General features: G+C 37.1%; 2 protein-coding genes and 1 long non-coding RNA gene across 4 annotated transcripts; 2 read left to right on the top strand and 1 right to left on the bottom strand.

Moving 5' to 3' along the window:
- The first annotated feature begins 3,580 nt into the window (after nt 1–3,580).
- On the top strand, nt 3,581–116,372 carry LOC149819933 (glycoside hydrolase family 2 protein). Of its 2 annotated transcripts, XM_089982613.1 has the most exons (17): nt 3,581–3,864; nt 5,440–5,679; nt 7,639–7,785; nt 18,738–18,816; nt 33,813–33,996; nt 37,911–37,976; nt 47,148–47,387; nt 64,525–64,731; nt 64,875–65,178; nt 65,264–65,423; nt 65,526–65,634; nt 77,936–78,071; nt 78,164–78,219; nt 78,304–78,603; nt 78,707–78,832; nt 105,535–106,242; nt 115,982–116,372. In XM_089982613.1, the coding sequence occupies exons 1-17, from the start codon at nt 3,735–3,737 to the stop codon at nt 116,150–116,152; spliced, it is 3,363 nt and encodes a 1,120-aa protein (XP_089838739.1). In that variant the 5' UTR covers nt 3,581–3,734; the 3' UTR covers nt 116,153–116,372. The 2 variants fall into 2 exon arrangements, with proteins under 2 accessions (XP_089838739.1, XP_089838740.1); XM_089982614.1 differs by lacking the exons at nt 3,581–3,864; nt 5,440–5,679; nt 18,738–18,816 and having other exon boundaries at nt 7,658–7,785.
- Nucleotides 116,373–116,924: 552 nt separating this feature from the next.
- LOC149819934 (uncharacterized) lies at nt 116,925–117,650 on the bottom strand. The gene is made up of 2 exons (XR_016426467.1): nt 117,349–117,650; nt 116,925–117,247 (listed from the first exon to the last, which is right to left on the bottom strand). It is a non-coding gene; the product is annotated as an uncharacterized LOC149819934 (long non-coding RNA).
- Nucleotides 117,651–135,470: 17,820 nt separating this feature from the next.
- LOC149819935 (uncharacterized) lies at nt 135,471–138,620 on the top strand. The gene is made up of 6 exons (XM_089982646.1): nt 135,471–135,973; nt 136,097–136,203; nt 137,606–137,714; nt 137,848–138,009; nt 138,153–138,326; nt 138,439–138,620. The coding sequence occupies exons 1-6, from the start codon at nt 135,701–135,703 to the stop codon at nt 138,466–138,468; spliced, it is 855 nt and encodes a 284-aa protein (XP_089838772.1). The 5' UTR covers nt 135,471–135,700; the 3' UTR covers nt 138,469–138,620.
- The last annotated feature ends 5,559 nt before the right edge of the window (nt 138,621–144,179 follow it).

Here is a 144,179-nt window from a genome sequence, read left to right on the forward strand (position 1 = left end):
AATCTTGCGCATGAAGTCACGATTTATCTCATGAAAAGGAATGGAGAAGTCTCCAAGATCTTGAGCATGACTATCATTAAATAGCTTATCAAAATAATCTTTCCATCTCTCCTTAATCTCCTCATCTTTGACTAAAACCCTTTGCGTTTCATCTTTGATACATCTAACTATACCCAAATCCTTCGATTTTCTATCTCTCATCTTTGCAAGCCTATAAATATCCTTCTCGCCTTCTTTGGTATCCAACTTGTCATAAACCTCCTTATATACCTTAGCCCTCGCGTTTCGAACAACTTTTTTAGCTTCCTTCTTTGCTATCATATACTTCTCCAAATTCTCATTATCACGACTCTTACTTAGATTTCTATAACACTCTCTTTTAACCTTAATAGCTAATTTGACATCCTCGTTCCACCATGATGTATCCTTACCTAGTGGTGCACCGCCTTTAGACTCACCCAATACCTCCTTAGCTACTTTTCTCATACCACCCGCTATCTTATTCCACATTGATTCTGAATCCTCCTCGAGATACCAATCAACTTCCTTAACTACCTGCTCTACAAACATTCCTTGTTTAGCTCCTTTCAGTGCCTACCACTTAATTCTAGGATCTATCCTATGTCTATCCCTTTTGCGGCATTGTCTAATTCTAAGATCTAAAATTAAGACTCTATGTTGTGTAGCTACACTTTCTCCTGGTATAACCTTACAATCGATGCAACAACCCCTATCTCTCTTTCTAAGTAGGAAAAAATCTATCTGACTCGTATTAACCCCACTTTTAAATGTTACTAGGTGAGACTCCCTCTTCCTAAACCAAGTGTTTGCTAAGATCATATCATAGGACAAACAAAAATCTAAAATCCTTTCTCCACTTTCATTTCTTTCTCCTATACCATAGCCTCCATGGATATTCTCAAATCCATCCCTACTAATGCCTACATGTCCATTAAGGTCACCGCCGATGAAAAGCTTTTCTCCATAAGATGTCTCTTGTACTACTCCATCTAAATCTTCCCAAAATTGATGCTTAATGGAATCATCTAAACCTACTTGAGGTGCATAAAAACTAATAATATTAATAATATCCGTACCTAATACTAATTTAATAAGTAAAATTCTATCACCCTTCCTACGGACCTCAACTACATTATCTATAAACTGACGACTCATAACAATCCCTACTCCATTCCTATTCATATTTATTCCTGTATACCAAATCTTATATCCCCAAGGTTCTATCACTTTAGCTTTCTCACCTACCCATTTGGTCTCTTGAAGACATAAAATATCAATATTTCTCCTACACATAACATCTACTAACTCTACCAACTTACCAGTTAAAGACCCTATATTCCAAGCGGCTAACCTAATTTTATGGTCTTGGACTAACTTCTTTACCCCCACCCGTCCAACAAAGTGAGGGAACCCTTGCCTATTTGACACCACACCCGGGCACCGGTGTGACGCGTCGCTTCTGGGCGACGACCTAGCAACCCTTGCACATTTATCACTGCCTCCAGGCCTAGAGAGTACAACGCGTCGCTCAGTAGGGAACACCCCAACGAAATTCTCATATTGGTTCATTTTCATAGGATATGACAAAGTTTTTATGCTGGCTGTCACAGGCCTACCGCAACCCTCCTCCTTTATCCGGGCTTGGGACCGGCAGTGTATAACTACACAAGCGGAGTTTTCGTTAAGGTTACCATTTTAAAAAATATTTTTAACATCCAATTAAAAAAATAAGTTATTTTTTAATGTAAGATATAAAAACAAGAATTCTAGCAATGATCATTTAAGCAATGAAAGCAAAAGTTTCATCATAGTTTATTTTGTACTCTTGAGTATATCATTTGGCTGGAAGTATAGCGTTATACTTTTCTAATGTCTCTGGTTTTAATTTTATAAACTCAATTACACCCTAAGGTTGTATTTGGGTAAGAGGAAATGAGATGACATTAGAAGTAGCTAGCTGAGATGAGCTATCCTTGCAGATTGTTTGAGAGAATGATTTGAGGAAAGCATTAATTTCAACTGATTCAAAATCCCCAAACCTACAAATTTCAAGTTTCTTTGTAAAAAAGAGGCATTCAAGACTCCATGAATCATGGGTCATGAATTTTTTGATAGTTCACACATTTTTGCTGCATTTTACCATAATGAACCCCTTATTCAACACATCTCTTTTCTTTTCTTCTGTATATATGTTCAATTTACTCTATACTCACTGAAATTTTCAACTTTGTTTCTCTCATATGCGAAAGAAGTATACATAATAAGTTATGCATGCTATTTTTTCCTTAGACTTGTTTTTTTTTTCAGTGATATTTGGGACATGGTCATGACCATGGCACTAAAACACATAAATTCTTCTTTGTGTTCACGGGGATGCTTGATGGGGGTAGATGCAAAGAGCATATCAAATGATATGCCAAATCAATGTACGGTAAATATGTCAAATCAACATCCACAATGTACACATGGACCTGATGTCTTTTTGGGATTAAGCACTCGATGGTGAAGATGTCAAACCACTTTCTTAAATCAACACTTTATCTTCATTTGGTAGATGCAATATAAATATATATATATATATATATATATATATATATATATATATATATATATATATATATATATATATATATATATATATATATATATATATATATATATATATGACCCGACAGAGGTAATACGTAGCAATGATGGAAATTGTTGTTATATCTGCCAAAGGACTCTCAAGGTTTTAATTTTGTTAGGGAAAATCAGCAACAAGACTTTAGTTTGAGTGGTGCACCATTTTTTTTACTGAGAGAAACCGCCATAGGCCCTAGAGACTTAGCCACACTGGCTCAACCTGATATATTTATGGTCATTGTCCATGTCGGCATAAAACTCGGAGAGCTGATCCCTCAACCCCAGCGAGTCACCAAGCTTCTGCTGCTTACCCATCAAATGGTCTAGGCCCCCATCCCACTACGCCAAACTCCTTGGGTTTTGGGTGGTGAACCATATATACAGGCAGATGGTTAAGGTATGTTTTTACTTGCCAGTAAAAAAAAAAAATCTTTCTACATAGGTAGCTTGTTTGTAGATCATGTTTGGAAGACAAAATTTTAGACTTGAGATGAGATATCTGAATATCTCTCACAACCCCTAAACCCATCACCATCACATTCATGCTAAAATACTTTGTATCTTATATGGGAGGTAATCAAACACATCCTTGCTCGGTCTTCACAAAGAGGTACCATTTTATGCAAAAGGCATGTATGAGGTTCTTGGTAGCCGAGTTTATTTTGGGCAAACACTAACTAAGTTTCGAATAGCGATCGTCAGATTTCCAAAACGAAAGGTGCAGATCCGGTCCCACCCAAAATATTCGTACGCCGCCCTCGTGCCTTCATGATTCTCCCCGCGCCCACTCTATCCGTGACAAGAGTAAGGCACGACAACATATTGCACATAAAAAACAAGACTATATCTTCTGGCACGGCCACCAATGAAATTGATGGGATAAAGAGACTGATGCGTAAACGTGTTAAAAGCAGGCGCTTTTCTTGTTTTAACTGGAACACGCATAATTACGCAGTCGTGGAACAAACGAAAAAGAGTACAAAATAACCGCGAAGAGGCCCATCCGGCGATCGTCGTCGTCATTTTTCCAAATCCAGTCGTCATCTCAACCGACGTTCTCCCGCTTTTTAGGGTTTCCCTCCGGCGAGATGTCCGTCCTGACCGGCCGAGTCGTGTCGGTTATGGGAAATAGCGATCGGCTTTGGGAAGATCCATCCATCATCAAGTGGCGGAAGCGCGACGCGCACGTGCCCCTGCTCTGCCACGATACGGTCGAAGGTGAGTCGGAGTCTCGGTTTCCGGCGGAAACGCGGGAAAAATCGACTCCGGTGAGCGGCTTGTGTTGTGTATGATTCTTCTTGCACCTTTTCTTGATACTTGGATTTGAGCGAACTATTTGCATTGCTCACTCGGTTGTCGAACGAAAATCATGCTCTTCTCTTCTCTTCTCTTGCTTTTGGTGCACTATCGATAGTTATGTAATGGCTAGATCATGAGAGAACTGCAGTTTGATATTATGAATGCATCGCTTGTGTTTGGATTGGTGGAATCGGAACCGATTTTCCGTCGGAGCTCTTTTTTCGTTGTTTCGGATGGAGGGATTTTGGTGGAATTGAGTTCCGATTTTGTGATTTCGAACGTTGAAGTTGGGAATGCAAACATGCCGCCGATAGCGATTGTATATGAGTTGAATCGGGGCAGTTTCGGCGGCGAATTCACCGATTATTAGGTATCGTGCGTTGTGTAGTCTATAGGATGCCAACAGGGTAGCACTCCGGCTAAAGCGGGAGTAGGAATAATCACCGTTGCTGTGTATAGATACTGCGCTGACGTCTGGTGTTGAATTTCTTGTGCCTTGTTTGTAGACCTTCCTTTAGACTACTGGAAGTGATGAAGATGCTCTTGCTCTCTATAGAGAATTATATGGATAAGTTTTTTCAATGATTAAAAGAACGTGTGTGTGTGTGCGCGCGCCTGCGTGTGGAGGTGTGTATGCGTGTACGTGTATGTATGGTTTTGGAACCAAAAGGCTGTAGGATGATTGCCCTTATCTAAACACTTGTTGGTTTTTTTTGGATAATCCAATGCCCCCCCCCCCATCGCATATTACTGGCCTCCAGTTGGTAAAACCCTTGAGGTCCCCCAGCCCACTGGGGAGTACACCCACCTTCGGCCTTGTGGCAAGGGATGCCACCCGTGGGTTTCTAACTTGTGACGTCTCGTCAACTTAGTGTCATTCGCAAGTCGCCCCTTCCAGATGAGGGGAGCCCTTGTGGGCATGAAACACTTATTGTTGATGCAATGCAAACTAATCGTTATTGTTCATGTATTAGCGGTATTATGAACAAGCCAAAGGTAAAGAAAGAATGCCATATAAAGGGTCATTATGCAACTTTGTAGAAGGATGATGAAAATGTGCATGATTAAGCTACTTTTTCACCTTACCAATATCTTTTAAACAAAGTAGCTTCTATACTTTAAAGGGATATTTTTTTTTACAGAGATGGTATTTTTTTGTTATACTTTTATGTATTAAAAATATTTTAATGAAACACACATGCGTACGTACGTGGATATAGAAAAGTAAGAAAACCCCTATTAACCCTTGGCATACTGATGTCGTGAATGAAAAAGTACATGTATGAACACAATTTAAACTTGCATTCATCATTAAGAAGCAAACTTTCCTTGATCACATAGTTAAATAATTTAATTGTTTCTGGTCTTCTTTAGGATCATTTCTATTTTCTAGTGTGAATGGTTGAATTATGTCATCCTTTATGCATTTCTGATATATCTTGTTTATATTTTCTTTTGGTTTTACTAAGTACATAGGTTAATGACTGTTGACAGGAACTCTCAAGTATTGGTACAAGAGAAGCAAAGTTGATCTTCTGATTTCCAACTTAGCTGTATGGAACGATGAAGCTGTTTCTAAGTCTTTAGAGAGTGCTAGTTATTGGGTTGAGGGATTGCCCTTCGTTCACTCATTGAGTGGTTATTGGAAATTTTATTTGGCCCCTAGTCCCGCAAGAGTACCTCCAAAGTTCTACGAGAATACATTTGAAGATGTGAATTGGGAAGAACTGCCAGGTTAGTATCTTTTTTATACAAGCCTATGAGCATAATGTGGCAGTGCTTTTTTCCCAATAATTGGTGGTTATTTATTCTAGCATCACTTTAGATTTTAAGATAAGATTGAAAAAAACATTAGCCATACATGTTTGCACAGAAACCAATGTAAAGGCTACATGCAGATGGTTGTGTTCTCAGTGAGAATTGCATCATATCTGATTTAATACAAATTTTTATTTTCATTAGTTATAGTTGTAATAATAAAGATAAAAGACATCACATTGGATGGGTAAACTGAGGCATGCTGGTGGTGTATTATAAATAGTTGGCACTATTGGAGTTCTCTTTTTTCCTTTGATAAAATTGCAGGCAAAGTTGCACCAGTTATTACCATCCGGTGTGGACAATGAAGGGGTAACAATAAAAGAACACATGTATCAGAGATGCATTTGGTATACTGGATTTGATTAAGAAACATGGATATAATATGTAATTAATATATTAATGAACCTAAGGTAGAAATAAAGGACTGTTATCTTGTATGGTTCTTGGGTGATATGTAGAGGCATAAACATAATTATGTAATTGTTACATCATATAGGTTGCAAGAAATATATCGAGTTATTGACTTCTAAAGATGTGGATGACAGCAGTGAGTAGGGACTCTGCGTGCCATTTTATTTACCCAAGGGTCAGATCTAGAAACAATGAAAAGAAATTGAGATATATTAGGAGGTTTAAATGGTATATTTGCTTTGGAAGGAGCATTTGAATGGTTTCATTGTGAGTATTTGAACCTGTGGCGATTGCTATTAGTCCTCCTAAATGGTTATATTGATATTGTTAAAGATGTGTATTGCAGCCCTGAAAATAGTTTAAGAACTGTATGATTGGATGAGTGTCTTTTCAATCAAGATTAGCTTACATCAAGGATCTATTCGTAATCATTTTGAAAACAGCCGTAATGTAATTAATAAAACATGGTAAACAACAACAGAGATTGAAAAGAAATCACAGGAGGTCCGAGACATTAAAAAACATTCCAAGTTGTGTATATTTGTATGATACTACTTAGTCTCTAGGCATCTGATGAAAACACACGGCCCTAGTGTATATGGCCAAACTTTGATGCTTTATTTGGAGTTGATCCACTTTTAGTATTTGGAGGTAGCATTATTGAAATATGTTTTATTGTTTAATAGAGGATTTTTTTATCCTTTTCTCCCTCAATCTTGTATCTGTGTCAAGTTTAATTGTCACCATCATTTGACGGCATATGTACCCTAAGTTTACTGTCTGCAATTTTCCTATTCTTTTGCTTAACGGTTAACTTTTATTCATCTTTTCCCTATTAGTACTGGAATGTACTTGGATGGGATCAATTGGACTGTAAATCTGTGTGTGTGTCTCTGCTTTCCAATTTATACTCATACTGAGAGTTGACAGTTACATGGATAAAAATGTAATAAAAATACATGCAACACTAGACACTATTAAACATGTCAGACACATGTGAACTGCATAAGGTTGTTCTCTTACTGAACCATATGAAGCTGCTCACACATTGGTTGCATGTCTTTGTTCATAACCCTTTGAAAGCCCTATAGGCATGTTGAGTGCATGAATCTTTGCATGGGATCACATTCACACAAAATAATCTTTGGCTTTAGCACTATTTCAATGATGGAATGAAGGCCTATAGGCATGTTATGTCCATGAATCTTTGCACGGGATAACACTCGCTCAAAATAATATTGGCTTTTACCATATTTCAACAGTAGATGCTTGACAAGCAGCATAAATATTGCAGTTGTTAGTGGTACCATGAACCTGATTTTGCTTTTCATTTCCTTGAATCTGCTTTGTAATTGTGTTTCATCTGATCAACAAATATCCTTAAGCATTTCATCTGGTGTTGAAGTATCTAACCAGAGTTGTATTTGCTGGTCTGATGATTGTTTTCATCAATTTTTACAGTTCCATCCAATTGGCAGGTGCATGGTTTTGATCAGCCTATATATACGAATATTGTGTACCCCTTTCCATTAGATCCACCGAATGTTCCAGTTGACAACCCAACAGGTTGTTATAGAAGACATTTCACTCTTCCCAAAGAATGGCAAGGTAAGGATGATTGAGGTTGTTTTATTGTTCTTCCCAGTTTCTTTAAATAAACTTTGATATCTATTAGTGGAAATTTCCAATGTGATGAATTTATTTACCCTATTGAGTTTTTTCTTCATAATTCTACTTATTTCCTTCATTCTTGAAGTATGTACATGTAATTGAAAATGGACAGCTGTGCGAGGCAAACTAATTTTTTTTGCTCTGTCATTGGAACCTGTGATATTGATTGTTTGTACCTGCATCAAAGCAACACCCAACAAACCATCTAACTTTGTGATTCTTGCTTTATAACTCTTTCAATAGTAATTAGTAAATCAGGAGGAAGCTAGTGTAACGAAAATACAAAAAGAGTACAAGCGGGTGCCTCTTATGGGCATACAAGAACACAATGACATACACAATCAAGATCATTTATGGGTCAATACAAGAGCACAACCACACACGCTACTTAGGGGCTAAAACACAAGTAAAAAATATAGGAATATTATTAAGAGAATGCTTGTGAACAAGCTTAACATAGAAGAAGGGTTACACCCCCCTATTTATACACAAAAGGAAGCAAAGAAGAACCATTGTGAAATGCTCCTAACAACTAGAAATATAGTTGTTTTGTAGCTGTTGGGAGCACTTTCCAACAACTCTATTCCAAGGAAACTATAATGCCCTTGAAGAAAATAATAAAATACATTAAAAAGGAAAACCCTAAAGTGCCCTCTAGGAACACCACTAATTACATAATGTGTAATGACCAAAATACCCTTAATAGGTTTCACTTATTACATGATATATATATATATATATATATATATATATATATATATATATATATATATATATATATATATATATACACTTTAACATTTAACACCCCCTTCAAATTTTAAGTTGAAATTACCAAAGAAGAAACTCATTACATAAGATGCCTCCATAGACTTCATCAAGTTTTTCCATTCGATGCTTATATAGAAGGTGTTCAATCATATGCTCCATTACACAAAGGATTTTTAATATCATCAATTCTTTAAAGAAGTACCATCGACGGTTGACACACATGAACAATATGAATTAGTGCAATCGAATAGTAGAGACTCATTATGAGTCCTATGAAAAGAAGCTTCTGAATCCAAAATCCAAGGTGACCTACCAGGAGGAGCAGAAGAAGCGATGACAACACCAGATTTAGAGGGAGTGACTTTTAGTAGTTGTGAAGCGGCTTTCACAATTTGAGCAATTGCCAAATCATTGAAGTTGCTTCGTTTCTTTGATTCATGCGACTCTTCACTTGCCATGACCACCTTTTTGAGTTTGGGACAATCTGGTCTTATATGCCCCTGTTTTTTACAATAGGGATAAGTAATTTTTCCTCCCTTATATCTTACTTTGTATTCTCCTCTATTATGTTCTTCTCCATTGTATCCTCTATTAAATTTTTTCTCAAAGTGGGGAAGTTTATAAGTTTTACAAAACTTCTGGGTCTTAATACGACAAGCACCTCATTACTAGACTTGCATTTCAAGTCTAATTTCTTCTTGACATATTTGGGCAAGAACATCACTTATACAAGGAGCCGAGGTCTTATGAATTTAAGAGGACCTAACTTGCTCAAATTCTGGTCGAAGACCATATAGAAAAGAGAAAAGATTTTCTCTTTCAACTTGTTGCTTTCTCATCTCGATAGCCGAACTTTCCCATTTTGGTTCCAATATAGCCAACTCATTCTAAATAGGAGATAAGAAACCATAAAAATCTCTTACACTTTTATCCCCTTGTTTGGTAGTACGTGAAATGAAATAGGGGATCTTCGAAACACGAGCTTAGATTAACAAGGGCAAGTGTCAAGAATGACACTAAAGCATAACCCTTAAAAAGGGTATAACTGGAAACAAAATAAAAATAAAAATGTATTCTTTATTGATATGAAAAACCAATTGCTTAAGAAGCATTAGAGTAAAATACAAGAGGGGTTGCACCCCTTTATATACACAGCTGAAAGAGGACTCAATAGAGCTGTTGGGCACAGTTCAACAACTCTATTTAGAGCTGTTGGAATGTGTCAGTCCAACAGTTCGTGTCAGTCCAACAACTCTATTGCTAGTCAAGTCTGGATAGGACTTGACTAGCAACAGTCATTCTAGTTCAAACTGAACTAGATGACATAAAGACAAAAAATAAAAATAAAGAAAAAAAATTACAGAAATGAAAAATGTATTTATATATATAATAATATAATATTATTATATATACATATATGTACAGTTTTACATTTTAACACTCCCCCTCAAACTTACGGTACAATGAGCGAAAGTTTGTCTAAGAGAAAGTGAAATCGGAGAGCAGCGAGAGGCTTTGTAAAGAAGTCGGCTAACTGATATTCTGAAGTGACATATGGCAGATCAATTATCCCGTGTAGATATTTCTCTCTGACGTAGTGACAATCCATTTCGATGTGTTTGGTGCGTTCGTGGAATGTTCTGTTACTGACAATGTAGATCGCACTTTTGTTGTCACAACACATTTGTGAAGCCTTTGTTGCTTCAACTCCCATGTCAGCAAGCAGTCGTCGGAGCCAAACTACTTCCATGGTCGTGGTTGCCATGGCTCTGTATTCAGCTTCGGTGGATGAGAGAGATACCTTTTGCTGCTTTTTACACCTCTACGAGATTAATGATTCCCCTAAAAAGACACAAAAGCCAGTGGTTGAGTGTCTGTTATTGGGATCACCTCCCCAATCAGCATCAGTATATGCAATTAAATCAAGAGAAGAGGAGGAAGATAAGAAAAGTCCTCGTGAAAGAGAGGACTTGATGTATCTGATAATACGCATGACTGCTCTCATATGAACAGAAGTAGGAGCATGTTGAAATTGACTTGCTGTATGAACAACATGTGCTATATCTGGTCTGGTAATGGATAGATAGGAAAGTGCCCCGACAAGCTGTCTGTAAGGAGTAGGGTCTTCAAGAAGTTCTCCATCATCAATCTTCATTTTAATATTAACAACTTCAGGAGTGTCAACTTTCTTATCATCAGTAATACCAGACCTGAAAACAATATCAAAAGCAAATTTAGTCCGAGATAATAAATATCCTCTAGGAGAATAAGCAACTTCAATGCCTAAAAACTATCTCAACAAGCCCAAATCAGTCATTTCAAAATGAGATTTAAGAAGTGTTTTGATTGTTTCAACTCCCTGTTTATCGCTTTCGGTGATGATCATATCATCCACATAGAGAAGAAGCACAATGATCCCTGCATCAGAATTCTTAATAAACAAAGCAGTGTCAGTTAAACAGAATTGAAAACCAATATCAATCATAACACGACTAAACCTATCATACCAAGCTTTTGGTGCTTGTTTAAGTCCATAAAGAGCTTTTTCTAAGCGAAGGACTTTACCCTTAGGAATACTTAGACTAGGAGGGGGTTCCATATATACTTCTTCAACTAGCTTTCCATTTAAAAAAACATTTTTGACATCCATTTGAAAAATAGACCATTTTTTGATAGAAGCTAAGGCAATTAAGCTTCGGACAGTAGTCATACGAGCCACCGGAGCAAAGGTTTCTTCATAATCAATCCCATATTCTTGGGCATAACCTTTGGCTACTAAACGGGCTTTATATCTTTTAAGAGTACCATCACTCTTGGTTTTAATTTTATAAACCCATCGACATCCTATAGTTTTCTTCCCTGGAGGAAGATCTTGAATATTCCATGTAGAAGCCTTTTCAAGTGCATCTAATTCAGCTTTCATGGCTTCTATCCATTTGATATCATTTTTTGCTTGAAAATATGTGGATGGTTCTTCATATGAGTGAATTAATGCAATAACTGACCTATATGTGGGTGAGAAAGACTCGTATGATATAAACTTTCCTGGAGGCCTCGAGATTCGGGATGATTGTCTAGTTGGAATGTTAGAATATTTCTCAAGTGCACATGGAGGATTAGACTCTTGTTGCCTGGAATATTGAATACTAGTATCTCTATGAACTTCTTCATTTTCAACATTAAGATCAATAATTCTTTGATCATCATCAAAGTTACAGTCAAGGTCATATTCATCAGATGTTGATGTTAGATCTAGCAAAAAGGAGTACTCAGTGACGTCTTTTAATTTTCTAAAATCAAAGAAGCTCTCCTTTTCAAGAAAGGAAACATTTCTAAACACATATAATTTATTATTTTTGAAGTCAAAACATCTATAACCTTTCTGGTTTTCAGCATATCCTAAAAAGGCACAGGGAATCGCACGAGGGGAAAGTTTATCATTTTTGTCAGTAAATATGAAACATTTGCACCCAAATATTCTTAGTCTAGAGTAGTCTGGAGAAATGTTCATAAGTTTTTCAATGGGAGTGATATTTTGTAACGAAGAAGATGACATCCTATTAATGAGATAGGTGGCAGTTAAGGCAACTTCTGCCCAAAAGTCTTTCGGGACTTGATTTGCTATTAATAAAGTCCTAGTGGTTTCTATAATATGGCGATGTTTTCGTTCTGCCAGTCCATTTTGTTGAGGTGTATAAGGACAAGATCTTTGATGTGTGATGCCATGCAATTTAAGATAATTTTGAAAATCTGTGGATAAAACCTCTCCCCCTGAATCCGTGCGAAAAATAGTAATATCATTTTGAAACTTGTTTTTAACCATATTATGAAAAGTTTGAAAGTACAAAAATACTTCAGACTTATGTTTGAGAAAGTACATCCACGTATGTCGGGAGAAATCATCGACAAAAATAACATAGTAAACAAATCCTCCTTTAGAAATTACTGGTGCAAGACCCCAAACATCCGAGTGTATTAGTTCAAGTGGTCTTGAAGAGAAAAAGGTTCTGTTCTGAAATGGTAATCTTTTCATTTTGCCGAGAATACAATCTTTACAATCAAATGATTCAGAGTTACAAAATTTCCCTAGATTTGGAAAATGTTGGATTTTGGCTATATGTGGGTGACCAAGTCTCTTATGCCACAGTTCCAACTCTATTTTTTGAATATTATAACAAAAAGCTTTCTTCGGCATTTCCAAAAAATCCATGTAATAGAGTCCTCCTTCTCTATGGCCTTCCCCAATCAGCTTGCCTGACTGGCGATCCTGTACCCAACAACCATGAGAAGAAAAAGAAATATTACACCCATAATCAAAAATTTAAGATACAGATAAAAGATTTAAATTTAATTTGGGAACATGTCTAATTTCTGGAATAAAATTTTTTTTTGTTTTATAAATTTTTTCAAAATTTCCTATTCCTTCTATTTCAAGAGAAGTCCCATCAGCAGTAAAGACCTTTGACACACTTGTTTTATTTTTAACACATTTGGATAGACTTTGATTATTTGGGGTCATATGAAAAGATGCACCAGAGTCAAGAAGCCAAGAAATTTTACCTAGATCAGAAAAAGATGAGTCTGCTGCGCCGGTTGAAGCTTCAGATGAGGAAGAGGCACCTTTGATGAGAGGCTGAAGAATCTCCATTAGTTGGGCCAGGGAAACTGGTGAATCCTGATCTTTAGGCTCCGATCCAGCAATTGCAGCTCCTTAAGTTTGGGACATTGTGGCCTGTAGTGTCCCGGTTCATGATAGTGATGACAAATAACTTTCTTCTTATCATAGTCACCATTTTGTCGGTTAAAGTGAGGAGGCCTATATGATCGAACATGATTCCCTGGTCTAGACACGGCTAAAACGGAATCATCTTCAATTTTTAAAGAACCTTTCCGGAGACGATTTTCTTCCATTGTTAACTCTTCAATAGTTTCAACAATAGAAGGAATTTTTCCCCGGTGAAGTAGGGCCGATTTAGTGGTTTCAAATTCCGGCCTTAATCCAGTGATAAACAGGTAAAAATGTTTAGCATCGAGTTGTTTCTGACGAAGCTCGATGTCTTCGGCACAATGCCACTTTGGTTCTAAAAGGGAAAATTCTTCCCAAAGTTCGGACAACCCATTGTAATATTCACGAATAGTTTTGTCTCCTTGTGTCATCATTCGAACTTTTTCTTGGAGGTTGCACACGTGTGCAATATCTTTAAGGGAATACATATTCTTAAGGTATTCCCATGCCTTATCGGCATGATCAAATTTGGCAAGACTTGAGCATTTTTTAATGTCAACGCTATTGATAAGCCATGACATTATCTTCGCATGAGATATTCTCCATTCTTTCCATTTCTTCTCGTATGAGGCAATAGCCTTGATTTTCTCTTCTTCCGATAGAGGGACCTCTTTGTCTCCCTCCTTTTTAGTAAGAGATAGCTTAGGTTCCGAATCGGAACCATCCACAATCCCCCATAAGCCTTTTCCTCATATATGGTGCTTCATGATTGAAGCCCATGTTACATAGTTCGTATCGCTTAGTTTCATAGGCATGATGGTGACTTTATCATTGTCATCCATCGATTACAAGGAGAGAAAGAATAGGGATAGAAGAGAAACAAGAAGGAAAATGAAAAAGAAAAAAAAAACAATACAACAAGATGTGAAATATTCTCCAATGAAGTGATAAAACATTTCTCTTCAAGTGGCGAACACTTTTGCAAACGGGCACGGAAACCGAGGCAGCTTTTTCTCAAGATTTAGTACTTCCGCGGCTTTGATACCATGAAATGAAATGGGGGATCTTCGAAACACGAGCTTAGATTAACAAGGGCAAGTGTCAAGAATGACACTAAAGCATAACCCTTAAAAAGGGTATAACTGAAAACAAAATAAAAATAAAAATGTATTCTTTATTGATATGAAAAACCAATTGCTTAAGAAGCATTGGATTAAATACAAGAGGGGCTGCACCTCTTTATATACACAGCTGAAAGAGGACTCAATAGAGCTGTTGGCTACAGTCCAACAACTCTATTGCTAGTCAAGTCTGGATAGGACTTGACTAGCAACAGTCATTCTAGTTCAAACTGAACTAGATGACATAAAGACAAAAAATAAAAATAAAGGAAAAAAATTACAGAAATGAAAAATGTATTTATATATATAATAATATAATATTATTATATATACATATATGTACAGTTTTACATTTTAACAGTACGTACCTTGTCTTGGAGATTATATAGTCTAGCTATATCCTTTTGGATGAAAGTGCTCTTTAAGAAGATTCGTGCATCACATGTTTTTTTGAACTTGATGTTAGTTGCAATCTTGAACTCCATTCATAAACTATGAGAGTATTTGAGCATTTTTGGCCTCCCAATCATCTATTTTTTCTCGATATTCTTGCAAAGCCTTTTCCTTTTCTTTTACAGAGAGGACTTTGACTTGATCTCCTTATCTACTCGTTAGCTTTAGTTGAGGTTCATTAGTGGTTTCACTAACAAAACCCCAAAACTTTTTTTCCTTGGTATTGGTTTTCCATTGCGGTAGCCCACATCAAGTAGTTGCTTTCGTTGAGCTTTTAAGAGATGACGGAGGCGGATTCCCTTTCACCCATGTTGAAGAAATAAACTTGTGGTCTTCAAACACCACTGCTCTGATACCATGAAATGAAACAAGAAGTGCACAATCACAATGCCAACAAAGGGCTACACAAGTGCACACTCACAATATGATCTCCAATGGACCGAATACAATCTCACAAAAGATGTAACAAACTTCACAAGAACACAATGTAAAATAAATACATTTTGTATTCACAACAAATGTGCTCAAAAGGCATACTTAAATACTTTACAAGAGGCCCTATATATAGAGCATAACATACAACAAAAAGGACTGAGAAGGGAGTTGGGAGCAGTCCAACGACTAGTTGGACTGCTTCCCAACAGTCCAAAAACAGTTTAAATAAAAAGCAAAAAGAAATAAAAGAAAAACAAAAAGGACAATACAGTCCTTATTGGACTGTATTTATTACAACATATACAATGACCAAAATACCCCTGATATACACGTATATTGTATAAATATACATATATCAGGTGTATATATACATATACAATGTATTTTAACATCAACATCTTCGTAAGCTAATGTTTCTATGAGGACTTGGAACAAGGAAATATTAAATTATTCTATAAAAAAAAATTCTAGTATAACACCAGACATCAATAATTTGCATCTTTAGTTGGTATAGACATCTAAGTAAAGTAAAAATTGCTTTGTGGATATTTTGGTTAGAGCATACATGATAAACGCTCAAATATTTAAAAAATGGCATATGTTAATAACAATAAATAAATGCTAACTTGGCAATTTTGCAAAACTGTTACATGCTGTTTTTTGTTGAGATAAAAGTAATCTCTTTCAAATTAAAAGCATGGTGATGAGGGGTCACCAGAAAAGATACCGCAAGTCATGGATAAAACATAAACACATGAAACAAAGAACAAAACACAAATAAATTCTGGTTACAGCTGGTGTGTCCAGTCTATGTTCGCCAATCCAATTGATGTCAGAGTTTGGCCACCTCTCCTTATCAAACATATTAATCTGTGTGATTGGATTTTCCCATGTATACTCGGGATGTTGTCCTTCTCATCTTCAAATAGACGTTTATTCTACTTTCTTCATATATGCCACCAAGCTAGGAATAGCCACCGTGACCAAACCCTTTTCCATCTCTTATTCTTTGCTGCCTGGCCAAGGTTCCAACAAAACAGTTTTGATGGAACCAGCACTGTAAAATATTAAAATCCTATCTGGGTCAGGCCAATAATAAAATCAATATTGACACTGTCATTATTTATAAAACTTGCTACTTGTCCAAGTATATGTCCATAAAAGTAAGTTCTCTGGTCCTAGTGGCCTTAACATTATCCAGGAATGTGGCACCACCTAGTATCAGGTCACCTAGTGACTCCTGAATGGGCAGACGGAAAATATATTTTTTTCCTGCATTCTTCAGCCACCCTACTGTTCCTGATGATGATATCATCACCCAAGATAGCATAGGCTTTAGTTACGCAAACTGCACCAGCCAGCTAATCTGTCATGAGGGCAAACAGAGGCCAAGAGCTTGGAAAATCGAATGGTGATTCTTTGGAACTCAACATGGTTAATATGTAACAAAATATTCTCTTTTCCTTTTACATGTGCATAACAGTAAGTTTGATGTCCCTAGTGTACTCAATATTACCTCGGCTGTGGCATCACTTAGTGTGGAGTCTCTTATTTGAAGCCTAAGTAGATTGATCAATTTTCAATTTCATTTTTAGTTAGTTTATCTGAGTTATGGAACATGATATTGACAGCTATCACCTATCGCCTTCATTCATTACTGATTATTAACCTCCACTATAACTGCAGTGAATCTACAACTGCAATTTTTGTGCCTAGCTCATCCCAATATGTTAGCTCAAAAGAAACATTCAGCCTACAGATCATTTGGACTTTTACAGCTCCTTGTTTCCCATCATAGTTCTCTTGAGCTTTAGTCCAGTTCCTCAGAAAAATATGCACCAAAACTTCAACTAGACTAAATTTTATAGAAAGCTATGGAAGATTCACAAAATTAAACTCTTATGAGCATCTAAAAGGGCTTACATCATCCATTGTGTGATTTTGAATGAGGATAAGTAATATGCAGTCCAGCTGATATGAGAATTTCATCTAATCTTCAATGCTTCAAAATGATTACTAGTAGGAGCTTGTGGTATGATGCTTTGATCCAGTCGGGATAATATTAGAAAGGAAAAGGATGAAAGCATGGAGAAAAGGGAAGAAGAATATATATAAAATATCAGAACTTCGGTTATAATTTATAATACTCTTTCAGTTCTCTACCTCTATATTTTCTATTGTTGGCAACCAAAGAAATGAAGTTTCACAAAAAATCATAATGATCCAACAGAAAGGTATTCATGAAATACTGTGAAGTATGCAAGAATTCTACCGACTACTGACAATACTACAGATATGGACAAATTTTAATGTTGCCATAACTGTTGCAATTAAGCTCAATGCCTCTTCATCTCTTCATGGATATAGTGACCAGCTCGCACAAGAAGTCATGGGTAAAGTCTGGACTTATTGAGTTGCCACCCCATTCTTTTGAACAAACGTGTATGACTCGTATACACAAAAGGAACTTCTATCATGCTGGTTCAGCATGCCGTAATTATGGACCATTATTATTATAATACACCAATATATATTGTAAACTTCTGTGCTAACAAGAGAGACAATGGTTGCACATGATAGCCAAAGGTCATGTTTTAATGTAACATGGTTTGAACTTTGAACTTTGAACTTTGACCATCTGTCAGGCTGGATTTGAACATAAAGGGTGTGCCGCACACCCCAGGCCCAACTACAATCAATCTATGTTTGACCTAGGTTGATTGTGGATCACCTTTGGCGTGTATGTCCATAATCACCACTCAACTTTCTCAACCCTAGACCCAATTGTAAATGGAAAATAAAAAAAACAGTTGGATTTCAATCAAATTCATGAATGTTAGATCCAAGCAAAGTGTCACTTAGCAGGCAATCCAACCCCACATCGTGACTTGCACATACATGCTCATTGGCTATTTGTTAAACATGTTACTTTAATTCTGCCTGGTTTTGTTCTATTGTCATGAGTCATTTTGCCATTTTGGTAGATTGTGGGAATGGCGTGCTCTTGGAAATATGATGGAATTTGAGAGAAAAAAATCTTTATCATGAAGTGGAAAGCAATATAAAAGCTCTCCTTTGGCCACTTTTAGCTGACAATAATAGTATACTTAAAGCAGTCTCAGACATGACAGGAGGGATATAGAGTTATTGTTACAGTATGTATGGGACATCTTTGGCTGTTTCATTTTTTGTCCCTTGTATGTGTTTTATAGCTTTTTCTTTTCCTAATGCCTTAGGCAAACACAAACACATTTGCTAAACATTCTTAGTATGGTTCAGATGGAAGTAGTAGTTCTTTGAATGTTCTTTTTTACTTGTGAAAATTTCATTCTGTTTTCCATATACTGATCGAGTTTTATTGTTTTGCGAATGGTTCTATTGAGGTCGTCGCATCTTGTTACACTTTGAGGGCGTTGATTCTGCTTTCCAAGCTTGGGTAAATGGCATGCCTGTTGGATATAGGTTTGTATCATGCTTTAGAATAGATCTTTGGAAAGAATCTTGTGTTTGTGGAGAAGGATGGAATGCCTGTTTACATAACTTCAGGAGTTTTTCATTTGGTACAATTCATTTTACAGAATCATCTTGCATGCATTTTATTATTCATGTTCTACTTTTGTCAGTGATTGAGCATATGCCAGTCCTTGTTTCCCTCTGCATAGTGTAATAAAAAACAAGTGCACAAATACAATGCCATAAAGTGTCTACAAAGGTGCACACTCACAAGCTGGGTTACCGGAAGCGCCTTAGGACATGGGGAAGCGTTATTTTCCAAAGTGTGTTTCGGAAGTGCGAAACATGCTGGAAAGTGCCAAAAAAAACTGGGAAGCGCGCTTCTCCTTTTTTCATTTTTTGTGTTTTCATTTTTGTTTTTCTTTCTCGCTTCTCCCTCACTTCAGGTTCGCTTCCTAGGTCGCTTTCGGTTTGCTTTTTTTCTTGCTTTCGAGACGATTCCTGGTTTGCTTCTAAGTCATCCCTCGCATCCCGTTTCCTAAAATTTTGGAAGTGCCTTGCTTCCTGCTTCTGCTTCCGTCTCCCGCTTTCCCGACTGCCTCTAACAGACCAAATACAAAAAGCCACTAAGGGCTAACACAATCTCTCAAAGAGAGTAAGAACACATAACAAAAAATAAGAGCTTTATTAAATATGCCTGGCAACAAGCTTGACAAATACAAGGGGAAGGAGTGCCTTTAAATAGGCACTCCATGCAACTAGGGGCTGGCCCAACCCTAACGACTAGATTTCTAGCCGTTGGGGCTGGTTCAACAGCTAGTTTGACCAGCACCCAATACAGGTACAACAATCCATTACAAAAATAAAAGAGATAAAAAACAAACTAAAATCGTCAGTTCCTAGTGGGTTGACACCTGTTACAAGCTGAAATTACTGAAATACCCCTATTGGGTATTTCGGTTTACAAACACAGTAACATATATATATATATATATCTTCAAAATATGTATATATATAATACAAATATGTTACATATACAATACATTTTAACACCCTTCTCAAACTTCCGGTGTGATCACCAAAAGTTTATTAAGAAGAAAATAAAATCGAGGTGATAGAAGTGCCTTAGTGAAGAAGTTTGGTAGTTGATATTCAGAAGTAATACAAGATAGAGTGATGATATGCTTTAGAAATTCTTCATACATATAGTGGCAACCAAATGATCTTTGATGTTGTCGTAGCCATCACACGATACTCGACTTCAGTGGATGATAAAAATATTTTTTTTTGCTTTTTGCACTTTCACGACACTAGAGAATCACTTACAAAAACTAGTAGTTGATCGTCGATCATTTGGATCTCCTCCTCAATTTGAGTAAGAATAAACAAACAACTTAAGAGAGGAAGAAGAGGATAACAAAAAACCTCTAGAGGTAGAAGTTGGTAAATATCTAACAATTCTCATCACAATACTTATGTGAACTGTGGTGAAAGAATGTTGGAATTGGCTAGCAGTATGAACCACATGCGCAATATCAAGCCTAATAATAGTTAAATAAGTCAATGCACCAATCATTTGACAATATAGAGTAGGATCATTCAGAGGTGTCCCATCATTAATTTTCTTCTTGACATTAATAACTTCAGGTGTGTCCATCCCTTTTCATTAGTAATACTTGGCTTGCTAATAATATCATTAGCAAACTTGGTTTGAGAAAGCAAGTATCCTCTAGGAGAGTAAGCAACCTCAATTCTAAGAAAAGTCTAATAAATCCAAGATCAGTCATTTAAAATTATTTTTTGAGGATACATTTAATATCCTTTACTCTTTGTTTGTCTTTGCAATTGATTTGTCATGAACAAAATCTCTTTTTTTTTCATGCAGACTGAGTTTTGCAGAGGTCTGCCAGGCCTGTATCAGTCCAGTCGAGTGGCTGGACTGGGCCTGACAGAGCCCAGCCTGTCCAGTCAAGCCACTCCGCAGGGCTGCCAGGCTGCCCAGTTGCAGCACACGTGATACCAGGTATATATATAAATTTTTTTGTAAGTAATAATCTGCCCAGCAGGCCTGGCGAACTTGGCCAGCCAAGCTCGGTCCTGCTGGGCTGCCTGCCAGCCCATCCAATGATAAAGAAAAAAATTATTATTCTACCCTTTTTTTTTGTTAGTCTGAATGTGGTCATAAATCAATGCACATAAATATTGTTAAAACAACAGATCCGTGGTTCACCTAAACGTGTAAGTAGGGGTGGCAAAACTTGACACGACCCGCCAACCCGCTTCTTAGGCGGGTTCGGGTTTGGCGTAAACAGGTTCGTGTCATAAACGGGTCAACCCGCCTAACCCGTTTATTAAACGGGTCGGGTTCGTGTTAGGGGTATGCCAACCCGCCAACCCGGCTGACCTGTTTAATAAACGGGTTAGGCGGGTGGGTCAACCTGTTTACCCGACCCCGACCCGCCCGCCAACCCGTTTACCCGACCCAACCCGTTTATTAAACGGGTTAACCGGGTCGTGTCGGGTTACCCGTTTAATAAGTGGGTCGGGTTCGTGTTTGCCACAGCCGACCCGTTTAATAAACGGGTCGGGTTCTTGTTGAGGTATGCTGACCCGCCAACCCGCCGACCCGACCCGCCAACCCGACCCGATTGCCACCCCTACATGTAAGCAATGCACAGCATGAATGATATATCTCATAATGGCATGAAACGATTTATTAAACATGACCTGCAATACCGAAAGGTAAATCATAAACGACCAATAGATCTACAACATTCTACTTTTAAATCAGATTTTCCAAGTAGTAAAAAGACTTTGCTGTCTATACCATAGCTGTATTTTTGGCATTAAAATTTTTAGATAAATTTAAAAGAATAGTATGACATGAAAACATACACAGGACATGCTATTCTATCAGGATCAATAATCAAAACCAAATTTCTGTTTTAGCAAGAACATAAGCACAATATATATATATATATATATGTATGTATGTATACACACGTATGTATTTTTATTCCAAAATAGATTTAAAAAAAAGAAAAACATTATTTCATCCATGGATCTTAGAGTATTCAGATTTACTCTTTTTTCATGGGTTTCACTAAAATCTTGCATGAAATACAAATCCATGCTTTTTTTCTCATTCGAAACAAGAGAAAAACCTGTACCTTAACCGTAGATCGGATGAAAACTAAGAACAAATGAGTTGTTTGGAGAAGAAGCCTTCTTCTTCCTCTCTCTTTCTTACTCTTTCTCTCTCTCTTCTTCTTCCCCTCTTATCCATCCAACCCTTCTAAAGTGGGCTGGAGGTTAATCTCCTGTTTGGACTCTCTCTTTCCAAGATTTTTAAAACTCTAAAGTTGACTTTTCAAAGCTTCTTTCCTAATTCAATTAAAATTTCTCAAACTTTCTTAGACATGTATAAGGACTCTATCAAGGAGTCTCAAACAACCCTCAAAATTAATTTTTGAAATAATTAAAATTAATTAATTAATAATTAAATATCTAGAAACTTTCAGAGGGTACCTTATCCATCTGGGAGTCTTTTTAACTCTAAATTAACTTTAATTTAAATATAAAAGTGAATTTAAAGCTGGATTTTCGTTGGGCATGAGTTTGGATCTGGATCTAGATCCAAGATCCAAATCCATATCCAAACCCAAATTGGATCTTGGGCAGGATCAATTCCATATTAATATGGATCTTGGATAGAGTCTAGATCCATATTAATTTGGATCCAATGCATTGGATCCAATCCGATCCAAATTTGGACTCAGCCCGTCGAGGCGATCCTTTTTTGGGAAAATGTGATTTTTGGGCCAACCGTAGCCTAAATTCAGAAAAGTAAAATACCGTTATGCTCAGAATTTCGAGACGCATCCAACGATATACAACATGAATTTCGCCCAAAAATAACCCGAATTTTGCTTGAATGTAAAGGTTGAAAATAAAACTTGTTCTCATGTTTCAAATGGCTTGTCTCGACCTTGTCGATGAGACCTGGGCTAAGCTTAGACTCAAAAGATGTCAGCCTATATCAAGGTTTTACCGATTTTTCTTTTATACTTAGCCAAATTTTTGAAAAATCTCAAAATGACTAAATGTGAAAATACGCGATATATATATATATATATATATTGTGTTGCCCAATAAGGGCATTTTGGTCTTTTTACTTTTCTTAAAGTTGTTTTTTAGAAACAACTTGTTTTTCCTTTTTCTTCTTTTTTATTTTCTTTTCTTTGTTGGACTTGGGGCCCCACTCTTAGAGTCGCCCAACGGTCATCTTTATGACCGTTAGGAGCTCCACAATGACTCCTAAGGGTGGAGCTCCCAAGGCTCTCCCTCTCTCATTTGTTATGTATAAATAGGGGTGTTCCCCCTCCATATTTTATTACTCTTTCTCACTTTTTCTTAATAATATTCATCTTTTATTTGCCTTTTTGGCATTATCCCTTTGTGGATTTGTGTATACACTTAAAGTACTTGTATGTTCTTTTTGCTTTTGTCTATTATTGGACTTGTAAGTGTTGTACACTTTGTTATTAGTGATTCCGCTCATTTCATTACAAAAATGATTATCAATTTAGTAATGTTTTAAACAATCTTGTAATACTAGGTTGGTTTAAACAATTGTGAAAAAGAATACTTTAGTCAATAAGGGCAGTTCTATCTTTCAGGTTATAAGGATGCAATTGTGTAAAAAATGTCTTTTTTGTTGTAATTGCTGAAGAATGGAGTCCTTATGGGGAAAACCGTGATTAGAATTATGTCTAAATCTGTTATAAACTATGTAACATCGACACACCACTTAGGGTGTCGTACCCGTGTCGACATGGGTACCACCACTGGATGCAGTACAGGTACGCCGTGGATCAGGGTCCTGCACTGCGTTGGGTAGGGTCCAAAATCCCCGACCCATTTTGGTTTCTTTTAAAGATCCCCGACCCAACTTCCCCCTCTTTTTTGGCTTTCTCTGCCCTAACCCCCCGTCTCCCTCTCTCTCTCTCTCTCTTTGCCCTAACACCCTCTACTCTCTCTCTGTCCCTTGCAGCACCGCCTTCACCCTCGCAACACCGCCCCTCTCCTCGTAGTGTCACCCCTCGCAACATCGCTCAGCCCCTCACAATGCCGCTCCAACCCTCGTAGCGTTGCCCTCTCTACGAGGGTACTCCTCTCCTCTCTGTCTCCCTCTCAACTCCCCTCTCGTCTCTCTCATCCGACCGCATGCACAACTCCGAAGATTTGGGTTAGCTAAAATGAGAGAGAGAGAGAGTTTTCTTTGGGAGGGGCAGCAAGAGAACCCTGGAATGAGACGACAACCCTGATCACTAGATATGCCCATCTGCTTATTTTAAAAAAAAGGGCATGTTTTCTCTTTTCCTAATGCACTAGAACACCCTTTATGGAACCCATATATTTCATATTTTCCCTTTTTTTATTGACATACCCCTTCTATTTTTTGTAATTATTAACTAAATGCGTGAACGGAGGGTTTAAAGATTAATTACCCATACTTTAAAGGGGAAACAATGGTATTTATTGTAGCATGGCAATACAAACCATTATCAAAGAATGGTGGGCTTTTATTTATTGAGAGACAATTATTAAATGAGGGGTTTCAAAATTGGGAGGAGAGAACATGATGAGTCATTATGCATCGGTAGTATTATGTGCATGCATTGTGTTTCGTTTCTAGTTGGTGTTTGAATATTTGAGATTTTAGACAGAGAAAGAGAGATAAAGGTCACACATGTGAGGGGTTGCTTTCACGTTTGTGATATGGGTATCAGAAATCCCGGTTCTTGTTGCAAGGGGATGAGTGGCTTCCTCCCAACACTGCTATTGCTCGTCAAAAGAATTAAAAAAAAAGAGAGAAGAAAAAAAAGGGTTGTGGGGAAGGGAAGGTGTGGGGGGGACCTTTTGTGAGGTGAAATAGACACTCACTTCTCTCTCTCTACAGTGAGGTGATACATAATGTCCTCATACTATCCAGTTTATAATTTAGATTATTCAATTTATATTCAGTTTCTAATTTTCAGTTTGTATTCAGTGTATATTTTCAGTTTATATTCAGATTGTTAGTTTTTTATTTTGTCATGTATGGTTTGTTGATTTATTCTTATGTGGTATTTTTTCTTTGAATTGTTTGAATGTGTAGGATGGCTGATAAAAGCAACCAAGCTACAAGTGCTAATGTTTATGAATGCTTTTGTATATTTCTGTTTGCTAAGTGCTAATTGTTAGGTATTATATGAAACTATTATTAGCTTGTTATTGTTAATATGTTGTAGCTTGTTGCCTCTCAGTTTTTGCTTGTTAATTGTTATTGAATTTTGATTCTTTGAATAAAAGTTGTTAGCCTGTTACTAGTTTGTTGGTTGTTAAATGTTAAATTAATTTATGTTGTTGCCTTGTTAGAATAATGAAACCAATTTATTATATATATATATATATATATATATATATATATATATATATATATATATATATATATATATTTAAAGGCATATAGATCTGTGCCCCATACTCACATTTTTTGAAATTGCCGAGTCGTACCCGTACCCATGTGACATAGGTTATAAACATATCCAGGAGTCACTGCCCCCAAGATTGCAGTTTTAACTCTCATAAGGCTGTTGGGTTCTTTCCCTATTCTATGTCTTCTTCCTCCTATTGTTCATATTTCCATTAAAGCTTTGGTGTGTTTGGGCTGTCCTACGTTTGGTCCTGGCCTTTGTTCAGCGGTCTGGTTGTGCAGGCTACTGAGCACATGACATGTCACATGCACATCTTTGTTAAAATGTATCTCCGAAAATCCTTGTTGTAAATATAAATATATATATTTATATACTTAGAAATACATATACATATAATATATTATATGTATATGTATCTCTCTCTCTCTCTATATATATATATATTTATATACTTTTTTAATTTCTTATCCAAAAAGGGTATTATTGTAATCTTGCGCATATTCCATTTGGAATATTTTGTATTTTTCTTTTTTATTTTCCTTTTGTAATTCTTTTTATTTTTTTATTTTTTATTTTTTACTTTTTATTAAAGGTGCATGACAAGTTGGATACCAAAGAAGGCGAGAAGGATATTTATAGGCTTGCAAAGATGAGAGATAGAAAATCGAGTGATCTGGGTATGGTTAGATGTATCAAAGATGAAACACAAAGGGTTTTAGTCAAATATGAGGAGATTAAGGAGAGATGAAAAAATTATTTTGATAAGCTATTTAATGAAAGTCATGCTCAGGATCTTGGAGACTTCTCTATTCCTTTTCATGAGATGAATCATGACTTCATGCGCAAGATTCAAAAGAAAGAAATTGCAGAGGCTTTGAAGAAAATGAAATCAAGAAGGGCAGTTGGCCCAGATGGTATTCCTATCGAGGCTTGAAAATGCTTGGGAGAAAAAGGTTTAGAATGGTTGACAAATCTTTTTAACAAGATTTGGCGGACAAATAAGATGCCTAATGAGTGGAGGAAGAGTACTTTGGTGCCTCTATATAAAAATAAGGGTGATATACAAGATTGCACAAACTATCGTGGTATAAAACTCATGAGTCATACTATGAAACTTTGGGAGAGGGTGATTGAGTCTAGGTTGAAGAAGGTTGTCATGATATCGGAGAATCAATTTGGTTTTATGCCTGGAAGATCAACTATGGAAGCTATACATCTTCTTAGACAACTTATCGAGAGAAATAGAGAGAGGAATAAAGATTTGCATATGGTTTTTATTGATTTAGAGAAGGCATACGATAGAGTACCTAGGGACGTTCTCTGGTGGACAATGATGAAGAAAGGTGTTTCTCTCAAGTACATTAAAATAATTAAAGATATGTATGAAGGAGTAGTAACCAATGTCCGCACTTGTGGAGGGGTGACAACCAATTTTCCTATAACGGTTGGGTTACATCAAGGATCTGCTTTAAGCCCTTTCCTATTTGCTATAGTGATGGATGAGCTTACGAGATCAATTCAAGAAAATGTGCCGTGGTGTATGTTGTTTGCTGATGATATTGTTTTGATTGATGAGTCTAGAGCTGGGGTTAATGCTAAGTTAGAATTATGAAGACAGACATTGAAAGCAAGAGGTTTTAAGTTGAGTAAAAGTAAGACAGAATACATGGAATGTCGGTTTAGTAAGCAACGAAGTAATGATGAGAGTGTAGTGAAGCTTGGTGAGCAAGAAATACCGGTGGATGATTGTTTCAAATATTTGGGATCTATCATTCAAAAGTATGGAGAAATTGATGGAGATGTAAATCATAGGATAAAGGTTGGGTAGATGAAATGGAAAAGTGCAACTGGAGTGTTGTGCGATCGTAAAATGCCATTGCGGTTGAAGGGAAAGTTTTATAGGACGACTATTAGGCCTGCTTTACTATATGGTACGGAATGTTGGGCTGCCAAGAGACATCATATTCAAAAAATGAGTGTAGCTGAGATGCGTATGCTGAGATGGATGTGTGGAAATGCAATAAAAGATAAGATTCGGAACGAGGAGATACGTAAGAAGGTAGGTGTTGCACCCATTGAAAATAAGATGAGAGAGAACCGTTTACGGTGGTTTGGACATATTCGGCGAAGGCCTAATGATGCTCCAGTTAGAAGGATGGAGAAATGGGAAAATATATTAGTTAAAAGTGGTCGGGGTAGGCCTAGGAAGACACGGATTGAGGTGATAGGAAAGGATATGAATGCTTTGAACCTCACCAAGGACATGGCATTGGATAGAAATGATTGGAGGAGAAGGATTCATGTGGAAGACCCATAATGATTTTCTTTTTTGGTTCATATCGCCGACCCCAATTATTTTGGGATGAAGGCGTAGTTGTTGTTGTTGTTGTATTAAAGGTGCATTGGGGGTCCCCCAATAGAGTCGTTGGCCCCCCCCCAATGGTCACAAATGTGACCGTTGGGGGCTCCCCAACAACTCCTTTGGAGCCCCCCTTTTGCACCTCTTGGCTCTTGTATAAATAGGGGTGTTCCCCCTTTTAATTGTTAAGCTTGAGAGTCTCAAGCATTTGCTCTTTTTTATGAAACACATGCATTGCATGTTTATTATTTTTACACTTCTTTTATAAAGTATTTATGCTTGTATGCATATTGTCTCTTCATAGACAATTTCACATGGTATCAGAGCAAGGTTGGTGATAGAGGATTATGGGATTCTCTTCTTTTCAAGTACCTCAAAAAGCGTGCCTTCGGATTTTTGAAGGTTGGAGTGGTGTATCTTGCTTCTCAAATATTTTAGAAGGATCTTGCTCAAACTTGCATTTGAAATTTGGTATTGGTACGCCATTTCTCCCTTTCTCTTTACTTCATAATGGGCGAAAAAGTGTCTCATTTTACTCTTGGCTTCAAATTAAATGGACCCAACTATCATATTTGGGTCGGAAACATGGAGGCTCACATAAAAGGAAAGGGGCTATGAGGTTATGTGCAAGGTACAATTCCGGAACCGGAACCCAAGATAACGGTGGTAAACGGAAGTGAAATCAAGATTCTTGAAGGAGAAGAAAGGGTTAAAGCTCTTGAAGAATACTCTAAGAAGCACGATGAATGGGAAATGAAGAATTTCAAGATTCTTTCTTGGTTCTTTTCATCCGTTGAGACTAAGATTAATGCCAACATTATTAAGTTCAAAAAAGCATCGGAAGCTTGGCATTATCTTGAGAAAATGTATACATCGAGGGATCTATCTCATAAGTATTATCTTCAAAAGAAGACTCTCTCTTTCACTCAAGGTGAAATGACTATTAGGGAATATTTTGCCGATCTCTCCTCAATTTGGGATGAGCTTGCCATGCTTGAACCAAAATGGAGTGGAGAGGCTATTGAACTACGCCACAAGCAACTTGAAGAAGATCGATTCTTCAATTTTTTGAATGGGCTAAGGCCCGAATTTGAGCAAATAAGGTCCTCTCTTCTATCCTCATTTACTCCTCCCTCTCTTGAAGATGTACTCACCAAATTAAGTGGTGAGGAGACTCGTATGAGTTTATGTAAACAAGGATCAAGTGTTCTTGTGGTTCCTTGTAATCATGAAGAAAGCAATGAGGTCAATGCCGTATCAAGACCCGGAAACAATGTTAAAACCTATCGTCCCCCTCATTTTAAACCACAAAATCAAGGTGAGAATGGTGGCCAAAGAGGAAAAATGGACTATAGCAAAGTTATTTGTCATTTTTGTAAAGAACCCGGACATATCAAACCCATATGTCCCAAATGGAAAAAGCTTCTCGCTGTGGCTACCACCGGTGTACCACAAAAGGAGGAGGCATCATCAAGTGGGTCACTCTCTGTAAATCAAATAGTGGAAGCCCTTCAACCTCTCCTCAAAGGAGCTACCTCCGGTGCCGCCGTGTCTACTTCATCTTTTCCAGGTAAAGTCTCTTGGCTTTTGGACTCCGGTGCATCTTTTCATATGTCCCCAAACATGTTTTCACATTCCGATTACTCAAAAAATGTTTCTCCCTCTTTTGTTTCCACTACGGATGAAACCTCCATTGAAATTAAAGGAATAGGTAATTTTGAAACTCAAGATTTTTTTATTCCAAAAATTAGATTTATACCTAAACTAAACTTAAACCTTCTCTCTGTTTCTCAACTCTCGGACCATGGTTGCGATATTAAATTCTCTTGTGATAAATGTTTTATACAGGATCGCCGGTCCGAGAAATTGATTGGGGAAGGCTTTAGAAAATGAGACTTATACTATATGAAATCTCTTCAAGTTCCAAAATCTTTTTGTAATGTGACCCAAAACAAAGATATAAATGTATGGCACAAGAGACTTGGTCATCCTAATATCACCAAGTTGTCTTATTTACATTTTGCAAAAGACCTATATAAAAGTTCTTTTTCTTGTAATGATTGTATTCTTGTAAAGATGCAAAGTTTACCTTTTGATCGAAGAACTATGTTCTCTTCTAAAACTTTCAAACTTGTTCATTCGGATGTTTGGGGACCCGCACCTGTTGCTTCAAAAGGAGGCTTTTCTTATTATGTCATTTTTGTGGATGATTTTTCCAGATATTCGTGGATTTATTTCCTTAAGTTCAAACATGAAGTTTTTTCGTGTTTTAAAACCTTCTATTCAATGATCAAAAATCAATTCAACAGTACAACAAACAACAACAACAACAACTACGCCTTCATCCCAAAACAATTGGGGTCAGCGATATGAACCAAAAAAGAAATTCATTTTGGGTCTTCCACATGAATCCTTTTCCTCCAATCATTTCTATCCAACGCCATGTCCTCGGTGAGGTTCAAAGCATTCATATCCTTTCCTATCATCTCCATCCAAGTCTTCCTAGGCCTACCCCGACCTCTTTTAACTAATATATTTTCCCATTTCTCCAACCTTCTAACTGGAGCATCATTAGGCCTTCGCCGAATATGTCCAAACCACCGTAAACGATTCTCTCGCATCTTATTTTCAATGGGTGCAACACCTACCTTCTTACGTATCTTTTCGTTCCGAATCTTATCTTTTATTGTATTTCCACACATCCATCTAAGCATCCGCATCTCAGCTACACTCATTTTTTGAATATGATGTCTCTTGGCAGCCCAACATTCCGTACCATATAGTAAAGCGGGTCTAATAGTCGTCCTATAAAACTTTCCCTTCAACCGCAATGGCATTCTACGATCGCACAACACTCCATTAGCACTTTTCCATTTCATCCACCCAACCTTTATCCTATGATTTACATCTCCATCAATTTCTCCATACTCCTCCTCCTCTATCCAACGCCATGTCCTCGGTGAGGTTCAAACCCTCCTCCTTTATCCGGGCTTGGGACCGGCAGTGTATAACTACACAGGCGGAGTTAAAAATCAATTCAACAGTAATATAAAGATATTTAGAAGTGATTCTAGAGGGGAATATCTTTCCAATCAATTTAAAGTATATCTTGAGGATCATGAAATTGTCCACCAAAGGTCTTGTCTTAAAACTCCTCAACAGAATGGGTTGACCGAAAGAAAACATAGGCACATCATTGAGACCACTAGGACCCTTCTTATTTCTCAAAACATTCCTAAAAACTTTTGGGCATAAGCAACTCTTGCTTCTGCTTATCTGATTAATCGGTTACCATCTAGAATATTAGGAAAAATATCCCCTTTTGAGATTTTATATAAGATTGAACCTGATTATAGTAGGTTACGTGTTTTTGGGTGTAAGTGTTTTATTCTTACGGATAAGAATGACAAGCTCTCTCCCAAAGCTATCCCTTGTGCCTTTCTTGGATATTTCGAAACTCAGAAAGGGTTTCGTTGTTATGATCTTCGAGATGATAAGTTATATGTCTCTAGAAATGTAACTTTTTTAGAAAATGAAAGTGGCTTTGAAAAAAATGTTCCTCAACAAGAAATTTTTGATTATTCATTCCTTTTTGACTTATTGTCTAGCAATGATGCTATACTCATCAAAGCATGATGAGGAAAATGATGGTGATGTTGGTGAACATAACTCACTCAATGAACAAGAAAGTAGAATTTCAAGTGATCCCATAACCTACTCCCGTAGAAATCAAGACACCTTTAGAAGTGCTATGGACCTATATAGTGAGCTTGTCCCTACCCTCGATCACCGAAGATCTGAAAGGAATAGGAGACCTCCAACTCGTTTTGTTTCTTTTGATTCTTTCTCACCCCGGTATAGGGCTTGTCTTAGTGCCATTCACTCTTATTTTGAACCAAGGAATTTTGAAGAAGCTAAAAAATGTATAGAATGGCAAGAAGCTATGCAAAATGAACTTAATGCCCTTAAAAGGACTGAAACTTGGGATTTCCAAACTCTACTCATAGGAAAGAAAACTATAGGTTGTCGATGGGTTTTTAAGGTTAAAACTAAGAGCGACGGATCCTTGGAAAAGTATAAAACTCGCTTAGTTGCGAAAGGGTATAGGCAAGAATATGGAATTGATTATGAAGAAACTTTTGCTCTTGTAGCCCGAATGGTTACAGTCAGATGTCTTATTACTATTGCATCTATTAAAAATTGGAATATCTTTCAAATGGATGTGAAAAATGCCTTTTTAAATGGTGATCTTAACGAAGAAGTATATATGGATGCTCCATCAGGCATGGAGATCCCTAAAGATAAAGTTCTTCGTCTTCGAAAGACCCTCTATGGTTTGAAACAGGCCCCCAAAGCCTGGTATGACAGATTTACTAGTGTAATGCTGGAAAATGGTTTCTCCTCATGTTGTACTGACACTGCTCTATTTACTAGAAAATCTAATGCAGGGATTGTAATATTATTACTCTATGTTGATGACATGTTAATTATAGGTGATGATGTTCAAGGAGTCAAGGGTATTAAGTCCGTCTTGACTTCAAAATTTGAGATGTCAGACTTGGGTTTTCTGACATATTTTCTTGGAATTGAGGTTGCCTATTCGCAACGTGGTTATTTCCTATCACAGTCTAAACTTGCTTGCGAGATTATTGACAGGCCAGGAATTTCTGATGACAAAGTATGCGAAACTCCTGAAGTTGTGGGAGCAAAATTGAAGATTGACGACGGTGTTCCTCTAACCGATCCTACTCCTTACAGGCAGTTGGTAGGTTCTTTAATGTATCTTAGCATTACTCGACCTGATTTGTCACATGCTATACACATCACCAGTCAGTTTCAACACGCTTCTACAACCGTTCATATGAGTGCTGTGCTTCGCATCATCAGATATTTAAAGGGAACTGTGAATAAGGGAGAATTTCTATCTTCTTCTTCTGAATTGAAATTACTTGCTTATACTGACTCAGATTGGGGAGGTGACCCTAGTAACCGTCACTCCACCACTGGCTTTTGTGTTTTCTTAGGTGAGTCTTTGATCTCATGGCGATGTAAGAAGCAACAGAAGGTCTCTCTATCATCTACTGAAGCCGAATATAGAGCCATGGCATCTACCACCATGGAAATTGTATGGATTCGACGCCTTTTGGAAGATATGTGAGTGTTTATCAGAGAACCAACAAAGTTATGCTGTGACAATAAAAATGCAATTTATATTGCCAAGAACCACACTTTTCACGAGCGAACAAAGCATATAGAGATGGACTGCCATTATGTCAGAGAAGAATACTTGAAGAAGGTCATTGATCTACCATACGTGACGTCTGAGTATCAACTTGCAGACTTCTTTACAAAAGCTCTATGTTCGCCTAGATTTCATTTCCTTCTTGACAAACTTGCGGTTATCGCACCGTAAGTTTGAGGGGGGTGTTAAAATGTATCTACGAAAATCCTTGTTGTAAATATAAATATATATATTTATATACTTAGAAATACATATACATATAATATATTATATGTATATGTATCTCTCTATATATAAATATATATATTTATATACTTTTTTTAATTTCTTATCCAAAAAGGGTATTATTGTAATCTTGCGCATATTCCATTTGGAATATGTTGTATTTTTCTTTTTTATTTTCCTTTTGTAATTCTTTTTATTTTTTTTATTTTTTATTTTTTACTTTTTATTAAAGGTGCATTGGGGGTCCCCCAATAGAGTCGTTGGGGGGCCCCCAACGGTCACAAATGTGACCGTTGGGGGCTCCCCAACGACTCCTTTGGACCCCCCCTTTTGCACCTCTTGGCTCTTGTATAAATAGGGGTGTTCCCCCTTGTAATTGTTAAGCTTGAGAGTCTCAAGCATTTGCTCTTTTTTATGAAACACATGCATTATTGCATGTTTACTATTTTTACGCTTTTTGCGTATTTTGTTCAAGTGTTGTGAGAGTGTCTTCGTACACTTCTTTTATAAAGTATTTATGCTTGTATGCATATTGTCTCTTCATAGACAATTTCGCAATCTTATCTTCTTTGTGATATTTACACATTGGTTTTATTTGTCATACGTTCTTTCTTTATGTTATATAGCTGTGAAGATCATCTTGGAAGATGTATGTTCATTTTATGTATTAATTGATGCTTATCCATTTCTCGGGGAACAGTCAGGATAGCAGACTTCCTGCAGAGTTTGAAATCACTGAATTTTGCCATGCTTGTGGTTCCCCCAAGGAAAACCTGTTAGCTATTCAAGTGGCAAGATGGAGTAATGGTTCTTACTTGGAAGATCAAGATCACTGGTGGTTGTCTGGCATTCACAGAGATGTGCTTTTGTTTGCTAAAGCTCAGGTAGTTTTTTCCCCATTAATTACTTCTCATTTTGCCTTTAGCAATAGATTATATGTGCATGTGTTAAGGTTAATAGTAATCTTAAATTTGTTACAGTGGGTGCTGATAAATCTGTACCAAATCCCTTCTTAAAAATGAAGTAGGAAAACTTGTGTTCCTCTTGGGCGACTCTGTTGCTGAGTATTGAAGGGACATACACTGTTACCCTCTTTTATTCTTTTGTAGGTCTTCTTTTCACATATTTGGTTCTCTCAGCATGTTTGGTTTATGCATGTTTTCTCAAGTCACAGATAAGAAATTAACATAGGAACAAAAATATAGAAGACAGAAGAAAGTTTTCATGCAACTTCTTATAAATGTGAATTGGATATCAAAAGATTGTGATGGATTATGGAAGTTCGCTCTCCATGAAGTATAATAAAATGCACATTAAAATGTGAATTACGATTATGCTTCCTATCCCTATTGGACTGTGGTTGTAAATTCCAATCCTTTAAGACAGTTTTCCTGCTTCACGGTGACTCAAGTTGCATGTGATAAGCTTGATGGCTCTGCTTTGGAAATTCATGTGATCTCTTCATAAGCCATTTAATGAGAATCCTGTCTTTATTCATGCATTGTTTTTACAAGCCAAGCTCTTCATCCTGTTTTCTCCCTCACAAAACGGTGGAATATCTACATATGCATAGAATTGTCATGGAACACTGGATCTTGATGATGGATCATGACAATTATAAGATCTCGTCAGGAATGGCCAGGTCTATAGGCTAAAACGGATGCTAAGAGTATGTCATTTTCTTTCTCTGAAGTGTAGTTGTGACTGCTTTTCCATAGACTATTTCATTCATTCAGAGCCATGATATTTGTAATATCGTGTGTTTTTCCATAGTTTTAAATTTTGAATTTCTGAAGTTTTGAGTAAGTATTTTATAAATAAAAACCATAGAAAATATCCTCAATTATAGGTGACGTTTGCTAGGTCTGGGCATGGCACAAGGCCCACTGAGAAGACCAAAATGAGGCGAATAATATTTGAGAAACTTTTTGTTTTTAACCTTTAAAATTAAGCAAAAATTGAGCCAAATTCAGGTTAAATTCAGGCAAAATTTGGAGGTGAAAATCAGGTAAGTATACCATTAGATGCGTCTCGTAATTATAAGAACATTGATATTTCATTTTTTTGAAATCGGGTTAAGGTTGGCCCAAAAATCACGTTTTTTCAAAAATGACCCGCCTTTATTTTTATCATTTTCTGGATTGGATCGAATCAGATCCGATCCATTTGATCCGAGTAGATATTGAATCTGGACCTAGTACAAGACCCATATTAACTAGGATCTGGTCCAAGTTGGGATTCATATGGATTTTGGATATGGATTTGGATCTTGAATTCAGATTCAGGTCCAAAATTCAAGAGTGACTAATTTAAAGCTTTAAAATCAATTTAAAGGTTAAATTGAGTAAGAATTCTGTCATGAGAGGACTTCCAGAAGGGGGGAGACACCATTTGGAATATTTTAAAACTTAATTAATTAATAATTTAATATTAAATAATTAATAAAAATATTAATTAATTAAAATTTGAAATTGTATTTATTGGATAAGGTGGAGTTATACATGGAGTAGAACTCTTCCTAGATAGGTGTTCTAGATAGATCTCAAATTAGTTAATAAAAAAATATAAGAGATAATAAGAGGATAAGTAGTAGTTAGAGAGAAACTTTATCCTCTATAGATAGGACTTTAGAGGAGACATCACCCTCTCTCTCTAAAAGATCTCTCTCTCTCTCTCTCTATATATATATATATATATATGGGTCTAACTCCTCTCTCTTTCTAGAACTCGTTTTTTAGAGAGAGAAGGAGAGAGAGAGAGAAGAAAAGAAAAGAAAGAGAGAAAAAAAAGAGAAGAGAGAGGGAAGAAGAAGAAGGAGGAGGAATCAACCCTTCCTTTCCACCCTTTATCCGACGATTTTTCGGTCTGTTTTTCGGTTCCAACTATGGTACGAATTTCTCTCTAAGTTTTTATGGGAAGGAATAGGTAGAAATCTGATTCATATATGGATTTGTGGGGAAAAGAGAAATCTGGAATTTAAAACTATATATATATATATATATATATAAACATCGAGTAAATATATATATTGGTTAAATTATTGGTGGAAATCGATTTCCCTATGTGCACAAATCTGGAAATATATTTTCAGATTTGTCAACACTCTTGATTCTTGATATTTTTCATGAGAAAAATAATAGACAACATGAAGTTAGGCTTCTCGACATTTTGTTCATGTTCATATGAATATTTATGAGATTTGTCTTTTCTCTATGTATTTCTTGTTCTGTATATATATATGCTTCATTTGCAAGCTCAAACTTGGCTAGATTGGAGCACACAAAGATGTCAACACTATTGATGAGTTACATCATGACCTTATAGTGGCCTATTCTCCACTCCTTCCATTTCTTTTCGTAATCTGAAATGATTCTTGTCTCCTTAATGGTCCATTGTGTTCTCATTCTCAATTTTTGTGAGAATTAGTTGAGGCTCCTTTTTGGAACCAACATTTAATCCCCACAAACCTCTTCCATACATATGGTGTTTCATAGAATTGGACCACACCATATAGTTGGATGAGTTTACTACTTTCTTGTCCTCCATGGCTATGAGAGAGAAAAATGAAAAATAAGGAAGTGGCTATGAGGGAGAAGAGAGAAAAAGAAGTGAGTGAGGAAGGAAGAAGGTAAAAGGTGAGAAACATGATCACCACGGGCTCACAAACACATGAGCACCACGATCACATGAGCACTCCGAGCACCATGATCAATGTCTTCAACTATGTCACCTGGGTATGGGTGCGGGTACGGGGACACAACTATATCTATATGTATATATATATATATATTAAATATCACATAATACAAAATAAATTCAAAATAAACTGAATATAATCTAAATATATATGCTATATCTAAATATATATTATATACTGAAAATATAAAGTTATAAACTGAAAATATAATTATAAATTATAAATTATAAATTGAATACAAACTTGTATGTACGGAGGGTAAAATGGCATGTGCAGGTGTCGATGCATGACGACATGGGGACAAGCATGTCGACATGGGTACAAAGGGAAAATGGAGTGTCGAGGTGCCATGGGTCTTCAAGGATCAAGAGCCCAAGGCTCTGATACCATATAATAAAGCAACCCACATTGGGAAAGAATCCAGATGCCACTTATGTGCAAGAGTACATGTGCAACAAAGCACTCACAATAGCACTAAAGCACACTCACAGTAATAAAAAAATATAATTTTATTACTCAAAATGCATCAAGAAGAATGCATAAACATTAAAATGGGGAGATTCCGTTATATAGGTAAGAAGAGCCAAAGACTAGCCGTTAGACCAGTGTCTATCCTAGCTATTTGAAATATAAAAAATAATTTAAAAAACAAATAAAAAGAAAAACAAAAGAAGGTAAAAAATTACAGCCAACCCTAAATACCATCTACTACATATATACATACATATATAATATGCATATATATATATATACACACACATATATGAAAAAATACATTATTTAACAGTTTGATACATCCCATTAAAGGTAATGCACATCTGTTAAATAGGTGCATGATGCTATGAAACACAGGCTGTGATCCATTGACAAGTCCCACAATTTAAGTGTTATACTCCATTGATTCTCTAGCTATTTCAATCTAATTACTTGGAAAGTTTTCATCCTTTTGGAAGACTAATTACCATTTAAATCCTTGGTTCTTTTCTTGCATGCTATGCTTCCTACAGTCCTAAATTTTTTAAGTCACATACTGTATGGTTATGGCGATTTACATGCTTGTTATATATATGATTATTACCATAGTTATTTTTGTTGATGCAGGTGTTTATAACTGATTACTTTTTCCAATCAAACCTGGATAAGAAGTATACTTGTGCAGATATTCAGGTCAGTAGAAGATATGTATAGTTACTAGTAGTGTAATACTGCAAGACATTCTTTTTATTGTTTGAACAGTGTTACACTTTTCTTAGTTAAAAATAGTTCCCCGTGAGGAGTGAGAACCTGCAATGCATATGAGCTATTCTAAGATATTAGAACATAGTATAGTGGTTAAGTATGCTATTGTAGATCATGATGAAGAAAAACTTGAAGGAATACTGGTGTTCTTGCTGATGTACTTCTCAAATGTTCCTCACTTGGAGTTGTCATTTCTTGTCAGAAACTTCTTTTGTAGATACTCATTTATTGGAAGCTCTGATATAATGTGCACCCTGTTAAAATATACATATACATATAAGTATATGTGTATATACTTTACTGTAAACCGAAATACCCATCAGGGTCATTTCGGTCCTTTTACTCCATAGGTGTCAGCCCACTTTATTTCTTTTTTACTTTTGCACTTTATTTCTTCAGCCCACTTTATTATTTCTTTTTTTACTTTTGTCTTTTTGCACTTTATTTTTTTTGTCCTTTTCACCTTTGCTTTTGTATTTGTGTGATTGAGACAACTCCATATAGCTGTTGGAGCTGCCCCAACAGCCATATGGGGATGCCCCAACAGCCATATGGGGCTGCCCCCATGTGCCTCTCTTGTATTATAAATATGCCCTCTTAGGCATTGTAAAGTGTATCTCTCTTTTGAGTATCCTTATGCAATAACATTTGCTAGACCCTTGTGTGGGTGGTTTCTTTGATTGAATCAAGTATTCTACTTGATTGAAAGCGAGTTCTTTCATGTGTATCAGATTCAATCCACTTCATTACATGGTATCAAAGCTTTGGTGATCCAAAGGCATTTTTCTAAAAGAAAGATCGTGTTGATTTCAAGAGGATCGTGGGCTTAGCTGATATAACAAAACAAGGATTATTGCATCGGGAAGTGTGTCATTTCTCAAATAAGTCTTGTATCTCTTTATTTCCCTTTTCCATTTCTCTTCACATTATAAAGAAATGGAGAATGAGAGAGAAGTTATAATCTCTATTCCCGTACGCCTAAATGATACAAACTATGTGATGTGGGTATCTATAGTAAAACACAAGATATGAGAAAAGAGATTATGGGGCTTGGTGGATGGTACCGAAAAAGTGCCCAAGCTCATTCTTACGAAAATTGAGAATGGGAAGGAGGTTGCTCTTCAAGGTGAGGAAATGGGTAAAATCGTTTTCGATTATGAGAAAAAATGGAACGAGTGGAGAGTGGGTCATTCCAAAATAATTGGATAGCTCATTAATAGTGTAGATATTCACAAATGTTCTAGCTTAGCAAAATTTGATTTTGCTAGCGATGCTTGAAAATATCTTAAGGACATGTATAGTCTTAAAGATATTGCCCACATATGCAATGTCCAAAATAAAGTAAGAACCATAACTCAATAAGAGATGAATATTAGAGAATATTACAATGTTCTCTCTCTCTCTCTCCTATGGGATGAGTTGACTCTTCTTGAGCCAAAATGACATTGTCCTCAAGATGTAGAACTCCGTGAGAATCAAATTAAAACAGAGCATTTTTACCAATTTGTGAATGGGCTTAGGCCTGAATTTGAGGGAACTAAATCAACTCTCCTTCATAGAGGAGGTGTGCCATCCATAGTCGAAACTTTTGAAGAATTGACTATTAAAGAGAATAGATTGAAGTAACCATCCGCTTCAAAGGATGAAGAAACCGTACTTGCTATGTCCAAGCCCAGTAATCATACTAGGACTTACAAGCCTCCTCACTTTGTGAAGAATGAGAATGGGAGAAATCCCAACAACTATGAAAGAAGCGATAAAAGAGGAGATCATGAGTACAAAAAGGTGGCAAAATCATATGCTATCATTGTTATGAATCAGGACACATCAATCCTGTTTGTCCCAAAAGAAAGAAAGAAGATCACCGTGATGATAAGAGGGTTGCTTCAGTGGAAACAAATGATGTAGACGACTCCAAATGCATTGGCTCACTATCTTTAGCTCAATTAATGGAGGCACTATAACCAATGTTCAAAGGTCAAGCTTCTTCCTTCTCGGGGGCGGCCATATCCACAAGTGGTGACCCTGGTAAGACTTCTTGGATCTTAGATTCTGGTGCCTCGTTTCATATGACTCCAAATGAGTTGATATTATCCGAATGTCATTCTAATCCAAATAATTCTTATGTTTCAAACGCCGACGGAACATCTTTAAAAATCAAAAGTTTTGGAACTTTTCAAAAACAATCAAACTTTCACATATCAAGTATTAGAGTTGTGCCCAAACTAAATTTAAACCTTTTATCAGTTTCACAAATTACGGATTATGGTTGCAAAGTTTTATTTTCTTCTAATGATTGTTTAATACGGGATCTCCAGTCCCGGAAGCCAATTGGGCAAGGCCATAAAAGAGGAGATCTCTATGTAATGGACAGTCTTGAGTTATCAAAATAATCCTTTTGTAATTTTGTGGAAAATAAAGATATAAAAAATTGGCACAAAATACTAGGACATCCTAGTGTGACCAAATTACATTTGTTTCTATTTCTTACTAGTTATAAAGAAAAGAAACTGGTTTGTGAAGATTGCATTCTTGGCAAAATGAAAGCTTTGCCCTTTGAACAAAGACATTTTATACCAAAAAATCCTTTTGAGTTAGTACATTCAGATATGTGAGGACCGACTCATGTTATATCCAAAGGTGGGGTATCATACTATGTTATGTTTGTAGATGACTATAGTAGACATTCTTGAATTTTTTTCTTAAGCAGAAATAAGAAGTATTTAAATGCTTTAAATTTTTTTATTTTTACGTAAAGACTCAATTCAATACCAACATTCAAATTTTTAGGCCTGATTTCGGGGGGAAATTTGTATCAAAAGAATTCAAAAAATTTCTTGACCTAAATGGGATTATTCATCAAAAATCTTGCTCGTACACTCCTCAACAAAATGATCTAGCTGAAAGAAAGCATAAACATATTATTTAAACCACTAAAATACTTCTTATATCAAGAAATGTTCCAAAAATATTTTGGGTCGAAGCCGCTCTTACGACAATTTATTTAATAAATAGAATGCCTTAAAAAACTATTGAAAATATATCTCCCATTGAAAAATTGTTTAAAATCTCCCCCGATTATAAAAGGTTGAGAGTCTTTGGATGTAAATGTTTTGTTCTTACCCATAGAAATGATAAACTTTCCCCAAAAGCAATTCCTTGTGTCTTTCTAGGCTATGCTGAAAATCAAAAGGGATATAGATGCTATGACATGGAAAGAAACAAGTTATATGTTTCACCAAATGTTACATTTCTGGAAAATGAAGATGGTTTTAGCAAAGAAAAAATCCAAGAGAACTATGATTATTCGTTTCTTTTTTAGCTTATCAATGAACATGATAGGTGTGAAAACATTCGTAATGAGCATGAGAGTGGAAATGAAGACGCTCATGATGTAAGTGAAAATGTAGACAATGGTCTTGATGATATTGACCCCCTTCACACTATCATACAAACATACATTCGGCGGACCGAAGATCACCCACTATGTGCTCTAAAAAGATACTCACAAAATTAAGATACAAACTCTGCTAGTATTAGAAAATCAATAAGAATTTCCAAGGCACCTAGTAGATTTGTATCATATGATTCCTTTGAACCAAGATACCGAGCATGTTTAATGGATATACATTCATATACTGAACCATCATCCTATTATGAAGCTAAAAATCATCAGGAATGGATTAAAGCGATGAATGATGAATTAGAAGCTTTAGAAAAGGCAAAAAGTTGGGAAATCCAAACATTACCCAAATGACGAAAAACTATAGGATGTAGATGAGTTTTACAAAATTAAAGCTAAATGGGACAGGACATTTGAAAGATATAAAGCTTGATTAGTAGCTAAGGGGTATAGTCAATAATATAAATTGACTATGATGAGACCTTTGCCCAAGTTGGTCGAATGATGACGGTCAGAACCCTTATATCTATAGCATCAATTAAAAAAAATGACCTATTTTTCAAATAGATGTAAAAAATGCGTTTTTGAATGGTAATTTAGATGAAGAGGTCTACATGGATCCTTCGCCAGCTTTGAATTTAGCACATGGAAAAACTCGTAGGTTACGAAAAACCTTGTATGGATTAAAGCAAGCTCCCAAAGCTTGGTATGATAGATTTAATAATCTAATGACTCAACTTCATTTTAAATCTTGTTTTACTGACACTGCATTGTTTGTTAAGTCTTCCAATGCAGAGATGGTTATACTGCTACTCTACGTGGATGGTATGATAATCACATGAGGTGATAAGCAGAGAGTAAATCATATCAAAGATGTGCTTAAAGACAACTTTGATAAGATAAATCTTGGTTTTTTAAGATATTTTCTTGGTATTGAAGTGACTTACTCACCTTGTGGTTGTTTTTTGTCACAGACTAAGTATGCAACAGAGATTATTGAGAGATCAGGACTCTCAGATGAGAAACGGGTTGACACTCCAGAGGTCATAAATGCAAAAATGAAGAAGGATGATGGATAATCTCTGCAAGATCCAACCCCATACAGACAAATGATTGGAGCTTTGTCTTACCTTTCTATTACTCGTCTTGATATTTCTTATGCTATTCATTCTGTCAGTCAATTTCAGCATGCTTTCACTACAGTACATATGAATGCTCTAATGAGAATTATTAGATATATTAAGAATTATATAAGTCATGGACTATTTTTGTCATCTTCCTCATTAGAAGTCATTGCGTACTTAGACTCTGACTGGGGAGGGGATGCGAATGATAGACGCTCAACAACTGGTTTGAGTGTTTTTGTTGGTGACTCTCTTATCTCATGACGATGCAAGAAGCAACAAAATGTGTCTCTCTCCTCAACTGAAACTGAGTATCGCGCCATGACAATGACCATGCCAGAGTTAGTATGGCTTCGAAAATTACTGGAGGACTTGGGAATTCACATCAAAGAACCCTCCAAATTATGTTGTGATAACAAGAACGTTGTGTATATTGCAAGCAATCATATGTTTCATGAGAAAACAAAACACATCGAAATGGATTGCCATTATGTCCGTGAAGAATTTCTGTGGAAGACTATCACATTACCTTATGTTCTATCAGAATATCAACTAGCGGATTTCTTCACCAAAGCAAAGCGCTTCCATCACCCTGATTTCACTTCTTACTTGGCAAACTCTCGGTTGTTCCACCATGAGTTTGAGGGGGGTGTTAAAATATACATATACATATAAGTATATGTGTATATACTTTACTGTAAACCGAAATACCCATCAGGGGTATTTCGGTCCTTTTACTGCATAGGCGTCAACCCACTTTATTTCTTCAGCCCACTTTATTATTTCTTTTTTTACTTTTGTCTTTTTGCACTTTATTTTTTTTGTCCTTTTCACCTTTGCTTTTGTATTTGTGTGATTGGGACAACTCAGAGTTACCGGAAACACGCATGTACTAGGGGAAGCGCGCTTCCCCGAGACGCGCTTTGGAAGCGCGAAACGCGACGCTTCCGAAACGCGACGCTTCCGAAACGCGTGGGGAAGCGCATGAAAAATATAGGAAGAGCGTCCCCCTTTAAAGGGGTACGCGTCCCCCTTTAAAGGGAAGCGCGTCCCCCTATAAAGTGGTATGCGTCCCCTTTAAAGGGAAGCGCGTCCCCCTTTAAAGGGGTACGCATACTCCTTTAAAGGGGGACACATTTTTTAAAATGTCAAGTTTGCCCCTTTTTTTAAAAAAATTAACAATTGAAAAACAAAAAAAATAAAGAAAATCGTTTTTGAATAAGGGCAAAATGGACATTTTCAAAAAATCGTAAGGATAAAAAAAGAAACTTTGGATTTTTGTTTTTTTCATCCGACTCTCTCTCTCTCTCTCTCTCGTTTTCGGCCACCGGCGACCTCCTCCTCCATTGACATCCGACGATCGACGACCTCCTCCTCCATTGACGTTCGACGACCGGCGACCTCCTCCGCTATTCATGTCCAACGACCGACGACCTCCTCCACCGACGTCCGACGACCGACGACCTCCGCCACCGACGATGTCTCTGTTCAGGTACGCTCTCTTTTCTCGATTCTCTCTCCTGTCATTTCTCGTCCCTCCGTTGTTGTTGTTTGATTTGCTACCGAGTCTCGATCGAGCTCAATGCGTGTTTGGTTGGAAATGAATGGAAAAAAACCGATGGGTTTGATTGGGTTTCAGCCGCCACGTTGGCGATGCTGTCACTGTGCGTTAGATACGTGAATTTTTAAGATGTCTTGGTGACATCGATCAATTCTTATCAACGAAGCAGGATTTCTCCGTCGATCGTTTACAGGGAGTCACTTTGCTCGCTGCGACGCTTGGTTAATAGCAAAGTCACAAATCTCTTTATTGGTATTTTCTTGACGGTGAACGGAAATATAAATTGAAGAAATTTGGTTTTTTTTTTTTGGGGGGGGATCTATGTACATTTAAAACTTGAAAATGTATGAGAAAACATAATAAAAACATTAAAATAAAAAAATGTAGATATCATGTTAATGATATTGCAACAAAAACCATGATAATATGTTCAAAATGTCTTGTTTTTTGTGGGGGGATTGTATTTGTTTCTGGAGATCTTGCGCTAAAATAGCGTGGCTTAAAAAATCCTGAGATATTTTTGTATGGTTAATAGATATGAAGTGCATTGGGGATTTGGGGGGTTACTAGTTAATTAGGTGACCCCACACTATTGTGTGTACTCAGTTGAGCTAAGATTGGGCTTGCTTAGGTGCAATGTTTTTTCCACTCTTCATTATCTTGTTGGGTCTGCTGTGTCACTTGCAATCTTGTTTTAATCAATTAACCAGGAGAAATGTCTAACTAGGGAATAATGTAGCCTAGCGAATTTGGATCATGTTGGTTGTGTTCATAATTTTCTTCTAAGTGGTCCCCCGCTTCCTAAATTTTTGAAAGTGCCTCGCGTCCCGCTCCCGCTTCCTCGACTGGTAACTCTGGGACAGCTCCATATAGCTGTTGGAGCTGCCCCAACAGTCACAAATGTGACCGTTGGGTGCAGCCCCAAAACCATGTGGGGCTGCCCCCATGTGCCTCTCTTGTATTATAAATATGCCCTTTTAGGCATTGTAAAGTGTATCTCTCTTTTGAGTATCCTTATGCAATAACATTTGCTAGACCCTTGTGTGGGTGGTTTCGTTGGTTTCTTTGATTTAATCAAGTATTCTACTTGATTGAAAGTGAGTTCTTGCATGTGTATCGGATTCAATCCACTTCATTACACACCCTATTTTGCTTTGATTTCCCTCAACTAGTTCTTTAAACGACTTTCATAGACTACAAAATTTGGACTACGATTCTTGAGAAAAATTCAATAGCTGACAGTTTCTTTTAAAACAAGAAAGAAGACTGAATAATTCACTTTTGCAGTTTCATTAAGGGACTCGAAAGTGCAAAGCTAACTTTATCACAAAGTATTTAGTGTGTCATTGTTCAGTAATTATTTTATCTGTTTGATTGCATACGTTCATGTTTTTGGCCCTTTCTTGGGATTGCTTGTTCTCTTGGATTATAGTCTCTTATGTTCTTTAGTGTTTATGTTTGAATAGTTTACATATTACGGCAAATTAGAGATTGATAGCCCTCAAAAACTTCCAAATACAATTGCATGGTGCTAATGTTAAGAGGTATGGCATATGCTCCAATGGTTTGTAATTCATGTCTAAAAACAAGAAGACTTGTGACTGAATGTGTGAAGTATGGGTAGCGTATCTTAGCTAGTGTAAGTTGGTGAAGCCAATATAGGATGATTACTATTGGTAGAGGATCATCAACCAAAGACACGTGAATCTTACGGCTTGTCTGGCTGAGGACATCTCGTGGCATGCTTGATGACACAATGATAGACTGGAGATGCAGCTAAAATGATGTTCATTGTAGCATTATGGACATCTATATCTTGATAAATTGAAAATGTTCTCAGAATAACAAAGAAAGATTTTTCTTGGACCACGAATCAACAACAATTTTCTTTGAAAACAAGTTTCTTGGGAGCATATTAAGAAAAATCAAAATATGTTACAAATTTGAGTATCTTTCAATTTTCTCAAATTTTTTATTTTTAAAAGAAATATGAAAATGCTTGAAACATTTGGTAACGATTGGTAAAGTTAAGATCACTTAAATTCCCCAGAAAATGTAAATGTTGGAATCAAGGTATTGTTGAATTCCACGTGCACAGAATTTTCATGTCAGATGTTCAAAACATCTAGGTAAAATTGGCAATATCTTGAGTCAGGTTAACAATGGCTCTATTTCATAAGGGACAAATCAATTTCCTCTCAAGAATTATGTGCTGTAGTCATTGAACAGAACTCAAAAACCTAGCGACTTGGTTTGTTTGGTCAAATCTTATTGATTTTTTACTTTGTTCTAGACACAGTCTGCTCAAATTGCTGGGTTGTAATCATGGTTGCTAGTCGAGGAAGTGGGAGCGGGAAGCGATATGGGAAGCGGGAGCGGGAAGCGAGGCACTTTAAAAAATTTAGGAAGCGGGAAGCGTGGGACTACTTAGAAGTGAATCACAAACCGTCTCGGAAGTGAACCGGAAGCGAGGGGGAAGCGAAAATAAATAAATAAATAAAATGGAAAAAAGAGGGAAGCGAGGGGGAAGCACACTTCCCAAAAAAAGATGACGCTTCCCCACACATTTCGGAAGCGCGACGTTTTGCGCTTCCGAAACGCGTATCGGGGAAGCGCGCTTCCCCTACTGTAGGGGCGCTTCCGGTAACTCTGGTTGTAATAGGTTTGTATAGGTGTAAAATAGAGAAAAAGAAATGGCAAGATACAATGTTGATGTGGATTGCTTCAAGATTAGTTTAATTATAGTAACAAAATGGTTGAGGAAGAGAATGATGAAGGAAATAAAAGGTAACACAACTGGACCTTTGCCACATAATTGATCATGTTCAGTTCAATTTTTTGGCTTCTTTTTTTTTAAATGATTATTAACCTTAATGTTTTAGAAGTGTTCAAAAATTTGCACTTTGAAGATGAGATTCATGTTTTATGGCTTTAGATTGTGAATATACATAACCATAAGCATTAGGAGCCTTTGAAATTCATCCTCCTCAAGCATTAGACCTGTGCTTCAGGTTGAAGTCAAAATTGATTCATTGAGGAGAAGCTTGGAAGATGATATATTTGAAAGATTCTCTGTAGAAGCTAAATTATATGAAACAGGAAAGTGGTATGAGCCTGATGGTGATGTAGACTTATGCTGTTCTGAAGCTGCCAAGATGGAGATCTCTTCTCCCTATTGTACCATTACTGGGTTTCAAGGATATAAACTGAAGGGCAACCTGGAAATGCCTAAACTTTGGTCTGCTGAAAAGGTGAGCAACTTACACCATTAATTGTTAGTTTCCTAGTGTAGAGTTGTTTTTGCTAACATCATTCTTTCTGTACCCATTGTTTGCTTAGTTTTAATATAAACAGCTTCCTGTTTGAGATGACTGATTGTGAACAGCTGCTTTGTTATTGATTTTAGCTTTCCTTAGCAAATTGATCTGATGCAAGACTTTTGCGTTAAAATGATGGTGCCTTTTACAATACAGATGTTTCTGGTAACAAATTAAACTTATTGGCAAATAGAACTCCATATTATGCAGCTCAATGTAAATTGTTCTTTTCCACCATTGTACAGTGTTTCAGCATCTGCCATTGATGATAGCATGTCCACCACTTTATATTTTTGCATTTTGAAATTTAAATTTTTTTCTCAATCTATATTTCTAGCTTATATATGCTGCCACTTATGTATAGAGAATAGTATTGTATTTTAATTGTTTCAACCCCCTATGAATTCTTGTTGTTAAGAATAAGGGTGATGTCAAAGGCAATATTGTCCTTTTGTCATGTTTGTTACACTTATGTTGTTCCAGGGTTATTTTCATCATTCAAGATGTATCAGTAACACACACACACAAGGGATGTACAACCCCTGGTGTCTTTTATATATATCTATATGTGTGTGTGAAATTGGTTCCTCCTATTGTCCATGCAGTGTGGAGAATGTTGATTTTTAGTATTCTAAGCTATGTATTGCTAATCTGACCCCACAAATATGTTCATGATGACTCATTTGCTTATTGGCTGTTGGATTGTGTTTTTTTTATGAAAAGATACAATTTTATAAGCTTTGAAATTTATGAAAATTTTGGGCCATTGTTTTTTGAAACCTTATAAAATCCTGCTCGCATGTCGTAACCCTAAAATTTGATTTCTACTAATAAACTATGGAGATCACATCTGTAAGGTCAGATTCCAAAAAAAGAACCAAAAATGAAAAAATAGAAAATTAAGGCTGTACACACCATCTTATCGATGAACCAATCACTCATATATATATACATATGTGTGTAAATAAATATAAATATAAATATAAATATAAATATAAATATAAATATAAATATAAATATAAATAAATATTTATATATAGGGGGTGTTACAATGCATAACCATTAGTGCATTTCAATATCATGCACAATTGATTTAAAGAAAAAAATGCCCTTCAAAATGGCTTCTTTCTAATTTTTGTATTGGCTGCTTTTGTAATTTTCCAAAATGATATTATCTATGTAGTCAAAAGTAATAGTCTGTACCTAGTTGGTGGACCCCTGAAAAGACTAGTTCGAAACTAGGTGGGACTAATTAGTATCCAATTAAATAATGCAAAAATAAAAAATTTACAAATAAGTACTAAAACTAATAGCATACATGCATGCAACATAAAATTAATCAACAAGAAGGAAATATACAAAGTATAAGACATCGCTACTCGTCAAGCACAATAAACCTGTTATATTACAAAACCTGCCCAAACATTAAGAACAATTGAATAAACAAAGCAAAGATTTAAATATATACAATACAAACTAAACAATCAAATGTATATAAATGAAAGAATCAAATGTATATAATGTATATAAATGACACTATCAAAGAACCAAAAATACATTAGAATAAAAAAAATCAAATTTCTATGATTCAAAAAAAAAATCGAAGAATCATATAATATGCAACTAATAGTCACACACACACACACACACACACACACACACACACACACACACACACACACACACACACACACATATATATATATATATATATATATATAGAGAGAGAGAGAGAGAGAGAGAGAGTAAATGATTCAAACAAGTACATGATTACATAATTTACATATAATCATATATACACATAACCAATTAAATATACATATGTATATTCAGTTATTCGAGGAGGCCGTTGACTACTTCCACTTCCCAACACTCCTATTCCTTATCAAGGTAGGAGGATTCCCACATGTTATATCTGCAAGAAACTGGGTCATGTTAAAGCTATCTCTTGATTTAAAGATGACCCAAAGTACTCTGAAGAGAAAAATTCACAAGAAAAAATGCAACAAATAAGGAGGATCAGGGGCATAACAATAGTTATCAGTAGACACACAACTTTTATTGGCCGCCATTGCAGTGCTGAATTTGAAACAGAATTATCAGGGAGTTTGGTATGTGGACTCAAGAGCAGTGAATCATATTACCAGGGATAAAGGTAAATATTAAAACTTGACTCCTTACTTTGGTAGAGATAGAATTATTAGTGTAGATGGCACTCATCACCCGATCACATGCTGATTTTTTTTTTTATTCCCATGTCCAATTCTAATCTTCACTTGTCAAATGTTTTTCTTGTTTCCAATATAAGAAAGAATTTTGTTTCTGTTTCTAAACTTGTTGATGATACCAATTCTTTCCTCATTTTTGTTCCTGTTTATGTGAAGGATCTTCACATGAAGAGGACGTTCACTAAAGGAGAAAGACGGGGGAATATGTATCTCTTCAAGGAAAATCCATTGGTTTGAATTCCGAAAAAGCTTGCTGAAAAATCTAGAAGCTCTTATTCTCCTTGTTTTGTGAATAAGAGTCAAATCAGCTAAGAGTCTGGCATAGTCGCTTAGCACATTATTATATATGGCTTTTGTGGAGAAGCTTGTTTCTAGTGGTTTAATTTCTTCGTCCAATTTGAGTCAAGAGTTAAATAATAAAATCTGTCCCAGTTGTCAAGTCTCAAAAAGTCATGTACTGCCATTTGTTTCTACCAATAAAAGAGCTTTCAAATTGTTTGAAGTTGTTCATTCTGATGTATAGGGACCGACTCCCAATATTTCTTCCTCTGAGAGTCGATATTATGTTACCTTTATTGATAACTATTCTAGATATACTTGTATATACTTTATGAAACACAAACATGAAGTTTTTAAAATATTAAAAAACTTTCATGCTTTGGTTTGTAACAGAGTTACCGGAAACGCCTATAGAATAGGGGAAGCGCGCTTCCCCGGGACGCGTTTCGGAAGCGCGAAACGCAGCGCTTCCGAAACGCGATTGGAAGCGCAGGTTCAATTGAGGAAGCGCGTCCCCCTTTAAAGGGAAGCGCGTCCCCCTTTAAAGGGGTACGCGTACCTCTTTAAAGGGGTACGCGTACCTCTTTAAAGTGGTACGCGTACCCCTTTAAAGGGAAGCGCGTCCCCCTTTAAAGGGGTACGCGTATCCCTTTAAAGGGGGACGCGTACCCCTTTAAAGGGGGACGCTATTATGGAAAGGTCGTGTTTGCCCTTAATTTTTTTTTTTTTTAAACATGAATATATTTTTTACCGAGGTTAAAATGGGTATTTTATAAAACCCGTGAAAAAATAAAATCAAAAGGGGCTTAGGGTTTTGTTTTTTCACGCGTTCCGACTCCTCTCTCTCTCTCTCTCTCTCAGTCTCTCTCGAGTTTTCGGCGAGCTCCGAGTTCCGGCGACCTCAAAAAATTCCGGTGGCCTCCACCGACTTCCGAAGATGAAGATGTTCACCTTCAGGTACGCTATCCCCCTCTCTCACGCTCTGTCACTCTCTCTATCTCTCTGTCGTGCGAGCTCCCCTCCAGTCAGCAACACTCTCGGTGTAGATCTATCGCAGGGTTTTTTTTTCAGGGTGTATATCAGGGTTCCTCTGTCTCCACCCGGCACCAGCACCAGCACCATGAAGAAGAAGTGCGAAACATGGGGGGTGCCCTTGCCTCAGCCACCAGCAGCCATGAGAGAGGAAGAGAGAGTCCACGGACAGAGGTCATGACCTTTGTCTTAGCCATTTAAAGACCACTGACCAACTTGGTGTGGGTCTGAACTCTGAAGACTCTGAACCAGACTGAGTCGACCAAGGCCACTCAGTCCAGGTCTGGCGGGTTTGCACCCAGACCAACTTGATCTGGGTGTGACCCAAACCGAGTGTGGTCAAAAGAAAAAAATAATAAAAATAAAAACAAAAAAATATGGAAAATTGAGGCAATGACTATTTTCTTCATGGTGCTGGTGCCGGGTGGAGACAGAGGAACACCCTCTATCTTCCGCCCCCTCTTTTCCTCACAGTGGGCGATAGGGACAGAGGGTGGCCCTATGTCCTCCCCCCTTTCTCCCTTTTTTCAGACGATGTTGACAACCACTGTGGTTTTTGACTCGTCTATTTCTCATAACTATCAAGGGTTTTTTTGTTCCTGTAGATCAAGGGTTTGTTTGTAGTTTTTTTAGTTTCTGATTCATTATCGCAGCCGTTTTTTTTATTCATTCTGCATGAAGCAGTGGGTTGTTTTTTATTGTCTCCATGATACTAGTCTATTGATAGCGTAAGAAATGTAATATTAACTTCTTATCTAAACAGATGGTATGCATTCGTCACAAAACTTTTCTGATATAGCTGGCTGCTGGATTGTTAATTTGCATTGGCCATTATGTGTTGTAGCTTCTTATTTAACTCTTCAGTTGTTTATGATATGATGGTGATAGTGTATGTGGAAGTTCATTTTATACTTCATCAGTTGGCAAAGAAAATCAGTGCACCGGATGGGGTGGAAGTATCATTAGAGATAACATGATATTGTTGATGGTTTTAATGATCTTAACTATTCTACACTGATGAATAATTTTTTTGCTAATTGGTGTATAACGGGTATAATATGCAATATTATTGTTTTATTGGAGAGCATTTGAGTGTGCTGTTCCCACATTTTAAAAGCTATTTCTTCAGTCCGACGTACAGTGAGAGGCTGAGAGCTGCTGGAGGATGTGAGCTGGTACAAATAGTAAATGAACATTATCATGAAGAAGATAACCGTAATGATTTAGAACCTCAGTTCTAAGTCTATTGTCTCAGAGATCAATGTTTGCCAAGGCTGGTAGCACTTTAATGTTCTCCATTTGTGCAAAATTAAGTTGATGGGTACTTGGAGAATTTCCCAATGAGTCGGGTATTGAACTTTAGTGGAGTCCTGAAAGAAAACTGGATTTATATGTTCTTGATCTGATTTAGCAGTTCAATCAAACTATTCTCTCTCTCTATATTCTCAGTTATTTATGTTGCTTGTTTCTTATTAGAACTTGAAGTGCCTGTTTGAGTATTTAGTTCAGTGATAGTCAGATTGCACGTAATTTCCCCCCCTTTTTTAGCTTAGTCTTTTGTTTACATCCCCATGCTTTGTGTTCTTCACTCTCCATTATTTACTGTTAATAATAGCTTTTTTTAAGTGTTTTAGGTTGATTCTGATACTTTTATGATGCAGATATATTTGCATGTTCTTTGCTTCATTAATGACCATCTCAAGCTATGATCACGATAATTCTGATGACGATGACGATTCTTTGTACAATTTGGAGCATGAATCATCTAGTGGTGTTGGGAAGGGCGAGAAGAGATCTTCTGCTTGTCCATATCAGTTTGAGGACCGAAACGAAAATTTTTTTGATGAGGAAGATGAAGAAGAATATGACTTGGATGACTACTATTTTGAAGATGACCAAGATGATGAACCGCCTAGCATGCATAAAACAACAGTGCTATGGCGCCATGTATTGAAACAAAAGAAGAGTGGGCAAGGAAAGCAAGGTGGAACCCAAGTTTTTATGTGCAGGCACTGCAAAAATATTTATCATGGGTCATATACTCGAGTTTTTGCACATCTCATGGGATCTCCAAAGGGACAAAGTGTTGGGATTGCCTTTTGCCCTGAAGTTGCAAAAAATGCAGAATTGGCAAAAAAAATTAAGAGGCAAGTTCGTCGAGTGGAGGTTTCATCAAGTGCATTTGAGTTGAGGAGATCAAGAATTGATACTCCGAAGAAGCCTATTAGTATGACTACATCATCTAGTGGAAGCCAAAAAACAGTTGATATTCGTGATACCTTTAAAAAGGTAGAAAGAGATGATGTAGATCACAAAATTATCAGATTTTTGTGTGCAAATGGCATACCTTTCAATGTGCTTCGATCACCATATTGGGAAGAGATGATATCTGCAGTTAGTAAAGTGCCCGGATATAAACCCCCATCATATGAAAAAGCGCGAACAACGTTGCTTGACAGTGAGAAAGAGTGTGTTCACAGGGAGTTAAATGAATTTCGAGAAAAGTTTGAGGAGTTTGGAGTTTCCATTGTCTCAGACGGTTAGACAAATATCAAGAACAAACACTTGATAAATATACTTGCCTCAAACTGTTTTGGCTCGATGTTCTTATATGCAAGCAATTTTTCTAATGTGCAACAGTCAGCTGCAAACATTGCCGAGTTTTTGAAGACGGGATTTAAACTTGTGGGGCCTTCTAATGTAGTGCAAGTGATTACAGACAATGCAACAAATTGCAAGTTAGCAGGTGAAAAATTAAAACAAACGTACAAGTATATTTTTTGGTCACCTTCTGTTGTGCACACACTTAATTTGATCTTCAAGGATTTGGCACATGAGTTTCATTGGTTGGGAGAAACATATTTGCAGAGTAAAGAAATTGTGAAGTATATCACAAATCATTCAAAAGCACTAGCAATCTTTAGAAGCAATGAAAAATTAGAATTAATAAAGATTGCAAAAACAAGGTTTGCTTCACATTATACTACTTTGAAACGCTTGCTTGATGTGAGGGAGAGCTTAAGGCTCACAGTAATTTCAGATAGATGGAGTGATTGGAAGCAATCATGCACAGATGAAATTATGAAAAAAAGGGCTTTTACAACAGAAACAACTGTTCTTGATGAAGAATATTGGGATTCTGTACGTTTAGCATTATTGATTACAAAACCCATCTACAAGATGATTAAATTTTGTGATCAGGAAGGCCCTATAATTGGTGAAGTGTATGAAGGCATGGACAACATGTTGGGGGAAATCAAAGACAATCTAAAAGGACAACCAGATTTATATGAAAAGATTCATAAGATTGTCTCAAATAGATGGGACAGAATGAATGTGCCTCTCCATAGTCTAGCCCACATGCTTACTCCAAAATATTACGAGTCGGAGTATCTCAAAATCCCAGCAGCAGGAGGGGTCAAACGAGTTTCTCCTGGTAAAAAATTAATTCTATCTATTTAATAAAGTTTAAAGTTAAATGATTTAATTATTTTATTATTTCATTTGCATTTCTCTTGTTATAGTTACTAAACATTTTTTTTTGCAGAAAAGGATAATGATATCTTAGACGGTGCAATGCTTGCGCTTGAAGTCATATCTTCTGGAAATGAAGAGTTATCTACACTTTATAGGTCACAACTTATGGCTTTTTCATCAAGAAGTGGAAGATTTAGCCGAAATGTAGCACGAATAGATGCACTGAATCCTACAATGTCAGTGCTTAATTGGTGGCGTTTTTATGGTGGTGATACACCGGAGTTGAGAGCATTAGCCATTAAGGTTTTATCTCAACCTATTAGCACATCTTCTGCAGAAAGAGTGTGGAGCACCTATAGTTACATTCACAATGTTAAAAGAAATAGGCTCAATGAAGATCGTGCTGATACCTTAGTGTATATTCATTCCAATCTTCGATTGATTGACAGGTATAATTAAACTGTGTTGTACTTTTGTTTTGGTATTTTTTTTTCTCTTTTTTTATCATTGATTGTTTATTAGCATTCATATTTTATATTCTTGTTATAAAAGGTGCAACAATTGCTATAAAGAAGGGCCTAGTCGAAAATGGGATATCAATCCAGAACTTCCTATTGTAGAAGAAAATACGTTGAGATTAGAGGATATGCGATGGAGAGATTTGGATGATAGTGCACAACAATCAAGCACTATTTCCAAATCCAAACATAAAGATGCACAACCAAGAGCTCCATTACCTCCAATAATTATACGTACAAATGAAGTTCAAGAGGATACAAATCAATCCATCAGAGCTAGTAGAACTGCAGATATACAAGAGCGACCATCAGTTCCTCATGGTCGGATTGATCGTTTCTTTAGCCGGAGACCTAGGCAAGGTATGTTGATATTGTGTTTTTTATATTTTAAATTATGGTTTTTGAACATTTTAACTTTTTAACGTATTCATTATAGGAAATGAAGGAAGGAGCAGAAGACATGGACGTGGAGGACAAGATGCACGTGATGATGCAGAAAGTTCGCGATCTATTGCTGACTTGAAGGGGAAGAGAAAGATGACAGATTAATGAACTCTTGAATTATTATTTTTTTTTATGATGTAGTTGGAGTTGTCCAACTTAAAAACTTTTATGTTACTTTTTTGTCATGGTCTTATAATATTTTTTTGGTATACTTTTATTTTGAATCTTGCATGATGAAGTGAAGTAGTGGATTATGTTAATTTTAAGGTTAGACTTAGAGTTTAGAACATTGTAGCTTATAATTTATAATTTAGAAATTTATAGTTTCTTAGGTCGCTTCCGGTTCGCTTCCTATGTCGCTTTCGAGACGCTTCCTATGTCGCTTCCGAGACGCTTCCCGGTTCGCTCCTAAGTGGTCCCACGCTTCCCGCTTCCTAAATTTTTGAAAGTGCCTCGCTTCCCGCTTCCGCTTCTCGTATCGCTTCCCGCTCCCGCTTCCTCGACTGGCAACTCTGGTTTGTAATCAGTTCTCTCTGCCCATTGTTAATTTTCAGTGTGATGGTGGGGTCTAATACTCTTTAAATGACTTTATGAAATATCTTAAAGAAAATAAAGTCAATCGGAGAGTGTTTTGTCCTCAGACACCTCAACAAAATGGGCTTGCTGGAGAAAACACAGACACATAGTAGATAATGCTCTTGCCATGATGCATGATGGATGTGTTCCTTTGTTTCTCTGGATGAAAGCCTTTTATACAATAGTTCATGTAATTAACGTGCTGCCAATGAAGGTGCTCTAACACAGAACACCATATTATGAACTGTTTGGACAACATCCTAATTATGATTATCTAAAGGCATACGACTGCACTTGTTATGTTTATATTGATGCGTCTTTGAGAACTAAGTTTGACAGAAAAGCCTACATTTGCAAGTTTGTTGGATATGTTGATGACTATAAAGGGTACAAATATTATGATGTTAAAAAATGGGTGCATTTGTATTTTGAGAAACATTGTTTTGATGAACTGAATTTTGATTCAAAGGACAACAAGTTTCAAAGTTTATAATCACAGCCAAATCAACAATATCAGCCCTGGTTGGATGATAATTTGCTTCCCATGGAGCTAGCTGCATAGAATAATGAAGTTGGTGATGAACTTGCAGAGAATAAGGAAGTTGGTGATGAACTTGGTGATTCAGGAGACTGAATAGAGGAGCAGACCAAGGTTGTAAGTATCATAACATTACCTGTATCGGTCAGGCCCAAAATAAGATATGTATCGTATTGTAAAAAAATATATTTTTTAATAAAAAAATTTAAAAATTCCAAAAAAATTATGAAAAATAAAAAAATAGCAAAAATTCTAAAAAACATAACTTATGAACCAAAAATTGCATAAAATACAACCATAAAATCACATATGAAGCATTTATGCTTGTATGAGCTGCATAAAACTTCATCAACATCAACTATCTCACAAGAACAATGCAAAATATTAAATATCTTGTAATTAAGAACATGGTACAAGACTCATACTTTTATATTACGTAAATAAAGTCTTCAACCGAGCCAAAAAGTGATATCTTCGGCAGTGACACAATTCCAGAGAGAGAGAGAGAGAGAGAGAGAGAGAGAGAGAGAGAGAGAGAGAGAGAGAGAGAGAGAGAGAGAGAGAGCCTAGCACCGTTCGAGCAACAACGACGAGAGAGATTTGATCGTTGGTGAACTAAGGGGCGATAGAGCGATGCAAGGTGGTGACGACCTAAGGAGAGAGAGAGGGAGACACTTGGCAGTGATGACCTTATGGGCGAGAAAGAGACGCTTGCCGACGACAACTTAAGGAGAGAGAGAGAGAGAGAGAGAGAGAGAGAGAGAGAGTTTTATAAAAAAGCAGTGGATGTCAGACTCAAATAATGAGTATGACAGGTTTTGAAATTGGGGACAGTTAGAACTGGTCTCCACCATTCGATCAAATCTGATCGAACAGTTAAAAACAGTTTTGACTGATTCTCATATTCTAGGGACTCTACATATTTATATATATAATTAAAATTAGTTAGTCAACTGAAGTTGACTTTGACTTAGCCGTTGTGAGCAAAGCCCCTCTCTCTTATCTCTTTACTCTCTCTTTCTCTCAATTTTCATCTACTTCTTCTATAAATAAAAGGTGGTGTGTGCATGTGTAGTTTGTTAAAATGTAAAACTGTACATATATGTATATATAATAATATTATATTATTATATGTATATATATATATAAATACATTTTTAATTTCTTTCTTTTCTGTATTTTTTTTCCTTTATTTTTATTTTTTTGTCTTTATGTCATCTAGTTCAGTTTGAACTAGAATGACTGTTGCTAGTCAAGTCCTGTCCAGACTTGACTAGCAATAGAGCTGTTGGACTGACACAGTGACACATTCCAACAGCTCTAAATAGAGCTGTTGGACTGTGCCCAACAGCTCTATTGAGTCCTCTTTCAGCTGTGTATATAAAGGGGTGCAGCCCCTCTTGTATTTTACCCCAATGCTTCTTAAGCAATTGGTTTTTCATATCAATAAAGAATACATTTTTATTTTTATTTTGTTTCCAGTTATACCCTTTTTAAGGGTTATGCTTTAGTGTCATTCTTGACACTTGCTCTTGTTAATCAAAGCACGTGTTTCGAAGATCCCCATTTCATTTCATGGTATCAGAGCCGCGGAAGTACTAAATCTTGAGGAAAAGCTGCCTCGGTTTCCGTGCCCGTTTGCAAAAGTGTTCGCCACTTGAAGAGAAGTGTTTTATCACTTCATTGGAGAAGATTTCACATCTTGTTGTATTGTTTTTTTTCTTTCTTTCTCATTTTCCTTCTTGTTTCTCTTCTATCCCTATTCTTTCTCTCCTTGTAATCGATGGATGACAATGATAAAGTCACCATCATGCCTATGAAACTAAGCGATACGAACTATGTAACATGGGCTTCAATCATGAAGCACCATATATGGGAAAAAGGCTTATGGGGGATTGTGGATGGTTCCGATTCGGAACCTAAGCTATCTCTTACTAAAAAGGAGGGAGATAAAGAGGTCCCTCTATCGGAAGAAGAGAAAATCAAGGCTATTGCCTCATACGAGAAGAAATGGAAAGAATGGAGAATATCTCATGCGAAGATAATGTCATGGCTTATCAATAGCATTGACATTAAAAAATGCTCAAGTCTTGCCAAATTTGATCATGCCGATAAGGCATGGGAATACCTTAAGAGCATGTATTCCCTTAAAGATATTGCACACGTGTGCAACCTCCAAGAAAAAGTTCGAATGATGACACAAGGAGACAAAACTATTCGTGAATATTACAATGGGTTGTCCGAACTTTGGGAAGAACTTTCCCTTTTAGAACCAAAGTGGCATTGTGCCGAAGACATCGAGCTTCGTCAGAAACAACTCGATGCTGAACATTTTTACCAGTTTATCACTGGATTAAGGCCGGAATTTGAAACCACTAAATCGGCCCTACTTCACCGGGGAAAAATTCCTTCTATTGTTGAAACTATTGAAGAGTTAACAATGGAAGAAAATCGTCTCCGGAAAGGTTCTTTAAAAATTGAAGATGATTCCGTTTTAGCCGTGTCTAGACCAGGGAATCATGTTCGATCATATAGGCCTCCTCACTTTAACCGACAAAATGGTGACTATGATAAGAAGAAAGTTATTTGTCATCACTGTCATGAACCGGGACACTACAGGCCACAATGTCCCAAACTTAAGGAGCTGAGAGAAAAAAGAGCTGCAATTGCTGGATCGGAGCCTAAAGATCAGGATGCACCAGTTTCCCTGGCCCAACTAATGGAGATTCTTCAGCCTCTCATCAAAGGTGCCTCTTCCTCATCTGAAGCTTCAACCGGCGCAGCAGCCTCATCTTTTTCTGATCTAGGTAAAATTTCTTGGCTTCTTGACTCTGGTGCATCTTTTCATATGACCCCAAATAATCAAAGTCTATCCAAATGTGTTAAAAATAAAACAAGTGTGTCAAAGGTCTTTACTGCTGATGGGACTTCTCTTGAAATAGAAGGAATAGGAAATTTTGAAAAAATTTATAAAACAAAAAATTTTTTTATTCCAGAAATTAGACATGTTCCCAAATTAAATTTAAATCTTTTATCTGTATCTCAAATTTCTGATTATGGGTGTAATATTTCTTTTTCTTCTCATGGTTGTTGGGTACAGGATCGCCAGTCAGGCAAGCTGATTGGGGAAGGCCATAGAGAAGGAGGACTCTATTACATGGATTTTTTGGAAATGCCGAAGAAAGCTTTTTGTTATAATATTCAAAAAATAGAGTTGGAACTGTGGCATAAGAGACTTGGTCACCCACATATAGCCAAAATCCAACATTTTCCAAATCTAGGAAAATTTTGTAACTCTGAATCATTTGATTGTAAAGATTGTATTCTCGGCAAAATGAAAAGATTACCATTTCAGAACAGAACCTTTTTCTCTTCAAGACCACTTGAATTAATACACTCGGATGTTTGGGGTCCTGCACCAGTAATTTCTAAAGGAGGATTTGTTTACTATGTTATTTTTGTCGATGATTTCTCCCGACATACGTGGATGTACTTTCTGAAACATAAGTCTGAAGTATTTTCATACTTTCAAACTTTTCATAATATGGTTAAAAACAAATTTCAAAATGATATTACTATTTTTCGCACAGATTCAGGGGGAGAGTTTTTATCCACAGATTTTCAAAATTATCTTAAATTGCATGGCATCACACATCAAAGATCTTGTCCTTATACACCTCAACAAAATGGATTGGCAGAACGAAAACATCGCCATATTATAGAAACCACTAGAACTTTATTAATAGCAAATCAAGTCCCTAAAGACTTTTGGGCAGAAGCTGCCTTAACTGCCACCTATCTCATTAATAGGATGCCATCTTCTTCGTTACAAAATATCACTCCCATTGAAAAACTAATGAACATTTCTCCAGACTACTCTAGATTAAGAATATTTGGGTGCAAATGTTTCATATTTACTGACAAAAATGATAAACTTTCCCCTCGTGCGATTCCCTGTGCCTTTTTAGGATATGCTGAAAACCAGAAAGGTTATAGATGTTTTGACTTCAAAAATAATAAACTATGTGTCTAGAAATGTTTCCTTTCTTGAAAAGGAGAGCTTCTTTGATTTTAGAAAATTAAAAGACGTCACTGAGTACTCCTTTTTGCTAGATCTAACATCAACATCTGATGAATATGACCTTGATTGTAACTTTGATGATGATCAAAGAATTATTGATCTTAATGTTGAAAATGAAGAAGTTCATAGAGATACTAGTATTCAATATTCCAGGCGACAAGAGTCTAATACTCCATGTGCACTTGAGAAATATTCTAACATTCCAACTAGACAATCATCCCGAATCTCGAGGCCTCCAGAAAAGTTTGTATCATACGAGTCTTTCTCACCCACATATAGGGCAGTTATTGCATTAATTCACTCATATGAAGAACCATCCACATATTTTCAAGCAAAAAATGATATCAAATGGATAGAAGCCATGAAAGTTGAATTAGATGCACTTGAAAAGGCTTCTACATGGAATATTCAAGATCTTCCTCCAGGGAAGAAAACTATAGGATGTCGATGGGTTTATAAAATTAAAACCAAGAGTGATGGTACTCTTGAAAGATATATAACCCGTTTAGTAGCCAAAGGTTATGCCCAAGAATATGGGATTGATTATGAAGAAACCTTTGCTCCGGTGGCTCGTATGACTACTGTCCGAACCTTAATTGCCTTAGCTTCTATCAAAAAATGGTCTATTTTTCAAATGGATGTCAAAAATGCTTTTTTAAATGGAAAGCTAGTTGAAGAAGTATATATGGAACCCCCTCCTGGTCTAAGTATTCCTAAGGGTAAAGTCCTTCGCTTAGAAAAAGCTCTTTATGGACTTAAACAAGCACCAAAAGCTTGGTATGATAGGTTTAGTCGTGTTATGATTGATATTGGTTTTCAATTCTGTTTAACTGACACTGCTTTGTTTATTAAGAATTCTGATGCAGGGATCATTGTGCTTCTTCTCTATGTGGATGATATGATCATCACCGGAAGCGATAAACAGGGAGTTAAAACAATCAAAACACTTCTTAAATCTCATTTTGAAATGACTGATTTGGGCTTGTTGAGATATTTTTTAGGCATTGAAGTTGCTTATTCTCCTAGAGGATATTTATTATCTCAGACTAAATTTGCTTTTGATATTGTTTTCAGGTCTGGTATTACTGATGATAAGAAAGTTGACACTCCAGAAGTTGTTAATGTTAAAATGAAGATTGATGATGGAGAACTTCTTGCAGACCCTACTCCTTACAGACAGCTTGTCGGGGCACTTTCCTATCTATCCATTACCAGACCAGATATAGCACATGCTGTTCATACAGCAAGTCAATTTCAACATGCTCCTACTTCTGTTCATATGGGAGCAGTCATGCGTATTATCAGATACATCAAGTCCTCTCTTTCACGAGGACTTTTCTTATCTTCCTCCTCTTCTCTTGATTTAATTGCATATACTGATGCTGATTGGGGAGGTGATCCCAATAACAGACACTCAACCACTGGCTTTTGTGTCTTTTTAGGGGAATCATTAATCTCGTGGAGGTGTAAAAAGCAGCAGAAGGTATCTCTCTCATCCACCGAAGCTGAATACAGAGCCATGGCAACCACGACCATGGAAGTAGTTTGGCTCCGACGACTGCTTGCTGACATGGGAGTTGAAGCAACAAAGGCTTCACAAATGTGTTGTGACAACAAAAGTGCGATCTACATTGCCAGTAACAGAACATTCCACGAACGCACCAAACACATCGAAATGGATTGTCACTACGTCAGAGAGGAATATCTACACGGGATAATTGATCTGCCATATGTCACTTCAGAATATCAGTTAGCAGACTTCTTTACAAAGCCTCTCGCTGCTCCCCGATTTCACTTTCTCTTAGACAAACTTTCGCTCATTGTACCGTAAGTTTGAGGGGGAGTGTTAAAATGTAAAACTGTACATATATGTATATATAATAATATTATATTATTATATATATATATATAAATACATTTTTAATTTCTTTCTTTTCTGTATTTTTTTTCCTTTATTTTTATTTTTTTGTCTTTATGTCATCTAGTTCAGTTTGAACTAGAATGACTGTTGCTAGTCAAGTCCTGTCCAGACTTGACTAGCAATAGAGCTGTTGGACTGACACAGTCCAACAGCTCTTAATAGAGCTGTTGGACTGTGCCCAACAGCTCTATTGAGTCCTCTTTCAGCTGTGTATATAAAGGGGTGCAGCCCCTCTTGTATTTTACCCCAATGCTTCTTAAGCAATTGGTTTTTCATATCAATAAAGAATACATTTTTATTTTTATTTTGTTTCCAGTTATACCCTTTTTAAGGGTTATGCTTTAGTGTCATTCTTGACACTTGCTCTTGTTAATCAAAGCACGTGTTTCGAAGATCCCCATTTCATTTCATAGTTGAGAGAGTGATGGGTAGTTTAGGTATGTGTATGAGTATATTTTGTAGTGAGGTTGAATGTATTTTATATTTCGTATTAATGAAATTGTTTATTCTCAAACTCCTGTATTCTGCTTTTATTTTTGTCTTGTTCATATCGAAATGCATTGTGATATGGCATTTGGATTTCATTTGCCTAATAAGATTTAGTTTAATCTCTTTGGAGTATCTTGGGTTTCATGCCATTTTTGTGAGAATAGTCTCCCACATGAAGTGGGAGCTGCAGCGGGATGTCCAAGAGGCCTATGTGAAGAGGGAGACCCACATCAATTAGGAGTGCAACATGGTAGTCTCCCACATGAAGAGAGAGTCCAGCAAGAGATGTGTCCAGCCCACCAACCGTCCAAGAGTCCTATGAGCCTATGCTCTTTGAGTCCCAGCATAAAATGTAATCTAAGAGGAGTCTCCTAAGAAGGTGAGTCCTATTGGGCTTGTAACATGTTGATTATATAAGGAACCTCTTTCTCTCCCTTTGGAAAACGTTGAGAAAGAGAGAGAGATAGTTCACTGTGGATGTAGGTTTACCCCAAACAGATCCATGTAAAATCGTGAGCCATGTGGTGTGCATGTGTTTATGAGTATCTGGCTTTTACAATTCAATCCACTGGGAGTGAGACCTGCTTGCTGGCATGATGAAGGCTAGAATGTGGGAGTTCAAGTCACCATTGTGTGGACAAAGAATTTCTGGTCAGGTCTAAATAATGGGGAAAATGATAATAAACACAAACAATATATCAGTAAAATGGTAAAAGTAGCCTTGAGTCTATGCTAAATTACAAACATCCCATTGGCCAAGCTCTCAACTATGTTTTATAATTCATGCTTGAAGATGAGCGGAAATGGAGAAGGAAAGAACAAATAAGATTGACAGAAATGAGTGACAAATTTTCTCTTATAATAAATGCCATGGAAATAGTTTTCTGTGCAAAAAATTAAACCAGGACATAGTCACACATAAGTGTAAAATGATAAGTGGCGCATCCTAAATTTATCTGTTAACAGTCTCTACCTCTGTCTCTGAAAAAAAAGTCATTGGTTTATCCTTCCTGATAGCACAAAAGTTTTCTTCAATGCAAGAAGGTTTGCGTGTATAGGGCCATCTGATATTAAATGATTTACAACCATGCAATGACCTATTTATTCGCATCTGCAAAGGAAATTCAGGGGAGATTTTGTATGAGGGATTTCAATAACATCATAAAGTACTGGTAATAATAAATTAGCAATTATCGTGGGGGGCTATTAGACTTTTTGGATCCATTATGTGTCAGCGTACTTGATGCTAATTACTGTACCAAATTTGACAATGTTGATCTGATAATTACTGTAAATGGGTATAAGTTCTTTATAGCTGCTGTAAGGATGATTACGTTGTAGATCTCGTGTGTTTTGTTCTTTAATTCTGTGGGCTCTCAGTTTATTGTTCTTGATTAATGGCATGATTGTCAATACAATAAAGTGTTGGCATTTTATTGTGGTTGTGATGGTGCTTTATTTGATGTAATTCCTTATTCTTTTAATCAGCCCAATCTCTATATTCTAGTGATCATCCTCAAAGATTCCTCAGGACTAGTCATTGATTGCGAGTCTTGCCAAGTTGGCATTCGCCAAATATCCCAAGCCCCAAAGCAGCTACTTGTCAATGGAAATCCTGTAGTAATACGAGGAGTCAACAGGCATGAACATCATCCACGTTTGGGGAAAACAAATGTGGAGGCCTGCATGGTGAAGGTGATCAGTTTTTTTAAATATAATGTCTTTGATTGACATGGTTAATTTTATGTTTACAAATGATTTTTTTTCTTTAACATTTTAAGACTTCAGTTGGTTGGTTTTAACTTTTGTTGTATACCATCTTTTGTGATTGGTTTTAGGATTTGGTCTTGATGAAGCAAAACAACATTAATGCTGTTAGAAATAGTCATTACCCACAGCACACTCGATGGTATGAGTTGTGTGACTTATTTGGGATGTACATGATAGATGAAGCCAATATAGAGACACATGGATTTGACCTTTCTAGATGTGTAAAGCATCCCACCTTGGAGCCAATGTGGGCCCACTCTATGCTTGATAGAGTTATAGGAATGGTGGAGAGAGACAAGAACCATGCTTGCATCATCTTATGGTCTCTAGGAAATGAATCTGGATATGGACCTAACCATTCTGCTTCAGCTGGTAAATTATTGTTTTGTCATTCAGCATATTTATTTTGTTGCTTAAATGGAGAAGATTAGTGACAGTTTTTCTAATTCGACTGCAGGCTGGATCCGGGGAAGGGACTCCTCCAGGTTTTTGCATTATGAAGGAGGTGGGTCTAGAACACCATCAACAGACGTGGTATGCCCTATGTACATGCGTATGTGGGACATAATCAAGATTGCCAAGGACCCCACAGAAACCAGACCCCTGATCTTATGCGAGTATGCTTTTCTTCTGGATTAGTTTGTTCGAGATCCCAAGTGCATTGTTCTCTTCTCTGCTGCATGCTACACATTTTTCTTTTTCTTTTGGAAATGTTCCAGGTATTCTCATGCAATGGGAAATAGTAATGGGAACCTCAAAGAATATTGGGAAGCAATAGATACAACTCCTGGACTTCAGGGGGGGTTCATTTGGGATTGGGTGGATCAGGTAATATAACTTCTTTTACATACATGTCCAGATGAAAAAAAATATGTTGGTGTGGTTTTATACTAAATGGAATCTTATAGTTCCGAGTTGGAAGAAATATGCACTTTAATATCCTAATCCTGCAGTTTTAACCCAAGTGAAATGACTGAATATTTGTAATCAGTTAAAACATGTCAGTGATAGTGGCTTTTAGAGACCTCAAGAAGTATTCTAGTCTACCTGCTTATTGGAGGGTTCTTTGGACATTTGCCTAGAAACTGGTTTCTATCCATGTCTTTTGTGTTTCAAAATAGATGAGGTTGATATATCCTGATTTTGGATGCAATTCTTTATGTTTTTTTCTTAATTTCTGCAGCTGAACAACATTATTGATAAACATCCAGACTTTTTTGGTAAAAAATTCTGGTTATGAGGAATTATTGATTCTGCATTCTACTTAGCAGCTATAATCCCGGGGCAGGTCGTGTGGATGGTAGGATATGGATGCAAGAAATTTGGCATGTAATCATTGGGGATATATTTATATATATATGGGCCTATATTTGGTACTGTTCATAGTAGCATAGATAGTCACCGATATTGATGCTATTTTGAAAATATCCTGAGAAATTAAGGTAGTCGATAGGCGATATTTTGAAAATAGCGCGAAAATGAAAATATCGTGATATCATGATATTTTTGCAATTTTTTGAAAATTTTATTTTTATATATTTTAAGTTCAGTTTTTCTATTATTTTGTTTCTTTTTGTATTTTAAAAACTTGTTTCCTTATATTTTTTAAGAAAAATAATAGAAAACCCATTCTTTCTTACTATTATTTATATTTTTTCAATTTCTTAATCTTCCAAGATTTTCCACCTTTTGAAAAATCTCCTTGAGAAAAACCCTCGCTGAGAAATTACCTTGAACAATATAGGTGACTATGATGCCATACTATCAAGTTTAAGTCATAGACACTTGAAAAACTGGGTTCTAGATTGTCAGGCCCCTCTTCTTCATAAAGGAGGAACTCAAAGTACTGATTTTCCCTCTTCCAATCCCGTTAACATTTTTTTGGCCACTCCATTCCCACCCAGGGGCGAAGCCACATTGTGGGTAGGGTGGGCATGTGCCCACCCTGACCCAAAAAATTCCCCCAAAGGGTGGTAATGGGATGCCCACCCTAACAGGGAGTGCATGTGGGCAGTGCTCGGGTCAGGGTGGGCACTACTCGTGCTTGACCCAAAGGGGGCACTATAGCCCCATGACCCACCCCTCCCCGAGCCCGAGTAATCATGAGTCCCACCCCACTCTCTCTCTCTTGATTCTTTTTTGGCTCCCTCAACCCCACCTCTCTCTCTCTCTCTCTGGGCCCCCCTAGTGTCTATCCATAGTTACTGAGAGTAACTAAGGGCAATAGTATTGGTTGCTGTCTAGCATGCTATGAGTTCAGAGAAACCACCAGTTTGACTTTTAGTGTTGCCCACCAAGAAGTCCCCAACAAGGTGGTTGTGTTGGAGAAAGAGGGTTCATAACCCTCTAGAAATCTTCTTATACCCATTCTCTTTTTTATTTTCTGAAATGTTTAGACAAAGGGCTTTGTCCCTTGACAAATGTACTCAATTTCTATGGCTGGTAAATTTTTGTAGATTGTTCTGACAATTAAGAATAAACACCTATGGCATGCCAAATTTAGAGTTTAACGACTTAACTATTTACAGTATTTTGTTTTCCTTTAGTTTGCATATTCAAGTTAGCACCTTTGACAATTGGAAATCATCATTGGTCATTGGCATTTTGCAAACAGGTGACCATCATGATCCTACTTTGTTTGAGAAATTCAGTTCGGCTGTAAGATCACTTGGCTTTGAGCAGGGTCACCATGATCCTGCTTTATTTGTTTCTTCTTTTGCACTTGGGAAATGTATATTGCTTCTTTATATTGACGATATGATACTCACAGTAGATGGCATAAAGAAGGTTGAAGAAACAAAAAAGAAACTGGCTAACATGTTTGAGATGAAAGACATGGGACGCTTGAATTACTTTCTTGGTCTTGAGATAATGTACTCTCCAAAGGGATTGTACTTGTCTCAACATAAATATGCTACAAATTTGGTTGTGAAAGCAAGATTAGTTGACGCTTCAAAAAAATTTAATTCTCCCATGAAGGCTAATGTGAAGATGAATATTACATATGGAGTGGAGCTAGAAGATCCCGTAGTATATAGGCAATTAGTTGGGAGTTTTATATATTTGACTACATTCAGGCCATATATAACACATGTAGTTCATATAGTTAGTCAATTTATGAGGGCCTCCAGATCGATTCATTTGGCAGCTGTACTCAGGATCATCAGGCATGTCAAAGACTATGCACTATGACCTGTTTTTCTCGTCTTCATCAGGGAAATAGTTGAGAGCTTTTTCTGATGTTGATTTTGGAGGGTCCACTGGAGATCGACTTTCCACTATAGGGTTTTGTATTTTTCTTGGAAGGTCTTTGATCCCGTGGAAGAACAAGAAGTAGCAATGGGTTGCTTTGTCCACTGCAAAAGCTGAACACAAGCGATGACTCAAGTTGTTGAGATTATTTGGCTATGATGGTTATTGAAGGAATTAGGAATTCCATGTGATAAGAAAACTCAGCTATATTGTGACCTATGTCACATTGGTGCAGGTGTGGGTGTGGCGTAATTTAAAAAACTTTGGACAACACAGTCTGTGCACATCACAGTCACTGTGACAGTGCACAACACAATCACTGTGACAGTGCACAGCACAACTGTGACAGTGCACAACACAGTCACTGTGACTGTGCACTGTGTGCACAGCAGTGACTGAACAACACAGTCACTATGACTGTGCACAACAATGACTGCACAGTGTACAACAGTGACTGCACAACACAGCTGTGACAGTGCACAACACAACAGTGACTGTGACTGTGCACAACACAAATTTTTTTTTTTAAATTCTCAGACCAGATTTTTTTTTTAAAAAAAAATTCCAAAAAATAGACCAAAATGACCCTGAGTGTGTTGACTGCACCCAGGGCCGGGTTGACCGAGTCTGAGCCGCACCCGTGTCGGTGCGTGTCGACGCGGGTGCGTCGACCTTGGAGCAGAGTCCGTGTGACATAGATTGTGACAATATGAGTGCTATTCATATTGCCAAGGATCCAGAATTTCATGGGCACACTACACACATTGAAATAGATTGCCAGCTAAGTCACAGGGACTCGACAAAACAGATGCCGCACCTGCGTCGACGCGACGTGGCGTGGGTGCGCGTGCGGCACCGGGTGCAGTCAACACGACCCTGGGTGTGGTCAATGCACCCAGGGTCATTTTTGTCCACTTTTTGGCATTAAATTTTTTTCCCCGCTGAAAAGGAGGATTAGGGCAATTTTTTTTTTTGCCCCTAATCTCTCCTCTCCTCTCCCCCTCAGCTTGAGCACTCTCCTACCGACACCCCAGCTCCACCTCCTAGGCTCCTCTCCTTTCGCAGGTACGTACCCTCTCTCGCTCTCTTCTTATGTCGGCAGGGGAGGGGCCGAGCCCCCCCTCTCGCTCCCTCTGTTTTCAGCAGGTGAGGGGCCGAGCCCCCCCTTCCCTTCTCGCTCTCTTGTTGGCTCGACAGGGAAGGGGCCAAGCCCCCACCCCCCCTCCCCCCCTCTCGCTCTCTTTTTGGGTCGGCAGGGGAGGGGTGGAGCCCCTCCTTGTTTTCGGCACGTGAGGGGCCGAGCCCCCCCTCTCGCTCTCTTTTTGGGTCGGCAGGGGAGGGGTGGAGCCCCTCCCCCCTCTCGCTCTCTTGTTGGGTCGACAGGGGAGGGGCTGAGCCCCCTCTGCTCCCTCTTTTTTCGATAGGGGAGGGGCCGAGCCCCCCTCTCGTTCTCTTGTTGGATCGGCAGGGGAGGGGCTGAGCACCCCCTGCTCCCTCTGTTTTTGGTAGGGGAGGGACTGAGCCCCTCCCTGTTTTTGGCAGGGCAGGGGCCGAGCCCCCCACCCTGCTCCCTTTGATTTCAGGGGAGGGACCGAGCCCCCCCTCTCGCTCTCTTGTTGGGTCGACAAGGGAGGGGCTGAGCCCCCCATGCTCCCTCTGTTTTTGGCAGGGGAGGGGCCGAGCCCCCCCCCCCCCCTCTCACTCTCTTGTTGGGTCGGCAGGGGAGGGGCTGAGCCCCCCCTGCTCCCTCTGTTTTCGGCAGGGGAGGGGGTCGAGTATAATTGATTTGAAATTTTGAATGTATTTTTTTTTGTGTTTTCAGGATAAAAATGATGGATAAAGGGAAAGGACTTGCGTCATCCTCATCCCAACATGTGAGTTCTGCTGATAGTTGCAGTGGGATTGATGATATGGGCCCACTATGGGTACATGTAGATAAACTTGCAAAAACTTGAGAAGGAGGTGGTGAAAATAAGAGATTTCGATGCAAGCTCTGCGAAAGAGATTTTGTTGGGTCTTACACAAGAGTGAATGCTCATTTGTTGAAGATACCAGGACATGACATCTCAGCATGCAGAAAAGTTGATGAGGCAATGCGAAGACAATACAAGAAAACACAAGATGAATATGAGAAGCGAAAGGCAATGGTCGATTCTTGTGCAGTTAGTGTGCCATTTGCAAGCTACCAAGAAGATGCTGAAAAAAAAGAAAAGTCAATATAGGAGGTAGATGAACGATACAAGCAACATTCAATACATATGGAAGAGAAGAATTGAATAGAAAAGTTGAGAGGTATTTTTATTCTGGTTCACTCCCATTTAATGCGGCTAGAAATCCTTATTGGAAGGATTTAGTAACATCCTTGGCAAATTGTAATTTAAGTGGTTATGTGCCTCCAAGTTCAGAAAAAATACGAACCACACTTCTTGCAGAAGAGAGGGCAAATGTGGATAGGTTGCTAGAGATTAAAAAATATTCATGGGTGCAAAATGGAGTTTCTATTGTGTCTGATGGATGAACAGATATTCAAAGGCGTCCACTGATCAATTTCATTGCTTGTTCGCTTAGTGACCAAATATTCTTGAAAGCAGTTGATGCATCTGGGGAATATAAAAATGCAGAGTATTTGAAGGGATTGTTTATAGAAGTCATAAAAGAAGTGAGTGATCAGAAAGTGGTACAAATCTTTACAGACAACGCTCCAGTTTGTAAAAGTGCAGCGTTGAGTTTGGAGAGTGAGTACCCTCATATTTTTTGGACTCCTTGTGTAGCACACAGCTTAAATTTGGCCCTAAAGAGCATTTGCAACCCCAAAGAAGAAGAAAATTCACAAGCATATGCTTTATGTTCATGGATTGAAGATTTAGAAAGAAATGTCAAAAGCATTAGGAATTTTGTTGTTAACCACCATCGTGCTAATACTATATTTAATAGGCATTCTGACTTGAAATTGTTGAAGGTCGTTGAAACACGTTTTGCGTCCATCATTGTGATGGTGAAGATGATTAAAAGAGTGAAGAATGCTTTGATTAACATAGTGACTGATGAAAATTGGACATTCTATCGTGCTAATGATGATATCAAGACTCAAGAAATTAAAAAATTCATTCTTGATGATGAGTTTTGGGACAATAGTATACTTCCTTCAATTTACGTAACCTATTTGGGAAATGTTAAGAGAAATTGATAAGGATGAGCCCATGCTTCACAGAGTTTATGAAATGTGGGATAATATGATTTAAAAAATACAAGCTATAGTTTTCAAGCATGAAGAAAAAAAAGCCTGCATTGGATGATTCAGATTTTTTTAATCATATTCATTCAATTTTAGTCAGAAGATGAGATAAGAGCAACATTCCTTTGCATTGCATGACACATTCTCTTAATCCAAAATATTATGCAAATAAGTGGCGGGTTGGTGGTATTGGTCGTGTCCCTCCAAATTTAGACCCAGAGCTATCAAGACATAGAAATATGTGTATGACAAGAGTTTTTCCAGAAGCATATCTTCTACATCAAGTCACACAAGAGTTTGAAAAATTTTCATCTTAGAGATTATATGAACCGACATTATCCGCGAGAGAAGAAGATAATATAGATCCTATCACATGGTGGTCAACATTTGGATCAGAAACACCTATTCTCCAACGTCTTACATTAAGATTGCTATCACAGTCTGCTAGTTCATCTTGTTGTGAAAGAAATTAGAGCACATATTCTAAAATCCACAACATGAAGAGAAACAAACTCACCAGCAAGCGTGCAGAGGATTTAATATATGTTCATTCAAATCTTCGATTACTTTCGCGAACCAATGATGAATACATGTATTAATTTGCTCTCTTAGTTATTTGATTCTTTCTTAGTTTTTCATTTAAATATACTTGTATTGTATTTAACATTTTCAAATTGGGTTTGTAACGCATACAAGAAAAATTCAAATTTTGGGATGTAAACCCAGAAGAGTGTGACTTCGAGGGAGAGCATGATTTCAACATAACAAACATGAAACCCAGTATTCCTTCTAATGATGCATTTGATGATGAAGAAGAAAATTATTAAGATCAATTACTTCATCAGGATATACTTTGGTATGTAATTTAGTTCTTTTCTGCTTTACTTATTTGATTGATATTTAGGTTGATTTATGTAATTGCTTTACTTATTTGATTGATATTTAAGTTTATATATTGCATGCATGATGAATGATATTATGACAATGTTAACTGTTAAAACTTCAAATTTACATTTTTGCCCCTGCCGCACCCCTGCACTCGGTTTTTTTGGAAGTGCCGAATCCCCGCACTCGCACCCGCACCCATGTGACATAGATTGCCAGTATACAAGAAGGGCTTATGAAGATGGAATTATAGCTTTGGAGCATGTCAGCTCAAGGAATCAAATAGCAGTAGATGTGTTTACAAAAAAGTCTTTCTCCTTTGCATTTCAGTTCTTTCCTTTCCAAACTTGGAATAATTCCCTAACATCTTTCCAAGTTTGAAGGGGAGTATTGAAAGTATATGTAATATAAAGTAGTATAAATATGTGTAAAGTAAGTTTATAATGTTATTATGTGCATTCCCTATAGTGAAGGGGGTATACTTGTCTTTTATCTTTTCTTTTGATGTACTCTAAAGGGGTCAACCCTTTTTAATAAGTGAGTTCTCTCATAACTTAGAATGACAATGAAATAGGTAACTGGTTTCTCTCATTTTTCTCTCTTGTTCTTGCATCTTCATCTTCATGTTTTCTCAGTGGTTACTATGCTTTTTTCATTATTTTCATTGTGAAGTCAGTATCTGAGTAATTGCTAATTAGTGTGTGGGTATGACAATGGTGTTAAAATATGTGTACTCGTACACATATATGTATGTTGAAATATAATCCTTAAATGTACATATATATATAAAGATACGTATACATATCTCTATTTATATATATAAATATATATTTTCTCTTCCTAAAATACCCTCAAGGGTATTCTTGTAATTTATCATTTTACGCATATTCCAATTGGAATATGCATTGTAATATTTCTTTTATTTTCTGTTTTTTTGTTTTTCGTACCATATTGGGGGGCTCCCAATAGAGACGTTGGGAGCCCCCAACGGTCACAAATGTGACCGTTGGGGGCTCTCCAACGTCTCCTTTGGGAGCCCCCAAGGTGGTCCCTTTGAGAGTGTATAAATAGGGGCTCTCCCCTTTGTATTTTTCACTTCAAGAAGGAGCTTTTGCTCCATTGTAATGGGTGTTACACCCTTTTCTCTTCAATAATATTAACTTATGCCTTATAGGCATTTTGCCCCTTTTGTGGGTTATGTGTTAGCACATTATGTGCTTGTGTTGTTCCCTTTAGTGGGTATATTCACACTTCATGTGCACGTGCATTGGTTCATTATTGAACCTAATGCATTAAAAGTCATTTCATTACATGGTATCAGAGCGAGGTTACGATGGGGTTGTCTTTTGGTGCCACGGAAAGCGTGGTGCTCAAGAAATGACGAAGTATTCATTGTTCCTCTCTTTTTTTAGAAGTTTTCGGTATGTATCTCTTTTCTTAACATATTATGCATTATGAAACTATTTTTCTTGCACATTTAGTGTTTTTAGTTGAATCATTTCCTTTCACATTTCGCATGTTCGTATATTTTAAAATATCTCCTTTTTAAATTTGGTGAACTTGTTTATTGTCCAAATATATAATTCTTGGTTATATATTAATCGATTCCTCATCACATATAATAGTAATTTATGTTTTGCAAAATTGTTTTTCAATTATGTGAGATTTATGATTTTTTCATAAGAATTTCGTGATTAACATATAAGTTAACTTTTTATATATGATTTCTTGCTAAATTAATGATCTTTGCTTAAAAACTCTTGTGTATGATTTTTAGTGCATGTTTTTTGTGAAAAACAAAAAAAAAGTATATATATATATATATTTTGTACGAGAATTTCTCACATCTAAATCTTTGTGGTTTACTTTTTTATGAACCCTAAGTAGTTCTTGTTAATGATAAATATTTATGAACTCCTAAAAGTCTCTCAATGGTTTTGGTTTATTTAAAGAATTTTGAAAAATTGTTTTTTTGATAAATATGTTGTATGAACCATTGTGTTCATTAGGAAAGATCCTTTAAAAAATCTTCTCACACTATATAGAATGCGTAGTGTATCTATTGCATCCTTTGGTATAAAAGATTTCATTAATTTTTGATTTTTCTTCTAATGATGCAACTTTATAAACATGTTTGTTTGTATTTTTCACATAAGGTTTCAAAACCTCTTGATTGTATCTCTAAGGGTGCCTACATTGACCATAATATGGTCTTCTTTGTCTTAAATTGCATTTATCATGCATATAATTGCATAATTAAAGCTTGAGAGTCTCAAGCATTTGCTTTCATTTTATGAAATACATGCATTATTGCATGTTTATTATTTATACGGTTTTTGCGTATTTTGTTCAAGTGTTGTGAGAGTGCTTTCGTGCACTTCTTTTATAAAGTATTTATGCTTGTATGCGTATTGTCTCTTCGTAGACATTTTTACATTGTGGAGCTTTTGTGCACATTTCTTTTGGTGAGAGTGTAATGAATTTAGATATTGATTCTTTTGTCGAATCATTATAAAACTTTGTAAGTGCTTATGGCACTTTGTAAGTTTCCGCATATCTCATCACAATCAAAGAATATTAAAATTTGTTGTATGGGATTTAATCTCAATTCTATAAATTTTCAAGTATTTTTTGAATATCTTTTTCTTGGATATTGTGTTAAAGCTCTCTTTGTGAACCATTACGGTTCTTGTGATGTCTTTGTTAAAAGCTTGATTATCTTCTCTTGATTATCCCAAGATGATTTCTTTATGTCATTATGTTTGTTGAAAAGGTATTTTTGCCTTTTATGGCACTTATTTTATCCATCACAAGTTGTTATATGATGCATCAATCCTTTTATGGCCTTATTGTTATATTAGAGATGGTTGTTGAGGTGAGTTATGGGCACCTTATGTCATTTTAGATTGTCCACTTGCCATATTAAAGATGGTTGTTGAGGTGAGTTATGGGCACCTTGGGGACTTTAAAATGATTTGTTCTATGATCTCTAATTATGAGTGTGTCACTCGTTTTTTCTCTTTTGGCCATTGATCTAGTGGATGCTCTCATTTATATGTAAATATGATGGATATATGAAACCTTAAATGTTTTAAGGTATATTAAAATCAAGGTTTTTGGGATTATTGAATCTTATGAGTGCATTTGCACATTTGTGATTTCGTGTTTTGTGCACAAGTGTTCCAAGTGTTCTTGGTGTGTGTATATTCACACATTTATTCCAAAATGTTATTGTTATGGGTATTCTTTTTAAAAGGAATATTATTTTATTGATTCAAGGTTTTATTTATATGTTCGTCATTACAAGTTTTATTGCCTCAAAAGTCTTCTCCTTTTATGCCCCTTATCTAAGTGTCATCATATGTAGACAAGACATTATTACACCTTTGTGTGTTGGTAGCCCTTTGTTGACTTTTGTTCTCTTGGTCTAGTAGCTTAATACACTTGTCTTGAGTGTTATTATATGTAGACAAGGCACGTTGATTCACACCATGGTGTGTGATTTTAGTCCATGTTCTAGTTGCTGCAATGTATGCCCATGGTTGACTTCTTTCACTCATTTCAAGTGCCATTTTATGTAGACAAGAGATGTATTGTGTTTTAGCCTATGGTTGGCTTGATACTCTTGTTGTAGTAGCTCAACATACTTGTTTTTGAGTGTCTTTTTACATAGACAAGAGATGCTTTTGGTCCATGTTGGCATGTATTCTCTTGTTCTTGTCGTTGATACACTCATTTCAAGTATTATTACATGTAGACAAGAGGTATTTTTACACACCTTTGTGTGTGTCTTTTGGCCTTTAATGGCATTATGGTTATGTTCTTGTTCTAATAGCTTATACACTTGATTTGTAGGTTTTGGAGGACTAATGAGGTACTTGCTTGTAGTGGATGAACTACTATTGAAAATTGCAAAATTTCATTCATAACTTGTGTTTTTAGATACAAGTGAATCATATCTATGATATGTTTTTAAATCAAATTAATATTTTAGCATTTAATCTATATATTAAGTGCTTACAGTTTTTCGGCCACTTTTGTATTTGATATGCAAAATGAGTCTTTTGTCTCAAATGATATTTATTCTTGAATCTTGGGTGAATGTTTTAATATACTTAGTCAAATCATGCTTCTTATATATGACATTTGTTTGACATAGATCTTCTCCCTAAAGATGTGAAAAACTCTATTATTGATCTATGCGTGTTAAATATACCTTTATAAAGCCCCTCTTATTGAAGTTCATATTCGTCATGCCTTTGGACATTTGTATCCGTGTTCATTTTGACTAAAGTATGTTTGGAGCATGTTCATTAATGATTTCTTTAAGTGTTAATTCATTTTATGATAGTATATGCATATGTTCATTATGGCCTTTTAGGCCCTCATTCAATAAAGCATATGTAGCTTATGCCTCTTCGTAGGCTTATTATAGTGTCCCTTAGTGGATCATTTTGTTATTCCCTATTATGGGGTTGTGTTTGTCCAATGTTGGGCCTTATGAATGCATTATGCATTTTTTGCAATTCGTTTCCGCTCACTATTTAACATGATATATGATTTTGAAACCTTGGTTTTCTAAATTTTCTTTTCATGCTAAAGTAATTATCCTATCATGTGCTTCAAATTTCTATGCATAAGTTATAATTTTGCACCTTGTTAGGAATGTTCCATTTCAGTAAAGTGCAAAGATATTTTTTACATGTTCTTTGTTGTTATTCCACAGGATCTTGGAGAAGTACCCTGGATGGATCGGGAAATGTGTTCACCATTAGAAGGCAATTGGAGGAAGGCATTTACAAGTTTCAATAGCATCCTTACCGAAGCCTCTTGGAATCTTGCGACCTTTTTCAATCTTTTCGTTTCCCCGCAAAGATTGAGGGGGGGTGTTAAAATATGTGTACTCGTACACATATGTATGTTGAAATATAATCCTTAAATGTACATATATATATACATATATTTATATATATATATAAAGATACGTATACATATATATATATACGTATCTCTATTTATATATATATATATATATATATAAATATATATATTTTCTCTTCCTAAAATACCCTCAAGGGTATTCTTGTAATTTGTCATTTTACGCATATTTCAATTGGAATATGCATTGTAATATTTCTTTTATTTTCTGTTTTTTATTTTTTGTTTTTGGTTTTTCGTACCATATTGGGGGCCTCCCAATAGAGACGTTGGGAGCCCCCAACAGTCACAAATGTGACCGTTGGGGGCTCCCAACGTCTCTATTGGGAGGCCCCAAGGTGGTCCCTTTGAGAGTGTATAAATAGGGGCTCTCCCCTTTGTATTTTCCACTTCAAGGAGCTTTTGCTCCATTGTAATGGGTGTTACACTCTTTTCTCTTCAATAATATTAACTTATGCCTTTTAGGCATTTTGCCCCTTTTGTGGGTTATGTGTTAGCACATTATGTGCTTGTGTTGTTCCCTTTAGTGGGTATATTCGCACTTCATGTGCATGTGCATTGGTTCATTATTGAACCTAATGTATTCAAAGCCATTTCATTACATTGCTAAGTAGATATGAGTTTTTTCCCTCCACAAATTGCCTTCTCTTTTTTCATTTGAGACTCTAGTTATGTGTCACCTTTGCAGCAAAGCAATCCATATGGTATCTTAACAATTTAAACTTTGTCAACCAACAGGGCTCTTTATGGTCATCTCTTAAGTACCTTGGAATATGTATGCATGTTGGGAAAATGAACATAGTTCTTGCTTTGATACAGGGGCTACTGAAGCAAGGTGTAGATGGGACTAAGCACTGGGCTTATGGAGGTGACTTTGGTGATAATCCTAATGATCTAAACTTCTGTTTGAATGGTTTGACATGGCCAGACCGAACTCCTCATCCTGCACTAAATGGTAACCTGATGTCTAGGGTTATTACATTATGCCACTATTTCTTTTTCCTTATCATATGGATGTATACTGACTGTTTGAACAATATTCTCCAGAGGTCAAGTATGTATATCAACCAATAAAGATTATGTTAATGGGCCATGTGCTCAAGGTACTTTGGTATTCGACAGTGAATGATAATTTTGTTACAGTAAGGTCCTAAAATGTGTTTCTGTTCAAATGTTCTATTCTGCAGATAACAAATGCACAATTTTTTGAGGCAACAGAAAATATTGAATTTAGTTGGACACTTATTGGAGATGGATGCTGTCTGGGTTCTGGGATACTCTCTTTCCCTGTAATTCAACCTCAGAGCAGCCTTGATATTCCATGGGAATCATCTCCTTGGTATCATCTGTGGGAAATGTCATCTGCAGCAGAAGCTTTTCTAACAATAACTGCTAAGCTCATACATGCAACAAGATGGGCACAAGATGGGCATGTTCTTGCCTCCAGACAGCTTGCTGTCCTTGTTGCTAAGTCACCTTCTCCATCTGTATGTTTTTCCCTTGAGGCTAATGCCTACAAATGCATGTGATGTCTATCATCAAGTCTTTGCTTATTCTTTCAATTGCCCGCCCTTGTTATGTCCTCCGCAGGTCATTGATTTAACTGAAGATACTACAATTCAAGGTGAATGCATTGGTGAAAATATCAGAATAAGCAAACAGGATTTTTGGGAGTTCAATATCAACTCAAGAACAGGAATCATTGATAGTTGGATGGTAAGTTTCTGTTTATAAATTTCTTTTCCTGTGTCCATCACGGCAGATCTCATAGCCATTACTATATTTTGCAGAATATATCAATATGGGTTTTTTATGTGTTTAAAGTTTAAACATGGTTATTTTTCTGGTTTTTGTTCACAAGGAACTTAATTGGAACAAATCAGAGATCCTTTGTCCTGCTAACTGACCTATTTCAATCCTCATTTATTTAAATTTGCATATTTATGGTGGAGACATATAGGCAGGAAGGGAAGGGAATTCCAATATTCATGAAGTGGAATAAGTTGAAGAACATTACATTCTTGAAACATAATTTACTTCATTCATTGACTATCATAAATATAAGTGGGTAATTGCAGGCCGTAGTACTTTCTCTACTAAGTAGTTATTATTAAAAGTTAGGTTGAAATTATTAAGAACAAGAAATATCATTTTATGGTTAAGGATCATATAAAGATTCCATTGTTCGAAAAAACTTTTTTTTTTAGTTTTTTAGTCTTTTCTGCTATTTTTGGTTCTTCTATTGTTGGGAGCAGTTCTGTCCATCTTTGTGTGATTTTTCTATGTGCATGTATCATCAACCTGTTAAAATATATGTATGGTTATAATATATATATGTGTGTGTTTATATATATATATATATCTTATGTTTTTGTAATATATATCTATACATATATATTTCACATATATATGTATACTTATGTATATTTTTATTTCTGTCTTTTGTAATGCCCACTAGGGGCAATTTAGTCTTTTTGTACCTATGTAATTAGTCATGTCCACTAGGGACATTTTTGGGTTTTACTTATTATTTTCTTTCTTTTCTTTTTCCTTATTGACCAAGGGAAAAAGGTCCACCCCTTTAGAGTCGTTGGGACTCTCCCCAGTGACTATGGGAGCTCCCCTTGGTCCCCATAGTTATATACATGGGGGTCTTTGGCCCCCCATTCCTTAATGCTTTTTCAAGCATTTCAATACATTGTTCTTTATATTTTTAGTTCTCTCTTCTTATATTGTGAGTGTTTGGTGATTTGCCCTTTGTGGCTTATTGTATTGTGCCATTAGTGGCATTTTATTTATGTGTTTGTGCCTTCTTGTAGTCACCTTGTGATATTGTTCTTGACCCTTGTGTTTCATTACATGGTATCATTACCCCTAGGCGTTTGATACTCTTGGATCTCACTTTTATATTGTTTTTAGTGTGTTTGAGTTTCACACACTTGTTATTTTTTTCTTTTCTTCCTCTCTTCCGTAATGGCCGATAAAGATGCAAAGATTGATCTCTTATTCAAATTGATTGAAACAAATTATAGAACGTGGGTGGCCGCTATAAAAAACAGCCTCAAAAGAAAGAAACTTTGGAGATAGGTATGTGGCACGGTTCTGAAACCTCAATTAAAGTTCACCAAGAAGGAAAGAGATGAAGAAAAAGCCGTGGATGATGAAAAAAAGCCACAAAGTCCATTCAAGAATACCAATCCTATATGGGATGGACTTGCTCTCCTTGAACCTCAATGGGAAGGAAGTGCTATTGCCATGAGGCAAGAGCTAATGGAGAAAGAGAGATTTTTTTCAATTCATTCATGGGTTTCGACCCAAATTTGAGCAACTAAGAGGATCCCTACTTCATAGGGCCTCAACCTCTCTTAGTGAAATTCTTGCTGATCTATGCTAAGAAGAAACTCGCTTGGCTCTAAGAAAAGAAGTTAATGAAGTTCATGTGATATCTAAACCGGGCAATAATATGAGAACATATAAATCTCCTCATTTTCGAAAAAATAACTATAATAACAATGGAGGAAGAAAAATTGTCTTTTTTGTAATTATCAAACCCAATTGTCCTAAGTTTAAAAGAAAAGTGGTTTCCGTTGGAGATAATCCAAGTAATACAAATGAAGAACCAAAAAGGGATGTTGACATCAAAGACTCCATTGCTTAACTTTCGGAAGCACTTCAACAATTTATGAGGAACAATTCTTCCATACCTTCTACTTTCAGTGTTGCGGTTTCATCAATTCCTGGTATGTCTTCTTGGATTCTTGATTCGGGTGCTTCATTTTATATGACTCCAAATGCATCTCTTTTATCCGAACCAAGCATTAACTCTTTTAAATCATTTGTTTCTACGACCGATGATACATCCTTAGATGTTAAAAGAATAAAAAACCTTGAAAATTTTTTGAGCAAAGACAAAATTTTATGTTTCAAAACTTAATTTAAATGTTTTTTTGGTTTCTCAAATATCCGATCTCGGTTGTAGTATATCTTTTTCATCTACAAATGGACATGTGCAAGATCTTCGGTCCGGAAAGCAAATTGGGCAAGGCCATAGAAGAGGAGACCTATATTTTATAGATTTTTTGTATTTACCATCTAAATCTTTTTGTAATCATGTTTAATCTAAAGATGTTATCACTTGGCACCAAAGGTTTGGTCATTCTAGTGTCTTTAAGTTGTATATTTTCTTAGAGAAATTTTGTATTGAAAAGAAATTTACATGCAATGATTGTATTCTTGAAAAAATGCGTTCTCCCTTTTCAACATATCAACTTCATTTCCAAAAGACCTTTTGAGCTAGTGCATTCGGATGTATGGGGCCCGATACCCGTCATGTCTGAGGGAGGATAATCTTACTATGTTGTTTTTATTGATAATTTCACTAGATACACTTGGGTTTACTTTCTTAAGTTCAAATCTATTTTTTTTTCTATTTTTAAAAAATTTCATATCCTTATTCAAAATCAATTTCAAAATAATATAGCTATTTTTAGAACCGATTCCGGAAGAGAATATATATCAAATGAATTTCAAAATTATCTCAAACAAAATGACATTGTTCATCAATGATCTTGCTTCAAAGAAAGCATAGGCATCTTATTGAAACCAAAATAACTCTTCTCATTTCAAAAAATGTTTCAAAGAATTTTTGGGCCGAAGCGGCTCTTTTCTCAATATATCTTATAAATAGGATGCCATGTTCATCTTTAAAAAATGTTTCTCCTTTTAAAAAATTATTCAAGATGTCTCTAAATTTTAGAAGATTAAGAATCTTTGATTGCAAATATTGTCCTTTTTCAAGGACAAGACAAACTTTCACAAAAAGCTCTTGAATGTGCTTTTATTGGCTATGGTGAAAATAAAAAAGGCTATAGGTGTTATGATAAAAATGACAAACTTTATATTTCAAGAAATGTGACTTTTCTTGAGGACCAAAATGGATTTGAACATCAAAAGCCGAAGGAAGATGCTGATTATTCTTTTTTATTTGATTTATTACCTAGAAATGATTCTAATGTTTCTAATGATATGATTTGTGATGATTAAATTACTTGTGATTGTTGAGATTAAGAGGTTTTAAGTTTAAAGTTTCTTAAAAGTAGGTTATTTGATATTTATTGCTTAATGAGGGACTTGTGTGTAATTTTTATATTAGTCTCTATCTATTTAATATAGAGATAAGCCCTAATCAAAGTGAACGGGTTTTCTCATTTTCACTGCCGTCTCTCTCTGTGCCTCTGCTTATGTGGTAGGTTTCAAAACTTCTACATGGTATCAGAGAGGTAGATCTCGGGAGCGTGATCGATCTTATACCAACAAAAGGCGAGAAAAAAAAAACAAAAGGGTTGGAAACAGGTGTGCACATTTAATTTTTTTCTTTGCATAGATCTGATAACGGATCTGGTATCTGACTAAGGTCACGACACAGATCTGTCATCAGATCTAAGGGACACGATGACTGCGTGTCATCAAGATCGGGATATGGAAGTTTTTTAATGGTGCGCAGAAGAAACAAAAATTTTTTTTGGCTGTCGTGATTTATATGTCTGGGAGCAGCTGTCGTGATTTCCTGCTTTTTGGCTGTCGTGATTCATGTGTTTGGGAGCAGCTGCCGTGATTTCTATTTTTTGTGTGCTCATATTATCTTTGGTCGTGAATCTGGGTGCCGAGTTCGACGTGGTAATGTTCTTTTCAGATCTCATTTGGTTGTTCGAGCAGAATATGAATAGCAACAGTCGTGATTCCTGTTTTTCGTGATTTTTTTTAGCAGCCGTAACATGTGTGCCGTGAAATCAGCATGTTAATATTAATTTTTTTTTGTCGTGGAAGCAGCAGGCGTGATTCCCTGCTTTGTGGAGAGATTTTTTTTTTGTTTGTGGGAAGCTTTTATCTACTGTCGTGGGATTTATTTGTTGAGTACAGGTGCCTGGTCGTGGTATTGGTTGATGCGTGCTTGTGAAACACGCTACTTTCTGTGTCACTTGTAGCCTGTCGTGAATTTAATTCTGGTGTGGCAAACTTTGTGTAGTCGTGGACTTGACTGACGTGATTATAAAACACACTGTTTAAGTGAGTGAATCTGATTTTTTTGTGGTAGCTGAAATAGCATTAAATATTCAGTATGGGTGAAATTTCGAAATGTGATTCCAAAATTGAACATATTGGGGAGTATAAGGCTTTTGCAAATCCCTTCTCGTATGGTTCTTCTGTAAGGTTGAATGAAACTAACTATGCCAGGTGGTCCAGAACTTTTATGATATCGGTATCTGGACATCGTAGAAAACATATTTTGTTGGAAGATGAACCCAATGAAAAGGTGAGAAAATACGTTACTTGGGACGAAGATAATGACATAGTTATGTCATGGATCATGAATAGTGTCGAACCCCATATTGCAAATGGTTTAATTTACTATAATACAGCCAAACAGATGTGGGACAATCTTCGAGAGACGTACTCACAAGAGACTAATGTGAGTCGTATCCTGCAAGTCGAATAGGAGATATATAATTTGCAGCAGGGAGATCAGACCTCGGCCCAGTACTATGCCTCCGTCAAAGCTGCATTTGAAAGACTCAATGCTCACATGCCTCTTTGTTGTTCGAAGCAAAAGGATCATCAAGAACAAACTATGGTTGCTCGGTTTCTTACAGGTTTATCTTCAAAATTCTCTGTTGCAAAAGTCCAAATGTTGACTGGATCAGATGTACCTACTCTTGCTAATGCATACAATCGTCTGAGTAGACTTGCGATCTCTCTTCCACAATCTCATCCTGTGACCCAGTCATCTGCTCTAGTTGTCTCATCTGGTTATGGGCGTGAAAATATTCAGAATATCAGAGGACGAGGTCGTGGGAGAGGTACGGGAGGCAGAGAAAAACTTCAATGTACATTCTGTGGAAAATCTGGACATTTAGAAGATCGTTGCTGGGATAAGCATGGTAGGCCAACCTCTTCTTCATCAAAGTCACATGCTCCAAAAGCAAATGTTACTACACTAGAGGCAACACATGTACATGATAATACCTCTGCAAGTGTCAGTATCACCCTCAGTCGAGTAGAATATGATGAGCTGATAGCTCTTCGCCCTTTGAGTTCCACCCCTCTTGTAGCTGGTGTTGCCTACTCAACAGAGAATCATCTTCATCTGAATGATAGTAAGTGGATTATTGACTCTGGTGCATCCAGACATTTATGTGGAAATTCACTTGTTTTTTCAGATCTAAAGGATATTAGTGTTCATCGAGGAGTCTCATTAGCCGATGAGAGTTCCTCACCAGTTGTTGGTCAGAGAAATATTTCTATATCCTCCACCTTATAGTTGAAAAATGTTCTTCATGCTCTCAACTTTCCTCAAAGTTTACTCTCTATTAGTTGCCTTACAAAAGAACTAAACTGTAGAGTAATATTTGATCCGATGGGTTGTCATTTTCAGGATTTGCTGACGGGGAAGAAGATTGGTGGAGGCTATGAAGAAAATGGAGTCTACTACCTACATCATCCAGTGGGTAATGTTTATGCTGCAGTGGAACACTCATCCAGTCCTGTTCAGTGGCATCATCGTCTTGGTCATCCTTCATTGTCAAAGCTTCGTTATGTCTTTCCTCAAATTTCTTCTACTACATCATTTCAGTGTGAAGCATGTCAGTTGGGCAAGCATCATCGAAGTTCGTTCCCTTCGAGTCAGAGTCAGTCTAGTCATAATGTTTTTGAACTTCTTCATGCAGATGTATGAGGTCCTAGTAAGATTCCTACTAGGACTCAGTGTCGATATTATCTTGTTATTGTTGATGATTTCTCTAAGTTGTCATGGGTGTTTTTAATAAAAGAACGATCTGAAGTTCCAAGTATTATCAAATCCTTAATTCTTGAAATAAAAACTCAGTTTGATTCTGTTGTCAAGATTGTTCGCACTGATAATGCTCTTGAGTTTAAATCAAAAATTCTGTTACAATTTTTACCAAGATCATGGCATTCAACCCCAAACTACCTGTGCCTATTCATCTCAACAAAATGGGGTGGCTGAGCGAAAACACCGACACCTGCTTGATGTTTCCCAGACCTTTATGATTCAATCCAATGTTCCTGCGTTATATTGGGGTGATGCGATTATCATTGCTTGTTATCTGATCAACCTCATGCCTTAATCTTCTGTGGGTGATCAAATTCTATTACATATCCTAAAACCTAATGCCCCACTTTTCTCTTTCTCACCAAAAATTTTTGGATGTGTTTGTTTTGTACACAAACTTGCTCTTGACCGAGATAAATTAGCTGCTCAAGCTACAAAATGCATATTTATAGGTTATCCAAAAAATCAAAAGGGATATCTCGATGTTATGATCTTATTTCTCGCCGAGAGTATGTCAGTGAAGATATATCTTTCTTGGAATCCACTCCATATTACTCTAGTTCCGGTTCCCCGCTGCAGGTTGATCCAGCTGAGTCTTTTCCATTACCTATACCTCCTTTTCTTTTGGAGTCTGTGCCCTCATTACCGAACCAAACTTCATCCTCTTCACGATTTAATAATCCTCCATTGGTATATGTGCGTAAAGCTCCATCTCCTCCGATGCCTTCATCTTTTTCTTCTCCTGAGGTAAGTACTACTGATAACAGTGATCTTCATGATGATGATAATAGGCCAATCGCTCTACGAAAGGGGACTCGATAATGTACCTTATATCCCATATCTCATTTTGTGTCCGATGTTAGAATTGGCAATCAGATGAAAACATTTATTTCAGCTTTATGTGCTAAAACTATTCCTCTGAACTATCAACAGGCAGAACTAGATAACAGGTGGAAGCTAGCTATGCAAGAAGAAATGAATGCTTTATTGTCTCAGCATACATGGGATCTAGTTGATTCCCCAGTGGATGCTGACATTGTTGGATGCAAATGGGTCTATACAATAACGTACAAATCGGATGGTTCTATTGAAAGGTACAAGGCCAGATTAGTAGCAAAAGGGTATACTCAGACTTATGGTATTGATTTCTTTGAAACCTTTTCTCCTGTTGCACGGATGGGCACCATTCGTCTTGTACTCTCGGTAGCTGTTCATCATGATTGGAGTTTGTGTCAATTAGATGTGAAAAATGCATTTCTATATGGGGATCTATCTGAGACAGTTTACATGCAACAACCTCCTGGATTCGAGGTTGAGGGAGAGTGTCAGAAGGTGTGTAGATTGAAAAAGGCGATATATGGCTTGAAACAAAGTCCATGCGCGTGGTTTCAAAAGTTGTTTGAAGTGATGTCGAGTTTTGGCTTTAATAGGTCAGCGGCAGACCATACATTATTTATCAAGAAAACCAACTCAGACATAGTTGTTATGGTGGTATATGTAGATGACATCATCCTTACAGGAGATGATGTAAGAGATATTGAAGCCACAAAGGCTCATCTTCAAAAACACTTTGTTACAAAAGACCTTGGCTTACTTAGATATTTTCTGGGTATAGAAGTTGCAAGGAGTCGTGAAGGGATGGTTTTGTCCCAAAGGAAGTATGTTCTTGACTTGTTAAAGGAAACTGGAATGCTGGGAGCTAAACCAGCTAATATCCCCATGGACCATAAAGTTCAGTTGTTTGAAGAAGGGTTGAAACCCGTTGACAGCAAAAGCTATCGCTCTCTAGTAGGGAAGCTATTATATGTAACTGTGACCAGGCCTGATATTGCTTTAGCAGTAAGCAAAGTTAGCCAATTTATGGACAAACCAATTGAGGTACACTGGAATGCAGCTATAATGATTCTCAGGTATTTAAAATCTTCTCTTGGAAAAGGGTTATTATTCAAGAAAGGTGGAACTCTGGAGATAGTGGCTTACTCTGATGCTGACTATGCAGGATCTGTAGTGGATAGAAAATCTACTACAGGATTCTGTGTGTTTTTGGGAGATAACCTAATTTCTTGGAGAAGTAAGAAGCAAAATGTGGTTGCTAGGTCGAGTGCAAAATCAGAATATAGGGCTATGGCCCAAACAACTGCTGAATTAATGTGGGTTCGTACGATTCTGAATGATCTTCAGGTGAAGGTTTTCTCTCCTATGACCATGATATGTGATAACAAGGCTGCCACATATATAGCGAACAATCCTGTCTTTCATGAGAGGACGAAGCATATTGAGGTTGATTGCCACTACGTAAGAGATATGGTTCAAGTTGGTTATATTACTACCAAATATCTAAAGTCTGAGGACCAAGTTGCAGATATGTTTACAAAGCCTCTTGCTAGACCAAATTTCTCAAAATGTTGTGACAAGCTAAGCATGATCGATATCTATGCTCCAGCTTGAGGGGGAGTGTTGAGATTAAGAGGTTTTAAGTTTAAAGTTTCTTAAAAGTAGGTTATTTGATATTTATTGCTTAATGAGGGACTTGTGTGTAATTTTTATATTAGTCTCTCTCTATTTAATATAAAGATAAGCCCTAATCAAAGTGAACGAGTTTTCTCATTTTCACTGCCGTCTCTCTCTCTCTGCCTCGGCTTCTGTGGTAGGTTTCGAAACTTCTACAGTGATAACAATTCTCCTCAAAGGGATGATTCTACTAATGATATTCATGTGTATACCCAACGTGAGGAAAATGAGCATCAAAATACTCTTGATATATATATATACAAAGTCTCTCTTTAGATGACCGAGTAGAGGAATCCTTACCTAGACGGTCCTCTAAAAGTGCTAGACCTCAGATTTATGACATATGATTCCTTTTTCTTAAATTATAGAGCTTGTCTAATGATTATCCATTCCCATCATGAGCCTTCAACCTTTATAGAAGCTAAGCAACATTCACATTGGGTAGATGACATAAAACTAGAATTAGAGGCACTCAACAAGGCTAACACTTGGGAAATGATAATTCTTCATTTGGGAAAAAAGGCTATTAGGTGTAGATGAGTTTATAAAATAAAAACAAAAAGTAATGGATCGCTGAAAAGATATAAGTCTAGGTTAGTTGCTAAGGGGTATTCTCAAGAATATGAAATTAATTATGAAGAAACTTTTGCTTCGGTTGCTAGGATGATTAGTGTAAAAACTTTAATAGCTTTAGCATAATATCTTTTTAAAAGGAGATCTTTGTGAAGAAGTCTATATGAATCCCCTGTCGGGTCTCTTGAACTTAATAAAGCTCTTTATAGTCTTAAAAAAGCTCCAAAAGCTTAGCATGACCGCTTTAACAAAGTTGTTCTTGATAATGGATTTACTTGTTATACTGATACTGCTCTTTTTGTTAAGAATGCAGGAGACAACATAACTATTTTGTTGTTATATGTTGATGATATGATCATCACTGAGAATGATAAAAGCGATATTGAGTTTATTAAAAATGCTCTTAAAAATAATTTTCATATGTTTGACCTTGGATTTCTTAGGTATTTTCTAGGAATTGAAGTTGCATATTCTCCTAGAGGATATGTTTTCTCAAATGAAGCTTGCATCTGATATTATTGCTAAGTCTGGATCGACTGACGAAAAGAAGGTGGAGACTCCAAAAGTAATAGATGCTAAGATGAGAGCCAATGATGGAACTCCTTTAGCAGATCCCACTTCTTATCGTTAATTGATTGGATCACTAACATATTTGTTTATTACCAGACCAAATATTGCTCATGTCGTTCATAGTGCAAGTCAGTTTCGAAATGCTCTTACCACTATTCACATGGTTGTTATCGTGCGAATTATCAAATATCTGACTTTGATGGGGGTGATAACCCCAATGATCGTATTTCTACCATAGGTTATTGTGTTTTTTTGGAGAATCATTAATTTCTTGGAAATGTAAGAAACAACAAAAGGTGTTACTGTCTTCCACGGAAGCTGATTATAGGGCAGTGGCTACAACTACAACTGAAATTGTCTGGTTAAGAAGTTTGCTTAAAGATGTGTCATCATCTTTATTCCTTCGACGTTGTGTTGCGACAACAAACGTATAATTTATATTGCCAGCCACCATACTTTCCATGAACGAATAAAACACATTGAGATGAACTACCATTATATTCAGGGTGAGTTTTTGTGGGGTATTCAACTACCATATGTCTCTTCAGAGTATCACCTTGCAAATTTTTTCACCAAAGCTCTGCCATCCCCTCGGTTATCCTTTCTCTTAGGCAAACTTTCGGTGATCTCACCGTCAGTTTGAGGGAGGGTGTTAAAATATATATATGATTATCATATATGGGGAAATGCATAGGTGCATGACCACTTTCGAACATGATCAAAATGAACTTGCGCTGAGCGGTCAACGCAAGTTTGCGCCAAAATACACCTTTAGCAGCGACAAAAGTCACTGCTAAAGGTCACAAACCTTTAAAGTCTTTTTACGGAAACAATGACGCTCAACACAAGTTCGTTTTGGTCATGTTCAGAAGTGGTCGTTCACCTATGCACTACTCATCATATATATGTTTATATATATAATGTTTTTGTAATATATATATTTCACATATATATGTATACTTATATATATTTTTATTTCTAGCTTTTGTAATGCTCACTAGGGGCAATTTAGTTTTTTGTACCTATATAGTTAGTCATGTCCACTAAGGACATTTTTGGGTTTTTCTTTTTCCTTATTAACCAAGGGCAAAAGAGTCCACCCCTTTAGAGTCGTTGGGACTCTCCCCAACGGTCATAAATATGACCATAGGGGAGCTCCCAACGACTCTATGGGAGCTCCCTTTGGTCCCTATAGTTGTATATATAGGGGTCTTTGCTCCCCCCCCCCTTATTTAATGCTTTTTCAATCTTTTCAATACATTATTCTTTATATTTTTAGTTCTCTCTCTTCTCATATTGTGAGCGTTTGGTGATTTGCCCTTTGTGGCTTATTGTATTGTGCCCATTATTGGCATCTTGTTGATGTTTTGTGCCTTCTTGTAGTCACATTGTGACATTGTTCTTAGCACTTGTGTTTCATTACAACCAGGGTATATGTCTTGCTTACGCCTTTTAGATGGGTCAATATGTATGTATTGCATGCCCTTATTTCGAAATCCCAAATGAAATTGATTTTATCCTACGACTTTTTGTTCCCGATTGTCATACATCAGACACATGATAACTATGTTATGGTAACATCAGTGTCTGGAAGAATCTGTCACCCTCATTGATGATCTTATTATTGGTGAGCTGATTTCACATTGTTAGTGTTTGCACTGGTATCTACATGTTTGAAGGCCCTGCAGTCTCACGTTAGAGAGAAAAGAAAAATAGAAGTGAGACCAAGAAGAGGAAGAGAGAGAGAGAGAGAGAGAGAGAGAGAGAGAGAGAGAGAGAGAGAGAGAGAGAGAGAGTCATTTCGACCCCCCTTCTTCCTCCCCTCATTCATTGAGGTGTAAATGTGTGCAATAGACAAGAATACCCTTCAGTCAATGATACATAGACCATATATACATAGAGCCAGTCAAAAGTAAAGAGGAAATACAAAATAGACAAAAATAAATTCCTATTTCATGATACTCAAGTTGGGATTAAAGACATCTATCATTCCCAACTTGCTCACAAGATTATCATGATTTGCCTTGCCCAGAGCTCTGGTAAGGACATCTGCTAATTGATTCTCAATATGTGTGTACACCACTTTGAAGATCTTCTTTACAATATTTTCTCGAATAAAATGACAATCAATATCAACGTGCTTGGTACCAAAGCAATAGAGTTCCAACCATGAGAGAGATAGCAAAGAAGAAGATGAGAAGAAAAACTTACATTAGCAAGAGAAAAAGAAAATAATACAACATATAGGGGTCAAGCCCCTTTGCATTGTTAGTTTTTGCACTGGTATCTACATGTTTGAAGGCCCTGCAGTCTCATGTTAGAGAGAAAAGAAGAATAAAAGTGAGAAGAGGAAGAAGAAGACGAAGATAATAGAGAGAAGAGAGAGATAGAGAAGAGGAAGGATTAGGGTCGCCTTTCGACCCCTCCTCCCTCCTCCCCCCTATTCATTAAGGTCTAAATGGGTACAATAGACAAGAATACCCTTCAGTCAATGATATATAGACAACATATATACATAGAGCCAGACAAAAGGAAAGGGGAAATGCAAAATAGATGACATTTTATGCAAAATACTTTTATGCTTGTATTGTGCCTTCGTGTCTTTGTGTTGTCCATACTTAGACTTGTATGTGCTTTTGCACTTTGTTTTTGTAATTCCGCATATTTCATTACATGCATTTCTAAGCATTTCATTAGTAAAATCTCTTATGTGTATGCCCATACTGGTTATTGTGTGTATTTGACACTTGATATTATTTTTTGAAAATTTAATATTTTTTTAATTCTCGTCTATTATGTCTTCCGCTGTGTAATACTGTTTTTTGATTTTAACTCTTTTGTGAGTTTTTTTTTAATAATCTTGTCATTTTTGTGATAGATATATATGTGCATGATTTTCATAAAATAACTTTATCATTGTTTGCATCTCTCTTAATATTATTCTATTATGGTCGAGTTTGTTAATGACTATCATGTTTGAAGTTAATAACTCTTCAAAATCAAATCTTACTTTAAATGATTTTGAAAATGTTAAACTGACTTATTAAATATTTTGTACATATTTTATGTTTGTGTGCTTGACCATCCTCTCTCCATAATATATATATATATATATATATATATATATATATATATATATATATATATATATATAGTTATTTCTTGTTAGATTGATCTTGTTTTGCTCTCTTTATAGGTTCTCCAAATATTGGAGGTATGGATGATTCTAAAGACATTTCAAGAATATCAAGAATTGATGATATTGAAGATCATTTATGTAATGAAGCATATGATTGAGCATCTCTTAAAGAGGCATCAAATAAAAGAACTTGATAAAGTCTATGAAGACATTTTATGTAATGGGTTTCTTCTTTTGTAATTTCAAACTTATAGTGAGTCACAGTAACTTTGAGGGGTGTTAAGATGGATGTATTTTTGTATGTATATATATATATATATATATATATGCATATAGTTGTATATATACTACAGTCAACTGAGGTTGACTGTTTCTAGCTGTTGGAAAGGGTCCAACGACTAGATTTCTAGCCGTTGGACCCTCTCCAGAAGCTAGAAAAGGTACTTCCCTTTTCTTTCTTCTCTACCTTATTCTCTATAAATAAGTGGGTATGTACATGAGTGAGTCTTGAGAGAGTGATGGAGAGAGTGATGGGTAGTTCTAGATATTTTTGAGTGTTAGTGCATTTTTGATGTAGGGCGGGATGGACCCAGGCCCATACCGTATGACCCGTGACCCGGATCCAGATCCAGATGAGGCTTTTAAAAGCCTCATCTAGGGTTGCGTGAAGGAGGGGGAATTTGAAGAATAACCACAGTTTTTTCCTTTTTTTCAGCAGTCTTTCGTTTGCTCAACACTGTTCCTTTTTTTTGTTTCCCGTCGTTCTTTCAGTGGCTTAGTACTGTTCAAAGTTTGTCATTTATCATTGCATTGATATTCAGCATATGGTTCATTAACATTTGATTACAAATAAAATCACGCCTCACATTCATAGTGGGCATTGCTGTTTCCTTTATTGTTCTGTGCACGACTGTGTGGGTCGTGCCTTTCACAGCAGCCATCAAAACCCGTGGAGGCTGCATCAAAGAGTTGCGTCTTCATCGCCATCGGCAAAGATCGTCAAGGAACGAGGAAGCCGACACCCCCACTGCATCAGAGTGATATCAGAGCCAGCGCCTTTCCCCCTCGTTCGCAAGATGGCTTCGGAGGTGAGGGGCGATCCAACGACGGTGATCGAGCAGGAGGATGCCGACCACGCAGATCCGATGCTGCGGATGATGGAAATGATGACAAAAATACAAGAGAATATGCTGCGCATGAACAAAGAAATGGCCGGGATCACCAAGAGGATGGATGGGATTGTCTGTCGACTCGTCGCCATAGAATCGACGGCAGGGTCGAACCCGGCGACAACCCAACCAGTGGGTACCACCGTGGGCGATGGCGCAGTGAGCATCGGCACGACTGCAATGATCGACCCCGCCTAATTGGGTCCTCAGCCTGCGACACTGCTGGGGGGCATTGGAGAAGGTTTGCGTGGGACTACCAACCGAGAAGTGCTCCAGCAAGGTACGCCAATGTTGAACCCTAGCACGACTGTAACACATCCGACCCTGGAGCCCATTGGAGAGCCTCCCATCAGCGTCGTGCATACGCAGGTTTGGCACCGACCCCCACCACAGGGACTGCAGGCCAGACCTGGCCTGCGTGGCCCGAGTTTGCCGCTGGATCCAACCGCGGGCACGCCAGCGTCAGTTCAGGCCGGGATGGGTCTGTCGACCCTCCCAGCGCTTGCGCGCGGGAACACGGTCGCAACCCATTCACGGGTTAAAGGGATTGATCCCCTGTGGATGAATTCAGATCCCTCAAGGTCCAGTCAAGAGCCAATGTTAGGTGGGTTCGGACCCGATTACCGAGGACCACCCTTTGGGTTCTCAGGAGTGGGTCCGGGTCTTGCAGCCCCATACCCAGCCTACCCAGTTGGGTTTGGTTCGCAGTTCGCTCAGAATCCGACCCAACCCGTGAGTTTTGAACCTCAAAATGGATCCCATACCGACCGAAACTTGTATCGGACCCGGATGGAGCTCCGGCTTGATCTTGAGCCGGGTCAAAACCAGACCCATAATCGTGTGGATCGTGGATCGAGTTCAAACCAAGCCTTTTACCCCCACAACTCGAACCGCGATCCAACCTATCCAAATCTGGGTCCGACGAATAGTCTAGGATTAGGCCCGATCCATGTCCAGTCGGGCGAATCAACCCTGTGAAAATATCTCAAAAAGGAGATAAAGTGTGCGATAAGCACAACACCACCAATGTGCACAAATGCACAAGAACACTTAGAACAAATGTACACGAAGGTACAATAAAGAAACTCAAATGCACAAAGGCATACAAAATATAAAGAATTTTATTGAGAAGAATGGAGAACAAAAGCTCCAAGAAGTGAAGTTTACAAAGGGGGAACTCCCCTATTTATAAGCAAGCAAGGAGCCTTGGAGTGGCTCCACTAGCTGTTGGAGCCCCTCCAACGGTTAGAATTCTAACCGTTGGAGAGGCCCAACAGCTAGTGTTGAGCCCCCTCCAAGTTGACTTTTAGTCAATCAAATAAAAAAGAAAAAATAAAATGAAAAGAAGAAAAAGTAAAAGTACAAAAAACATTATAGCATATTCATAATTATGAATATGCGCAAAAGAAGGGAAATGACTATAATACCCTTGCGGGTTTTACAAGAAGAGAGAGAAACATATATATTTACACACACACATATATATATATATATATAAAGATAGATACATATACATATATACATCATGTATATATGTATATGTATCTCTCTTTATATATATATGTAAATATATATATATAAGAGAGATACAATTTAACACCCTCCCTCAAACTTAGGGCATAATGACCGAAAGTTTGCTAAGGAGAAAGTTGAATCTTGAAGAGCAAAGCGCCTTGGTGAAAAAATCTGCCAACTGATATTCTGAAGTAAGGAAGGTCGATGACTTTTTGTAGATATGCCTCTCTGACATAATGTCAGTCAATCTCAATATGCTTTGTCCGCTCATGAAAAGTTTAATTCTTAGCAATATAGATTGTACTCTTATTATCACAACACAACTTTGTGGGTTCTTGAATTGGAATTCCCATGTCTTGCAGCAACTGATGAATCCAGACAATCTCCATAGTTGTAGAAGCCATGGCTCGATATTCTGCTTCGGTGGATGATAGAGACACCTTCTGTTGTTTCTTACATTTCCATGAGATCAGGGATTCACCTAAAAAAATGCAAAAGCCTGTAGTGGAGTGACGATTATTTGGGTCACCTCCCCAATCAGAGTCAGTATGTGCAATTAAATTTAACTCAGAAGATGAGGAAAGGAAAACTCCCTTGTTTAAAGTTCCATTTATGTATCGGACAACTCGGAGAACGACACTCATATGAACGTATGTAGGAGCATGCTGAAATTGGCTTGCAGTATGCACGGCATGAGAGATGTCCGGCCTTGTGATGCTAAGATACATTAGAGATCCCACAAGTTGCCGGTAGGGGGTAGGATCCTCCAAAGGTTTCCCATCATCGATCTTCATTTTTGATCCCACAATTTCAGGGGTCTCACAGATTTTATCATCAGTAATACCTGATCTGTCAAGAATCTCACAAGCAAGTTTAGTTTGAGACAAAAAATAGCCTCTATGAGAGTAGGCTACCTCGATACCAAGAAAGTAAGTCAGATACCCCAAGTCTGACATTTCAAACTTTTCTTTTAAAGTGGTTTTAATGTTTCTGATGCCCTTTATGTCACTACCTGTTATCAACATATCATCAACATACAACAGTAAAATCACAATTCCTGCATTAGACTTTTTGACGAACAGAGCAGTGTCAGTGTAGCATGAGGTAAAACCATCTTGAACCATAACATCATTAAATCGATCATACAAAGCCTTAGAGGCTTGTTTTAAACCATAAAGCGCTTTTTGCAAACGAAGGACTTTCCCCTTTGGTACGTTCATACCAGGAGGAACATCCATGTAGACTTCTTCATTAAGGTCCCCATTTAGAAATGCATTTTTAACATCCATTTGGTAAATATTTCATTTTTTAATAGATGCAATGGTGATCAAACATCTTACAATAACCATTCGTGCAACGAGGGCAAAGGTTTCTTCGTAATCGTTGTCGTATTCTTGACTATATCCTTTTGCGACAAGACGGGTTTTATATCTTTCGAGAGTGCCATCACTCTTGGTTTTGACTTTAAAAACCCATCTACATCCTATTGTTTTCTTTCCTTTTGGAAGACATTGAAAAACCCAAGTTTTGGCTTTGTTGAGGGCTCGAAGTTCGTTGTCCATGGCATCCCTCCACTCTATCATTTCCTTAGCTTCCTTAAAATTTCTAGGTTCTTGATATGAGTGAATGGCACTAAGACATGCCTTATGCTTTGGAGAAAAAGACTCATAGGATATAAATCTAGAAGGATTTTTCCTAGATCTTTCAGTTCTTCGAGAGTGGTTGAAAGATTCACTAAGGTCACTATATTTCTCTATTGCACTTCTAAAAGTGCTTTTATCTCTATGTGTATAGGTAATTGGTTCATTTATCATTTCTTCTTCATTATGAATGGTTTGAAGAATACTTTCACTTATATCCTCATTCACATTCAATTCATTATCGCTAAAAAAATCTTCATTTCTAGATAATAGTTCAAACAAAAAAGAGTAATCGGCATTATCTTCATGAGTTTTGTGTTCTTCAAAACCACTCATGTTTTCTAAAAAGGTTACATTTCTTGAAACATATAGTTTATCATTTTTAATATCATAACACCTAAAACCTTTTTGTGTTTCCGAATATCCCAAAAACGCACAAGGAATAGCTTTGGGAGATAATTTATCATTCTTCTCGGTGAGAACAAAACATTTACAACAAAAAATTCTTAACCTATTGTAATCAGGTTCTTTTTTATACAAGATTTCATATAGAGATATTTGATTCAAGTTTTTGGATGGAAGTCGGTTTATGAGATAAACCGATGCAAGAGCCGCTTCAGCCCAGAATCTTTTTGGAATTTTTCTAGAAATGAGCAAAGTTGTAGTTTCAATTATGTGTCTATGTTTTCGTTCGGCCAACCCATTTTGTTGAGGAGTTTTGAGGTAAGACTTTTGATGAACAATCCCATTATTTTCAATATAACTTTTGAAATCATTTGAAAGATATTCTCCCTCGGAATCGGTTCTAAGAATTTGTAATTTACTATTGAATTGATTTTGTATTATCATGTGAAAAACCTTAAAAGTAGAGAAAACCTCATGTTTATGTTTGAGGAAGTATATCCAACTATACCTTAAGAAATCATCCACATAAATAACATAATACGAAAAACCTCCCTTAGACACAACGGGTGCCGGTCCAAAAATATCCGAATGCACAATTTCAAAAGGCTTAGTTGAAAACATAGTTCTTTGTCCAAAAGGTAAGCTTCTCATTTTACCAAGAATACAATCATTACAATTGAAATTGTCTTTACATAAAGTTTTAGCAAAATGTAAATAAGAAAGCTTGACAATATTTGGATGCCCAAGGCGTTTATGCCAAACATTTATATCTTTATGTTGGGTAATATTACAAAAAGAGGGTTTTGGAATTTAAAGAAATTCCATAAAATAAAGATCTCCCTTCCTAGAGCCTTCCCCAATCAACTTCCCGGACCGGCGATCCTGTATCCAACATTTATTTGATGAGAATTTGATATCACACCCATGATCCGATAGTTGAGAGTCGGAAAGCAAATTTAAATTTAGTTTTGGTATAAATCTAACTTTAGGAATAGAAAAACCTTGTCTTTCAAAATCACCAATTCCTTTTATTTCAAGAGGAGCCCCATCCGCGGTAGAGACAAAAGAGGGTGACAAATTTTTTGAGTATTTAGAAAGTGCAAAAACATTTGGAGTCATATGAAAGGATGCACCCAAGTCTAAGAGCCAAAGAAACTTACCGGGAGGAGAGAAGGTGGTCATGGCGGCTCCAGAAACGGATCCCTTGAGGAGTGGTTGAAGAGCTTCCATGATTCTATTGAGAGACAAAGCAGCATGGTTGGAAGTTGATGGACCTTCCTCCTTGGTTGATTGGAAAGTAGTAGACATAGCCACCATCTTCTTCCATTTAGGGCATACCGGTTTAATGTGACCCGGTTCTTTGCAAAAATGGCATATGATCTTACTATAATCTCTTCTTCCATAATGCCCACCATTTTCTCTTCCTCCTTGATTTTTGTTAAAATGAGGGGGTTTATAGGTTTTAACATTATTCCCCGGTCTTGAGACGGCATAAGCACCCTCATCCTCATCTTTAGAGGGAACGACCAACACACTTAGATTGGTTTTATTCATTCTCAATCTAGTTTCTTCTCCACTTAATTTGGTAAGCACATCTTCCAATGGAGGAGAAGAGAAAGAAGACAAGAGAGAGGATCTAGTTTGTTCAAACTCGGGTCTAAGCCTATTTAAAAAGTTAAAGAAATGATCATCTTCTAATTGTTTGGCCTTCAATTCAATAGCCTCACCATTCCATTTAGGTTCTTGGAGAGCAAGTTCATCCCAAATAGTGGATAACTCGGCAAAATACTCTCTAACGGACATTTCTCCTTGTTGAAGAGTTAAAGCCTTCTTTTGGAGATAGTATTTATGGGACAAATCTCTTGAAGTATACATTCTTTCAAGATATTCCCATACTTGATATGCCTTTTTGAACTTTAGAATGTTGGCATTAATTTTGGTCTCAACCGAAGAGAAGAACCATGAGAGTATTTTGTAATTTTTCATTTCCCACTCTCCATGCTTCTTATTGTAATTTTCAAAAGCCTTTTCTCTTTCTTCTCCCTCAAGAACCTTGATCTCCCCTCTCTCAAGGATAGTAAATTTAGGTTCGGGTTCGGGAATAGTTCCTTGAACATATCCCCAAAGACCCTTTCCTTTTATATGGGCCTTCATATTCCCGGCCCATACATGATAGTTCGTTCCATTTAATTTGAAGCCAAGAGAGAAGTGTGAATCCTTTTCGCCCATTAGAGAGGATACAAAGAGAAATAAATGTGTACCACAATGCGAAATAAGTTCATTCTTGATGTAGAAAGCTTCTAAAATATAGAATGAAGGATCGAGTCTTCACTCCAACCACCTCAACTTAATGGCACACTTTACGAGGTACTCCAACGAAGAGAGAAAAATGCACGATCTTCTTTTCCTTTAAACCTCGCTTTGATACCATGTGAAAATATCTCAAAAAGGAGATAAAGTGTGCGATAAGCACACCACCAATGTGCACAAATGCACAAGAACACTTAGAACAAATGTACACGAAGGTACAATAAAGAAACTCAAATGCACAAAGGCATACAAAATATAAAGAATTTTATTGAGAAGAATGGAGAACAAAAGCTCCAAGAAGTGAAGTTTACAAAGGGGGAACTCCCCTATTTATAAGCAAGCAAGGAGCCTTGGAGGGGCTCCACTAGCTGTTGGAGCCCCTCCAACGGTTAGAATTCTAACCGTTGGAGAGGCCCAACAACTAGTGTTGAGCCCCCTCCAAGTTGACTTTTAGTCAATCGAATAAAAAAAGAAAAAATAAAATGAAAAGAAAAAGTACAAAAAACATTACAGCATATTCATAATTATGAATATGCGCAAAAGAAGGGAAATGACTATAATACCCTTATGGGTTTTACAAGAAGAGAAACATATATATTTACATATATATATATATATATATATATATATATATAAAGATAGATACATATACATATATACATCATGTATATATGTATATGTATCTCTCTTTATATATATATGTAAATATATATAAGAGAGATACAATTTAACAAACCCAACCCGATACTCGAACTCCAACCAACCCATTAACCTCTTACCGATCCAAAACCCGATACCTCCCCCGATCTGACAACATTGTCATAACCCAAACCCGTATTACCCTGTTCCTACCCATTTAGAACCCGAGACCCACCAGACCCACCCACCCACCTTACCTCGGACCTCTTGACATCCCGGTGCCCCAACGCCGGCCGCAGATGACTCCCGTCCACGGGCAAGCCAGACCGAGGCAGAATCAACAGGGACCACCGCGACCAGAGCGTCGACAACAGGTCATCGGCATTCGACAACCCCAACAGCCAGGTGAACATGACCGCAGAGATGAAGCAGTGTGGGATGATGACACCTTCTGGGACGAGCATCCTGCAGGAATGGTGGAGGCCTGACAACAGAGAGCACCAGAGCGCCCCTCCCCGTATGGGGTGAAGTTGGAGCTTTCAGAGTTCGCAGGCCGGTTCGACGCGGAGCAGTTCTTCGACTGGTCTTATGCCATGCAATTTTTCTTTGACTACCACACCGTAGCTGAGCACTGTCGTGTCTCTCTAGCGTCTACTCGGTTGAGAGGACTAACACAGACATGGTGGGTGGAGCTGCAACGATCGAGGGAGCGGCAGGGATTAGAGTGTGTACAGACTTGGGAAGAGATGTAGCGGTTGATGTAGTCTAAGTTTGTGCCGTCAGATCACGCCGAGAGAGCATACAAGGAGTACCTGACCCTGCGTCAAGGCACTAATACTGTGGCGGATTACACTGTCGAGTTCCATCGTCTTTCCCTACGAGTGCAGATCGAGGAGACCGCCCGCCAGCAGGTCACAAGGTATATTTCCGGTCTCCGTCCTGCCATTTCTGACGACTTCAGTTGTATCACAGTCGAGTCCTTGGACCAGGCTAGTAGTTATGCCATGAATGTGGAGAAGAAACTAAAAAGGAGGCAAGAACATAAGATATCCCGTAGTGATCAGTCCAGTCAACCCAAGTCGAGTTTCCCAACCAGGGGAGCGAGCTCCCCTAGGAAAGAAGACTCAAAGTCCACCCCAGGAGTCGACCCGAGCAAACCCGATCAGTCTGGACCAGCGTACCACACCAGATCCAGGGGTAAACCCAGTGAGACCACCATTCGTTGTTTTAGATGTCAAGAGTTAGGTTATATTGCGTCCAAGTGTCCCACCATGAGTAAGAACACCCATTTAGCAGAGGGCATTGTTGAGTCTGCGTCTGATAGTGAGAGCGAGGGTGAGTCGCTTGTTGAGGGGAATGACGAGGTGAAAGTCATAGAGTTCGATGGCAGCATCGAAAATTTGTTAACCATCCGTCATGTGTTGACCACATCTCGAGAGTCGGCCCCCACAAAATGGTTGCGAAATAATATTTTTAGAACCTAGTGCAACTGTGAGGGGCGTGCGTGTGATGTTATCATTGATACCGGAGCGTGCGAGAATATGGTGTCCGGGAGTGTCGTGTCCACCTTGAACCTAAAAACGAAAAAATTGTCCCAACCTTATAAAATGACATGGTTCAAGAAAGGCAACGAGGTACCCATCACCCTGCGTTGTCTAGTTTGGTTCTCTATGGGGGAGCATTACCACGATGAAGTATGGTGTGACGTAACACCCATGAGTGTGTGTCACATCCTATTGGGACGTACCTGGCAGTTTGACCGTAAGACTATTCATGATGGCCGTAGGAATACATACACATTTGTCTTTAAGGGTCATAAGATAGTTCTTCTTCCCACCAAAGAGACCGGGTTGCCCCGGCTAGCGGGCCTATCTGACCGATCTTCCCTCTTGGGGCTGCCCGAAACTTGACACCTTTCTCCTACATTTAATGTGTCTGATCTATATGCTTACTGTGGAAACAACAAGTCGTCAGAGCCGACTTCTTTCCCACCAGGGGAGAATGATGCAGGGCAAGATGGACCCAGGCCCATACCGCATGACCCGTGACCCGGATCCAGATCCAGATGAGGCTTTTAAAAGCCTCATCTAGGGTTGCGTGAAGGAGGGAGAATTTGAAGAATAACCGCATTTTTTTCCTTTTTTTCAGTAGTCTTTCGTTTGCTCAGCACTGTTCCATTTTTTTGTTTCCCGTTGTTCTTTCAGTGGCTTAGTATTGTTCAAAGTTTGTCATTTATCATTGCATTGATATTCAACATATGGTTCATTAACATTTGATTACAAATAAAATCACGCCTCACATTCATAGTGGGCATTGCTGTTTCCTTTATTGTTCCGTGCACGACTGTGTGGGTCGTGCCTTTCACAGCAGCCATCAAAACCCGTGGAGGCTGCATCAAAGAGTCGCCTCTTCATCTCCATCGGCAGAGATCGTCAAGGAACGAGGAAGCCGACACCCCCACTGCATCAATTTTGTAGTGAGATTTTTATGTATTTTATTGTTCATTATGAATGAAATCATTTATTCACAAAACTTGTATAAGTTTGCATCTTGTTAGTATTCGAAGTATTTAGATTTGACATTTGGATTACTATTTGGAATGTCTTGGGTTCCACACCATTTTGTGACAGTACCTATATCACATTGAGTTTCCAATTGACTCCTATTCCATGTCCTCTTATGTATAATTCATATTGGAAACTTCATAAAAATGGCCATATCCCCATATCCTCAGCCATATCCATGTGAAATGGCTTAGTACATATATACTTATGTAAACCGAAATACCCATTAGGGGTATTTCGGTCTTTTCCTGTAATAGGCGTCAGCCTATTAGGGGCTGACCACCCTTTATTTTTACTTTTTTATTTTTTGTATTTTCATCCTTTTCAGATTGATGGGACAGCTCCAACTAGCTGTTGGAGCTGTTCCCCTTTATGCTCCTTTGTATTATAAATAGGCCTTGAAGGCCATTGTATTCTTCACTCCTTAAGAGAGTTCTCCTATGCAATAACAAAATATATTTTGACTGTTGTGAGGGCGGTGCGGTTTATTCAATCAAGTGTTTTACTTGATTGAAGTGTGCTCTTGTTTGTCCATAAGTGACATTTTTTTGGATTTAGTCCATTTCATTACATGGTATCAGATCTTTGGTGCTCGTAAAGCGTTGTTCCAATAAGTTTCAAGAAGAGGATCGCGATTGCATCAAGAGGAGGATTGTGAGCTTAGTGAAAACAACGAATCGTGGATCGTTGCATTGGGAAGTGCACCATCTCTCAAGCAAATTTTGTATTGCATTTCTTTTCTCTCTCTCTCTCTCTCTCTTTACTCTCTCTCTCCCTCTCCTCTCTCCTCATTGTAAAGAATGGAGAATGAAAGGGAAGTAATCGTTTTCATTTCGGTATGCTTAAATGATACAAACTATGTGATGTGGGCATCCGTAGTAAAACACAAAATATGGGAAAAGGGTCTATGGGGTTTGGTGGACGGTACCGAAAAGGAGCCTAAACTCATTCTCACCAAAATTTAAAATGGAAAGAAAGTTGCTCTTCAAGGAGAGAAAATGTTTAAAGTCGTTTCTGATTATGAAAAAAAAATGCAAAGAGTGAAGGATGGACATTCCAAAATAATTGGATGACTCATCAATAGTGTAGACATTCACAAGTGTTCTAGCTTAGCGAAATTTGATTTCGCCAGTGATGTATAAAAATATCTTAAAGACATGTATAGTCTTAAAGATATTGCTCACATATGTAATGTTCAAAACAAGGTAAGAACTATGACTCAAGGAAAGATGCACATTAGGGAATATTACAATGCACTCTCTCTCTCCTTTGGGATGAATTGACTCTTCTTGAGCCAAAATGACATTGTATTCAAGATGTAGAACTCCGTAAAAACCAAATTAAAATGAAACATTTCTACCAATTTGTTAATGGGCTTAGACCCGAATTTGAAGGAACCAAGTTAGTTCTCCTTCATAGAGGAGGTGTACCATCTATAGTCGAAATTCTTGAGGAATTGGCTATGGAAGAAAATAGATTGAAGAAGCCATCCGCCTCAAAGGATGAATAATCCGTGCTTGCTATGTCAAAGCCTCGTAATCACACTAGGAGTTATAAACCTCTTCACTTTGTAAAAAATGAGAATGGAAGAAACCCCAACAACTATGAAAGAAGCGACAAAAGAGATGATCATGTTTACAAAAAGGATGACAAAATCATATGCTATTGTTGTTATAAACCAGGACATATTAAGCCTTTTTGTCCCAAAAGAAAGAAAGAAGATCATAGAGATGATAAAAGAGTTTCTTCGGTTGAAATGAATGATGTAGACGACTCCAAATATATCGGCTCACTATCTTTGGCTCAACTAATGAAGGCATTACAACCAATATTCAAAACTCAAGCTTCTTTCTTCTCGAAAGCAGTCGTATCCACAAGTGGTGACTCTAGTAAGAGATCTTGGATCCTAGATTTCGGTGCCTTAATTGATATGACTCCAAATGAGTCTATATTATCCGAATGTCATTCTAACCCAAATAATTCTTATGTTTCAACCGCCGACGAAACATCCTTAAAAATCAAAAGTTATGGGATTTTTAAAAAACAACCAATCTTTCACATACCAAATATTAGAGTAGTGCCAAAATTAAATTTAAATGTTTTATTTGTTTCTCAAATTACGGATATTGTAGCAGAGAGATCATTGAGCGATCAAGACTCTAAGATGAAAAATGGGTTGACACTCCAAAAGTCATAAATGCAAAAATGAAGAAAGATGATAGAGAACCTCTGCAATATTCAACTCCATAGAGACAAATGATTAAAACTTTGTCTTATCTTTCTATTACTCATCCTGATATTTCTCATGCTATTCACTCTGTTAGTCAATTTCAACATGCTCACACTACAGTACATATGAGTGCTGTAATAAGAATTATTAGATATATTAAGAATTTCATCAATCATGGATTGTTTTTATCATCCGCTTCCTTGTTAGAAGTCATTGCATATTCTGATTCTGACTAGAGAGGGGATGTGAATGATAAACGCTCAACTACTGGTTTATATATTTTTGTAGGCGATTCTCTAATCTCATGACGATGCAAGAAGCAGCAGGAGGTGTCCTTCTCTTGCACTGAAGCTGAGTATCGTGTCATGGCAACGACTACGTCTGAGTTAGTATGGTTGCGACAACTACTGGAGGATTTAGGAATTCACATCGCAGAACCCTCGATATTATGCCGTGACAATAAGAGCGTTGCATACATTGCAATCCATCATATATTCCATGAGAGGACAAAACATATTGAAATGGATTGTCACTATGTTCGTGATGAATTCCTGAGGAAGACCATCTCATTGCCTTATGTTCCATCGGAGTATCAACTAGTAGACTTCTTCACCAAAGCGTTCCCGTCACCTAGATTTCACTTCCTACTTGGCAAACTCTCGGTTGTTCCACCATGAGTTTGAGGGGGGTGTTAAGATATATATATATATATATATATATATATATATATATATATATTCCCATTAGGGATATTTCGGTCTTTTTCTATAATAGGCATCAATCTATTAGGGGCTGACCACCTTTTATTTTTACTTTTTTATTTTTTGTATTTTCATCCTTTTCAGATTGATGGGACAGCTCCAATCTGCCCCCTTGATGTTTCTTTGTATTATAAATAGGCCTTGAAGGCCCTTGTATTCTTTACTCCTTAAGGGAGTTCTCCTATGCAATAACAAAATATATTTTAACCCTTGTGAGGGTGGTGCGGTTTATTCAATCAAGTGTTTTACTTGATTGAAGTGTGTTCTTGTTTGTCCATAAGTGATGTTTTTTTGGTTTTAGTCCATTTCATTACAGGTATCAGGTTCAAATTCAGTGGATCATCCATGGTATTTCATATATTATGATAGTTTTGCCCAAGACATAAATGAGCACTGGAAGAGCTGCTGGTATTCATTGTAATGATATTGTTAGCCAGTTTCATCTGTTTCATGTGAAATTTCTGTGACCGTATGATATGAGTTTCATATCATCTGCTATATCTTCTGATAAACATAGAGTTCTGGCTTATCTGATAAATGCAGGTTCAAGGCTTTCCAATTATGACCAAGGGTATTCTTCCATGTTTTTGGAGGGCGCCAACGGATAATGACAAAGGGGGTGGATCAACAAGCTATGCTTCCAAATGGAAGGAATTTTCACTTGATGACTTGGTATTTCATGCTGAAAGCTGTTTGTTGAAGAAGCTGACAAGCCATGTTGTCCATGTTGAAGTAGTTTTATTAGCTTTTGGCAGAAATTGTGAAAATTCTGAGAAGATTGAAAGCTCTCATGAAGCAAAAATGAAAGACATGGCTCTCTTCAAGGTTGACATCAGTTACTGGATTTATGGTACTGGAGATGTGATTGTAGAATATAATGTAAAACCAAGATCTGACCTTCCACATTTGCCACGTATTGGGGTGGAATTCCATTTAGACAAGTCATTTGATCAAATAAAGTGGTACGGAAAAGGTCCCTTTGAATGTTATCCAGACCGCAAAGAAGCTGCCCAGGTTGGAGTATATGAATTTACCATTCAAGATATGCATGTGCCGTACATTGTTCCTGGAGAATGTTCCGGTAGAGCAGATGTCAGGTGGGTGACATTTCAGAACAAGGCTGGGCTTCGTCTGTTTGCTTCTTGTTATGGAAGATCTCCCCCCATGCAAATGAATGCAAGTAATTATGGTACCACAGAGCTTGACAAGGCAGCCCACAATGAAGAACTTGATGAACGTGATGATGTTGAGGTAACTTTTTATATTATGCCTCTTTTTATATTTTACTTTTTCAAGTAAAAAAAAATCTATTATTAAAATCATTTAAAGCATGAATGCTGATTACTTGTTAGAAGCATGATCTCATGTATTGTAGTTGATGCTATTGTTCCAGTCATTTTTCTGCTTTTTTTCTCACTTTTTTCGAAACACCTTGCAATGAGCTCAAGCTTTGCTTTAGCTAAAGGCAGGTTCCAAGATTTCAAGCTTGGCTTGCTAAGCTTGATCCAGGCATGGCAGATGCTTTTTCTTGTAGGTTATTCTACTGTCCTATAAGCAGGGTGAATAAGCAGGACTTAAACCCATGAACTTTTATATGGAAATACAATGGGTTACCACTACAACAATGTTTTTTGTTAAACGTGCATGCATGCATACACAATCACATGCACAATCACAAAGACTGGGCTATGTGAGCCCAAGCTTGTCTCATTGCCTAAACAAGCTGTGAAACTAGGTTTGAGCTCCACCCATTAGTCAAGCACTTAGCTCAGAACACCATGGCTTCTGGATCTGACTCACAGTTGGGTTGGAGCTTTTCTTCCTCATGCCTTTTGCCTTTGGGCTTCCGATATGTTTACTGTTGCCTATTTAATGTGTACTTTCATCGCATTACACTTTTATGACACTTTGCTGATTCAGCTCTACTTTTTTTGGGTGTGTTTGAAATTAAACCTAAGAAAGATATAAAACTGTCTAGGGTAAATTAATAAGAGGGGGAAAACGTCATCTAATTTATCTCTCTCTCATTGGCTCCCCACACATTTCTCTCTCTCTTTATTTAATATATGTATCCAAACCAGTCACCTGTATTTTTCAAGGTAATTTCTTGGTGAGGGTTTTTCTCGGAGATTTTTGAAAAGCGGGGTTTCTCAGGAAAATCTTGAAAATATTAAAAAAAGTAAATAAAAATTCTAAAATTAAACCCATAACTCCATAAGTCATTGTGTCATACTCAAAATGAAAATCACAAAGTTATACAATGCCAAAATAAAGTTTTCAAGCTTTGACATCATAGTTTCTCAAAAAAAAAAAAAAGATCATTCATCATTTGATGATGCAGCTCTGCGCCCTCACTCTTTATGACTTTCACGAGCATGTTCTTCTTCACCATCTTTTGAAGGTAGATTTTTCTCTATCTTATCATCAGTAAATAGATCCACCTGATCAATCTAGATTGGATTTACATTCTTGTTCTCCATTTCTGGAGCCATCTTCATATGCATATTCATCCTAATAAACATTAATCATCTAGACTTGCTGGTCCAAGATTTGATTTCTTCTTGGTATTGATTATATCAAACACACTATAAATCCTCTCACAGACTGAGGCACTACATGACTATCATAGGATTTTGATTGCTATTTGTTAAGGCTCAGGAACAAAACAGAGCTCCCAAACATCTCTCGCCAAATCCCTATTTTGAAAGTATAAGAATATAGAGTAAGAAAATCATAAAGATAAACAATAAAACTTAAAAAGAATTGAGAAAAAAGGATACTTACATGAATAAGATCCATGGCTAGCCCCTTGTGAAACAAAGAAGGATCTCTAGCATGATACTTCAAGAGTTCTTTGGCCATTATCTTCTCATTTTCATAAGAAAGAAGCTTATTTTCCACTATACCCAAGCCTTCACAAATTTGATCATCCATCTTTACCACTTCTCAAAATAAGTAGAGATTTAGGAAGCAACTGTAGCATGTATATGATTATGCAAATTACAGTTCCATCTCTTATCAATGATAGCTTAATATGACATTATTTTTCTTTTTATCCATATTAACACACTTTATGGCCTTTTTAGCTCTATCAAATGCCTCATAAAAATATCCCATGGTAGCCACTTCTCCGTCAATCATTTTCAAAACTTCTACCAATGGTTCGATGAACATGATTACTTCTTTTCCGGCCTTCCAAAAATTATCACCTTGAATGATGTCAGTTATCTCTTTTCCCTCTTGTGTTTTAAATCCCTCTAATTGCCTTCACTCATTAGAAGCAACCATAAACCTAAGGTTCTCTTCTTGTTTCAAAATTGACTCTAAACCAGAGTTACCGGAAGCGCCTAGGCAAAAGGGGAAGCGCGCTTCGGAAGCGCGAAACGTCGCGCTTCCGAAGCGTGAGGGGAAGCGTCACCCTTTTTTGGGAAGCACGTCCCCCTTTTATGGGAAACGCGCTTCCCATAAATGGGAAGCGCGCTTCCCCCACGCTTCCCCCAAGTTTCCCCCACGCTTCCCCCTCGCTTCCCCATTTTTTTTCATTTTTTCGCTTCCCCCTCGCTTCCGGTTCGCTTCCTAGGTCATTTCCGAGACGGTTCGGAATTTTCTTCTAAGTGGTCCCACGCTTCCCCGCTTCCTAAATTTTTGAAAGTGCCTCGCTTCCCGCTCCCGCTTCCCGTATCGCTTCCCGCTCCCGCTTCCTCGACTGGTAACTCTGCTCTAAACAAATAAATTGGGTTGCAAATCTTGTCACACCCAGTCTCTTCAACTCTCTCGCCTTTGTGTGAATCCTCATGACATCCAAAACTTATTGCTTACTATATAAAAATTTTGCAATCTAAACTGTAGTAAAAATATTTTGAAATCGAATATCTTCAAGCATTAAATCAATGCAATGAGCACAAATATATATATATATATATATATATATATATATATATATATATATATATATATATAAGTGCTTTTTTATGCATAATGCATGAAATAGATAATACAGGAAATACTTTAAGATATAAGATACATACCGGGTTTAAATTTTTCTTGAATCCAAGCCACACAATGATCATGAATCCTTCACGAAGCACGAACTTGAATAAAAGAATCCCAAGACCTAAAAAAAGGCAAAATGCCAAGAAGAATTTCTTGGTTCTGATACCATGTAATTAAATAGTGAAAAATACAAAAATAATACCACTAAGGACTTACAAGATCACAATCATAAAAGTGCATAAGCACAAACCAATGCCACTAAGGGATTACAAGATCGCAATCACAATGTGCATAAGCACAAGTCCACTATGGGACAACACAATAGCCAACAAGGGACAACAACACAAACACTAAGTGCATATAAAACATTAAAGAACTAAATAGAAAAACATGAAACATAAAAAATATTCATCTTTATTGAACATAAGAGAAGCATTACATGAAAGGTGAATGACCGTTGGGATGCTTCTAATGACTCTAAAGGTGAATGACCTCAATGCCCTTAGTCTTTGGGATAAAGACAATACAAAGTAAAAAAATAAAGAAACAAATATCTGTTCTTTGAGGACAAAACCTATTATAGGAGGAAAAGATGTAAATACCTCTGGAGGATATTTACCTATTACAGAGATAAATAATTATATATATATATATAATGTATATATATATATATATAATGTATATATATATATATATTACAATGATAAAAGAATATATACATACATCTTAACACTCCTCAATCAGAGCACAAGATTTTCGACTGTCTCAACCATATCATAAAACTGTTTGAAAATGTCAGACAATTCACTACACCTTTTGATGAAGTAGATCCAAGTGAATCTTGTGCAATCATCAACAAAGGTAACAAAGTGTATGGATTCTCTCTTAGACTGAATTGGAAGAGGCCCCCACACGTCAGAATACACAAGGTCAATGCGTGCAAGGACTCATAACTACTAATACCAAATGGCAAAGCATGGCTTTTGGCTAGTTTACAACTCTCACACTCCTTGACCAAATTAGATACAACTATCTTTGACTCATCAACTAAACCAGTAGACAACATATGTTGAAGTCTATAACTAGATACATGACCCAAACGTTGATGCCATAGAACTAACAAATCAAAGGTTGTGGTACTATACCCAAAAGAGGTCTCAAATCCAATGAATCAAGATAATATAGATGTCTTCTTCTGTGCTTAGTCCCAAGTGTCCTCCCAGACTGTCGATCTTGTATAACATAACCATTAACAAAAAATACGACATCATAGTTATGACAAGCTATTTGTCCAACGAAAATTGAGTTCTTAGCAAGAGATGGGTCATGGTATGCATCGGAGATATGCAAATGATGTTAAGAATCAAACTACGATGAGATAGATCCTACTTGAGAGACAAACATAGTCACGCCATTCACAGTGCAAAATGAGCCCTGACAAGGCATACAACTGGTAAACAAAGATTCATTCGCAGTCATATGGCATGATGCTCCTGGATCTATCAACAAACCAGAGTGAGGCTTAGGTATACCTGCTGGGGCAGTATAGGATGAATAAGAAGGTGATAATAGAGTGACAACTAATTAAGCAAGGAGGTGTCGGTTTTGCTCCAGTACCTGAGTATGCAAATCAACTTTGGCATCACCAAATGTAACTGCACTAGGTACAAATAATACTTGGGCAGATTTAACAATTATCTTTCTTACCAACTTAGAACAAGTATATTTCATATGGCCAAACCTCTTGCAATAGTTGCACCTTATTTTTTTTGTACTTCTTACCTTCTCCATTTTTCACGACAACCACGATCAGCCAATTACACTAAGTATCTGTCAATATCATACTTCAAACACAGGCAAAACACAACCTTCAACATACATTTCAGATCAACAAGTCATTACCACTCACTCAGACAACTGAACAAACACATGGTGTGCACACATTTCAAGTCTCATGTTTCTTCGACATGATATCAAGCTCCCACCTCTTGACTCTCTCAAAAGTTTGCTGAACCTTCAAACCACATTATAGACTACCTCAGCAACACAAATATTACTAACAACACACATATTGCACCAAAAAAACAGACCAACCAAGACAGCCTTAGACAAAGAAACAGAGGAACAGGTTGCAGCCAGCAAGTTACCTTCACAAACAACGTCAAATCTCAAAGAATACTGCTCCAACACTTGAACCAACTGTTTCCTTAGTCTTTTAAGGAAAAAAGGACCCAAACCGAACAATTCCCAAACTTAAAAATTCCCAAAATCAGGTTTGAAATTGAGTTTCTTCAAAATTGGCCCAATTTTCCCCCAACAGAGCAGAAAAGATTAAAAAATCGTAACTTCACTTACAGAGCTCCAAAAAGACGGGGATTTGTTTCTAAAATCATGTTTTTAGGAGTTCCACCAATAGCAAATGGTCTTAGATGGAATCCAACCCAATATCGGAGAGGCATCATCAGCTCTTTCTCATGCCCTTCACTGAAACAAGGCTCTCCAAACAGCATTCTCCACAATCCCAATCTTCTAGTTCTCTTCCAACATGGCTCTCATACCATGTGAAATCTGAAATAAGATGCAAAGATGCTATGTGGAGGGTCAAGCTCTCAAGGATATTATTCAAAGAGCATATGTTACCCTCTTTATTGAGTCTTGCAAAACAAGAAAATAGCTATAACTAGAATACCCCTAAAAAGAATGAAAATTTAACTACAAGACATATTATGTACAACCATGTACAATAAAATACATAACAAATACAATAAGGACCACTATGTCCCTAAGTCATGACCAACATGCTTATTATTTTCAAAAGAAATTCAACTACAAATTTTGCATGCATATGAGTATGTTCAACATTCTTTGCTTTCCATAATATAGTGTTCTTTGAGGAGCTCACTATCAAATTTATATATGGTCTACTTCTAGTTATATTTTTTTCAAATAACTGACAAAAGTATACATCCGTTGAGACTATGTAGATTTCATTTCATCAACATATGCTTAAATTTTCTTTTTTGCATCCTTAAAAAATCTTGTTCTTGCGGCTTCACTACTTGATGGAAAATATCCTGGACTATGATTTGAAGCGACAATAACAAAATTCTATAGCTCTTCAGACTAGATCAAATTAAAGTTACAATATAATACAAAGGAAGAGAATCAATACATTCAAACTTCCCTTCCTTCACAAACCCACCCATGACACATGATTTAGGGATTTTCTCAAATCTCAACCAAAGTTCAAGATTTTTGTAAATCAAGTAATTATTTTTTGTTTTTAAAACCCTTTATTTTTAACAAAAAAATTTAAACTTAAAGTTTTGAAAAAAACAAACAGATCTCATAAAACTCATCGATTTGATTTAGTTTCTGAACCAAATCAAACAAGATTTGGATGCCTAGGTTGCTTTTTTTTTTCAAAAAGTTTAATGATTTTTTTTCAAATTTTTATCTCTAAAAAAATTGTTTTTTTTTAATTAAAAAGGGGAAAACATGTGGTATTTTTTGTAGTGATATATATTGTCATAAATATTATTGTCGATATTTTGAAAATATTATGAGATGTTCTCAATAATTTTGGTTGCATTGAAATAACCAATATTATCGCCAATGTTGTAATTATCTTATCAAAAGCCATATCGAAGTGGTTAGCGATACAGGTGTATCGTATTGTATCATATCGTATCATAAAATACAGAAAAACCCATTTTAAAAATTACAAAACAGAAAATTTTCCAAAAAGTCAGAAAAAATTAGAATAAAACATAGAATAAAAAAATCAAATTATGGAATTATGAACAATTAAACACATGTACTACTATAATGTAACAAACTAACAACTAACAAAACAAAAGGTTTACTATTAACGAGCCATATTTGATAACAAACAAAATAAAAAAGTTTTGAGTAAACAAACTATAACAATTACATAATTCAAAAATAAAATAAAATTTAAAATAACTATAAAATTGAAAATATGACCACAAACAAAAATAAAGTGCATTTAAGTAGTCAAACTATAATATTAAGTAAACTTAATTATAAAATAAATTGAGCATGAATAAATATGTAACAATTGTCAAATATAAAAGCTATAATTATGATATTATAACAATTTTCCTATAACGGTTGGGTTACATCAAGGATCTTCATTAAGCCCTTTCCTATTTGCTATAGTGATGGTTGAGCTTACGAGATCAATTCAAGAAAATGTGTCGTGGTGTATGTTGTTTGCTGATGATATTGTTTTGATTGATGAGTCTAGAGCTGGGGTTAATGCTAAGTTAGAATTATGGAGACAAACATTGAAAGCAAGAGGTTTTAAGCTATGTCACATGGGTGCGGGTGCGACACGGGTGCGGCGCAATTTCAAAAATTTTGGACACGGGAACTCAGCTATATATATATATATTAAAAAAAAAAATATATATATATATATATATATATATATAAGACTCGGTCAAAGTTGTGCCCATTAGGGGACAGGTGATGAGTTGTGAAGGCATTCTGTACACTTTCTTCATACAGGAATAATTCACTTTTGGGCACTTTCTTCATACACTGTAATAATTCACTTTCTTCATACAGGAAAAAACCACAAAAACTTGAGTTGTGCCCATTCTGTAGTTAAAACTTGAAAGTGTACAGGTTTTTTAGTTGTGATGGGTTTTTTTCCTTACAGCTGTAGCCCAAAAAATTTCAAAAAAAAAATTCAAAAAAAAAAAAATTCCAAAAAATGGACCAAAATAACCCTGGGTGCGTTGACCACACCCAGGGTCGGGTTGACCGAGTCCGAGCCGCACCTGTGTCCGCACCCGTGTCGGTGCGTGTCGACGCGGGTGCGGCGACCTTGGAGCCGAGTCCGTGTGACATAGGTTTTAAGTTGAGTAAGAGTTAGAATATATGAAATGTCAGTTTAGTAAGCAACTAAGTAGTGATGGGAGTGTAGTGAAGCTTGGTAAGGAAGAAATATTGGTGGATGATTGTTTCAAATATTTGGGATCTATCATTCAAAAGTATGGAGAAATTGATGGAGATGTAAATCATAGGATAAAGGTTGGGTGGATGAAATGGAAAAGTGCAACTGGAGTGTTGTGCGATCGTAGAATGCCATTGCTGTTGAAGGGAAAGTTTTATAGGACGATAATTAGGCACACTTTACTATATGGTACGGAATGTTGGGCTGCCAAGAGACATCATATTCAAAAAATGAGTGTAGTTGAGATGCGTATGCTTAGATGGATGTGTGGAAATAGATTCAGAATGAGGAGATACGTAAGAAGGTAGGCGTTGCATCCATTGAAAATAAGATGAGAGAGAATCGTTTACGATGGTTTGGACATATTCGGCGAAGGCCTAATGATGCTCCAGTTAGAAGGATGGAGAAATGGGAAAATATATTAGTTAAAAGAGGTCGGGGTAGGCCTAAGAAGACTTGGATGGAGATGATAGGAAATGATATGAATGCTTTGAACCTCACCGAGGACATGACATTGGATAGAAATGATTGGAGGAGAAGGATTCATGTGGAAGACCCAGAATGATTTTCTTTTTTGGTTCATATCGCCGACCCCAATTGTTTTGGGATGAAGGCGTAGTTGTTGTTTGTTTATATAACAATGTATCAATTGCATATGTCAAAAGAGTCTGAAATTAATCATTAAAAAAAAGTAATAGATCATTTCATAAGTAGTAAGCATTTAAACAAAGTTTCATAATACCCTTCATTAATTACAACAAACACAAAAGTTGAATAATGTGTGCTCTTTCGTAATAATATTTCTTGTCTTTCTTGTCTTCACTAATTACAATAAATTAAGAAGAAATTTCAACTTTTTTGTTCCCATAGCTTATGAAATAAGTGAACAGGAACTCTACTAAAGCTTTATTTATGTAAAAAGTTCACTAAAAGTGTAAAAGGATCCAAAATAAATTACCTGAATTTTTTTTAATACAGAATGTCGTCACATTGATAGTGGTTGCAGGGCATTGAATATGAATTTCTGTCATCATCATCACTGTCGTGTGTCGTTTGATGAAGTTGGCAACATGTTTAGCATCCCTGTCATATTTAGGATCAATTAGCATAGATTATGGTGACATGTAGGGGCAGGAATAATTCATTCATCACTCTGCACAAGGGTATGTTGTCATGATAGATCACTTTTCATCACACTGTCAGTTCTTTTTCCATTCTCTATCCTCTTCAACATCATTATGTGCCACTCTCATCATCCTAAACTTTATTTTATGTCAAGATTTCGCCATTTTCTATCACTGTTAGGCCATTCTGGAGTATGCGTCTATGCAATTTTATCTCTCATGTAAAACCAAAAACAGGGTGTGTACAACTATTAAGTATAGATGATGATGGGGAATATGATCAAGCATCTTGAGAAATATCCCCATTTGTCTACGGAAACCTACTCATCCATACCATATGACTGCATTTTCATTTTCGTTATAAAGACACTGTTCAGCTTCTACTTTTAATATACTACACTATTGTGTTTTGCCTTGTAACTTATGCTTTATTTTTTTCCCTGGTACAAAATGATAGAAAGTCTTCATATCCTTGCTATGCCCCCCACAATTATTTGTCCTATGCCTTCTGTATCATCCTCAGTAGGGCTACAGTGTCGGGTGCTACTACTTGATAATCACCACTATCATCATTATCATACATTCAGTGTCATTATTTTTAATCTGATCAGGAAAATTCTTGACCTAAGCAATTTTCCTACTCAACAGTCTGATATCATCCGTCATAGTTCCAGTGAAGCTTGTCCAATCTATAATGAAAAAAAGATGATATTCCTGCTATAACGAGAGGTTACTTGACTCCTCTATAATGTTTCTGTAATTGGCTTAAGAAGTTATTTCCGTTTAAACTGAAAGAACAATTGATGACTTGCTTTAATCATTGTTACAACCATAAATGTTGTTTCCTTGCATTTTATTTTGGTATTCAAGTGTACAGCATGGATTACAGGTGCATCTTGATCACAAGCATATGGGTGTGGGTGGCGACGATAGTTGGTCCCCATGCGTGCACGAATGCTACCTTATTCCTCCGGTCCCTTGCACTTTCTCGATAAGATTGCGCCCAATGAACTCCTCCGATTCATGCTCTGACATTTACAGGTCCAAGTTGCCGAAGTAGATGCTATGCCATGAAGAGTGACTTACCAGTCAGGATTACAGAATCGTGGTCTTAAGCATGAGATTTTTCTGAATCATTCGATAATGTTAGCTGTTAAATCTTGTTAAAAAAACATGTGATTTTGAGGCTTTTAGTTGGGACACACCATCAAACATACCCTTAACGTACAAGACATTGAAAACTAATAGTGCTTTATGCATTTCATTTTTTATGAATTAAGGTGCAACTAGAACGATTTTTGATAGGTTTTCAGTGAGGAATTAGATCCAAAGGGACAAGTGGAACACCAGCTCGGCCTCGAGCATAAGTAGTCACTGTGATGTTTAGGAAATGGCAGGATTCGAGGGTTGCCAAACCTCCAAGATGGAAGAAGGAATTTGCAAACAAGGCTTATAATCAAGAATGCCACTAGATGGTCACCAGGTAACAAAATTGAAACAAAAACTAACAACAGAATTAACCAATGTTAAGATCGGTTTCTTGACAAAAATGAAAAAATCAAATCAAGCTGAATCGGTCAACTTTTCACCGTCAAATGACACGTGTCATTTGAAAATAAAAATATTAAAAAACATTTCTTAACCTCGTTTAGAAATATAAAAAAACCGAATTGAATCGGCCCTTTCAGATTCACTGTTGGGCCGTTTCAGATTCTGACTGATTAACATTGGCATTAACTACAAGAGAATTGACGACTGTCGCTCTTAGTTCAACTCTTGGTTAAGCTGCCAACTCACTCTGTTTAAACCAATATAAACATTGCACGTATCAATTTGTTTTTGTTTTTGGTTTACACATTAAGGAGCAGAGCTAATAATAGTTTTTTGTCCAACGCATCTTGATGGACAAGACGGGTGTTCAAAGGGCCTGAGCTTCTAGGTTGGCAGAGGCTTGCCCGGTCGAGCCCAACCCTGAAGACCATTCTGATGGATGATATAGGGAAAGACGAGAAACGCTAAACATATTTCGGATCCCTTCTCGAATTTACATCAATGTGGTATCAGACCTTAATCTTGCCCACTGTGCTGCTGTGAAGTTCACAAAGCAACTCGAAGGGCAGAGAGCAAACATGAATTTTGTCATAGCTTCCTTTGCCTGAAATAAACAAAGACATGCATGACATAGCTCGATTCGATAGTGAAAATTCTTGTGCAAACGACTCAAGAAATGAAAGAGAATAACTAACATTCTCGTACCCTCGAGATCCGTGAAGAAAGTAAATAAAGAGGGAAGCGCCTTAACTTCAATGCTATGACCACAACACCACCTCTGCTCGATGTTCAATCTAGAGCCTCTACCAAACGCCCATGGCGTATCTTCCAACCATGCCCTACATATCAGAAAGGCAGCCAATTGGCGAGTCTTCCAATCATGCCCTAGATGTCAAAGGTGGTCATTCGTCCACCACCCCCTCATCTTCCTGCGATGTTCCAGAGGTGGGAAGATTCGGCCACCCCGCCCCAGTATGGCAGCTACCAGCTAGACAGTGTGGGTTGGCAGGGTTTCCACCTACCGGCCCACCCACCCCCACAGATGCTGATGGGAGAGGGCAGGAGGGTACTCTCTCTCTCTCTCTCTCTCTCTCTCTCTCTCTCTCTTCATATTTTGGTGGACAGAGGTGGGACTGCCAACGATACCTTGCCCGGTGACCCACCACGGGATGAGAGGGGCCGGCAGGGGTGGCTCCCCCATTGCTTGTGGAGGAGGGCTCTCACCCGACTCTTTCGGTGGAGGGCCCCTTGGGAGACCGGGTGAACTGGTTTGCCGAGGAACCCAGCTTTTAGGCAAAAACTAGCCTAGAACCTAAACCACTTATCTAGCTCGAGGTCTGGTTCTTACCCAAAATCCATTGGGTTTTAGTGTTTTGAGCCCGAGTCTAACCCAAAACCCATTAGTTCCAGTTTGTGGGGGTCTTGTTCAGTATCCAGATGCACTAGGTTGGGCTTCACATTTTCATTTTGGCCCAGTTGTGATTCAAACTCATTCGAAGTTAGCATGTTTGAACCCAAATGCTGACCTAAACACCTGTCCATTACCTAAACAGTCTGCAAAGTACCCATTTGACCCAAGTAGAACCATTTTGTATTCGATCAATTATATTTGGATCCAAAAGCTTTTACAATTGGATTTTTCTACTTTGACTCAAATAATGCAAGTGGGTCCATTTAGTATTGTCCTACACCAACCATTAAGGAGCAACATTGTCCATATGCTCTCTGTATTTGTTTGGTTGGCAATTTCGGATCTTGGCTGGCCACAGCTGATTGCATTCTTGATCCAGCTGGTGTTGTTGTGGGGGCCAGGTTCAGATCTGGATCTGAGTTGATCCAAAAAGTGGACTTGGATCCTAGTGGATTACTACAAGATAACAAGAACGTATTGTTTGATCCATATCCCAAAAATACGGGCTGGTTTTGTTAGGAGGTCTAAACAATCTGATCCGATTGCACCCCTCCACACACCTCCTTGCAAATTACTACATATTTAGGTGTAGCCACAGCTTGGCAACATTGTGTTAATTAGCCTTGCCTATCCAGCTTATCATACTGCCGAACAGGTAGGAGGTGCTGGACCCATGTCCTACCAGATCTTTCATAAGAAAAACTACACGAAACTGACAAAAAATACTCAAGCCGGACCTGATTCATACTGGTAAAATAATATTTTATGTTTTCATGTTAAAAAAAATTGCAGATCTTATTGGGTTGGACCTGGACTTGGAATGAAATTTTGCAAACTATAATGTATACTAACCGGATCTCATGGATCTAGTCTGGATAGTTAATCTGACCTCTTTTTTTGTTGCCAAACCCTGACCTTAATGGATCTGGTATGGGTCAGCACCTTATGTCTATTCTCAAATAGCAGTGCACCCAACATCGTTGTCCTGCCAGTGTGTAAAACAATGTGGGCTTACTCCTTGTCCCTAGGAGTTGCCACGCTTTGGCTTGTACAAGGGGTGACGCCCATGGAATTTGAACCTAAACCACTTATCTAGCAGCCTAGGTCCCATCCCACTAAGCCAAACCCCTTTTGGACGATAGGTGTCAGCGTTTAGAAGCAGTGCTTAGTTCTTTTAAGAATGAAATAGTTATCAATCTGTGTCACAGGCACACGCCATATTGGGTGTGTCCCTTGTGACATCAGCAGACATGTCGACACAGAGACGCCACATGCATTCATTATTTTAATATTTTGATAATTTTTATTAATTAAAAATAAAAATAATCCTGTGACCTCATGTCCTATTTTCGAAAAAAAAACTGTATTTGTGAGTCAAACTCGTGTCCACGAATCTTTGTGACAGGAATAAACTTGGCTGCTTAATTCTGTAAATTTAGGTATACACAGATGTAGATTTCAAAAATGGTTCTTCAAAAAAAAAAAAGATTTAAAAAATGACATGAAAATATTTTTTGTTACTATTACCGCTTCTTGTTTTGGCATCGAGGCTATCTATGGGCTTTATGCCCCGGTAGGGATGCTCACCTGGCTAAGGGGAACATGGTGTGGAGATATTTCTACATCATGAGTTCGAATCTCAGGAACATTCTGTAAGGCAAAGTTGGGTGTACTGCTATTTGAGAATAGACATGAAAAAAAAAATGCGAAAAAAGAATTCCTCCACTAACCACTGAGGCAATCTATCCCTGCGTTAAATAACTTATTCCACCACTCTTGTTGGGGATTATTCAATGGGACGTAGATAGCAATAGAACTAAGATAGCTGGGGCTCTCAGTACTCGAGGAAGAGTAGGGATGGCAGTGGGGCGGGGCGGGGGACAAGGTCTCCACCCCCCGCCCTGCCTCAAGATTAGAACCTCCATCCCCGCCTCCATCTCCGCACGGGGATGGATTTTAACCTCCACCCCCGCCTTCATCCCCATTTCATGTCATTCATCCCCGGTTCAAGCGGGGATGAGGCGGGGCAGGGCTATTGTGGGGAAAAGTGGCGGGGACGGGGATGGGGCAGGGCAGGGAAAAGTGTACGTCCATCCCCGCCTCCATCCCCGAACGGGGATGGATTTTAACCTTCGTCCCCGCCTCCATCCCCGTTTCATACCCTTCATCCCCGGTCCAAACGGGGCAGGGCGGGGCCCGCTTTCCCCCGGTCCACTGCCATCCCTAAGGAAGAGATAGATGGACAAGAACTGTAGTGGATCTTAGGGATTTTATTGGCGGAGGTCATCTTGTAATAGCCATGGCTTAAATGTCACATTTTTCTTAAATATCACATGTTTTATATGCAAAATCACCAGCCAAAGGTTGGTAGCCACCATTTACCAATAAATAGGTTGGAAGCCACCTTTGATTGGGAGTCACCTTGTACCTAGTGATGCATAATGAGCCGAGCTAGGTCAGGCTTAGCTCGGTTAAGCTTGACTTGTGCCATAAATGAGCAGAGCTTGTAATAGCTCAGTGGTTCAGATCGAGCAAATGAGCCAAACCTGATTGGCCTACAGAGCTCGGTAGGCCTGATAAGACTCAACCCGCCCTGGCCCGTCTTACCTTGTAATATCCGTGATTTTTTGAGAAATTTTTGTAATGTGTGATGAATTAAAAATAATAATTTGAACTAAGTGTTATGCTATAGGGTATGGAGAATTTAGAAAAAAATTTAAATGTATAAAATACACTCACACACCCAAGGGTTCTATCGACCCCGGTGAAATCCTCTTTTTCAAAAATTAATTTGTAGAAATTCAAGATTTTTAAGAAAAAAAACTATATAATAAAATAACTAATGCATATATATCAAAAAAATTTAGTAGAGACATTTACCTATATTTAAATCTAATTTAGGTTGCATTTAGGGTCATTTCAATTAAACCTAAAATTTAGCTTTGAAATAATTGAAATCGAAATTATAAATTTAATTAATTAAAAATTAATTAAGTGGAATGAAAATTATAAGTAAACTAAATTTTATAAAAGTGTAGGGGTCCATAGGTAGGTCGTCCCATCCTATGTGGCACTCCATTTCAACTTTAAAATGTTAAAATAGAAATTACTTTTAAAATCAAAGTTATTTTAAAACTTACCAAAAAAACCAAATCATGTTTTAAAAAGTCAAAACTTACCTTTTTCAAATAATAGACTCACAAGGGGAGAAAGGCATCCCCTTCTAGTTGGTTTTAGGATAGGGATGGCTGAAAAAATAAATAAAAAGGTAATGAAAAAAGGAAAGAAAGAAAGAAAAAAAGAAAAAAAGAAAAGAAAAAAATAAAAAAGAAATGAATAATCAAACTTGCTTGCCAAGCAAGTAAGTTTGAAAATCTAAATTATGAAAAGGTCTAACCCCATGGGGTCGACCAGCCCATACTTTATTTAATATAATGCAAGCTACATAGTATGAAATAAATACATATGATATATATATTATAGCCTAAGCTAGCAAAAGGAAAATACAAAAAAAGATAAAAGGAAGGTAGAAAAGAGGAGAAAAATAGAAAGAAAGCCCTAATTGAAATCAAGGGCTAAGATTAACTCAGCTTGTGGCCTCACCCTAACTTCTATAAAATATGGGAGGGGCTCAATCCTCCCCCCCCCCCCCCACCACTCCCCTTTTGTCCTTTTTTAGTTTCTTCCCTATTACTCTCCCATTTCTCTTTGCTCTCTTTATTTATCTCCTTCCTCCTCTTTTTTTTATTACACTTTCCTTGTGTTTCACTCTCTTGGACCAACAAAAAGGACATCTACATGAGTAGCTGGATCGTAAGGAGTTCGTTGGTATGGTCACCACACATGTTGGGTGGCCGGTTCATGTACGAGGTTCGATTTTGCAAGCTTAAGAAGTGTTTTTATGAAAGAAGCACAAGTTCTTTCAATTTTTTATAAGAACGGACCTTATACCATGCCCCCCATACGTGGATATGGAGTAGGGTTTGTCAAAATCTAAAATAGAGAGAGTTTTCAAAAGAAAACCCCCTCTCAAAATCAATTTCTCTAAAAAATCTTTTAGAATCCGAATTGAACTATTGTTAAAAAGAAAATTTATTTAAGAATTCATATTGGACTTAATAAAAATGGGATGATTTTGATTTCTTCTAGAAGAAATTGATTCACCCTTTAAAGTAGTCAAACTATTGAATTAAAAACAAAAAAAAAACTATGTATGTATGCTATCGATTTTGTCAGAAATAAAATCTATAATTTTTGAAAAATACATGAAATATTTATTTATTCTAGCAAAATTTTAGTTAGACATTATAGTTAATATTCATGTGAGTGTAATGTAGTGATTAGTGTGATTTTTATCATTTTTGTCATGAAAAAATACGTGTTTTTATGTGCCTTTGCAAAAATACCAAAACTATTTCTGAAGAAATAGGGTTCGGGGAGACAGGTCTATTTTTCAGCCTAACAGTTAGAAAATGATATTTGTCTATGGTAGATTAGTTAAAAATTAGTGTAGTGTTGTTTTTATGATTTTACTTAACATGTTCATGTGAAAATATTTCAAAAACATGAATTCGGGTGGCCTGTTTTTGCCCACCCGAATGCATATTTTCCGTTGATACGAATTTTCAGCCTAATACTCGATCGGTAAATCGTTTGTATCTCCTTCGTTTAGAGGTATTTTTATAAACTGTTTATTGCATTAGAAAGCTAACAAAATTTTGCAGTCTCTGTAAAATTTTGAGCTTTGTTCATGGACTGAGCATTGAACAGTGACAGTCAAAACAAAAAAGTATAGGCCTTCATAAAGTTATTTATATCTACCTCATCTAGCAAAATTTTTATGAGTGTTGTGTGGGATCAAAAAGCTGACAAAATTCTCTACAAACTATAAAATTTTTAGCTCTGTCTGATGACTATAAAAGTTTTTGTGACCTTTGTAACAGTTAGACATAATTGAATTTCTGTAAATTTAGAACCGGTTTAAGACCCTGCTATCGAATGCTTGCGAATCTTGTGTATTTTTGTGTGTGCCCTTACAAATTAATATTATATTATTTATAGACTGCTAAAAATAAGTTTTCTACAGGAAATTTAAGTGCTCACTTGTGAGTCACAAATTGATTGATGTGCTAATGCAGAAGCATGCTTTCATGGCCTCTCACTAATCAGCGAACCAAAGAGTCTGTTTGACGAGTCAAATACGAATGTTAATAGATTATGCATGTTGCATTTCTTTCATATGATTGTCATGTACATGATGATGATGATGATGAGAATGATTAGATGCATTAGTATAACAAAAAATTTATTGTTTTAATTATGCTTAAGTGTTGAAATTTGAAAAGAAAGAAACATGTGCAATAAGATCAAATTAAATATTTTAAATATGCATCCATAGGCTCCGAAGTGGCCGAATCTTTTAAGTGGGATTGTTATGTTAATGTTGTATATAAAACAAATAATTTAATATTTTAGACATGTAACATTAAAAGCATCGATACTTACAAAGAGAAGATAAGTGGTACTAACCTAGCTTCATGGGTATCGATTTGAGCACGAAAGATTGCTCCTTCCTAGCTATGAAGGTAGGAGAACCTTACATATTAGATTGTAGCGTGGAGGTACAAAATTTCTTGAGTGAAGTCCAATGCATTGGGATGATAGTATGAAAGCTTCTCTCGCTCTTGGCTCCTCACTCGACACTAGTGAATAGTGCCCGACCAGAATAAAGTCACCTTTCATTAAAAACATCGCCTATACCATGGCCCTAACCCAGGACTACTGCTTGTGTTAGTACCCACAGTGATAAGTATTGTAACCTAATTTGGTTGTGCATTAAATAGACATGACATGTATCATATAAGAAATAAAATTTAATTAAAGATAATAATTGGCTCATGCATAAAGTCAACTTTTGCAATGGTAAGTGCATGCATTTTTAATTGTTCGTGCATTTTTAATTATTCATATCTAAGTGAATGATTGAGTGAAAATAGTTTTGTGAGTGCATGCTTGAATGACTTGTTAGATATGCATACATGTAAATTTTAATGTAATTAGTTTTATTTGAATGTAAGAAAGATCAAAATGATTCATGTTTACTTGTTCTAATTTGTGTGTTTTGAATAACTCTACCCTACTGAGATATGATTGTCTGACCCTATTGATTTTAAATGTTTTCAGGTAGCGAGTAAATTTACATGCGATGACGGGAGGTTACAACTGGTATTGAGCCAAGCCTTTTCCAACCTTTAAATGTTTTTGGATTGCTAGCATTTTAACATGCTTGAGACTCTGATTATTGATTTATTCAAATGGATTGTTATTATTTAATTTTAAGATACAATGAACAATTATTCATTTATGGTTGTTAATTTTTTAATTTAATGCATGTATGGTGAATGGATGTGATCAAGAAGTAACGCGCCAAGTTTTTATCCTGAATTTCTAATGTAATTTTATAAAAGTATTTCAAAAAAAATTTACAATTTTTGAGATACAAAATTTAGGGTGTTACACTTCTCTTTTCATCTTTTAAAATTAAAAAAGTAAAGTGGTTGGCAGTTGTCAAAGCTTTCATCACCACCTATCATTTTGATGTGACAAAAGAGAATGAGATAAACAATGCGTGTCTCTTACCCTCTCTCATTTATTGGGATCTACCCTATCTCTCTAGGCTCTGTCTCCCCCATCTCTCTCTGTGTCTCTCTCTCCCAGCTCCACCGTCTCTTTCTCTCTCTCAGCAAATGACTCCCATCATTGCAAAAACCGAAGTGAGCATGGGAGCCAGGTTGGCACCTTGATAGACAAAGGTGGGTCAGAGGAAGTGCATCTCCTTCTTCTCTCTCGTGACCTTAGGGTTCTCATTGCGGAAGGTGAAGACGAGGGAGAGGAGCTTGGTGATGATGAGACCTCTCTCTCTTGCTGCCTGCTGAGCATGGATTGAGCCACGGGCGGAGCTTGGGCTAGCTCGGTCCATTATGCTCAAAACAAGCTTAGCAAACCGAGCTCGGGTCAGCTTGATCAATTGTCCTTAGAATGAGCTTAACGAGACGAGCTTGTACATGCCAAGCTCGGCTCGTGTGCATCCCTACTTGTAGAAAGTCATTACTTGGTGAATTGGTGGTGGGTTGGTAAAAGAAAAAATGCCTATAAATACTCCTGCGTTGAGGCATTTTGAAGTATCACCATCATTTGTAAGCATTTCATGAGAATACGATCACATTAAGGGTTGGATGATTAAGATAGTGGTTTCTATAATACGGGTAGGGAAGTCACTCTTTGAGAGATTACACACTTTAAGTACTAATCTCTAAGAAATTAAAGGATGTGCAGCCACCAAGAGTTGTGTTCACTCCTTTCATTGATAGAGCATGTATTTTGTAAGATCTTAGAATAAAATCATCTTAAATTCTTCTCATAGATGTAGGATATTTACCAAAACATGTAAATTTCTTATGTATGGTCTTTGTGGTATTGAGTGTGTGTGTGGTTTCATCAATTACTCTCGATATTTTCTACTCTACTAATTTTTTGGGTTGTGTACTTATCATTACCATAACAGTGGTATTTGTGTACGCTTCAAGTAGGTCCCTGTTTGGTATCAGAGCTTGGGTGGTTTATTTTCTTGTTTAAGAAAACCCGAGATGGCTCTTAAAATATTAAGTGCCAAGTTCGAGGTGAAAAAGTTCAATAACAAAGGGAACTTTGATTTGTGGCAAAGAAGAGTAAAGGATATTTTGATTCAACAGAGTTTGTACAAAAACTCTTGTAGGAAGACTGAGTAAACCAACTCTACTGATGGAGAGGCAAACACAATTGCAACACATGCAATGACTACTGAAGAAGGTAAGGGCCTAATCTCCAAGCAATAAGCAATCGAACTATGTCTCTTTGATATGGAGTTGGCAAAAGAATTGAGAATTGTAAGAAAAATTGGAGAATCTGTGCATGACAAAATCTTAACAAAGCAACAACTTTATGACCTGCAGATAAAAGATGCTATGAGTATTTTAGAGCACCTTCAACAAGATCGTGAGTCACCTTGCGAGCATGTGGTGCTCCAAGAGGACGACAAGCCAATGATACTTTTGAAATCCTTGTTACCTGAATATGTAAAATTTGAAGACCTTACTTTTATAAGAAAAAGGAGGCCATCAAATTTGATGATATAACTGTAGTGTTGCTTTCAAATGAGTTTCTTCACAAAATTACCAAAAAAACAAAAAGAAACTTAATCATAACTTGCAATATAGATTTGTTATTTCATAACTTATTTAAAAAAGTTACTATCTATTTATGTTTTATAGTGAATGGAATATTTTACTTTAATAGTTATGATTTTTTTTTAAATTTTTTTAACTTTATGCCTTGAAAAATATTGAGAGTTATGCCTCACTCTGCCTCAAGGCTTATGCCTTATTTATATTAAAAAAAAAACTTGATGCACCTTACACATTTAAAAACCTTGTATATGTGTAGCAAGTACGACTCCTGTGTTTATTACCAGACACCTGATGATGGATTGATTATCATGATGGCTCTTTAAGTTGATGACATGTTAATTGCTGCTAAAGATACTTGTGAAATTATTACTTCAAAAAGCATGTTTAGTTCTGAATTCGAAATGAAGGATCTTGGTGCTCCAAAGAAGATCCTTGGAATAGAGATTAGAAGAGATGCAAAACTAGGTAAGTTATGACTCTTATAAAGCAAGTACCTAGAGAAAATACTGGAGAGGTTTAACAAGAGCAATGCAAATTTGAGAAGCACACCCATTGGGTAGCACATGAAGTTAATCAAATATTAGTGTCCTAAGGATGCTGAAGATTAAAGGGAATGCATGAAGGAAATTTCTGATGTTAGTGCAGTAAGTTGCTTAATGTATGCATGGTATCCATATGCTCAAATATTGCACATGCAGTAAGTGTTATTAGTTGGTATATGGCCAATCTTGAAAAACCTCAATGGAATATAGTTAAATGGATCATGCATTACTTAAGAAGTATTACTAACAAAATATTATTGTTTCAGAAAAGTGAAGGGGGATTGTTAATTGGATATATAAATTCTGATTTTATGATTTGGACAGAAGGCCTAATGATGCTCCAGTTAGAAGGATGGAGAAATGGGAAAATATATTAGTTAAAAGAGGTCGGGGTAGGCCTAGGAAGACATGGATGGAGGTGATAAGAAAGGATATGAATGCTTTGAACCTCACCGAGGACATGGCATTGGATAGAAATGAATGGAGGAGAAGGATTCATGTGGAAGACCCATAATGATTTTCTTTGTTGGTTCATATCGCTGACCCCAATTGTTTTGGGATGAAGGCGTTGTTGTTGTTGTATGATTTGGACAAAAGGCGGTCACAAGTTATATATTCATGCTTGGAAGGTCTCTAACCATCCAACCAAAGGAAGGTCCAAAATCTACAACCAACGATGATCAAATGACTCTCCTTCATATATTTGTTTTTTATAATTTATTTAGTAAAAAATATGCTTCACATTAAGACTTTATGACATATATATAAACATGTTTATCAAAACTTGAAAAATCAATGGCTCACAATGTATTTAAGACTTTGCAATACAAAGTATTGTGAGACGTTGGTTTTTAGTGCTTTGGAAAAACACATCTTGACATCAAAAATTCATAATCCAAAATATGTCGCTCACTAAATGAATTATAAAAGTCCAATATGTAAAGTCTGATAGATGAAAAGTTTGATTGTTAGAGAATGAACACCGTCCATTATCATCTGTTGTAGATTTTATTTTTTGGTTGGATGTTTCCCTTCTCTCTCTCTCTCTCTCTCTCTCTCTCTATATATATATATATATATATATATATATATATATATATATATATATATATATATATATATATATATATATATATATATATATATATAAAATGTGTGCTCTTGATGCATTTTTCCTATAACAAAGCATTTTTTTTGCTCGTAATGTATTCTCCGAAATTGTAAACCAAGAAGCCAGCAATGGACTTAGCTAGCCTATGTGGGAGCCAACAGTAGAGAGGGAACCCACAATCGAAGCAATCATACAGGTTCTTTTGGGGAAATCTCCAAATATCAGGAGCACCAACTGATACTTGGATCTATCACCACTTTTGGATATGTGGTTGTGCACATTGAGCCCATCAATTGTGTGACTGATTCCATGCAGCTTTGATTGTCAGTTGGTTGTCATATGTGGGGCCTACATTGCTGTGGATGCCCACGCCTTGACAATCAATTCAATAGTGATCTCTTCCACGGCAAGTGTTCGCCTGGCAGTTGCATTCTTATCCAAAGACCACAGGTGAGTCAAGGCTCATTTTGATCCATGAAATTAGAGGGTCCATGTCCAAAGTCAGTCAAGTTCATCAAGGTTTAATGTGAACCATAAGAACTTTTGGTCCCCATCCAGAATACCGTTGGAGCCACGAAACCTCTCTCTCTCTCTCTCTCTCTCTCTCTCTCTCTCTTTCATGAACATGAAAAGGCATTGAGTTTGAGAAATAAGGCGTCAAGGATGTCTGACAAGTGGAAAACAGGCCATTTAGTAGAATTGACACCCAATTCAGGATATTCCTCATTGTGGCTGGAAAACGACCAAAGGCTTTAGTGGAACGGGATTCCGGTTCCACTAAGTTCCAAATTGCTACCTACCAACTAGGGGTGCAAACGGGTCAGATTCGGGATGGATCTTTTTAAATCCAAATCCAAATATGAAACACAAATAATAGATCCGATGAGATAAGTTTGAATCCAAATCCTAAACATAAGTGACAATATTTGGATCCAGAAAAAATAGAAGAAAAGCAATCTATTTACATGTAAAAAATGCAAAACAAAATAGATTTTGATTCAGATAAGAAATAAATACTGATCCGAAAGTAATCTGATTGAACAGATTGAAATCCAACCCGAAAGCACATTCGTATTTTACTTAAAAAGATCCAAATTCAGAGAGAGAGAGAGAGAGAGAGATTGTGGCTAATACGGCTTGCCTGGACTTCTATGTACTACTTTGAGCCACTATATCACTGTACAAAATGAATGGCCGTGTTCCAATGGTAGTCCAAGTTCAATAATGGCCACAAAATTGCAAATAATTTTCTTTCAGTTTTTACTTGAAAGTCTGGACAGCAACCATAAGTACCAGTGTTCTGTGGGCGGTTTCTCGGTGCAAATATAACGTATAAAAAATAAAAGTTTTTACTTGAAAGACAGGAATGACACTGTAGTGGGACCAGTAAATTAAAAAACTTGCTCTTGGGTAGCCTCATGAGCCACATGTCAAGCGCAAAAGTTCAGAGTTTCTTTTGTTTTTTTTGGAATGGGCCATGTTTCAACGATTCCTCTGGTATGAGTTTGGTTTGCTTTTCCATGAAGACAAGATTCCTTATGAGATCTTGTTGCATGGGTGGAAGCATTTTGAGGGAAAAAACAAGGAACCCTGTCAAGATGTGGACAGTAGTAGATGCCATATCTTTTGTTGGCTACCTCTTTGACAAGCTGATTGATGTGTTCTTAGTGGGTGATTTGTGGTCAGCGATTAATGAATCCATGTAAAAGGTTTGGAACGAGGAGATACCTAAAAAGGTAGGCATTGCACTCATTGAAAATAAGATGAGAGAGAATCGTTTACGGTGGTTTACACATATTCGACGAAGGCCTAATGATGCTCCAATTAGAAGGATGGAGAAATGAGAAAATATATTAGTTAAAAGAGGTCGGGGTAGGCCTATAAGAAAGTATATGAATGCTTTGAACCTCACCGAGGACATGGCATTGGATAGAAATGAATGGAGAAGAAGGATTCATGTGGAAGACCCATAATGATTTTCTTTGTTGGTTTATGTCGCCGACCCCAATTGTTTTGGGATGAAGGCGTAGTTGTTGTTGTTGATTAATGAATCCATGTAAAAGGTTCATTTGTTTTAGGGATTATATATATATATATATATATATATATATATATATATATATATATATATATATATATATATATATATATATATATATATGCTACAAAAAATCTGTAGATTAGGGATGGCCTCAATCCGTCGATGTAAAGTTTAGCAACATATTAGCGACGGCTAACTTTTATCGCAAAATTACTACTTTGGATGAGTGTGTTCCACTGATTGCGTCAGATGAGGTCGCCTGTGCAATGTGAGTCTTTCGTTTTTGCAAAAAATAAATTTTAGCAGCAGTCTTGGACTACCGCTAAAAAGTGTATTTGCACAAAATCATCCGATTTTGCGTCAGATTTTTTGCAGTTTGATGATACACCTAACTCTCTCTCTCTCTCTGGCTTTATATATATATATATATATATATATATATATATATATATATATATATATATATATATATATATATATATATTCTCGATGATGAATCCTTCTTTGGATACATTACACTTAAAACATAGAATTTTTTTTATTTAAGGGCCAACCTTTTGCACATAATTACAAATATGAGACACACAATTCTAAAATTTCAAGTATGAGCAATTTTTCCTGAAAACATTTCAATAGGAACCTCATGTTAACAAAACATGAGTTCTTTTTGGTTTCTTGTATTGTTTCTAATATTCATTCATCCTCTCAAAAAAGAAAAAATAAGCATCGGCGAGAACCTGTAATTTGTTAGAATTTCAAAAACATGTGGCCCATATTTTGGAATTAAAGGCAAAAGGTTGACCCCTAAATAATTTTTTTCTAAAATATATGTCACGCATAAAATAAATGCCTTTTTTTTTTTATCTGTACAAGCTCACCCAAGCCGAGAACCCTGTTTTCAAGCCCTACTCATTTAAGCTAAATGAGCTGATCATGGCGTGGATCATCAGTTATACTAACCGATCATGAACAGTTTATGACAAGCCAAACCGAGTCGAGTCACGAGCTGTTTGGTTTATTTATCAGCTCTAAGCCCAGGCTAATCAAGCCGATAATAGATGGGTTTAAAAGGGCCTGACCCGACTGAAACCCAAACTCGAGTTGGATCAGGTTTTTGGTGGGTTGGGCCGGTTAGGCTCTAACTGGAATTTGAGTGGAGTTGGATCCGCCTGGCCCGATATCCAACCCTATGTAAGAACCCAATCTTTTCAATCATAATATTCTAGTACATTGTAAAGTTTGATCCTAAAAAAAATCAGAATGTGTTTTTTGGTAGATGTGACATGTTGAAAATATAGGCAAACATTGTTATCTTTTAATATCAAAAGAGAGAAGATTACCCACGTCAGTAAATGCTTTGTCATAAGCTGCGGATCCGAAATAGTGTGGAGTGAATTGTACTGTTAGAACAAGGACTGATAAAGACTTGAAGATAGGGAGCCAACGGGTCGGATGTAACCTGACATCTGACCCGAATCCCAAACCAATTAATCAGGTTTGGTAGTCAGATTAATAATTGAATTAGGGTTTGATATTGAGTTTTGCATTCAAACCTGAACCTGAATCCAACAAAAACCAGAATCTGACTAACATCTGATCCGATTAAGTGCGAGTATCAAGTTTTAAGCTAGTGGGATTCAGATTCGGTTTTGTCTAATTCCATCCAAATTTGAATCTGAAACCAAGCCCAATTAAGTCAAACTGGGTAATGCGTAGATCCGACCCAAGTCTGACCCATTTACATCACTACTTTGATAGAGTGATAGAGAGATATGAGTTGTGATGGTTGGAATTAAATATAGGAATATAACCAAAACCGGAGAGTGATGAGTTGTGAGTGACTCAGCTTAGATATGCTTGCAAATTAAATATAGGGATAGAACCAAAACGAGGGAATTAGGATCAAGAAGGTAAGTCTATGATTATATATTGGAAATTGTGAATCTTGTCCAATGTCATAAAGTGGGTTCTTATCCTGATATGCTCTCCTTCTACCGGTGGATGTCCATCTCATGTGACAAACAAGGCACAGTCCATGCTGTGTCAATCTCAGAAAGTAGCTCATTTAAAATTTTGTTATTTACACCGAGAAGAGACCTAACCCCATTGGCTTTGCCTGCCATACTTATGGTCGTTGTCCTGACAGCATAAAACTCCGTGGACTTACCCCTTGCCCCCAAGAGAGTCGCCACACTTCAGCTTGCACAAGGGGGTGATGCCCATAAGATTTGAACCTAGACCACCTGCCTAGTAGGGTAGGTCACATCCCACTAGGGGTGGCAAAACCTGACACGACCCGCCAACCCGACTGACCCGTTTAATAAACGGGTTAGGCGGGCGGGTCAACCTGTCAACTCGACCCATCAACCCGCCAACCCGTCGACCCGCCAACCCAACCCGCGAACCTGAGAACCCGTTTACCCGACCCAACCCATTTATTAAATGGGTTGGCGGGTTACCCGTTTATTAAACGGGCCGGGTTCGTGTTTGCCACAGCCGACCCATTTAATAAAGGGGTCGGGTTCGGGTTGAGGTGTGCTGACCCGCCAACCCGACACGATTGCCACCCCTACATCCCACTACACCAAACCCCTTTGGGGCAAGTAACTTATTTAAATGAGAAACTGTTTATCGCCTATTTATAAAGAAGCCACTTAACATCTAAGTTATTGCATTTAGCCGCCTGTTCGTCTTTGAAAACAAAAAAAACATTTAGGTTCTTGCAATCTGCCTGCTCATATAATTTATGCTTCATATTTTTTAGGGATATATACTATGCGACTTTGGATCTAGGCATTACCAACTTAATTGGATCTAGCATAATCAAATTTATAATCAAATTTATATTCAAATTTGGAGTATGATGGGGGCCCATGCTGTACCAAAATTTCAAGACAAAAAATCATATTTTTCCATAAAAAAAAAGATGATTCAAAATATGAACACTGGTGAACAATCCATGTTGAACACGTAATTGAATGTGTGCATTTTTTTTATAGGCAAATGTGTTTGCATTTTTTTTTTTTTTGAAAGGCAAGCTGGGGTAAGGCAGACCCCTACCAGTTATACTACTATACCATTGGGTTTTGAACCTGCAACTTCCCAACACAAGGTGACATGCACTAACTGCTCCTACCAAACAAGCATATTTGCTACTGTCTATTGCATATAAAATCTAGTTGGAAAAAACATAAAGTGCAAGTTGCATCCATTCAATCTGACCTCGTAGTTGTAATTAACATGGTTTATTTCGCTAGAGATCACACTTTGGATAATCTTTTTTCAATGTACTGAATCCAGATCTGACTTGCATAAAATCTAATATTTACATGTATTCGGATTCTAATGCAATACTTGACACTGAATTTGGATAATCAGATCCCATTTTGGCTACCAAATCTGATCAAATGGATTTGGATTCAGTCAGATGTCCGACCTACATCCTGAATACTTTTGGATCCAAAATCGTTAAGTTGACCTTGGTTTAATCAAACAAAGTAATTAAAAGTCCCTCATTGTTGATTTTGTTTAAGAGTGCATAAGATGGCATGATTTATTTTATGAAAAAAAAAGCACAAAAACTTCATTTTACACCATGGATCTTTGAAATGTATTGGGATAAAGTAGGAGGTTGAGCTGCTCTTTGTGAATAGCTGGTAAGTTTCGCTGCATTTAAGAATTACTCAAAATAAATCCTATGGAGGCCCTTTTTTCATCATAAAAAAAAGATACCAAATTTGGTTTGTTTTGCTGCACTAGACCTTTTTTTTTCGAATTTATAAGCCCAAGAAACCTCACCCGGCACAAAGACCTGATCGCGCTGGCTCATCTTGCCATACCTACAGTCATCACGGCGTAAAATTCCGATGCTAGGACCTCTGCCCTCGAGGTCTATGCTACGCATTGGCTTGCCCAGAGAGATGACACCCACGAGAATCGAACATTGACTACCGGTCTAGCAGCCAAGGCCCCACCCCTTGGTGCTAGCACTAGACTTGAATAGCTAATTAACTTTGGTTGGCTATTAGTAGAAGAAATGGAGGTTTAAAATTCATACTCACTGTGCTTTAGTTGATACACGCATAACATGCTTACAAGGGTTAGGCTCATCTCGTGGGAGTGACTCTTGAATGCCATTTAAGTCGACTTGATGTCGTTTGACACAAGACCTAAATTGAATACTATCTAATAAGCAAGGAAGACTTAAGGTTTCACACCATTGAACTCCATATGCATGGGTAGGTCTGGTAAACGAGCCTAAACAGCTGGTGACTCTGCTCGGTTCGGCTCATCAACTAGCTCATGATCAGTTCATGCAGCTGGCGAGCTGAGCCACGAGCAGCTGGTTTAGCTTAAACGAGTAGAGCCCAAACACAGGGTGTTTAGTTCGGTTCAGTTGGGCTCAAGAGCTCTTATATAGGTAAAAATATGCATATGTTTTATGTCTAATATATATTTTAAATGTATATATATATATATATATATATATATATATATATATATATATATATATATATATATAGAAAGAGAAGTATGCATGAAAAATGTATAAACACATTAATAAACTATGAAATGCTAACCATATATATATGTATATATTAAACCAGTTAGGTTTAACATTAAATAGATTCAACCTTATGAAAATGATTAAAACACTATTAAAATAATAGTAGTTTTAAAAATGCAATGTTAATTTTTTGAGCTTTATAGGTCATTTAAACTAGGAGGGAATTTGAAAGTCAAACTCTTTTTTCAAAAAAAGTAACTTTACAAAGCTATCAAAGTTAATTTTTTTACCTCAAAAGGTAATCTTGCATTGTTTTTAAAATGCTATTTTTTAATGTGTTTTGTTATTATATAAATAAGATTGAATCCATCTAATGTTAAACCTAACTGATTTAATGGTAGATTAACTCAAATATATATATATATATATATATATATATATATATATATATATATATATATATATATATATAACATGAAATGTTTTCACACCAGGCAACTCATGTTCAGCTCCTCTAAACATGAGCATGAGCCAAGTCATGAGCTCAATTTGCTGGTAAACAAACCGATTTGAACATGCTCTGTTCAGTTTGTTTAGCTCATTTACCAGCCTTGCATAGGTTTTCTCCATTATCCAAAAAAATGCAAATATGAGTCACTTCTGGCTCGAAATAGACGCAGCAAGCTCGGACACCAACCAATCTTCGGCTCGGTTCAACTCATTAATTAATATTTTTCATAGATTTTACTATTTTAGGCCATAGAGTGAAGATGGTTGAAGGGTTTGGCCTGTAATCATAAGTTAAAGTTTCTAATCTGGTTGCTTACAAGTTTGAAAGAATCATTTATTTTATAAACGAGCGAGTTGGAGCTTGGCTTAATAAGTTTTGGATTCAAATTCTATCATTTTCAATTCTAAAAAAATATATCTTTTATTGTAAAATGAGCCAGCTCGCTCTCAGCTCATTTCGTGAGCTCAACTCGACTCTTTGGAACAAATTGAACACCATCTGTTCGGTTTACCGCCCTCGATCTAATCAATCATATAAAAAAGTAAGAACGGCAGTTTGTTATAACGGGTAGTTGGTGATCCCCATTGTTCAAGCGTAACGCCTTCATAAAGAGCGTTTTGTAGTACTCTCACGGGGGCGTATGTGATGCGAGAATAGATCGTTTTCTTCCATTGATGACGGAGAGGAACAAGGAAGAGGGAAGACGAAGATGGCAACCATGGCTAGAGCTCTCCGGAGGGTTTGCGGGAATCCCCGATGCGGTTTTTCTGCAAAACTCTTCGAAGAATTGGGCTTAAAGAACGATTCAAGAAGACGGTATTCATCATTAGCATCACCACCAACGAAATGCGCGACCGTGGAGGCGTTGGGGATGAAGGATTACTTCGAATACAGGAGGTCCGTGTGCGGGGGAATCACCCACAAGGCGCTTCTGGTGGACGTCGTCGGCACCCTCATCGTGCCGTCTCAACCAACGGCCCAAGTATGCAACCTCTGTGATTTTTTTGGGGGTTTTAGATCCAATTCGATGAAAAAACAGATGGGTTTATTTTGTTTCTCTTGTTTGTTTTGAGAGTTCTTTTGTTTTTCTTTTTGGTGGGTGTAGATTTACAGGAGTTTCGGCCAGAAATACGGCGTGGAGTACTCGGAGGATGAGATTCTCAAACGGTACAGATGGGCGTATGGGCAACCATGGGGCAGCTCACGACTCAGGTTTCTTTTCCTTTTTCTCATTTCTTTTTCTTTTCCTTCTTTCCCAATATTTTTACGAGAAATGATCCACGACATCTCTGTGTTTTGTGGAAATTTAGTTGTCTTCTTTGTGGTTCTTACTGTGTTCCTGTTTTTGAATCAATTGTTTGGAAGTCTGATGATTATTATTACTGAAGAAAAGAGGGCTTAAAAAAAAAGGACCTGCGTATAAGATGGAACCTTCTCTGTTTTTTGTTGGTGTTTATGTATTAGAACAGTCATCTGCTATTAGAAACAGATCTCACTTTTTAGGTTCTTGTGAAAGTAAATGCTTGAACAAGCAGAGGTGTTGGAAGGCAGAGGAGCTTAGTCTATGTACGAATTGTTTATAAAATATTTGGGCTGGGACTTGAGTAACTGGTATTTATATACATATACATAGGGCTGCCTTCTGTTCATGTATCTAAAATTGGTTGTGGTGTTGGGGATGCTTTTTAGTTGGCTCTTTTCCTTGTTGTTAGACACTCTTGCAGTGTTTTGTATTTCTGCTGTCATGATTCGAAACAGGCTTAAAGTTGGCACATATTTTTGGTCATTGTATGGTTGATTCCCTGAACAAATGCTTGACGTTTTGTGTTCATTATTAATGGATCATTTTGGTGGTTTATGAATTTTGGTGAACATATGAACGTCAGTGTCTTGGTTGATGTCTATGCTGATGGACCAGATGACTATTTCTGGGTCTAAATTTGTATTTGTGATGAATCTTTAGTCAAATTAAAGATTTGTTCATTTTCCTTAAGCTAATTCCCTAAAATATGAAGCAATAGACAGATCTAGATCGCATCATCAAACAACTGAAACGAGTTTCTGCAGAAAATTTACTCCATTGGGCAAACAATGTTTTAATACTGTTGCCTTGGTATCATCAGAAAAGGGGAAGAAATGAGAGAAAAATGAGAAAAGCAGAGACCACCATAGATTTTGTCCCTCTGAGTTCTTACAATTGTTGACTCCTGATTGACAGTAGATACAGTGATCCCCTTTCAGTTGGTTGCTAATACATTTCATATGCATTACATTTATTTCTTGGTTTGGTTGGATGGCTTTCGTGGCTTGTCTTTGGGTCTTTAACTCCCAAGTTTATGATTTAACTTATTATTTGACATAGAAATTCGGTAGCTCTGTGTATCAGCTAACTTTGACGAGGCCACACATACTCTGATTTCTTGCTGTATGAAAAGGTACTTAAAGGCTGCCAAATTTCAACCAACAAAAAAACTGCTGAAGAAAATTTAACATGCATATTATGCTACACTTTTGAGCTCCCTTCTTTGTCTGAATCAAAACTATGAAAAGATCCTTGAGTGAAAGGGATGAGTCTTAGTTTTTTCTGACAGTTGGAATTTGTTAATCAATGCAGATATGTAGCTGATGGAAGACCGTTTTGGCAACACATAGTCAGATCTTCCACCGGCTGTGCAGATTCTCAGTACTTTGAAGAACTCTATGAATACTATACCACTGATAAGGTTAATCACTTTACCGAATCTTTTTTAAGCTTCAGATTCTCAGAACTCTGTGAATTTATCTATTCATCTTCTGAAGTTTTTTTTTCTTTGAGCTTAACACTGCTTAGGTATCGTTTCTTTTATTTGATCATAGGCATGGCGTCTATGTGATCCTGAGGCAGAGAAAATACTTAAAGCCATCAGAAGAGCTGGGGTGAAATTAGCTGTTGTATCAAACTTTGATACACGACTGCGGCCTCTTTTGCAAGCTTTGAAGTGTGATCAGTGGTTTGATGCAGTGGCAGTGTCTGCTGAGGTGGGTGGTCTTGTCCAAATGAGGAGAACGTTTCTCATGCTGTGGCATTTGCATCCTCCATGAAATATCAATTACCAACTCTCTCTCTCTCTCTCTCTCTCTCTCTCGTACTCACCATTATTAATCATGTTATGGTGAATTAGGTGAAAGCAGAGAAGCCAAATCCAACAATATTTCTGACGGCATGTGAATTTCTTGGTGTAAAACCTGAAGATGCAGTTCATGTAGGTGATGACCGCAGGAATGACATATGGGGTGCCAGAGATGCTGGTTGTGATGCTTGGCTTTGGGAAAGTGATGTCCACTCTTTCAGGGAGGTAAGATGATGATTCTTGCTGTTCTTTAGTGTTATTTAAGAACAGTATCTGCATGTATGAGTTGTGCAGGCATAAATGGTTAAATTGAAACCCCAATTGTTGCTTAATACAGGTTGCTCAAAGGATAGGAGTCCAAGTCTGATTTCGGCATATATGAAGCAATTGCCATGCATGCTTGTAAAGTTTTGATTGTCCATTAGGTAAAGAGTGTATGTTGTTGCCTGTATATAGTTGAAATATAAACTGTGTAACTGATCTACTCTAATAGTAATTGCTGGCATAGGCATATGTACTCATCTGGTGCAGTAATCAAGGAACTGGGACATCATTTTACATCAGATTTCCTTTATGCACACGAGGAGATCTAACATGGTCGCGCCTATTTTATCAAGTACAAGATAAAGAAAGAATATATGGATCCATGATAACTATCGATGAAGTAAATTCACTAAATCTACCGTAGCAATGCCTTTAGGAACTGTATTTGAAATTGGCAACGATAGGTAGTACATATGTGAGATCTTCATCGTGTTGATGCTTAAAAAAATTTGAGTGTTGATGTTTTACTGTCAAAAAAGTTTCAAAATATATTATTTTCTATTATGCGTAGGTAGATATCCTTTATGAAGATTTGGTGCATTTATTGATTCTCACCAAAAATACCTTTGAAATTGTTTAGTCATGTATCTAAAAAGGAGAGAAATTTCAGGTGGTTTAAATAGTGTTTTTTCTCTATATCTTATACTTTGGTAACCCTTTGAAAATGTTAACATTATGTGATTGGGGACGTTGGGGGCGCTTGAGGTGTAATGTGGTGTTTTGATGATGCACTTTTTATTTTGCATGCTCTCGGTGTGAAGTGCATTTAGAGGTGCCTAGGTCCGTTTTGACTGCATCGAGCCCACATTGAGTCGCAATATGGCGCTTTGATGACACACACATTGAGTCGCAATATGGTGCTTTGATGACACATTTTGCACTTTGCACCCTCATAGCGGCACGGTGCACATTCAAAGGTGCCTAGGTCCGTTTTGACTGCACCAAGCCCACCTTGAGGCACAATGTGGTACTTTGATGGCGCACTTTGTATGCTGGCAGCGGTGCAAGAAGCATTGAGAGGCGCCTATGTTCGTTTTTATTGCATCGAGCCCACCTTGACCTTTTTACCGATCCAACTTTGATTTTTCATTTCTTGCTTGATTTGACATGTTTGAGAGCATTTAAATGGTGTTTATGGGGCTTTGTAACTGTTGGGCGGTTTTGTTAGTCCATGACCGTTGGTCAGTTTTATTCTATTTTCTAAACATTGGATTTATGGCCATTTAATCTCAATTATCGTCTAAATCATTTTTAGCCTTCCTAAGGTTATAAAAGCCTTCATTTTTCGTCTTTTAGGACCATCAAAATTTTTTAATTCTCAAACTTTTCTTTCTTTTTCTTCTTTTGCTTGTAAGTTCACGTGCGGGTGAGGTCACCTGAAGTCGAAGCTTATTTGTATCTTGAGAACTTAGTCACAAACAAATATCTTCAAAAATCCCAAAGTGTGGCGATTGAAGTTCTAAAGATAGCCCCTAGGCATGGGATCTCGGTTTTCTAAAATCATATTTTTGGCCACCTTACACCAACATTGCAAACAATGTCAATTCTTGGCATTTTCACCTTATGAAATGGAACAAGGCTTTTCCTGACAGCACATAGTTTATAGCATCATTTGTTGATTTAGATATAGTAACAAATATGGACAATAATTTGAAAAATATCATGATTTTATTATGGATTTTCAAAACTTGATATAATCCCAAAAAATGTGATATTGTAAAAAATATTTCATTTTTTTAAGATATCATCGTTTTATTAATGCAATATTGACATTATATATATATAATGTTTTCACTATATTTTTATATACTCTCTCATGTATTTTTAAAACTTAAATGTACTGTTTATTTTCCCATGTTTTTTTTTTAAATATCACAAGATTACCCCTTCTCAAGAAAATCCCGAAACCAAGATTTGTGACCATGATTTAGAGTTGAGTGGTCAAATGCAGAACCCAAGTGGTTATTTCAGTGGTGCAATGGGGAGAGATGCATCCCATGCACCATTTGAGACAGCATGTCATCAGCCAACTCTATGTAACAATCTCAACGTTATCTTTCTCGTGGTGCCAAGTCTTAAACTTGAATCATTGAGCAAGCTAAGCTTAAAACTGCTGTCCAGTTATTCAAGGATGTGGACCTTGACCTAATGCAAGGGTTACGAATTATTTAGATCCTGACCCAACCACAATCAGTGAGACTGAAACCTAGGGATGTCATTAAATCGGATTTTATCTGATATCCGACTGAATCCGATTATCGGATTTTATCTGATATCCGATTACGCAGATGCAGTTTTGACTTTTTGCTACTGAAACCGACAAATATATTAATTTGACAGATATATGAATCTGTTTACATGTAAAAAAGCAGATCTGGTATGAGCTTTTCACCATGTGAATCAGAATCTAAATTTGAATCCGTTTAGCCAACATACAATTAGTTGGATATGGTATTGGTCACATCTGATCTGAACAGTTTACATCCCCACTGAAACCAGACTCGAACTCGCTTAGCAGGTATCATCGGCTCATCTTGCCACACTGTTTTGGTACTGATACTGGTACCATGTAAAATTCAGATTGAGATCCTACTTCACTTTTGTGGGTCTAAATTAGACCCAGAATTGAATTCAGATTGAATGCACAGAAATCAGATTCAGTTTTGGACCAACTAAAGTAAAAGTGGATCTCACTGTAATCTGGCCAGATCCTAGGTCCAACATCTAATCAGCACACACCTGGTTGAATCTGTATGGGAGTCCTCTGACCCAGGTCCATCAATCAGGAAACGTTAACATTAATGGATGATGGCTCAACTACCATACTGCAACAAATTATGTCATATTCATCTCGAGGAATTGAACCAGAGTTGCTAGTCGAGGAAGTAAGAAAGGGAAGCGATTCAGAAAGCGAAAGTGGGAAGCGAGGTACTTTCAAAATTTTAGAGAGTGAAAAGCACAAAATGACTTAGAAGTGAACTAAAAATCATCTCGGAATTGACATAAGAAGCGAACCGGAAGCGACCTAAGAAGTGAGGGGAAAGCGAAAAAAAAATAAAGAAAAATAAAAATAAAAGCACAAAAAAAGTAAAAAAAAAAAAGAGAAGTGAGCTTCCCAATTTTTTTGGTGCTTTTCAGCACATTTTAGAAGCACCACATTTTTCGCTTCCTAAACGTGCTTAGGGGAAGCATGCTTCCGCATGACCTATGGGGCTTCTGGTAACCCTGACTTGGATAGAATGAAAGGAAGGCAGATTGTATTTGATCCAAAGTCAAACATGGATATGACAGAAAGTGTTGATCCAAATCTGACCCAGTCTAAGAAAATTTGATCCTATAAGCTCTGAACCTGATCCAAACACATATTTGGATCTTACCATGATATTCATGCCCTAGAATAATTAGGGATGGCAGTGGACCGGGGGATGACGGGCCCCACCTTGCCTCGCCCCGTTTGAACCGGGGATGAAGGGCATGAAACGGGGATGAAGGCGGGGATGAAGGTTAAAATTTATCCCCGTACGGGGATGGACTTATGCTTTCCCCCATCCCCGTCTCAATCCCCGTTTCCCTGCTCTGCCTCACCCCCGTTTGGATCGGGGATGGAGGACATGAAATGGGGATGGAGGTTAAAATCCATCCCCGTGCGGGGATGAAGGTTCGAATTTTGAAACGGGGCGGGGGTGGAGACCTTGTCCCCCACCCCCACCCCGGTCCACTGTCATCCCTAAGAATAATGCTTAATGTTTGGATCAGAGGTCTAACTGAATGTGATCCATTTACCCTGTCAAAGAGGTAGAGAACAGGAAATGAGAAAAGAATTATGATTAGGGCTGAGAAACAAGTCGTGCCACTTGTGGCTCAGCTCAAGTTCGGCTCATAAAGAGCTCATTCAAACTCGTAAAATGAGCTCGGCAAGCTTAATATCAACAAAAGGTACTCGGCTTTGCTTGCCTCGCATAAGCTTGTCAGGTAGTATTTTAGATTTTTTTTTGGTAATCGTATTTCTTCCAACTCTAAAACAATGCATTTTTTATAAACAAGCCAGCTTTGCTGAGCTCTAGAATTATAAAGAATCGAATATTTATCAAAGTCTTCGATATAGGACTAAAAAGTTTCAACGAACAACGTATTCCTTGTATTATACGGTTTTTTGCTACTTTTAGACCAATGAACGGTGCTCTCTCTCTCTCTCTCTCTCTCGTGATGCATGGATTCACCAACTCCTTGTGCAGAGACTCAGAGCTCAGTTCAATTTGGGGCCACTGCCCTTGAACCTATTTGGACGATGTCGAACCCCAACTGGGTTAACACAACGGCCTCACGTTCAAAATTATTCAATCATCTCAATGGTGACACAGCTCCAACTTACCCAATATGTGCAAGCTTGTGCATAAATGTAGGCCAATACCCAAGTTTTTCCCAGTTCTTGTTAGGCATATATAGGACAGTGGACCAACGGAGGATCTGCTTGTCTGGCAGGAGCAGCTAGTGCACGGCACCTTGTGTTGGGACGTTGCAGGTTCAAAACCCAATGGTATAGTTGTATAACTGGTAGGGGTCTGCCCAACCCCAGCTTGCCTATCAAAAAATATATACAAGACAGTGAGATAGGAACTAATGTCGAGGTTGGTCCAGTTTGGTTGCTGGCTAGCCACCTAAACTGTCATTTTGGGGAGCCAAATCAGATGATGGTGTGGACTATGAAGCCCCAAACGACGTCCAGTATTGCCATGCATAGTCATAAGAGCAAAACTTGGTTCAAACTCAGTTTGGGTTTGCTTCAAAAGTAGCATGGAGCAAATGGCTTTGGCCCTGGTTCATGGGTCATTGAATTGGTTTGGGTCAGCTGCCGGGACGAGTTATATAGTCCATGCATTATTTAAATGCATGTTTTGTCCCTGAAATGCAGGACGCAAGAGTCAGACCCCAGGCGGGTTGGGGTTGGACAGCCACCGTCCCGGCATGCAAGCTACCCTTAATGATCAAATGCCCATAACCAATCTGATGCATTAAAATCTCTTCCTCATTGATCAGGAACCATAGTGATGAATACCTATGATATTTTAAAATTTTCATGAAAAAATGTGATATTTTAGTCACTTTTTTTTTTTAAAGGCAAGCTGGGGTTAGGCGGACCCCTACCAGTTATACAACTGTACCATTGGGTTTTGAACCTGCAACGTCCCAACACAAGGTGACCTGCACTAGCTGCTCCTGCCAGACAAGGGGAGACCCAGTTGGTCCACTGTCCTATATATGCATTGCATTCGTTGTGCTTCGACACTAGAACTTCCCATTCCGATGAAATTTTGTACCACTACAATTGTTGCACAACCGACCATGCGCATGCAGACGGCATGAACATCATCATTCTAAGCGTATTGGTGAATTCATGTGTGCGAGGTACGTATTGGTTTTAGGCGTGTAGTGGCATAGATCCCGGGAGGAGTTCAAGCAAACTCAACAAGTGGTATCAAAGCCACCTGGGCAAGAATGTGGCAGAGGGATTCGATCCAGGGTCTTCAACTTGACACAGGACCTCGCTTGGGATACTACTTCTGTATATTTTAGTGACTCTTACTATGACTATGTTAAGAACAACTGGAACAAATACTGGCTTATATTAGTATTATTGTCTAGATACTGCCAATGCTGGCTTAATGTTGAGATAATTTTAAAATATTGCACTATTGTTATCGAGATAAAATGTAATAGTTATCAATATAAGAACAGTAAGATGTTGGTTGTTTC

The sequence above is a fragment of the Nuphar pumila genome, chromosome 12 (genome assembly GCF_984573655.1).
Source record: "Nuphar pumila chromosome 12, dmNupPumi1.hap1.1, whole genome shotgun sequence".
Lineage (NCBI taxonomy): Eukaryota > Viridiplantae > Streptophyta > Magnoliopsida > Nymphaeales > Nymphaeaceae > Nuphar > Nuphar pumila.

Excerpts from the sequence above, each read along its gene's own strand:
- LOC149819933 (XM_089982613.1), top strand. The coding sequence starts at position 3,735 with ATGTCCGTCCTGACCGGCCGAGTCGTGTCGGTTATGGGAAATAGCGAT. Across the intron at positions 65,179-65,263 it reads TAACCATTCTGCTTCAGCTG|GCTGGATCCGGGGAAGGGAC; the intron begins GTAAATTATTGT and ends ATTCGACTGCAG. Across the intron at positions 78,833-105,534 it reads GAATCATTGATAGTTGGATG|GTTCAAGGCTTTCCAATTAT; the intron begins GTAAGTTTCTGT and ends TGATAAATGCAG.
- LOC149819935 (XM_089982646.1), top strand. The coding sequence starts at position 135,701 with ATGGCAACCATGGCTAGAGCTCTCCGGAGGGTTTGCGGGAATCCCCGA. Across the intron at positions 136,204-137,605 it reads TGGGGCAGCTCACGACTCAG|ATATGTAGCTGATGGAAGAC; the intron begins GTTTCTTTTCCT and ends TAATCAATGCAG. Across the intron at positions 137,715-137,847 it reads AATACTATACCACTGATAAG|GCATGGCGTCTATGTGATCC; the intron begins GTTAATCACTTT and ends ATTTGATCATAG.